Source organism: Pseudoliparis swirei, chromosome 6, assembly GCF_029220125.1.
Source record: "Pseudoliparis swirei isolate HS2019 ecotype Mariana Trench chromosome 6, NWPU_hadal_v1, whole genome shotgun sequence".
Classification (NCBI taxonomy): Eukaryota; Metazoa; Chordata; class Actinopteri; order Perciformes; family Liparidae; genus Pseudoliparis; species Pseudoliparis swirei.
Window position 1 is genome coordinate 15,047,923 of NC_079393.1, and position 144,179 is coordinate 15,192,101.

At 41.0% G+C, this 144,179-nt stretch overlaps 3 protein-coding genes across 8 annotated transcripts; 2 read left to right on the top strand and 1 right to left on the bottom strand.

Moving 5' to 3' along the window:
* The first annotated feature begins 3,371 nt into the window (after positions 1–3,371).
* On the top strand, positions 3,372–63,891 carry LOC130195737 (voltage-dependent calcium channel subunit alpha-2/delta-1). 5 transcript variants are annotated; one of them, XM_056417429.1, is made up of 40 exons: positions 3,372–3,609; positions 9,202–9,283; positions 9,483–9,599; positions 25,717–25,776; positions 26,463–26,498; positions 27,353–27,482; positions 32,810–32,941; positions 33,897–33,966; positions 34,270–34,320; positions 34,520–34,619; positions 38,135–38,293; positions 39,113–39,217; positions 39,889–39,967; positions 40,371–40,420; positions 40,516–40,605; positions 40,694–40,768; positions 40,876–40,956; positions 41,260–41,334; positions 44,244–44,315; positions 45,428–45,499; positions 45,780–45,841; positions 46,336–46,412; positions 47,292–47,307; positions 47,993–47,997; positions 48,915–48,975; positions 49,069–49,160; positions 50,175–50,256; positions 50,831–50,893; positions 51,478–51,581; positions 52,107–52,196; positions 52,296–52,363; positions 52,459–52,497; positions 52,732–52,803; positions 54,035–54,187; positions 54,471–54,523; positions 57,708–57,763; positions 57,878–58,007; positions 58,791–58,903; positions 59,710–59,792; positions 61,939–63,891. In XM_056417429.1, the coding sequence occupies exons 1-40, from the start codon at positions 3,521–3,523 to the stop codon at positions 62,047–62,049; spliced, it is 3,255 nt and encodes a 1,084-aa protein (XP_056273404.1). In that variant the 5' UTR covers positions 3,372–3,520; the 3' UTR covers positions 62,050–63,891. The 5 variants fall into 5 exon arrangements, 3 of the variants coding, with proteins under 3 accessions (XP_056273404.1, XP_056273405.1, XP_056273406.1); XM_056417430.1 differs by lacking the exon at positions 47,292–47,307 and adding an exon at positions 60,104–60,183 and having other exon boundaries at positions 46,336–46,416; positions 61,939–62,058; XM_056417431.1 differs by lacking the exons at positions 47,292–47,307; positions 47,993–47,997 and having other exon boundaries at positions 44,259–44,315.
* An 11,681-nt stretch (positions 63,892–75,572) lies between these two features.
* Positions 75,573–95,041, top strand: LOC130195735 (hepatocyte growth factor). The gene is made up of 18 exons (XM_056417427.1): positions 75,573–75,690; positions 77,113–77,272; positions 77,475–77,587; positions 78,159–78,273; positions 79,844–79,989; positions 81,789–81,909; positions 82,824–82,942; positions 84,959–85,124; positions 85,226–85,359; positions 86,709–86,802; positions 87,954–88,084; positions 89,977–90,006; positions 90,803–90,908; positions 91,680–91,754; positions 91,962–92,111; positions 92,211–92,317; positions 93,016–93,158; positions 93,668–95,041. Exons 1-18 carry the CDS (start codon positions 75,642–75,644, stop codon positions 93,845–93,847), a joined length of 2,139 nt encoding a protein of 712 aa, XP_056273402.1. The 5' UTR covers positions 75,573–75,641; the 3' UTR covers positions 93,848–95,041.
* Positions 95,042–136,442: 41,401 nt separating this feature from the next.
* Positions 136,443–142,209, bottom strand: lrrc4.2 (leucine rich repeat containing 4.2). 2 transcript variants are annotated; one of them, XR_008832115.1, is made up of 4 exons: positions 141,877–142,209; positions 141,662–141,789; positions 139,272–141,487; positions 136,443–136,509 (listed from the first exon to the last, which is right to left on the bottom strand). XR_008832115.1 is itself a non-coding variant. In XM_056417428.1 (3 exons), exon 3 carries the CDS (start codon positions 141,364–141,366, stop codon positions 139,372–139,374), a length of 1,995 nt encoding a protein of 664 aa, XP_056273403.1. In that variant the 5' UTR covers positions 141,367–141,487; positions 141,662–141,789; positions 141,877–142,209; the 3' UTR covers positions 137,838–139,371. The 2 variants fall into 2 exon arrangements, 1 of the variants encoding a protein (XP_056273403.1); XM_056417428.1 differs by lacking the exon at positions 136,443–136,509 and having other exon boundaries at positions 137,838–141,487.
* Between the last annotated feature and the right edge of the window lie 1,970 nt (positions 142,210–144,179).

The window sequence follows — 144,179 nt, forward strand, 5'->3', positions numbered from 1 at the left end:
CATTTGTGAAAATAGAAAAGATTAGGGGGCATAATAAAAAAGAGTAAGGGGCATAAGCAACTTCTTTGGGGAAGCCCACAGCTAACATATCTACAGTCTGATAAATTATTATAAAATACTCTTTGCGATCTCTCAGAAAGATAACTGATCATCCAAGAGAGAGCCATAATGCTGAATCCATAACTTTCAAGTTTAGTAATCATAATATTATGGTCTATCGCATCAAATAGAGATGCATACAGAGAGACAGACAGTCTTGCTCCAATTTAGGATGCAGTCTATAAAGTGCGTAACAGTTTTTTTAACAATTATGATTTATTCTGAGTAATATAGCACAACATTATTGTCTTTTTTCATTTTTGAAATGACCCATTTACTCTTTTATTGATCTTTCGTGAAATTTCCACAGAACACCATCTCTATCTGCTCTAACTAAAAAGACTAAACAATCTGGTCCTAGCATACTTTGCCTTGCCTTTTCTTTTCATTAAAGTCAGTGCATTGACAACTCAAACCACACAACATATCCATGATTGGTCATCTCTTCATTTCGCTGTAATATGAAGACATGACCACTCTGATGCAGAATTGGTCCAAGCTAACACCTGCAACCTGTTGTAGAGAAGAGCATCCTGGTTGTATCCCAGTCTCATTTGTGTATGTGTCACGATCTGGTTTGGGACTTGCTACTTCACATGGCTACAACACTTACATATGACGGACAGACTTATGCTTTGTGTCAAAATGTATTAAAAAACAGTTTCAAAACAACTAACTGGAACTATAAAAGGGTAATAATAATGTTCATGAATCCGTCCTTTACAATGACTGATATCCTTAAGTTGACTCGAGTAGTCACTGTGCTAAAGTATTCTTCAACGTGACTGCCAGCATTCATCTAAAAGAACCATTTTAATGTTGATTCAGCATTTATGAAACTGAAGGAAAGTGAATTGACAATTCCAGAATTCAAAACCCATTATTTCTTTTTCTTTTTTCTAGCTTTTCTGTTCCCTGAGAATAAATTGTTTTATTTATTCATTTTCATTTATAGGTTAGATTATTAATCTGACCAATAGAAAACTGTTGGGTTATGACAACAAGGGTTTCCAAGTCTTATATATGTGGGGTAATTTCAAGTAATGTTTACTCACTCACATGCATTTTAGACTTAGTTTGAGAATTGGTTTGCATTGCTTGCATTACTGTTATGAATACGCATTATGGGAGTTCAAATATATAACAGAACAAGGGTCTTGAAGATAAGGAGGCAAAACTACTTTATTGATTTACTATAAGAGTGCAACTTTAAAGCATAATTCTGTGAACAGCAACTGATTGATATAACTTTAATATATTACCTCTAGATGGCAGTATCCTCTATCAAATAACCTGATCCTTAAACAGTGGATAATGAACCCATTATTACCTTGGCATCATTACCATAGATGTCAATGTCAACAAGTGGATCTTAATATCAGACTAACAGGCTGATATTAATAATGGCATTACTGTCTGTGCTTATTCATTTGGGAATCGTTAATATATTAATATAAAAGTAATGCATTTATTATTTTGGAAATCCCAGTTTGCATGGAGTAAACGTGCAATACTTTAATGTAAAGATAAACTATTAATTATATAATGGTTGTACATTTGAGTTCTGTTACCTTCAGACTATATTGGTGTTTCAGGCTTCAGGCAGAGGTACATGTCTGTCAGGGCCTGTCTGATGCCATTAGTTTTTATTCTGGTCTTTTATCCACTTCAGATAATACATTAGGAGAGGTGTAGCAGCGCGGGCATTAGTCTGACACCACTTCCTATTCAGGATATATGTGAGATGTTCCCAATTGATGGGAACAAGTATTGAAAAGAAGGCTGCATCCTCTCCACATTGCTTTTTTCTGTTATGTTCCTCCTCTCTCCGTCAGTTCTCACAATTCACTTACTTTTCCCCATCCCATCAGCAGGTGCATCTCTTCAGCTGCAGGGGAAATGAGTGAGAAAAGTGTCGTGAGAATGTGGAGAGGGTGATGTGACAGAGAGTGAAGGGGGGGGGGGACTGAGGGGGGAACAGCAGCAGTGGAGTACAGTGAGAGTCAGAGGAGAGGTTGGGATAGGAGAGACAAAGAGAGAAAATGGGGGAAGGGAGGAGGGCAGGGTGCGAGGACACGAGAGATGGTGTGTGGTTGCCAAGCAACGATTGATAACCAAATCCTCAAGCATCTTGCTTGTGCTGCCCTTCCCTCCAGGCCACACACACACACACACACACACACACACACACACACACACACACACACACACACACACACACACACACACACACACACACACACACACACACACACACACACACACACACACACACACACACACACACACACACACACACACACACACACACACACACACACACACACACACACGGTAGATGTATGTTCTCACTTTAACATTAAATTATCACACACATGACACACGGTAGATGTATGTTCTCACGTTAACATTAAATGATTCAATCAAAGTGTTGATGCTCTTTATTTATAATGATATACAAACTATGATTTTATACATTACCCTGCAGTGGTGCAGAGCTTGTATGTTTATTGATACAAACACGCAGCACATATATCTGCAAATCCAATCTTATAAAACAGATATGATTGATGTTACTGAGATTGATATGGCTCTGACTGCTTTGCTCATAAGATGTTACACTATGTATGTGAAATCAATATATCTGTCCCACTCGCACTGATTCCCATGTGGGATAGTTTCTCTGCCACTCATGCTCCTATGACTGATAGCAACTAGCAAGGATTGTGCTATCAAATCCAGTAAATTATCCCATCCCTCCAGGTTGAGGGAATTGAAAGGTTGTAGGGCATTTTAAAGAGCCAAAGTCACATCTGTATTCAGTGTGGGTGCGCCCATGCGTATGGTACCTGTGTCAGACCCTCCTTTTAGCAAGTGCTTCTTTATATGGAGATATACAATGTGTTGCTCCAAAGAGTGAATGCTGTATACCGTGAGAGAAGGAAAACAAATATATGATGCTTTTTGGACCAAAAAAGGAATATCTTATTTTTAATTTTACATTGTAACGTTGTGTTATTAACATGATTAGATATAATAGGCTAGATCATTGGGAAAGGGTCTAAATTGCATTAGGTCAAGTCACTGAAGACTGACAAAAGTCAAATTACAAGTAAAAAAAGGAGCATTGATTGGGTGTGAGGTGAGGAGTGAGTGAGAGAGAGAGAGAGAGAGTTAGCGTGTCTGTGTGCGCGCGTGTGTGCGCGCGCGGGAGAGAGAGAGAGAGAGATCCAGTTTCACCTGTTAGAGCGCCTGATGGCTGGGTGAGCAGATTAGAGGTGTCAGGGTTCGTTAATCCTGGAGGGAGTGACAGACTGCCACTCACGCTGCTCCCGCACACCGCTCCCACTCATCGGCGGCGAAGGAGAGCCGAGCACATTTGGTGTTGACGCGCGTCGGGGAATTTCCCCCTTTTTTAACAATGGATACCTGCAGGGTTCGAGCCTGGGTGTTTCTGGTCCTGTTGTGGCAGGGCGGGTATTTGGCATCGCAGTTTCCGACACAGCTCATGTAAGTACATCCCCTGTAATCCCATCTCAAGCAGTTGCTGTTCTGGTCTGCGGACTCGTCTCAAGTGCCCGTGTTGTAGAGACAAGTCGCCCATTAGGCTAATGAGCCACTCACGGTGTGTTGGGAGTGGGATGGGCAGGTCGTTTCATTCAAGCACCGCTGGTCATCCTGAAGGTAGACACTGTCTCAGCTCTCCTCTGGATGCTGGGTGATGGGTCTCGGTGACTGTAATAAGAAGATTGGGTGTCTGGCCGCGGAGCTCTGAGAAGTTGTGGAGGAGTTACAGTGGCTTCGTCTGGTCTGGTCCTTCTTGTAAAAGGACAGAAGTTGGCCCTTGCCTGTAGCCCTTATTTGGAAGACTCCTAGTCTTGTGGTATTCATTTCCCATTAATAATATAATAATGTCCCGCTCTCTAAATATGGCAGCATAGGAATAATTTGCAAACATCTGATTTTGTTCATGTTCCTTTGCGTTGATGTGTTATTCCATACAAAGGTATCTTCAAATCCATGTTCACAAGATTGTTCACCTTTTTAAGAGCCACCCAACAGCATACAGCCCAACAGTCATTTTGTGACCATATACATTGAAGGAATATTCACATATAATTCAACAGTTTGATTGATACAGATGATGGGAAATCAGTGTTGTAACCATAAACCAGTATTTTAATCGATTCAAGACCTATCAATCTGTTTGGGGAAAAAAACATATTTTAATTATAATTGAGCTACTTCTTTAGTTACATGCAATGATGCTGAAAACCATATTTATTTACCAGGACATTTAAGATACATTATCTGAAGTGGCAGTGAAGAGTACACATGTCCATATATTTGTAAAGCTACCTGCATTGTATACCATTGAACACAAATAGCATGTAAGTCATTTGTATTAGATTTTTTATTTGAATTAAAAGTTTGACAATAGACTACAACTACAACTTTGGCATGAGACGGGTATCATATGTTTACCCGCTCGATTATATCAAAGTGGACAGAATATTTATAATGCCTCTGAGCGCAATGCAATACAATATGATGCAATGAATGTGATATGATTTCATAATACGACCAGAAGAGATACTGAGCAAGTTTTTGTTGTGAGTTGCTTGAGTGAGTGTGCCACAGGTTGGCCAATTATCATTGCTCAAATGTGGATTAAGACTCAGCTCACCAACAAGTCCACACGCTTTGCAAACCTAAGGTGATAACGGTTGTCAAACAAAGGATTGCTGTTCTGGTCAGAGTGTGTATATCAAGTCTTAGGCTATAGGAGGACTGAATTGGCCACTGTGAGTAGGAGTATACTCATAATAAGTGGTCAATAGGCTACACAATGTGAGCACAGCACTGGGGTTGTTTTGGTGCATCGCTGTTGGCGTTTACATGCCTCATTCTGTTTTGCTGTCTGGACTTCTGTCTTTGCCTCCGTACTGCTGAGGAATTACACTGTAGTTTCGCCCAGCCGCCCACCAAGATACACACTATGGGCCAGTGTATTAATCTAGTGCCAAAGTTATGACATCACAACATATGTCTCATTCTTTCTTGTATCATCTTTTTGTCTGTCTTTCTGTTTTGCCCTCGTTTGCTCTTCCTGTGTCTGAAAAACAATGTAGGCCAGTGTCTGACCCAGTTGCCATTGGTATGTGCATTTGTATGTGTGTGTTTAATTATCCAGTGTTGTACCAGAGGCTGAAGTAATCAAAGCAAACAACCAGAGCAGGAAAAATGTGCTACTTCGGCTTAACAACAACTACTTCATTAGTGTTTACGCATCTCTAAACCACCATGTTTTTTAGCTATTGAAAAGAGCTTACATTATACTTGTGATACAAGTGTGATGGTAATAAGATAAAGATACATTGTAATTCACCTATTTGTATGGAAAGAGCTGAAATAAGATATATTACATGCAGGAGGTGATCTGACTTCACATAGATCAACCACGACAGGATGAAAGGCCCCTCACCTTATGGTATTTATGAAGCATCAGCATTACACTATGTTGGGACCTCAAGGGATGATTAGAAATGCATGATTTAAGAAAGAGGACATACTGTTCAGATACTGTTTCTGCAGCCAATATGTAATACATTTGACCATTGAAGGCAAATTAAACAAGCAAATTAAAAAAGCAACAGGCATGGCACTTTTGAGAGTAGTACAACCTTTTACTTGTAATGATCCGTTACTGTATATAATGAGAATAGTGAGTGCACATTTGCTAGTTTTGCATGGACAAAGCAAATACACATCAAAGTCATTCAGCATCATGATAAATGGGAGGAGCTATTCTGCAAATGATACACTCTTATGAAACCAAAATATGGAAATACAATGACAATATGGATAGTCTTTCCAGATTGGATGTGCAGAAGAACTCATGAACCACAAACTGCATCACAGCCTTGGTTGCCTCATTCTTATGTTAGCACGTGAGAGTTTTTGTTATTGAGACTTGCAGTAGTGGTAGCAGGAGAATTGACAGCCGCTAAACTCAGGAGAGACGGCCCTCTGCTTCTCTGAATGTCAAGTCCCTGGAAGAACACACACACATACGTACACACACACACACACACACACACACACACACACACACACACACACACACACACACAAACTCAAACATATCAACTCCTACTCACAATTGACTTGTCAAAACTGCAAGCTTTGAGAACTCAGGGGTCCAAGGTCCACAACAATACCTTACAATAAGTTTATTGTTTGCAGATTGGGGGATGAGGCAGAGGAGAGTAGAGGTGAGGATCAAGAGAAGAGAATTCCTGAGAAGAGAATATAGTGAAAGAGATGCAAAAAAGAGGAGAGAACTGCCAGTTTCTCAACATCTCATGTATAGTTGTAGCTAAAATTACTGTAGCGAGTATCATAAATAATTTGATTAAATTAAACGTACAATATCAGATAACTGTAAGCATACCATTAATATACTATATACAAATAGTAATATTAGAGATGCACCGATCAGGTTTTTGGTGCCGATCACCGATCACTGAAATCAGTATCTGCCGATCACCGATAATACCGATCACCGATCACTGAAATCAGTATCTGCCAATCCGATAATACCGATCACCGATCACAGTGTCGATTGAAGCATTCTATTTATTGTGTAGCATTATTGCCTAGGACTATGAGGAAATACATATATAAAGCAACTCAAACATTAAAGAAATTACCGATTTCTTTAAACATTTATGACTTTTACTTTGAAAAATGTCCTAATTGATACATTAAAATTGTTTGATTGCTATTGTAGGGGATTTCAGATATGTATGGAACACATCTGCATTATTCATTTCCTGGAACTCTTGGGGAAATCTATTTACAGGACTTTTTTTAACATACAAAAGTCTGATTTATTTTTATAAACTCTTCCTTGGTACAGTAAAAATGTTTTAATGTTAGCATAATTTAAGCTAAATCTCAGAAACGATCTATAAAGATACAAAATCAGTTCATTGTTTACTTTTATATGTTAGTGTATGATTTGTCGACATCTTATTTTGATAAACGGATGTTGTTTTGGTTCTTTCCGCTAACTTTGCAAAACCAGAAGTTGTCACTTAAATCCTTCCGCTAACTTTATCAAAACCCTCGCGCGCTCCAGATCAAATGCGTTTACCATGAACATCAGTCTCTAGGGGCTCAGACATGTGAGAGTCGGCTGAGTCGACCCAGAGATTCGACTCGGTGGACGGGGACGCTGCTCGGTGGTGAGGATCCCCTCGTGGACCTCTCACTCTGCGGCCCTCGCCGGGCGCATTGTCTCCGTTGCGGTGCGCGGCGATTAAAACGTCTGATAGTTCTCGCAGATGTTACGTCATCTGATCGGCCGTTTTGATCGGCCGTTTTGAGATCAAAACCGATAATGGGAATATCGGCCGATATGGATCGGCGCCGATCAGATCGGTGCATCCCTAAGTAATATCATATATATTAATATAATACTATATCAAAATAGATGTAGGTGTATATATGAGCATTGTCAAAGAATAATTATAAGATGTACAAAGTAGCCTGTGACCACTGAACACAAGGTTTCGGGTTATTCTGGAGCCTTTGATCAAATCTCATAATCTTCATCTTCATCAGCAATGGACATCACCATTTGAACCACCATACATCAGAAATAATGAGACATTGAAAATCTACAAGTCCATTATAATTGGGCACACTTCATCTGCTGATGAACATGCTGTGATCAAAAGCCCCAGAACTGCTACTAGATGACTGGAATATTCAAACAAGTTTCTCCACTATTGTTTCTCTAATTTATTAGAACTGACCAACAAAATGAAAAATGAATTTTGTGTTGGTCTTATGGTTCTAGCACCACTGGTCCATTTAGCCCCGGTTTTCAGATGAAACCTGAGTAACCAAACACCCTTTTGTGGCTCTGAATCCCCCTGACATACATCAAAGTAGCTGGATCTATGTCACATAACCATGAAACTAAGCCGGTGTTTTCCTGAACCACTAAACCATCTGATGTTTTGAATTACAGGATTGCTTCAGAATAATTGCTGACCCTGCTCTAATATTGCCATCTACCCTCTCTTTTCCTAAACAATTTGTAACTGTGCTGTCCCCTGTGGTATTCCTGCTTTTGAAAAGTGTCTCATCTTTCTCCACAAGTGTACTTGTTCAGTATTTTACCCATCTACTGGGAATTGTGTGTCTCTGATGTGTCTATACCCATATCTATCTTTCTCTTTTGTTTTCATTGCGTCGCCTCCCTCATCTGTACTGAGCATTGATGTTTTTTACACAAACTTACACGACACTCATATTACTACAATGGCACTTTTTGACAAACATTTTCTGGGTGAGAGAATGAAATCTCTTTTTGCCATTGAGGAGGATCGCAACTGAGCCTGTGTTAGTGTGAATGCATGGCAATGAGAGCCTCTATATACCACGTCAACCTGTTATCATTCTCATACAATATTAATGGCTTTGTCTCAGTGTGCCTGTGTGTGTGCTCATGCATGGCCGTGTGCATGGTGAATTAATGCATCGACATGAACAACAGTATTTTGATCCTCCAAGCCTCTCAAACCAGATTTGCCTCTAGATGTGTCAGATCATTTTAGTCCCTGTGTCACTTAATGCATAATGTCTTCGGTCCTTGACATTCTTCTCTCGTCCGTCCCTATCCAACACCGCTGTCAAGGCAGAATGCACAAACTGATTTTGGTGGATGGAAGCTATAGATCAGTGTGTGGCGGTGGCCAGTTGGACCTGATTTCCCCTGAGCTCTTATATAGAGAAGCATGTTGGTCATGGCCACCTCCCACCTCTCGCCTGTCCACTCACATCAGTGTCACCAGTCACAACCTTTGGTTGACACATCAGATTGCCTGACATCATTTAAAATTCTCTAAAAGTAATTGTATTGGGTGACATTAGACACCATTGTATTTGTTCCCATATATTTGATTGGTGGACATGTTTGGTTGACCTAACCGAGTGATTCTCTTTGCCCTTGTTTGATTTTACACGTCCAGGTGTTGTTGTTAAGATACAAGATTAAGATTGGTTGTGTGCTTTTGTCTTTCCCCATAGGATTAAAGAATGGGTTGAACAGATGCAGAAAGAGCTTGTAACCCTGGCAGACTCGGCCACAGCTGGGAAAAGCCTCACTCAGGTATAAACAACTCATTTGTTTACTGCTGTATTAATGCTCTGAATTTTGCACCTTTAACACTGCTATGGATCTCACACATATCAATTGATCAAAGAAGATGCTATAATAAAAAAAACATACATTTTCAAGCATGAACATTTGTTAAATCATTAATTATGTGTGGGATTTTACACGTTCACTACTCTCTCTTTCTGTCTAGATTTTTCTGAGAAACCAACACCTGTATACTGTGGAGCAAAATGACGCAGAGGAGCTGGTGGCAAGAGCAGCCAGGAAAATTGAACAGCTGCTGCGGAAGAGGTCTGCTGCCTTGGAGGTATGAATCACTCCACTTAGAGGAACCAACTGTCAGTTTGCAATTTGACTTTGGTTTTAAAGCTGCACAGAATGATAGCTCCATTAACCAGCACTAGGAACATAAATTTTCCGTCTGCTTCTTGTCAAGACATTGTTGACTTGAATAAGTATATTCAATCGACAAAGTGTATGCGGTTAATCATGTGTTCAGTCCACTATTTCGGGACTTTGGTCATTTTATCAGTATGTATTGAAAAGCAGCCAAAAAAGAAAATCAAACATTGAAGATAAAATGTGTTACTATTTATTTTTGGGACTTGGTGAAATTTGTGATATTAAATCAAATCTAATTAAATATTGAAAAAAATGAAATAATAAATTAACATTGCACATTCTTATTAAAATGAACAAGTTTACTTAGCTGACATGCATTTTGGTGGAATAAGAGTACACCTACTCCTGGATGGATTTGAAAGGGCAAACTAAGAAAAAAGATATATATCTTCAAACTCTTAAATCTAGTCAATTAATGAATACATCTATAAAATGTAGTACCACTATTTTTTTAGGTACATTTTCCTCGTCTTTGCACAAACAATTTCTATAATCAAATACAGTTAATGTTTAGTTAAATATCTGTTCTATATCTAATGTTCTTGGACACTCCTACTTTCAAAAAGGTAAGGGATCAATTACACATCATCCCCCTATAGATCCAAATGAATCATAGTTATAAATAGAAAATAATAATCCGGGATATGGTCACACCGTACACCCCGGCACGTTCGCTCCGCTCGGCAACAGCCAATCGACTTGTGCCTCCTGCACCTCGAGCTAATCACTCGAAATCCAGACTGTTTGCTGTCCTGGCTCCTCAGTGGTGGAACGAGCTCCCCACTGACATCAGGACAGCAGAAAGTCTCTACATCTTCCGTCGGAGACTGAAAACACACCTTTTCCGACTATATCTGGATTAAAACACAGATTAGCACTTCAGTGGCACTTAGATAGCACTTACTTATGGTACTTTTGTAGTTCGACTATGTTGAGGAAATGTTACTTCCTGTATTCTTGTTGTTCTTAGTTTGTACTCTAGGTTGAAATGCACTTATTGTAAGTCGCTTTGGATAAAAGCGTCTGCTAAATGACATGTAATGTAATGTAATGTAATAATTGAAGAAAAAGTATGTAGACAATACATTTAGATTTGAAATAATCTGATTATACATTTTCGCATAAAGAATTCCGTTGCAATTACACCACCATCTGGCTATCTATTGAATTCATTATTCTTCTGGCTTAGGTCTCACACTAGTTTTCCAAGTGAGATTGCTTTGGGTTTTGTGGAAATGATCTGCTAAATGGAAGAAGTCACATTAAAAACATGTGTATGATCATTTGGCAACAGGATCCCTGACCTTTCCCCCTTTTGAAAGGCTTCTTGTGAGGTAAACACAATTAGGAAGAAAATCGGAAACAACCTTCTCAATTCTGGAGGCCATCACTTTGTCGAAAGCTGTTATTCGAATGTGGTGGTTGTTTTTATAAAATCCCACTATTGTTTCAGGAGTGAGATGCTCTATTGTGGTATTTTATGGATGATTTAATATAGTTTTTATATACTGTAACAGCAGTGGGTGAAGCACACAAACAAAAGAATAGAGAGGGGACTGAGATCTTTCTTTCAAATGTGATAATGAGAGCTTTGACTCTGGGGATGTTCCCTCTTCCTCCCCTTTCACCTATTTATTACACTTAGAAATGGGTCAGAGGTTCTCATCTATATCCGGAGTTTGAACAGTTTTTATACATTGAGAGTTCACAGCACCCTTACTCTGCCTTTATAAGGCATCAGCATTGTTGTCTTATTAGTAATGGAGAGAGAGTATTTATGAATGTCGATAAACACAACTCCTGCCAAGTGTCTGTCTTGTGTATGTTAAATAAACACTGGTGTTCTTATCATTTTTTCCGAGTACTGGGGCCATAAGATGCGTAAACAACAAGGAGAAAATTGGCTTCAGTGCATTATCCAAGTTATAGAAGAGAAATGCTTGTGTGAGTTGTGGGCGTGTGTTTGTGTGTGTTAAGGGAAGGTGGTGGGTGAGGGGTGAGCCGGCCTGATGCGGACAGACCGTTAACCCTTCGGACATCGATCATTCTCACATTTTATTGTGTCATTGTGTGTCATCCTCACCTACATGTCGCCGTAAGGCACACTGATATTTCATTTTCTGTCCCGAGATGCATGGATGGGGAGATAAATGGAAGAAGGGATGATGTGAAAGACGGACAAATGCATGAACTTGACGGATACATGGAGTGACAACAGATAGAACGAACAGTAGTTGTGGGCTTCTTTATAAACGTCCGGGGTATACCACATATACCGTAAGTGTCACTAAACACTAGCTAACTCAAACTAGAAACCATCTTGCGATGGGATCGCCAGAGCACCAAACCAGGCCAGGGGGATGGAAATACCTGGCATAGCATTTTTTGCTGACCGATCGTCGAAGTTAGTGGTTTGTCTGTTTAATCAGACAGAATACAAGCAGTTGGGAGATCTGTTCTTGTTGAGTCTCTTTGATTTGATGTTGGGGGTGACTCTTAATTTCAATGTAATTGAAAAATCAAGAGACTTGAGCAACTTTTACTCAGTTGTCAACCGCTTTCAAACTTGTATTCTCCCATTACCTCTCATTTTCTCTCTCTCACCCTCACATCTTTTCGTCCCTGATCTCTTACTCTGCATGATAGACGACCTATGAAGGGCCACCGTTTACCTAGCCACAGGTGTGTGAAACAAGTGTGTGAAACAAGTGTGCGTGTTAACGTGTTTCTACTCATGCTCCCATAAATAAATGTGTGAGACTTATTTATGGAAGCATGGCAGGATGTTCTGCACGCGTAACATGCATTATTAATGAGTACTTGGCTACACACTGTTAGTACTTGGCTACACACTGCCGGTGCTTTATCTCAACAGGAGACACACACACACACACACACACAGTTACACACAGACAATCACACACCTACTGTGATGTAAAGCATAGTGGTTATAATGGCTCAAGCCAATTCCCATTTTCCCTCTCTGGCTTGCTATTTCTGATCATATAATCATTATAATCATCACTGTAACTTGTGGCATGAAGCAGCGTATGCTAAGGACAGTCATGCTGACATTCATTGCTTCACCTATTAAGTTCATTTACATATTAATTCATCTTTATTGTAGGCCACACATGGTACTCTATAAATGCTTCGCTACTTTACCCTCCTGCAGTGAAGTCCATTGCGTGTCCTCTCAGATTAGAGTCACTCATATAGCTGTCAACACAGAGCACTCACTCTCGAGGCCAATAATTTCCATTGTTATTAAAGAAACATGTTATGTCCGTGGGTGATGACAACAGACAAACTCCTCCACACATCGATACATTACTGATGCTAAACAAGTGGAGCAGTGGAGGAGTCATTTGAAAACATACTTAAACTCAAAACTGTCAGCAGTTTGTTAGACGTGATTGGACACACACACACGTAAACACACAAACTAATACTTTTATTTTGTGTCAAGAAACACTGTGTTTTCTTTTCATTAGTTATTTTTACAATGTTATATTATTGTTATTAGTACCTAGCTATCACATTAAATTGTATATTATATTTGTATGTTGCTATCTCTTAATGCTTTGGCAATACTGTCTTTACAACATTCATGCCAATAAAGCATATTAGAGAGAGAGAGAGCGCGAGAGAGAGAGAGAGAGAGAGAGAGAGAGAGAGAGAGAGAGAGAGAGAGAGAGAGAGAGAGAGAGAGAGAGAGAGAGAGAGAGAGAGAGAGAGAGAGAGAGAGAGAGAGAGAGAGAGAGAGAGAGAGAGAGAGAGCAGTTGACCACATAGTGCAAGAGTGTGATGTGCTGGAGGCCAGATCCAATTACTTTAACGCATCTCTCCCTCCCCCATGCCTGTTCTCTCTTGGTCTTGCTGCCTATGTACACTGTAATTAAGTACTTCATTATTGATTCGTCAGAACTGTTTTGCAATAGGCAAACTGATAAAACACTGAAGAGAGAAATCCATGCATGCTCACAGACCAAGATTCACAGGTCCACCGTCACCTCTCAACTCTTACTAACAACCAGCAGCCATGTCTGGTTTATACTCCTTTTTTAACAATCTGCAGTAAGTGAGTCTATCTGTGTGTATGTCTGTGTTTTCCTGTGTTTACAGTAGTGTGTGTGTGTGTGTGTTTGTTTGTGTGTGCCTAACATAGTTGCTTCTGTCATTAATACTTTCACAATATAGTTTTATTTTTTCATATTTAGTAATGCAGGTACTTCTTAACATTTACACATTCACAGTCATTTCAATATATATATATATATATAGTGTGTTATAATAATAATGATATTAATCATAACAATGAATAGATCTCAATGGCATATAGCATTTGCATCAGGCGTACAGATATGGTGATAAAGCCATGATATGGAGATGATATTTACTGACACCATTTTTCTGCATAGGATAACATTATTCGTGCTATAAAATGTATTCGATAATAAATATTGTCTGAAATGTTTACATTGAAATCCCAATTACATTAAATATTTGAGTTATTATCCATAATGCATGACTCAAACAAGTTAGTCTATTACTCTCTGTTTCAAAATTGTAACCACATACAATATCTGATAAGTTATATATTTTTAGGGTTCTCATCTTCAAAATTCCTTATGTACCGGTAATGCAGTTCAGTTCAGTTATCCAGTTCCCTTCATTTAGAGGTGTGTGTTAAGGTGTTTTATTTGTGCATGTGTTTAACAGTCTTTGGGCCCCAGGTGTTGGACCATATTTGTGATACTAATGAGTACAAGATGTGACATTATGATGTTTTCATGTGTGTGTGTGTGTGTGGGTGTGTGTGTGTGTGCCCCAACGTAACACTGTAATGAACAGAGGCTATGATATGATCAGAGATATTCTAGTCTCCAGATGTTATTTAACCTCCCATCTCTGCTCTGCGCTGATCATATTAAACAGTCAAGTGGTGTCTGCATGTGTTTGCATTCTTATTCGTGTGTGTGTGTGTGCATGTGCGTGTGCCTGCGCGTGTGCCTGCGCATGTGTAAATGGGATAGACAGGGAACGAGAGAGAGAAAAAGTGAGAGACATAGATACAATACATTTCATAAATACAGAAATATCTTTGATATATTTTTCAGAATTATTATTGTGATCCTTAAAAGTACAGTAATCGAGATTGTTAATGGTCTCTCTCTCAACCACAATCCACGGCAGCATTGTTGGCCTCTGACACTGTTCCCATCATGCCTTTCCACATGCTTTTGCAGCAATTTAGATTTTTATAAGTCACACTTTTGTAATCAATTTGTCTTGATACCTAAGGAAAGGGCACGCAGTGTAAATGAGTCATACATTGTAACCATAGAAGACTGTATTCAATACGGATATAGTCTCTGTGACATCACCAATAGTTCTCTTGAGAGTCTTTGTTAAACTCATAGTGGGTCGTCGTCTCGGCAGTGACAACACAGCGTAGTCTAAATCTTCCGTTAGTAAAACAATGTATTAAGCACTGATGCATCCTTTAGTTACAGTTCATAAACACTTTATGAAGAATGCAGTCTTAGAAAGTGGTCCCTTTCTCGTTTTCCCTATTGAATTTGAAGAGTATCAATGTTTGTCTTCCAGCAGATTCCCAGTGAAATCTGATCTGGTGGCCCACTCTGCGTGTTCTGAAGTGGGCAGTAGAGATGTTACGGCCAAGCTAGTGTGACTAAGGCTACAGAGGGCGTTACATACGGGTACCGTGGCAAAGGTGGAACAAAGAAGGAAACAATAAGGCGGGTGACAAACTTAAGGAGTAACAAGTAGCATTTATTGACAGTTTATAGATTAACAATTATTAACCAACAAAGATGGAAGCAAAAGGCGTCAGGGTCTCTAATGCCAAAACAATAAACCCAAACCCCTCACTAGCAAGAACATAAGGTCAAACTGGCCTACCATAGCAAAAAGAAAAACAATACTGAGCTCCCTCTTTTTCCAAAAAAGAGGAGAGAACTGAAACAACAACACAACTTGCAGAGAAACCCAACTCGGCTTCCCCAAAATGGTGCAAATGGCCTGCACTCCGACGCCATGACACATCAGGTCCGACCGCTCGGAGACGGAAAGAGAGAGCGGGGAGCACTGGATCTGGGAGTTTATAGCCACTGATTGAGCGATGCCCCTCAGGTGTGAGGTGCTGCAGGCGTGCCAGAACTGAAACAGATAGAGGAAGATCTGAGAAGAGGGCAGAGTTAAGTCGAGTGGTGTCACATACGAACATCTTTGAGATCAGAGCAAAAGACCCAAAGACAACTGAAGATATATTGTTCCCATCTTCGGGTTTGGCCGACGAGAGAAGTCATGTGGAACTGCACGGCTCCCTCCGTGGGCTCTCTGAGCCTCAGATTCCTCTGCTCTTTCTCGCTGTCTCACGCTCCATCGTTCCCTTTACTCAGCTCCCCTCCTTTTTTTTTCATCCTTGCACTTCTCTTTTTCTGTCGCCCGCTCCCTCCGGTCTACTGTATCTCCCCTGTGTCCAGCTCCTGGCCTTCTGTCACTGTTCTCGGTCCAACTGTACGAAGAAATCAACCTTTCCTTATCACTCCTGACATTTGTCTCTCTTTTAACATGCTCAGTCATTTCTCCCGTGTCTTCCATCTCCCTCCAACTGTCCTCTTTACTACTTTGTGCTCTTTTGTATCATTTTTTCCTCCAGTCTCATCTCTTCTTCCAGTTGAATCTATCCATCTCCCTTATTGTCCATTTCCTGTTTCTCCCAAGTCTCCTCTTTTATTATCTCCCACTTTTCTCTCATTACTCCTTACACACACACACACACACACACACACACACAGACACACACACACACACACACACCTTTTCCCAGGAAACAAGCTAATGCATTGCTGGCTAAGCCCTCATCATTCTTTTCTGAACAACCTCCACCCACCCTTTGTATATATCTCTCATCCCACTGTTCATTCGCATGAGCAACATTTTAATGAGAAGTGCGAACACTGTGATCATGCTGAGTCAGAGTATTTTTTGTCTCTCTTTGGACTGGACTTTCCATTAATCAATCTATACGTAAATATCTTTTTCTCTTCTATTTTCAGACTCTTCTCTTTTTTGCTTCTCATACTGACCCTTCACATCTCCCCCATTGTTTACTTTCTTGTCATCGCTTTAAGTTGGGACTCATTATGGCGAATAGATAACCGGTGTTCATGAAAGTGGACACATTGTCAGAAACAGCGATGGAAAGACAGGACTGGACGTGGGTGTTAATGATCTTTTACACCATTACTACTCTTGTGGGTATTGCTTTGTTGTCTGGGGGACAAGGCACTGTGCTCTGAATGGCCCATTGATTTCAGGCTTGTGGAGACTTAAGACACACACACCACACACACACACACACACACACACACAGGGAGTCGGGAGTCTCTGTGAGGTTTACAGAGCCTGTCTCATCTTCCCTTTCTATCCTTTAAGCTGTGCTCTGCTTTCTCACTAAATGCAAGGTGGGCTGCCCTGGCAGAATGACAATGTCTCTCTGTAGGGCAAGCCGGTGCAAGCCCGATACCATCCAACACTCAAGCCAACTGACTGTTTCTGTGATCGCTAAGGCTGTAGTGTAATGACATCATGCATCAATGTGCATGAACAAGGTAAGGTGAATGAAAGAAGAACTATTGTATTACGTGCCCTATTTGGTAATTGGAATATTGATAGACACAGCTGTTGTATTGATCATTAGGCCGTTCTAAAGGTCAACTGGGAGTAAGATATAAATAATATGGATCAACAATTCTGCTTTCATATTGTTTTTGCCTCCTTGTTTAAGATTTCATGATTCTCATAGATCCAATTCCCAGTCTCTCCTCTCCTTCCTCCATTAGAGCTGCAGGGGAGCGGTGACTCTTCTCTGGTCTCCAGTGGTCGTCCAGTGACAGAGTGGACTCATTATTGTGTGGAGCCGGGGTAGCTATACCACAATAAGTGAGAGAGAGACTAATGAGCGGCTAGATCACGCTGCAGGAGTGTGTTAGCAGCACCATTAACTTAACAGTTGTATTGCTAAATTTGCATTTTTCAAATGAGAAACGCTGGCTTCTCATCAACTGTCAGAGACGGCAACTCGCAGTGTCTCTGTAATGAACTGTTATGCCAGTTTAGAGACGCTAGCTGTCACTCAGAGAGCGGTCTAATCAAATCAAGGCTCGGTAGTTTAGAGTGGATTTGATTGTGGCTTTGCTTTCTTTGGGAAGCCTGAAAACCTCTCCCTGTATACATGTTTGACAAAGAGAGAGATAGAAAGGGATACAGAGAAAAGAGAGAAAAAAGAGAAGGCTAATTAGTTTATCTCCCTGTACACCCCTCATTGCCCTCCTCCATATCTCCCAAAGGGACGGGCAGCCTCGTCTAAGCCCTGTCAGGATGTTTTAACAACCCTGTCGGTCTGCTCTCTTTGGAGTGTGTATGGTGTTTGCATTTGCATGTGCATGTTTATTTACAGTAAGTGTGTGAGGGAGAAGAAATATTCCCTCTTCTTTATTAATGTTAACAAGTTGCATGGCACATATTGTACAATGCATGAAACAGCTGTTGCTTATACATGTATGTATCATATCACAGACAACACTATGAGATATTCAATATCCATATGGCCTCTTACCACTGTAATGTGTGTTTCTGCATATATTTGCAGTGAAAGTATACATATGCATTTAGTGCTGTAGTGATGGTCGAGATGTATGCATAGTGCTACATCTCTGCTCAATGGTGTGACATTAACATGACGTGATGTTACATTGTCATCCGCTGACATTAATGGCGAGACCCTCTGCACTTGGCCTTTTCAGCATGGATAAGAACTGCTGCTCCCGCTTTCCGCATTATTATCGTCTTTCCTTTCCTTTTTTAATGAAAACTTCTTGAATGAAAATATAAAAAACTAGGTTTCTGTTTTGACTATTGTCACCATGAACGTATTTGTATTATCAGTGTCACTGAATTTAAATGACAAAAACAAACAAATGAAATAAAAGACAACCACACCCGGGTCTACCGGTGTTGTTAAAACCTCTAAAGACTCAGAAAGGCATTGATAAGGCATGTTAACACATCTGTGTCAGGTGAATACAAACATTGTGGTTGCTATTGGCGGTAGCTTGGCTGTATACAAATTATGAGTCTGTGCAAGATGTTCCTGGTTCGGATAACTGAAGGTTCTCTGTGACCAACCTGCTGTCTGCAGTGTTAACTAAAGCTTCTAGCTTGGAACCTCGACTGAGTTGATACTAAAAGAAAATACTACCTATGAAAGGAAATGCAAAAATAACTGTTGTAAAATGTAATAAACTAAACTTTTCTGGAGCGCTTGGTGGAAATTCAACTTTAAAGTTGTGATGGCTGGGGCGTGGTTAGGCTCAGCTGTGGAGGTGTGTTAGGGAGTGGCTCAGGGAACAGGTGCTGGGAAGAGGCCTAATTGGCCTCAGCTGCAGGGGATCAGCTGATTAGTGTCTCTGCCCTAGATGAGGTGGCATAGGGATTGAGGCACAGGAGGTGAGAGCAGAGGCACAGTCTGCAGTCCAAATAAAGAAGATTACCAAATATCACTCAGTGTGTTCGTCCTTTGGTGCTTAGGGGGGGAGAAACCTGCATGTGACAGCCTAGAACCTTGTACAAAAGTGTTTTACAAGGCACCAAATATCTGTCCAACATGTTTTCAGAGTACTTGTAATGATTACAGGTACTTGAACCCAAAAGCAAAACTCGGAAACAGGAAATGAAAAAAGAGGATCTTTACTCGTCTTTTCAGGCAAGGTCAAAACCAGGTGGTCATTCCAATTGGGTAACAAATCCAAAAGGGGGCAGGCAAAATTCAGGCAAACAGGGTCAGAACAGAATCAATATTAGAATCCACTGGAGAGCTTGGCAATAACACACAAGACAATCTGACAGAGGACAGGTGTGAGGGTGCTAACTAGTGAAGGGCTAATGAGGGGATGGGCTGCAGGTGCGAAGGGCGTGAGGACCAGGTGAAGGGAATGAGACAATCAGGTGAGGATGACAGGATCTGGAATGACAGGAGAGTTAATTAAGGAGGCAGGCAGGATGAATGCTACTATTAAGGTGGAGAAGTCGTGACAGTACTCAGAACATTGTTCTACCTTGTTGGAGCAATTAATTCAGCGCTAAATCTCTAGACTGAATCACCGAAGTCGTCGAAACACAATGTCAATGTCTGGTGAAAGCACACAATTTTGAAATAAAAAACATGATTTAATACTTAATGCGGTGACGAGTCTTGCTATTTTTTCACATGGTGAACATAGTGCGTAATAATATTTTTGTGATCACTATTTCGTGTTATTGTGAATGTGTGCATGTGGCTGAAATGGGGTGTATATGTATCTGCTGACAGCCAGTGCAGAGGAGGTGGGGACAGGTCTGGAACAGAGCCCAGGACTGAAGGCCAAAGGGATGAGACCATTGATCAAGAATGGAATCATTGCCAACAGCAGACACATGGCCTTCGACACAAAAAAAGCACAGAATGACGTAGACTAAAAGCATCTCAGTCTTTGCTCATGCATAGTTCTAATATGGCCTCTGTTAAACAGTCTTACTTGTACTATCCAACAGATGGAGATTCAGCTATGAATTTAATTTAATGCCATCAATTCTTATGGCATTTATTTGAAAAACACATCCCTGAGTGGAGTTTCTGTGAGGCTATGGTAACTTTACTTTTGTGAAAAAAGTCAGTGAGTCAGACTGGTGGGTTTATTTAAGGCCGATGCTTTCCTCCACAGGGTTAAGGAGGTAACAACTCCAGCACCACTAGTGGTAGTATGTAGATCAACTTTATTGTAAGACAAACTTGTTTTGGCTTGAGGCTGTTTCAGCTTCTGTGTGGCCTTTATTATTCTCCATGCACCTTGGAAGTAGATGAAATTGGGCCAGAAACCCCCACTTTGCTTTCCTCCAATGGGTCGTCACAGGCCAGGCTATGGTTTTATCTGGATTAACATACACAGTCTTGTGTGTGTCTCTCTCCTGGCCGACTGCCTTGGGATCTCAATGTTTTTTATGGTTAAGCCCTTAACTTTTCCACACTGCTACAATTCCATTCCTCAGTGAGAAACTCCTATATCTTTATTGTTAATACACATTTTTAATAATCAAGACTTGTCTAAAGCCATACTAGCAGACCTGTGAGGCTGAAGCTTTGAGCTAAATCCTGATCTTAGCATGTTAGAAAGCATCTTTAACAATCAATGATTTTTTTATTAATACTACACTTTAAGTATAATAGACACCGAGGGCAATGCCATATATTTTTGCAGGTATTTGGTCATAAACTAAAGTATTGGATGAATTGAAATTACGTTATGTTGGTGCTAGAACAGTCAGAGGATCACCAAAGTACATTGAAATTAATCCTGGAGGGATCATGAATGTCTGGACTAAATTATGTCCCAGTACATCATACATGATATACTAAATTATTATAATTAATAATTATTTGTACTAATATTTAAATATTATAGAAATGATTAAGAATATATTATTATTATTATTATTTATGGTATGAATATATTGTTAACTCTGTGTCTCTGTTGGTCCTCCTCTGTGCATGAGCTTCATGTATTCAACACATAACACCATTATACTGCATCTTAGCGACTGCGTGTGCAGTCGCTCACAAGACTAGAGCAGAATATGGTAAACGCTATGAATTAATTTGTCATATCCAAGAAGATTTAATTGTTACCAAACAGTCTGTTTTGTGAATAATAAAATTCATTGAAACATTGGAGGAGTGATCCTTAGACTCCCACATTTTTTTATTTTAGTTTAATATGAGTAAAGACTACAAATGTATACTTGTATATGTCTAATGCATACAATTAAGCCTCGATGTTAATACAACTTGATCTGTTTAATTTCACTTTGTGTGAAAACCTCTATGGGTACGGGTTCTCCCCCCTGGGATCGGGGTGATTCGGTCTCCAGTGTAGGGGTGGGAGAGGAGACCAGTAGCTGAATTCTGGATGTATTGGAGGTTGTTGATGGTTTTGGCGGATGTGTCGTACAGGATGCTGTTGCAGTAGTCCAGTCGAGAGGTGATGAAGGCGAGGATGAGTGTTTCTGTGGCTGAAGAGGAGAGGGAGGGGTGTACACCGGCAAGGTTTTTAAATTGAAAGAAGGTGTTTTTTAATGTGCTTGATGTGGTGTAAAAAGGAGATGGTTGGAATCAAAGAAACCAAGGTTACTGATGTGTGTGGAAGCGAAAACAGAGGTGCCATCGATGCCGAGGGGGAAGTCCTCGTGGGATTTGGTGAGCGTTTTGGTGACAATGACTAGGATATTGGATTTGTTTGATAAAGTTGGCTTGTATCCAGGCCGTTATACCTCTGAGGCATGGACGGATTAAGAAACCACGGGCCCCTGGGCCTGGACGTGTCAAGGCCCCCCCCCCCCCCCCACCCGCAAAAAAAAAAAAAAGTCAAAAAAAAATATTTAAATATAATTGTTTTTTTTACATCGCTAACAAAACAGTCCGTATGGAACACCGATACCGGAGCTGAGCAGACAACATAACGCGAATTATATGACCATGACATGAATGACTTAAGCCTAGCATATACCGGCTATGGCGCATCGTGTCATATCATCATATCAATACAAAGTTAATAACAGCTACTTCACGCAGAGGCTCTGGATTAGGGGCCCCTGAGCTCATGGGCCCCTGGTGCCGGTAGGCTCGTTCGGTAATCCATCCCTCAGTAGGACTATTGGGGCCTTGTTACTGACATGAATGACTTAAGCCTAGCATATACCGGCATACGGCGCATCGTGTCATATCATCATATTCATATCAATACAATGTTAATAACAGCGACGTCACGCGAGGAGGCTCAGGCCCAGGGGCCCCCTGAGCTCACGGGCCCCCTGAGCTCATGGGCCCCCTGAGCTCACGGGCCCCTGGTGCCGGTAGGCTCGTTCGGTAATCCATCCCTCAGTAGGACTATTGGGGCCTTGTTACTGACATGAATGACTTAAGCCTAGCATATACCGGCATACGGCGCATCGTGTCATATCATCATATTCATATCAATACAATGTTAATCACAGCGACGTCACGCGGAGGCTCAGGCCCAGGGGCCCCCTGAGCTCATGGGCCCCTGGGCCCGGTAGGCCCGTTGGTTAATCCATCCCTGCTCACACCCCTCCCCTGGGAAGGGAGGTTTGGCCGATTCACAGAATGGCTTAATTCTAAAATGAAAAAAAGAAATAATATAAAACAAATGAAATGAATAAAAAAGGAATTAAATACAGTATATATATATATATATATACATATGGGGGCAGCGACGCGTCCGACGCCGGCGAGACGCGATGCCGGCGAGACGCGATGCCGGCGAGACGCCGGCCGGGGACGCCGGCGAGACGCGATGCCGGTCGGGGACGCCGGCGAGACGCGATGCCGGCGAGACGTGATGCCGACGAGACGCGATGCCGGCGAGACACGACGTCGGCGAGACGCCCCCGGCCGGCGCAGATGAGCGAGGACCGAACCAGCGGACAAAAAATTCAACCCGCGGCAACACTTCAAAAGTAGCCCAATTCCGCGGGAAAACCGCGGACCTGGCAACACTGGTCGTCTCTCACTCAAAGGGGAACATACGGGGTCTCTTTGCCTCGTGTCCAGGGGGGAAACAGCGCCCCCAAAGACTTGTGGCCAAAGATATATCGCATCGGAACTACCATAGAGACGTCTTTGAAGCGAGCATTGTGACGTCACTCAACCCACCAGTTCTAACTGGTTCTGTGCTTTGAAGTCGCCTGTGACGTCACGGAGCAGCGAATCAGACTATGTAATACTAGTGATTTCTAGCAGGCGGCACGGATCTGTGAGTCCGTAGGAGGCAGTAGGAGAAAGTTCTAGGATTTGCCTGCCCTCCCTGAGTGTCGGCCATTGCCCACACACGTGGGGGTTTGTAGGCAAATTTCCTAAACTTTCCCGGTGTAGAATCGCCTACACCTTCTGCAGGTGTGGGGGTCGGTTTGATTCACCTCGTGTGTCTCTGCCATAAGAATCCTCACACCCCCTGGGAAGGAGGTTTGGCCGATTCACAGAATGGCTTAATTCTAAAGTGAAAAAAGAAATAATATAAAACAAATGAAATGAATAAAAAGGAATTAAATACAGTATATATATATACACATGGGGGCAGCGAGGCGATGCGGCGAGACGATGCGGTCGGGACGCCGCGAGACGCGACGCGGCGAGATGCCCCGGCCGGACTTGACTCGGGCCGTGACTTGTGACGTGTCAAGCCCCCGCAACAAAACAAAAAAAGACCAACAAATGTAAAAAAGAAAAAAATATTTTTTAAACATCGCTAACAAAACAGTCCGTATGGAACAACGATACCGGAGCTGAGCAGACAACATAACGCGAATTATATGACCATGACATGAATGACTTAAGCCTAGCATATAGGCCTACCGGCTATGGCGCATCGTGTCATATCATCATATCAATAGTAATACAAAGTTAATAAAAGCGACTTCATGCAGAGGCTCTGGCTTAGGGGCCCCCTGAGCTCATGGGCCCCTGGTGCCGGTAGGCTCGTTCGGTAAGCCATCCCTGAGTAGGACTATTGGGGCCCTGTTACTGACATGAATAACTTAAGCCTAGCATATACCGGCTACGGCGCATCGTATCATATCATCATATTCATATCAATACAATGTTAATCACAGCGACGTCACGCGCGGAGGCTCAGGCCCAGGGGCCCCCTGAGCTCATGGGCCCCTGGGCCTGGGCCCGGTAGGCCCGTTGGTTAATCCATCCCTGCTCTGAGGCAGTTGCTGATGGTATAGTAGGTAGTGGGTGTGACGGGTTTGGTGGAGATGTAGAGCTTTGTGTCGTCACTGTTGCGGTGGAAAATACTTCTGGTATCTGGATACACCGATCTTATTTTAAGAAATATTATCAAGTGAAAATCACATAATGCACTGGCTGCCAAATGTGCGTGTTCCAAACATAACAAAGCTCATTTCTAAAAATGTATTTTCCTTTTCATAGGGCACTTTTGCAGTGAATTTTTTGCATTTCAAAACCCTTTAAAAATGCATGAAATAAAAGTTAAATTACTTCACATATCAACTTTAAAATGTAGGAATCAGATCTATGTCTCCCCGTTTTATGTTTTTTTCTTTTCTTGTTCGTGTTGTTCTCAGTTTTGCCCGTATTACCCTACAAAGGAAAGAATAATGATGGCATCAAACTGTGAACGATCACAAAGAAAGCCAGTTAAAGCACTGAATGTATCGTGCTATTGGAAAGCAATGCCGCAACATGTCGTGATGTTTCATTTATGAATGACTACTATACCCTGGATCTCTACAGATGACTTAAGGGCGCCATTTGTTCCCAGAGTGATACATATGTGCTGTTTCGTATGTGTTGGTCTGTTTTATTGTATGTACTGTGAAAGACATGTTCTCGTACGATGAACGGACTACTCTTCCACTATTCACATTCTCTCTATTACTTCTAAGTGTGAATGTGTGTGCACTGTGCATTTAAGAGAGTTGTGTTAAGCAATTGTGAAGTTAATTACAATTTTATCCCCCCTGTTATTTAGTATTATCCAATTTGGTCATTTATTTGCACTTAACTTTATTCAGGGTCCGCTGTTTCTTACGCTGCTGAACCCCCATTTTCTCTTGCTTTCACACTCTCACTCACACACACACACACACACACCTCTCATACAGAATAACATTTTCCTTCTGCCAGTCCTACGCTGTGGTCTGGCCTTCAGCAGACAGTGCTGTAAGACTGTGATAGCTCTGGTTTGAGCTCTGCTCGTCAGATCATAATCACTTCTCAATCTCAGGGATGCTCTCCATCTTGCTTCTTAACATACTCTCTTTTGCTCAGGCTTTCTAGAATTAGACTGGCACAGTGAAGGAGGCATACCTTGTGCAGTTTTCAATCTAAATCCCTGTCATATTTCACTTTCCAGAAACTGGCCACATCTGCTGAGATATTCCAAATGGAGCATTCGTGGAAAGACGATTTTGAGGTAACAGAAGGAAACAAAAATACAGACCTGCACACTCACAGGAATACCTGCACACTCATATATGTACGTTGTATGTATGTGTATTGTTAGTAACACACAGGGAGATACTCAGACAATAACATGAATGACCATGAACTGGATCTGGATTTACAAGCCATACATTCTTGTTATTGTCTGAATAGATTTAATCTGCTTGCGTCTTTGTGTCGTTAGCAGTGATTACAGCTCCATTACTAAATTGATTTATTGCATATTATACTCTGTGTTATGTCCCATTATGCCCTGCACGCAATTATGACGCAGAGTCAAGTGGTAGTCAGGAAAAAGATACTTGTCACAGAGATTGTTATAGATGTGTCGAAGCTGTGTCTTGCCATATTCCTCAATGGCAGGAAAAGGTTTCCCATGGAGCATTGAAAATGGCTGTAGGCACACATTCACAGATGTAAAGAGAGGAACGCTCTACACACTCAGCTCAGCTCTTACAGTATTCATTTGAACGGCAGTACAGACGAGTGTCTTCATTAACATGCAACTGGAGAATACTGGAGTTGCTTGCCAACAAAATAAATAGCTGTTTAGAAAAGGATAAGCATGTCACGATTGCACAAATGTTACGCTTCTTTGTGCAACAGCCTAAAGCGGCCACAACGTGGTGTTTGTGCTTCTGTGTGACTTGTTTACAGGGTGATGAAATGTCCTACTACAACGCAAAGGACAACGTGAGTGCTCTATATTTGCTTTCCTTCCATATTGGCCCCTGAAAACACACAGGTCACACTCCGATGGGGCAGTAATATGGTGTCGCTACTCAGCGCCCTCTCTCTCTTGTCCTCCCTTTCACCTTCTTGTCTTCCCTCCTCTCCTCCATTTTCCTTCTCCTATTCACCACAATGGTATCTTGTTTTTTCACTCATTGCTTCAACCTTTTACTGCTCTCCCTCCCTCTTCTGCCGCCTCTCCAGGCTTTTCTTCTCATGTAGCTTCCTCTCCATCTTCCCTCCTCCCACCCTCTCAGGTGAAGAGGTTTCTGCGATGTTTCTCCTCTAATTGACAGATGAGATGTATGAGCTGGCTACTCTGTTGCTTTATTAGGAAGCAACTCTCTCTCCCCCCCTCCCCCGTCTTGCTTGTTCTCTCTCCCTCCACCTCGCTCCCTCTCTACCCTGCCTTCTTTCATTCATATCTGATCATGCTTTTCAGTAGTGCTCTTATTCATGTAAATTGGTGAATGCACACTAGGAGTAATACATCCCCTCAAGGGGCATAGACAATCTTGCTTTCTTCTGCTACTCGGTAAAGATGATAAGAATGCAAAAAAATAAGATATTAGGAACACAGTCAGTGATGCTATTTATTCTTAAACAAGCTGTGAGGGTGTAACATGTGCAGCGATGACATTCTCACATCACACAGGAGTTGGTAAGGAATATAATCAGTCTTATGCTCTTAAATACACCCATTTATTTCCCATGCAATGACGCTTCAGCAAATGGAATAATAAGGCTTTGTGTGGTGTCTCCAACCTACAGTCTGCATTAACGTCTGCATATTGATTTTTTTTTCTCCCCCTCAGCTGGATGCAAATGAGACAGAGGGAAGAAAATTTCGGATTCGACCCGACTTTAAAGAGGACCCATCGTTTAAGCGTTTGACTGATCACAACCACACGGCTGTCCACATCCCCACTGACATTTATGATGGCTGTGAGTACACACACACACACACACACCTACACACACACACACACACACACACATACATACACACAAACATACACACGAAGGCCAGTGGTTACCATGGATACAAGTGACACAGCAACACATTATGACATGTTTATAGATAGTCCCTCAAGCATATAATATATATATATATATATATATATGTTTATATGTATCCTTGGGATGAAAAAGAGTAGAAGATCCTCTCAATAAAATTGAGTGGTGCCTTTGTCTTAGCAAACCTTCCATGCTTTTGATAAATAATCTTTTGATTCAATCTGTTCATGTGTCCCAAGGCTTCGAAGGAATTGAAGCATAATCATTCATACACAGAGGATTGATATCAATTCTAGGAATCCTGGAGGAATCTGCATTCCATACATATATTTAATGATAATCCTGCAAGGTTTTCCACAGTATTTTCTTATACTTGTCTGCTCAATAATGTCTTTACTGAGAAATCAGAAGGATCGGCACCGCTTTTTGGGTATTCAGATGTTCAATTGAAATGTGTGTTTAAAGGGAATGTTTCAGTGGGAATTATGTTACAATACTGTGGCAGCTGTCTCTAATTTGGCCTCGGCTGCTGGTGATTGGCAATCAGTCAGCAGCCGAAGCCGCGCTCATAAAAGCTCCCAGTGGAGAGTGGAGTGGGAAAAAGGGAGCAGAGGCACAGTGTTGCGGTCTGCTCGGTGTGTGTGCTGACAAATAAAAGCATGTCATCGAACGAAACTTCGTGGTGCCTGGCTGGTCCTTGGTGCGGGTGGGGGAAACCCACGGGTAGCGGCATGAGTCCTGCTTCAAATACCTCTAAGCAGCTTATAATACATCATTAAAACTACTAATGACAAGATGTGTTAAAATCCATACAAATAAAATATTGTATTAGCTTATAATTTCAAAGAATCCTTTGGATTACTAGAACAAAGAAAAGGTCATTTAGAATATTCGATGATTAACACTGACTTCAGAGGAGTTGAAATGATTTCCTGGACGGTGGCATAAACAAAAAAATTAAACGTCTGCAGCCGTGTGGACCAGCTGTATTATTTAATATCACAGGTATCTGGATCTGCCAATCTGGATCAGCAATGATCAGTAATCAGTATCGTGATCAGGGATCTTTAAAAGATATATTTAGTCCCTTTTTTCTTCAGTGCTTATTCAATCTGTGACTCTAATCCATGATACAATCTGAACTGTGAGTTTTATGATCAGTTGCACCTCTAGTGACGGAAGCATTGAGGTGCTTTCAGGACACACGTTTGTGTGGCCTACTATGCAGGCCAATGTAGGGACTGACCCACATTTTTAGAGAAATAAAAGATCTTTAATAATAACAATAATAACTTTATTTATAGTGTACCTACAGCAAGACAATAAAACAACCGAAAGATCAACAGTGAGGCCAAAAAAAGACAAATTTAGAGTTAAACCCTGATAAAGCAGCAACATAGATAAAACAATAAAATCAATCGATACAATAAAACAATTTTAAAAAAAGAATTTTACTTACTGTTATCAAATCTGTGCCACTCACTCTGTGATGGCCATATGCATGTTGTAAATTGCATTTTAACTGTCTGGTATTGTAGTCTGTGCCTCTCTAAAACCATTTTAGATTTTAATAAAACTTGTGCATCTGTTCAGCGTTTGTCTTGTTTAGAAAAAGTAAATTTAGCATCATTTAATCACGTTTTGGTGACATTTACTTTGAGTAGTTCAGACTAACTTGATTCTCTGGAGTCTCTTTGACATTAGCACAGTTCAAGTTGAATTTCAATGACTTAAAGATGGTCTGTTGAATATCTGAACTGTGGTCTAAATTATGTATTATATTTGAATACCTTTCTTTTTCTTCTATTTTTAAATAGCTTTGATGGTTTTCTTATAGCGTGACTTAAAGTGAGCAATACAGCATTCAGTGCTTTGCTCAAGGATACTTGACCAGCACACACGGTTCACCATGAGTATGAACATGAGTCCAGTTCCATGAACGTTTCTCTAACCACCGAGCTGCTTTGTTACTCTTTGAATTGTGTATTTTAATCTGTGGCTGTGTGAGACTGAGTATCTGTGTGTATGTGTTTAGATATTCATTATCGGTGTACAGTGGGATGTGGTGCAACAGCAATGACTTGGAAGGAGAGCAGGCGGGAGTGACCTCCTCAGCCTGCTGGGGTCAGGGAACCGTCTGGCCCCAAGGTTAAACACTTCACCTTTCTACTGACCCAGGACACAGGTGCAGAAGTGAGGGATAGGGATGGCACACACTGTTGTCAGGGTTGGTTATCTGTGAATGTGCCAGCCTGCTTTATGAGCATGCTTTTGATCTCGTCGTGCCTTTGTAATTGGTTTCCCTCAGAGACACATCTACGTCCATAATCTGGGCTGGGTGCCATGACTCCTCCTGCTTCTCTCACAAGGTGCTGTTTATTGATAGCCTGTGATGAGTATTCATAGATACGCTGAGCTGCTGCTGTTCAGGGCTGAAAGTCTGATCCCAGTGAAATGAAAGAAACAATATGTGTGTGACTCAGATTTGGTAGCAGGGCTGCACCCATTGTTTATTTATTTGTTATTGATCATTTTAATGATTATTTTCTCAATCAGTCGACTAATCTGCAGTCTCAGACATCTTTAAACGCTGATACTGAACCTAAAATTAGAAAACCTCACTGTCATCGATGAACCTTGACTATGTTGGCAAATCGCCCCAAACTGGTAACATACTTATGTAGTGGAGAACAATCTTTTGGACTGAAAAGCCAGTCCCTGCAGGTTTATTTTGAGGTTGACACATGGTTTTAGGATGAGGCTAGAGTTACAGTAAGCCAACGGGGTAAAATCTGGCATGTGGTGCTGATGGAAATGGGATACGGACAGAATATATTCAAAGAAGAGTCCCCACTTAAATATGTGATATATGTCACATAGTCTGTCAAATATTGGCACACATGCAGACGTATATGTTTTACAAGCCTGGAGAAAATAGAGACGGAGGACGTATACGTTACTGCAGTTCCAACTCTCCAATTTGATCTCAACCCTATAAATGTTCCAGGAATAGCCTTTGCTCAGCTGGAGAAAATTGGATTTTCTGGGCAAAGTGGGAGGCAAGTTTATGAAATCAGCTTCTATAGGCCGCAGCATGTCACGAGTGTGAGAGGACTGTACAATAGGAAACAGACGTTGACTTCAGATCACAGGCAGATGACAAAAGCCACATCTGTTGGTCCAGGGAAGGACATGGTCACATGTGTGAAAGAGAAGAAAAGGAAACGATTGAATTCAGTGGTGTAGCTTTTGGATACAAAAGCTGAACAAATATATATGTATACAAAAATATGACAAAAACATTTTGAAGAGAACAGTATATATGACATTTCTGATCCTCATGATAGAATGCTAGCTAGCAATTCTTTCTCTTCCAGAAAAACAGAACAAAACAGCCGACAAGAAAGACGACAACACACAGTGACACAACACAGAGAGACTGAGTGATGGACTGATAAAAAGAGTATTGAATGCATTATAACATTTATGTTTTTTGTCCTGTAATGCCGTAAGACCCCTAGTTTCTCATATTCACAGTAAATAAGATGTTATCTAACACAATAGATTATGATGTTCCTTGAGTAGATTCCATTTTGAATACACCTCCATGCTCTGGCCCAGTCCTACGGTATCCAACTACTACCGTGCTACACTGTTCTCACTATCGCTACTGGATGAAACATCATGATATCAGAGGGAGTTTCTCTTGGCATACAGTATATGATGAGGGTATGAGCGGATGGACTACCTTATTAAGCAGTGAAATACAATCGACTCTTTAATGTTCAAAATAAACTAACCCATGTTATGTTCGTGAAGTATGTCGTACCCCGCTGAGATGAAGTCATCCTAGGATGTAGATTCAGTGTGGCATCAAAGACATGCCGAGTGTAGCCGGGGAATTCATTTGTCAGTGGCAATATGGGCAACTACTGGATACTGTATCCCTTATGGAGCAGCAGGGGAGTTTAGCTTTTGAAATATTACGACTAAATCCTGAGTACTCAAAACTAATAAAAATATTAAAAAGAACATATTACCACTGGGTTAGATGTTAGCACTGTATTTTGGTTTGTTTGCATAGAATATGAATGTATTTGTATATATATACTGTATATTTATGTGTGTATCTTACTATACAACCATTTGTCCACGTAGTAATTAGCAGATGTGTGTGTACATATGTGTCTGTCGGTCTTCGCCCGCCTTCACTTAAAAATCATACATTCAATTCAGTTTATTTGTATAGCCCAATTTCACAAATTACAAATTTGTCTCGGAGTGCTTTACAATCTGTACACATAGACATCCCTGCCCCAAAACCTCGCATCGGATCAGGAAAAACTCCCAAATAACCCTTCAGGGGGAAAAAAGGGAAGAAACCTTCAGTGATCTAACAAGGGCTGTGGTGTGATTTTCTCTCCTTTTCCCTTTAGAAAGCATCCCTTAATGAGGGAAAACATTACGGAGCACACACCACATGCTCTGTCTCTGTCTCTCTCTTTTATAATAAAAAAGCATGCACTCCTAGCAACCAAGGCTTCATTAACTCACCCCTCTAGAGGCATGCATGCAAATGAACGGTGTTTGCTTTGCACATCAGTGAGCTCCGTCACACTCAATACGGAATACCAATGTATCTCACACATGCACAAACACATATAGATGGACAGAGACACATCATAATACATGCAGTACTACACTAGTACAAAAGAAGGAAGGACAGAAAAAGGAAGAGCAGTAAAGAGAAAGACACAGTTGGGGCAGCATGTGCTGTGTCTCCATCCATCAGAGTAAGTGTGATGTGGCTCTGAGCTGTCTGGGTGCTGTGTCATAACATCCATAATGTCTGTTGCCTCTCACAACACACACTATCAATCATAGGCATGGACACATACAAACATACGCCTACACACAGCTTATCGAGTGTTTCAGGTAAGATTAAACAAAGTTCACTGCAAACCCATTACAAGCCATGAAACCGCTCCTCAGGATCTGTTACTAAATCCCAGCACGGCTGGGTGTGCTGGCTTCGTATTTGCATATGCGTCCCGCTCGGCGAGTGAGTAGAATCTGAGCAGACTTGTGTGCATGAATCTTAACGCATTTGTTAATCGGGGATGTACACATGTCTATTATGCCCTGCTCATATGTCCATTGGTCATTATTACAGAACCCACACACTGACATGCACAGAGAGCATCAGCAATGCATATGTTAGTTGTTGTTTGATATGTATTTGTGTGGTTTTCTAGCCACCATTGTGCTGAATGAACTGAAGTGGTCGGATGCATTGGAGGAAGTGTTTAGAAAGAACAGAGAGGATGACCCGACCCTTCTCTGGCAGGTGTATGGCAGCGCTACGGGCCTGGCTCGCTACTACCCAGGTAATTAAACAACAACCAACCAAGGCAAACAGTTTTTGCCTTTTAACACAGGGGAGAAACAACATTTAACATAGAATAAGAAAAACTCTGGTAGATTATTTGTCCCCCTAAGTTGTTTGTGTATCTATGGCACTAAAGTTGTGTGCGTTTACTTCCATATTAAATCAAAGGTGCACTCATCAGCCGGTTATTATTTGTTTAACCTGCAGTGAGATGGAGGATGTGGATTTTAATCAAAACTTCAAACAGCCAGGGAACATATTCATGAGTGTGCATGTTCCCACAGCACTGTGCAAATAAGCTGAATAAATAATCGTTCTTGCTCAACTTGCATTGATTTTATATGTGGTGGCATAGGTGGTGTCACGCTATCTTTAGCTGCATTCGTCTACTGCTGCTCACTATTAGCAGTCTTTTCTCTGCCAAGCTATTTATATGCATGATATTCCCTGTCATCATTGACACTATATAGCTTAATGGGAAAAGTGTATGTCTAATATTCAGGAATTTTAATTTGTACAAAATCTATTCCTCTTTTATTTATTTCTTCTCCCCCTATTTTAACCTCTTCGCATGCGCAATAGTCACACGCCTATACTGGTTTGTTTTCATGGTGCTCCTCACTAACAATATACAGGAAGCACATGATTATTGTCAAAGCAAGTGAATCCCCTGTTTTGCTTTCTGGAAGTATTTGTATCTTATTTCCCTGCTACTCTTTGTGAAAAAGTATAATAAGCATAAAACATGTAAAAGGTGTGAGATTTCATCCAACAAGCCACAACGGCATAAGTGTGTATCTTCCCAACATGACTGACAGGGACTTGACACTGCTGGGCTGAATATGACACATGCCAGATATTTCACTTCCGTCAGAGGTGTCAGAAATTAGAATATGTGTTTTTTCCCCTTTATTAAAAGTAATTTTAAACCCATATCTTATCTCGTCTGAAAGCTTCTCCCTGGATGGATGCTCGCAAGACCCCCAGTAAAATTGACCTGTATGACGTCCGCAGGAGGCCATGGTAAGGCAACTGCTTTAAAAACTACAAGTGGCATTACATTAGTTCAGTGTTGGTCAGAATCCAAGTCAAAAAGATCACAATGTATGTGTTATGTGGCATATATGATTATATGTGTTTCACTGTTATGTTGTATGTAGCTTGTTTTGTTGTAGGTTTTCATGAATACATGTAATTTAGTAGTATAGTAAGTGCATGAAGGGCTGGGTGATCATTAAATATTATTTATCAGCTTTCAGTGGAATTCTATTGTGACAAATATCGTAATATTGTGAACTTTTCTTTTATTCATTAATGTCCTTCTAGGTACATTCAAGGAGCTGCCTCACCCAAAGATATGCTAATCCTTGTGGATGCGTGAGTTACTTTACAGTCTCATTGATCCATAACCTCTTCACATCAGTCATGATTTCCCCTGATTATAAAACATGCCTTCCTAGAATTACCACGTAATGTCATGAATGTCCCAAGGCAATCGCATTTCTAATTACATTGAGTAAAAAACTGAGCAGACAGATTGCAGTGAGAATCTGTTGGGTATGTGTTGTTGTTCCAGAAGCGGGAGTGTGTCTGGCTTGACTCTCAAACTGATCAGGACCTCCGTCAGTGAGATGCTGGAGACTCTGTCTGATGACGACTACGTCAACATTGTTTATGTGAGTATTAATAAACCACCGACTGTTGGGGGGTCTGTTTGAGAGAAGCGACGGTGAAGGCGGTGGACGCTGAAAAGAGGGGCAGAGTGACGGAGGGATTCAGAACGTGTGCATGAATGGGCTTATGGACATTTGAAGGCAGATACACACATGAAGACATTGTGCACATTACCTACACATACACAATACACACACACACACACACACACACAAGAGAGACAGAGATGGATGAGGAGTAATGAAATATGGATTTCTCTCAGGTCTGGCCACCATGAAACAAACCTTTAATGAAATACCCACCGCTCTATTTGGTGGACAGGATTAAAACTACATGCCCCTACCCCACCTTCTTACCTGTGTTTGTGTGTGTGTGTGTGCGTGTGCATGTCTATACATTCCCACTTCTATAGATATTAAATCCACACTTCTGACAACAGTGAACCCTCATTGATCACTCCATCACTCTTTCCTTTCATCAATGACTCATTCACCTCCTCTCCATACAGCTCCATACGTCTCTTTGTGTCAACGAAGGATCACCGTGTACACAATATGCTCCGCCTCTTCTTTATACATAACCACAACATTTCTCCTCTCATTGTCTCCACTTTATTCCCCTTTGTTGTCATTTTTCTTGCCCCCACTTCACCCCCAACCCCTATTTCACCTTTATATTCTGACCATCAATTCTAGGCTTTCCACGCTTGTGTTAACGCTCAAAAGGAGCCAATCAGAAGGCTGTGTGATACTAAAATGTGTTCCTGTGAAGGTGTTTATTGAGATGGGTCTTTACAGAGATTGGAGCTGTCTTCTTTCTCATCGCATAGTGACAGCCAGTCAGTCTCTGTTTCCTCTCTCCGGGGACGCTTTGTCTCGGACACAATGTATTCTGTTTCACGGGGGACTTGTGATTCTGCAAAGATGTGCAATTATCGGAATCTGTCGGGGAGCTCAGTGTGTGTGTGTTTATGTGCGTGTCTAAGAAAGTGAGACCGAATGAGATCGATTAGTTCAAAAAGAAAAGTCCAATTGAGTTTTAACCTAGAACTTTTTTCTTTAAATTGTTTTCCAACTTCTCTTCAAAACTGCATGACACCCACTGGTGTTAGTTGTCCAAGTAAAATGAAAGGCACCCAATTAAAGGCGCAAAAGAATCATTTACGTTTATTACAATTTAAATATTTAGCTTTGGCCAATGTTTCAGTAAATTATAAAAACATTGTCCTAACCAAAGTCATTTCTGTAATCTGGGAATACTTCAACATTGCTGGAATGACAATTTATCTGGAGGTACAACTGAAAGTGATTGCACGTCACAGGGACTGTATACTAATGCATGTGTACAACAGACAGTTTGGGTCATAATTGTACCATTCACTTTGATTTTGTTTCCAAAGGTTTGGCTAACCAGGCGAATTGTTTACAACCTATATGATCAAGTGATCGGGTTTCTTGTTTCATCTTGACTTTTTTGCAATGTTACCACATTTTCAGATCCAAGTGATGGTTTGTACAATGATATTACAATAAGAAAGGCTTTCCAAAGCACTCATTTTCATCCACTTACTCACACACACGCATCACCCTATGTCTGGCCCTGAGGGTGTTGTAACCTGACACTCTATAATTAATCTCTGATATTACCTATGAATCCCTGCCCATTAACACTAGCCCAGGGACTAAATTGGCATTTGGTCGTGTAAGATGCTCACACACTTCACGCAGCAGGTCAGAAGAATGCTGATGGCTGTTTCCTTCCGCTCAGTCTTTCCATTGCTGTCCTCATCAATTCCCCCCAAGAATGTGGCACTTTTGTTCTCACTTTCCATCACACTCCGATCGCACTGTGCCTCCGTCACTTTCATCCAACAGCCGATGAAACTGGTGTCAACCGTGATAGACAGAATCAGTCGAGGCAAGCCGGAGTACCAAACCTCCAGCGGGATTACGGCTTGAAGATTAGCCTTGTGTAACCCAACACTAATCTATTACCAAGACCTGGACCATCACACACATGCACACACACACACACACACACACACCTACACACACACACAGAGCTGTTGTAATAGGATCACAAGGGAACATTGGAATCTGTTATAGATTGTATTGACATTTGTTTGCAAAGCCAATAACACGATTTGACAAAGCCTGAATGTGTGTTGTCAGTGGCAGTGCTTACAATTACAATTTACAAAATTTGATTAGGATGGATGTGTCACTACGTAAGCTCATAACCACCTCTGCCATGGAGTTTTTGTTTATGACTGTTTGTTTGTCGGCTGGATTACGGAAAAACTAGTTGCCCAATTGTCATGGAACTTTTTTAGAGGGTGTAGTATGGGCCAATCAAGAACCCATTAAATTTTGGAGTGGATCCAAATCACGAGGCAAATACATGCATTATATTTCACTTCCAGAAATGGCCTTGGCAGAAGTCTGCCCTTCTGGTTTTCTCGATGAGATACGTCTTCAAATGGTTCCTGCTTTTAAGTCCTGTATTCACACGCTCTCCCAACTCTTTGTATGTACTATTCCTGTTATTTCCTGTTCCTCGCCCATCACACATTCTCATCCAACCTTCCTCACTTCTCCTTGTAATAGATTATGTGATAAAAGATCCCCGTCTGATCCATGGGGGCAATTACGTGAACTTCCATGTTCCGTCTTTAAGTGCTGTCACCTTGATTCAGTCTTTTGTCAAACCATGGCCATTGTGATATTGCCTTTCCCTCCAATGAAGATGTGTCTGTCTGTTATTGTCAATCTAAAAGGGATTTCCAGGCTGTCAGGCTCATTGGAGACACACACTCAAACACACCCACTCACCCATATGGCCAGGGTTCTTTTAGTCTCCTTGCTTGTCTGTAGATCAGTGTTTCAGCCTCCCTGTTGGCCATCTCACAGAGACACATTGATTAGTTTAGATCGATGAGGTGCTGTATTATTTTAGTAGAGTTCTGCAACACACTAGATGTGCTGCAGAACTGCTGGCCCATGTCCTTTACATACCACTATTATATATTTTATTATATAAATGATTTGTGTCATTTGTGCTTATTATCATTGTGAGCTCTTTGAATGTCCATGCTGTTCACTCATAGACAGTCGTGTTGCTCCTGTTCAGATAGTTACCAATGAAAACATAAACCATCAGTGAGTCTCGGAGCACGGCTCTGAGAAGAAGGAGGCAGCCTTTCGGTGAACGTTGGGTGGAGTGTGTGTGCATATGTGTGCTCTGGGGTGGAAATGAGGAGGTCTCACCTTTTAAAAAAAGATGGTGTTGTTGCCTAACCTCGTTCTTTTATGGCAGAATCTTGTTTCCATGGGTACCACATCTTTGAGCTCCGAGGATGTGAAGCAATTAGTGGGGTCTGATGAATGTGTCTAGTTACCGCTGCCTGATAACAGCTAAGTCCAGGCGGGAGTGTTTGTGTGTGTCATTTATTACGTATGCACACATGTTGTAATTGTATCAATAATTTGTAGGTCATAATTCATTGCTCGTTTCACAGTTCAACACTAGGGTGAAGAAGTCGGCGTGTTTCGAACATCTGGTTCAAGCCAATGTGAGGAACAAGAAGCTGCTGAAAGATGCTGTTCAGAACATCACGGCGAAAGGAATTACAAACTATACGAAAGGCTTTGAGTTTGCTTTTGAGCAGCTCTCTACGGTAAGACTTTCCACTTTTATTCTTTTGGTCATTGTGTCACACTGTCGTGTCGCTGAGAGCACAAGAGGCTTTAAAGAAGTTTTGAATGAATGTTAGCTGATGCCTTATTTCAGAAGCATCAGATCATTGTCTTTTACTGCCACCTGCTGGTTGAAAGTGTTACCTCAACACTGGTGTCTAAAAGTAAAGAAACATAGATTTATTATTATTTTCATTTGGCTGACAACTCTGAAAGGGCAACGCATTATCCTCAATGGGAGTTATTTAACAGTATTGTATACGGTAATATGTCTGACCAATATGAATATGGTCTGAGCTTGCACTTACACAAAATGATACTGAGATGATCAGTCATATGATGATACAATGTTTTATGACTTGGTGAGACCTGTTGACAAGTCTGAAGCCTTTTATATCCATTCCTAGAAGCGTATGTTCATAACAGTGCGATTGTTTTGGACTGAACAAACAAGGACGCCACTAGAGGGAAGACAATTGGCTCTTCCAAAAACAACATGTTGTAATCCTTTGGATTGCGATTGTTTCCGAGAAGGAGATCAAAATAAATCTCTGGAGATCAGCATTGATAATTAGCTTTATCCTCTGCGGACTATGCATATCCACAACACAATATCTCTGCTTTGACTTGATGATGACACTAGACGTGTCATGACAACATCAAGTCTGCCAATTTCTGACACAGTGAACAGGTTGGTTTTTTTGTGCCAAAATTGGACTGGACCCGCGGACCAACCAAACCTTCCACTACCTGGGTGAAAAGAAAATGTAATCAGACATTAAATGTTTTCCTTTGACTAGACCAATGTGAGTAGAGCAAACTGCAACAAGATCATCATGCTGTTCACTGATGGAGGAGAGGAACGAGCGCAGGCCATACTAGAGAAATACAATGCTGAGAAAAAGGTACTGTAAAGGTGTGCACACACACACACAGGCACACACACACATACACACACACAGGCACACATAGACACACACACAGACTGGGGCATTTGATACTGCAGTGTGGAATTGTGGGTGTAGTTTCTATTCGACTCAGCTTTTTGGAGCCTCCTTTGGGTCCAGCCTTCCGTGTGGATATCCTCCCTCCCCAAAAGTGTCTGCAGAAGGCAGATTAGGGTTTTCTGCATAATATGCAAAACATAGACCTTCTCACACACACACTGGTGCATGTTAACACCCACACATATGCACATGCACAAGGTTGAGGATATTAGCAAGATGAACAAAAACTTTTGCTTTTTAGATCAAACTGTCTCAAATAATATGTTTGTGACTATTTTAATATTAATTATAGTTGAATTGAAGTGTTACAGCAGCACCAGCATATGGTAAAACATATGTTGAAATAACTTATGTTTATTATTTATATTTAATGTAAATAGTTTAATACATTTGTAAATTGTCAAACATGATTTTCAGATGATACAATACCTTTATTTGGGACAAGACAATCATCAATTAATATACATTAATATTAAATTAAGATAAATGGGACTATCAGAACTCTATTTTTTAACATTGTAAGAGGTTAGGTTATGATAAATATTGTTGAATTGAATCTCGTGCTTCAGGTGAGGATCTTCACCTTCTCAGTCGGACAGCACAACTACGATAAAGGACCCATTCAGTGGATGGCCTGCTCCAACAAAGGTACAGCACACATCACAACACTCATCAATACTGAATAGTGTTCAGTTTGTAACAGTCCTGGTATTAGATGAACTTGTACTTTACAGATCTCTGTCGTGATTTTAACATCATGTTTGAAACAGAGGAGCTGCCTTTGACCAAGCAGCTGCATTTACACAAGTGAATCAGCAAAGAATCAAATCATGTCTGGATGTCAATTCACTGATTAACTGATCTGACCCTAAGCTATGAGCCATGATACAGTACATACACGACACTGCAGTATTGCAAGCTGTTTCCTTTGCTCCATGTGTATGGGTTGCTCTTACGTACCCTTGCCATCTCTTTCTGTCTGATGTTATCATTGTTGTGTGATCATGGCATTGAGTTCCATTGAAACGATTGCGTCTGCTCATTGGTTCAGGTTACTTCTATGAGATTCCTTCCATCGGAGCCATCAGAATAAACACACAGGTTAGATCATGGTTTAGTATTTTGTTTACGTTATTTTTCATAGCACTTAACATTCATGGAAGCATTAATCTGGTAAAATATGTTGTCCAATTTAGGAGTACCTAGATGTCCTGGGAAGACCAATGGTTCTGGCGGACAAACAGGCCAAACAAGTCCAGTGGACTAATGTATACCTCGATGCTCTGGTACTTGTTTTATCCTATCATTCATTTTACAAAAATATTGTTCTTTAACTTCATAGTTGAAAAGTGCATTTGCTTGACTCTCCATCAGGAACTGGGTCTGGTCATTACTGGAACACTACCCGTTTTCAATAAAACAAAGACCAGAGATGACAGGAATGGCGAGGTGCAGTAAATACAAGCACGAACACGTGATGAGTGGAGTCAGCAGTAGCTGGAATGGATGGATAGAATGTCCCATGACTCATCCTTTTCTCTCATACTGTCTCTCAGCACCAGAATCAGTTGATTCTTGGCGTAATGGGGATTGACGTGTCTCTGGATGACATCAAGCAGCTCACACCGCGCTTCACAGTGAGTTGAACACCCACATGTGATCACATGCATGCAGACAGATACATTTATCAAACCCAAACTCTTGTGGCGTTTTCCCTCCAGCCAGTGATATGTGTTGTTCTTTTCTAAACATCCGCAAATTATATATATAATATATCCGCTTTAATGCATGTAATACTTTTGTCTTTTGGGACCATTGAGGCCATTCTTTTTAACACACTTTTTAACACTAACGACCAGTTGTTTCACCATTACACTGTACATTCCACTATATACAGTTTTTCTGGATTTCTCCCTCCTCTCTTAATTTTTTTTTCCCAGATTGGTCCAAATGGGTACTACTTTGCCATTGATCCCAATGGATATGTCCTGCTGCACCCCAATCTCCAGCCAAAGGTATGGTATCTGGCCCTTTGCATCACTCAACGGGCCCATAGCATTACATTGTATTCTGACTATTCCATATGGTTCAACTTGAACGGCTTGTGCACAGTGAATGATATGCAGGCAAGCAGGTGGTGCACGTTCTCCTCATACTAGTCCATGTGCCGTCAGCTTGTCAAGAACTTTCTGAAAAGAATACATTCTGTAGTTAGAGTATGAACTTATATCTTCAGTCCTATCAGCTAGAAGGTCTCTCATTACCATCTGAGATAATATACATATATAGACTCGGCAGCAAACTAGAATATATTCATATTATATTTAAGAATAAATGATGAAAAAGACTGTGTGGCATAGAGTATGTGCTTTAAAGTGAAAGTAGTTCAACACAGAATACAATTGTATTTACTCCACCATGGGAATATATCATGTTACTGCTGTTTGTAATTCCTTAGATAAAAAAAGTAATGTAATTTTTTTTTAATGGTAGCCTTTGCTGTACTCTCTTATTTTTAGCCAATCCAATTCATCAAGCATGTTTTAAGTTCATGACATGGCTCAAAGTCGAAATGTTAATGAAAATGTCCAACAATTACACAGTGGTAACATATCAATAAGTTGCTGCCTGACTTGCTGGGTTTAAGGCCTCAAGTAGTCTTAAAACTCATCAAATAAATGCAGCAGGACTTTTTTTCTTAATGTAGTGGATTAAAAGGGATTTGCTACTTGTTTTTCCCCTCAAATAATCGTTTTACCTAGATTGAAACAAAGCTATGTCTATCTATGGGGGTGTGTGTGTTGGTAAATAATTAAAACGGTTACTGATTTGCAGCCGGGAAGGACAAAATGTATTTTAATCCTGTTTTTCTGTGGTGGTCAGAATATAGCATAAAACACCAAAATGCATCACTGTGCATCCTTTCAAAACTTTCCTAGAAAAGGATTCGTAACAGGAAGCTCAGGCTCAGTAATATGTATGCTGTCACTTTTCATGAGGTGAGACACATAAGTACCGTAGATTGCAGAAGTAGCTCCTAAAGATAGCAATGTAGAGTTTCCTGTATTGTAGTCCCATAGATTCAATGTAGTATTAATTAGTTTTTAGCTGGAATCAAAACATCTTTTTTTGTGATCTACAACCCTCTGATTTCCCCCAAGCTCAAGTGTAACTGGTCATAGAATTTTTTTTTTACAAATGTGTGAGTATGTTTTGTAATTGCAGATGTGTTTGTGCGAGCACATTGTGTGTCCCTCTGTGAGTGCCCTCTTGATAGCATTTACCTAAATGAGAAGGAACGTTTCTCTGAATGCTCTTCGTACAACATTATATGACTCAGCATTACCCATTAAAATATAAACGGTTAAAGGAACAGTGTGTAGGACTTATGGGATTTCATTAAAATAACTGAAATATAGTTTTCTATGAGTGCATGATCACCTGAATCTATGAAATTGTTGTCTTTTCCTTACCTTAGAATGAGACGTTATTAATATTTGCTATGTAGTACTGCCATGTTTGTACAGTAGCCCTGAATAGACAAAGTTTACTTTGGCTCTGGAGAGAGGGCCTTTCAGAGGCATGAGCAGTGGGGCATTCTGTTGGATCAGTTACACCAGAGCTGGAGGATGCTTCTAAATTTGAAAGAAGAGCAAATACCGGCGGCGGAGGCTTGTTAGTGTGTGTGAGGCCTCGAGCCTGTCATTCACTCATTGTTCCATTGACTGATAGTGATGGTCACCTTCGGACCTTTGCACATATCCCTTGACCGCCTCCGTCTCTGTAGTAGCACTTTTCGTATTTCATTATGTTTGTACGTATTTCATATTCATTACACGTCTCACCCGAGTGACAGTATATTGCTCCGTTTGTGCTCTCAAGGCTGTTTTTCTTGTGTATGTTTGATGTTTCATTCAGTGTTGTACCTCTTGATATTTTATTCTTTCTTTTCTCATTTTCATGTTGAGACCTTTCATCTTCATCATCTTCCTTTGCTGCTTCATTTCATTTACCTTACCATCAAATGTAAGGAACTCAACTCGTGCTTTTTGATCAATTGAGTATTTTGTTTACTGCTTCTCTTGTCCAGTAACTGATTATTTTACACTCAACATTAATCCTCATTCTCTTTCTTTAGTTAAAGTTGGAATGCATATGTATTAATCTATTGACGCACTGTTATATAAGCATATGTCAACATAAAAATAATAAACTGTGCAGAAAACATTAGTCTGCTCTTACCGCATCACCCCACTTTTTGAGTCACGGAATGAACAATCGCTGTGGAGGACAAACTGGTATCAGATTCCATGTCCTGCTGCTTTATAGAGCAGCACTCGATTGCTGCTACCATTTCATACCACCATAAAGCCACTCAGACGTATAGGGTTTTTAAGAGAGGACATTAATAGGGTCCAATATCACTTTGTATCAAATCTGATTCAGCTTTGTCCGGTGTCACAGATAAGTTGTCAAAACGCTGCCATATGGTCCCTTCTATTTTTTATACCATGGTTCTGATTGGATTCATGTGTTGAGGAAAATCATTGGCATTCCTCCTGAACTGAATAAACAAAAAAATATTAAAGTTGACGATATGCTTATTGAATGCAATGCCAATACTAATACTAATATGGAAAGATATTCCTCTATATGGCTAAATGGCCATGGTAAAAATAACCAGTCTCTCACTAATAAATGATTAAATATATATAATAAATTCAAAGTATTATAAAAAATTAACTGCTGGCTTTAGAAATAGTGGTAAAAAATAGGTTGTTACAAATTTCCACCGAAAATACTCAGTATAAGCTTAAAGTATTCCTCTTTTCGCGTTTGCATGAATCCAGTTTTTCGGTTATTAAGTTTTTCTTTTTCAAATTATTCTCAGTGTTGTCACACTGCAATGTCATCGTTTCCACAGAATCCTAAATTTCAGGAACCTGTTACCCTAGACTTCCTCGATGCCGAACTGGAGAATGACATCAAAGTGGAGGTAGAGTACTCAGATGCATGCAAATACCCTTGCTATATATACAGGACTGTCTCAGAAAATTAGAATATTTTGATAAAGTTCTTTATTTTCTGTAATGCAATTAAAAAAACAAAAATGTCATGCATTCTGGATTCATTACAAATCAACTGAAATATTGCAAGCCTTTTATTTTTTTTTATATTGCTGATTATGGTTTACAGCTTAAGAAAACTCTAAAATCCTATCTCATAAAATTTTAATATTTCCTCAGACCAAGTAAAAAAAAAGATTTATAACAGCTGAGTGTTTGTCAAGGCTCAGGAAACCCTTGCAGGTGTTTCGAGTTAATTAGACAATTCAAGTGATTTGTTTAATACCCTACTAGTATACTTTTTCATGATATTCTAATATTTAGAGATAGGATATTTGAGTTTTCTTAAGCTGTAAGCCATAATCAGCAATAAATCAGAATAAAAGGCTTGCAATATTTCAGTTGATTTGTAATGAATCCAGAATGCATGACATTTTTGTTTTTTTAATTGCATTACAGAAAATAAAGAACTTCATCACAATATTCTAATTTTCTGAGACAGTCCTGTATATATATATATATACATATATGTATATATATATATGTATGTGTAACAGCTTTCTCTGTTATCCCGTGAGTAACGGACTGAATATGGAGGCAGCAACATGGATTGTTATGTTATGTAACAAAACCTTTTATTTCACATCGCGTTATCTCACTGGCGATCGGATGAGACCTCACGCCCAAGCTCACTCTCCACGTCTCGGTCCCTACTTCTCTTTATAGGGAAGAGATAGACACACACACACACAGACAGATTAATTACAGCTGGGGCTGACTGATCATTAACTGACAATCAATCAGCTGATGCCGATTAGATCTCGTCTCGCCACAGAGCCCCCGCCCCCCCCCACTCAATCCATTCTGCAGCAACAATCCACTGCCACAATATATATATTTATATATATATATATATGTATATATAAAAACACACACAAACACACAAACACATATAGCATGAGGTCATAGGACTAAATGTGTTTTAAGTCAGCTGATACTCTGTAAATCAGATGCAGTGATGGTTCTACGTCTCTTCCTATAGATCAGAAGAATGATGATTGATGGGGACACTGGCGAACGTACCATTGACACACTGGTGAAAACCCAGGATGAGGTAAGACAAAATACTGGAAGGGGCTTAACCTTTTACACCGGACTATGTTGCATTATATGTTGCTAGAGCCAACATTGACATGTTTCCTGCAACAAGACAACCGTTGCCACTTTTTATATTGTCTCATTTTCACCTTGATTTTCTACAAATGTCACATATAGTGTTATTTACAATAGATCTTGATTCTTTTTTGGAATGTTTTTTGACCAATACACAACACAGACATGAACACTACTTACATAGCAGTTCTGAATGCCAGTTCCTGTGTCATCTCTGGCAGAGGTACATAGACAGAGGAGTCAGGACCTACACGTTCGCGCAGGTTAATGGAACAGATTACAGGTGAGCATGTCAGCAATTGTGTCATATTTATTCATGGTTCATTGATCTGTCTTCGCTTCAGACAATACATAGCCACTAACAACAGAGAGCACCAGCTGATGGAGGACACTACCAACAGGGGTCACTCTCTTGTTTCTAAAAGCAGGCTCCGCTTGGTGATTGGGAAATACATTTGTGAGATTGTTTTTGCTTGTCACTGAACACACAGGCCTTTCTGAAAAACATGGACACTTGATGAGCTTCTAATCACACACAACTCAAGCACAACTGAAGTATTTAAAAGCATGTCACAGAACAGTTTCATGTCAGTTTCAGAAAATGTTCTGTGACATGCTTTTAAATACTTTTAGTTGAATGTGATTCGAAGGAGTTAATGTAAATCAAGAAAAACAATACAGGCATTAAATTAAATTTTTTTGTTTGACCAGACAAAATAATTCACTCAAACTTGACCTCCAACCACAAAAGTGTGACTGTAACTGTCTTTTCTGCAGCCTGGCTCTCGCCCTGCCCAGATACAGTGAACACTTCATTCAAGCCAAACTGGGAGGTGACATGAAAAGAACGATATGTAAGTATAACATACTTTCTCGTGATAAACTGTGTGCAACTGTGTGCAACTCCCATGCATAGTTTCTGTGGGTCGTACTCTTGAGTATCTCCTCTTGCTTTGTATGACTCGCTCCTAGCTGGAACCACAACCACTCCTTTGTATTTGCTGCTCAGATCAGCGGATCCCCATGGTGCTTTTCTTTTGTAGTGTAACCCACTGGTCAGTTGTCCCGCACTCCCACACACACTCATCCACATGCTTTCCTTCTCCCACACCCAGCGTAAGCACCGGCTCTTTTGATCTTGTCTACATTTTGTGCTTCTCTCCTTCTGAACTCCCCTCTTCTGGCCCTCCTCCTGGTTTAGGAGAAGACGAAGCCTCACTCCTCTCCAATGCTCATAATCGCCTCTCCTACAAAACATTTTCTTTTACATCTTCTGCACTTTTTGCTATGTTTCTGTTGCCAACTCCATCTACTTACCTCCCTGTGCTTAAGCCTATATATTTCCTTTCTGACACGTTTCAAGGGGTAACAGGCTACTTGAAGCAGACAGGTTTAATCTGGATTGTTTTCTCTGTCGGTGTCTCTCTCTCTTTAATCTGTAAACCTGTCCTCACCTCGTTCTCTTTATTCCTCCTAGTATCCCTCTTCTCTCCCCCTATTTATTTTTTTCATCAACTCATTTATTAACTTTTTGCTCTGTTTGTGCTCGCAAGGCTGTTTCGCTGTATGATCCACACTGGCAGCTCAGAGTTTAACTCATAATCACAAGGATACAACTCTTTAAAATACACACATACAGTATGTGCGACTTTCACTCTTTGTACAATTCTTTACATTTGTATTCTGATGCAACTTATTCTCTCCTGTCCTGCTTGCACACTGGAATCTTACAGCGTCTTCTTGGGGCAAGTACTCACTATTCTCTGTCTACTGTTGCCATCTTGCTATGTGATGCTCCTCCATAAGCGTCTTTCATGTCTGTCCTCTCTACATTTGCATGATTACAGATAGATAGATGGATTGATGGACAGACTCTGGAATATGAATACTTAATCATGACTATATAGATGAATGGTTGGGGGCTTTGATCAAGGGATATAATTAGAAAAAACCACCAGAATCAGCTCATAACCATCTGGCTTCGGTGTATTTTTATAACTTTGATGTGACACCACAAAGCATAAACGGCTAATAGCTCAGATATTCCAACAGATGAGATTTTGACTGAGTGTTTTGACCTCTGAATCACTCCCTCCTGCCATAACGTGTCTGTCACCGTGCCATAAAGACTGGCGAAACGTTTAAAGGCCTGTTAAAAAAAAGTAAGACACCATGCCGTACTGCCACAGACTACTCCGACGGGCAGTTTGGGACTCTAAAGTTCTCCGTCAGCCATATAGAGTTTCACACTGGAGCACGACCACCATACCTCGACCCATATTGCCCCATTCCTGCTGTGGGTGGTTCTTACAGCCACTTGTCCTAGTACACTCCAGTGAATTCCTAGTCAAGTGTGTGATGTGAACATGTGTTCATCCATGAATCAGAAATGAAGTCACAGTGACATAAAAGTTAAAACAAAGAAAGAAGAGAGAGAATGTATCGTGTAGAAAGGATTTGGACGTACAGACACCCTGCCCAGTCTGAAGAGACAGAGGGACAATGAATCTGCCCGTTATGTTTTATGTGAAGGACATTGTTTCATCCTGTACCAGATTTCCTCGGCCCCGAGGAGTGCTCATTGCTCAGTAATTTTTTTCGCAGACTGCACCACACGACTCAATATATTTTAAAGGCAATATCCAAATTGTTTTCATTTTAAGAGACAATTGAATGATGGCCGTCCATGCCTGTCGAGTCATTTATGAGAAAAGAATTACCGGACACTATTTGAAAGGAAATCCAGAGCCAAGGCAGACAAAGCATTAAGTGGAAGGAATTTTATTTATTACAATATATGTTTACATGCTGTTTTTCTTTCGCAGTCCTCGGCTGATCATTTTCTGTTTTCCAGTTAAAAATCTGCAAACAACGTTTTTTATGTTTGTCTATTAGATCTAATATTCTTTCGCAGCATATTGTTTTATTATCTATTGTGGGAAATATTCTACATTTTCAGCTTGTTTTCCAAGAACTGAACCTATTTGTCAGATGATGAATGCATTTTTTTTACCAACCCTTGTCTTTCCTCCTTTCTCCTCTCCTCCTCTCTGTCTCTCTGGGGTCACACCAGGGCAAGAAGGCAAGTACTTCTCACTCAGTCATTCTCTCATGCCTCCCCACTGCACCTCCAGCCACATTCTCGCCCTTGATCCATCACCGCATAGCTGTCCAAAATGTTATGGATGTGTGTGTGTGTGTCTGTATGTCCCACAAGGATATTCATGTAGCATCTCACAGCACATGTAGCAGTGCATCATTGTTAAAGGGGGAACACACTTTTAAGTTCCTAAACCGCTGTGTGGAATATTCACAACCCGATCGGCCTAAACCAATTCTGTTTGTGTTTTCCAAAGCCATGGAAACCATACAGCAGGAGAGGTTTGATGAGTATGGTTACACCTACATTGCTCCCAGGTAAGTGATCCTGACGCTATTGTCAACCCCACTCTCACTCGGCAGATACAAACGAGGGGCTGACATTGACATTGACCAATACTGTTCCTTTAGGTTGTACTGCAAAGAGCTGAAGTTGTCACTCAACAACACCCAGTTTCTCCTCGACTTCAGCCAGCACATCGATAACAATACTACAGATGCATGTGAGTCATGCGTCCTCTTCAATGTTATTTCACTGTACACGTCTGCACAGCTTGTGATGTCAGTTTTATGAGAGTGTGTGTGTGTGTGTGTGTGTGAGTGTGAGTGCGTACATGTATGGTATGCTTTACTGTCAGTCAGAATTGTCCACGTGTGATATCGCGATGGTCAGCGTCTGAAGGTCAGAGTGTTTCTTCAGCTATTATATTACTGTGGTATAAGCAGAGTGACATCAGCCCGATCGACTGAGTTTCCTAGAAGCTAAATGTTGTCACGCTCCACAATGACTCATGGTGTTTGATTTGTCATCATCTAATGGGTCGGCCCCCTATGGCTTATTACCATCATCCAGCTAATGGATTTGGGTATCCAAGATCCATTTGAACCCAAGGTCAAGCCATATACATTTTTGCAGTTGTGCAGTATGGTCTCACAATTTATTCTTGAGTCTTAACTGTGCATGAAGAGGGATGGACACGATTTAAAGCCACACTCGGGGGAACATGTGTTGAAGCTGTGTGCTACGGTTTCTGACAGCGCTTTCAAGTGCTTTTCTTGACTATGGGGTTCAAACTCAATACCTTGGCATCATCTTTCTCCTAAAGCTGCAACAGCCAATCCTTAACAAAGTAGTTCCTTCTGTCTTACTGTCTAATAATCACTCAGAGAAATGAAAACATGTATCCCTGCTACATGATTTCCTAAAAAGTACCATGAGATCTAATTGTTTATCCAGGGAAAAGATTTGGCAAAACCCACGTGCTCTTTTTCAGCCTGACTTCCCCTGTCAGACACTTAATCACTCGTCTCTTCAGCATTCTTTCTGTTAACAAGTGAACAGATCTGCTGGGGAAGAAAGCTGGGCAATTGTGGAAGCCAAAAGCATAACATATTCATCTTCCCCACAAAGATTCGTAAATAATAGGCTGGCATTGCCATATTTTCCTACTAATCGCTGTTATTGTGGTGTGACACTGTTCGCAATAGGTCAAATGTATCGTGTCCTTAATCCACAGGTAATATGTCCCTGGTGAATCGAGTCATCCTGGATGCAGGTCTGACAGCTGAACTGGTTAAACTTTGGAACGAGCAGCCAGTGTGAGTGCCAAACGTTTCTGCTGATTTTACCTTGCGCCATTTATCTGTACTTAACGTACAGATAACTTTCTTACAAAAGAAATATGACAAAAAAACGTTTTTCTTTTTATATGTCTTGCATGTGCACTCTATTGCTCCACCCTATCATAGCTGATGATGCTTATGTCACGCACAACCTCCTGACTGAGCGGCGGTTTTACTCCTTTTGTCTCTATTCCGGCTGATTCGATCGCGTCCAACTCGTGAAACACGATGAAAGCGAAGCAAATAAAGCATATCGCACCCAAACATACCGAGCTCTGCCAAGACGCGCTGTCTTCAGGACAGAATATAATGATTACATCAGTGTGTGTCCTTTCATGCTATGCCCACTTGTCTGAAATAATCTGAACACACACTTACACATAGCGCAGGGTATCTGTTTAACATTAGGACAAATTGAAACAAGTGACTGGTCGTAAAACGATTTGTGTCATGCATGCAGCTCCGTCTCGCAGTTCACAAACACTTTTCTAAAATGTGTCCGTGTGATTGACTTTGATGTTTCATTGGCTGTTGTTTTACATGTTTTCAGGGATGGAGTCGTGGCCAGATTTGTCGCCACAGATGGAGGAATCACAAGAGTCTTCCCAAGAAGGTACTCTCCCCTCTTTCTGACTTATAGTGTCGTGAAACAGCACAGCAAGCTTTCCCCAAATATCTGGTGGTGTAAATGAGTGAGATGAAAATGGATACAGACTGTACTGCTCTTAGGTTCAGGGTTTTTGGCTGCTTTACTCACCTGCTGGGTTACTTTCCAGAACATAGAGGATTAGACTCTTTAAGCTGAACTCCCACAGCTCACCAAGCCAGTACAGGACCCGGGTCAAATCCACACATCCAGCAGCCAAGCTTTGCTCCTTTTGCTCAATTTCCTTGCTGATACTTTTGTCTGAAATAAATTTGGGGCTCCACTTAGTCAGAATTTGATATTCCAGCTGCAGATGAACGCATACTCCTCCTGCCTATAAAACATGAAATATTATCAGTAATTGTTTTTCCTGGATCATGCCCTTGACATACTGTATATCCACTGCATTAAACGTGACTCGTATTCTGATGAATAACATTTGGCTATAGATTAAAATACAAATTGTTCAGATAGATCAAACACATTTGCTTGGTGCTTTATGGAAATAATGGTCCATATATAATATTATGTGACTATATTAATGTTTTTAGTGCTGGGGAAGAGTGGACTGAGAATCCTGAGACGTATGAGTCCAGCTTCTACAAAAGGACCCTGGACAATAAAATATATATTTTCACAGCTCCATCTTTCAACCGTAAGTGTTCCTAAATACTCCTAAATATGGGAATGTGTGCGCACTCGTAAGTATAAGGATCTTCAATGTGGTTTGGCACTGAGCCGATCCTCCTCTCTGCTTTTGGTCGTCATCACAATCCTACTGGCAAAGATCACACTCGCAGGCCTCTGATACCACTGTCTTCATCCTTCTCCTTCTCCCGCTGTGTCTTTCAGCGCTCATCCCCTCCCTCCCTCCCTCCCTCCCTGTATACTTCCTGTTATCTCCACTGATGTCTCTAACAGACATCAGGACAGGCAAACGTCGGTGTAATGTAGCCGCGCTTGACTGGATTAACACATGGACTGGCCTCACACACTCCACTCACATAAATTACTAGCAGCTAAAAATGTACGGAATTTCCCACACTGGATGGCGATTATTCCATTTTACTGTGATTCTCATTCTTGCATGTTCTCCGCCAACATCATTTTAAACATGATTTTGGTAAAATTGCTGTGATTATTGCTTCATTTTCTCGTGTGTATCCCTTCTCAATTGCAGCAGAGATCCGGGAGCCTGTTACCGAGTCAGGTATTCTAGTGAGCAAAGCAGTGGAACTCACGATTGATGAAGTCACGCTCAAACCAGCTGGTCAGTCTTGCTAAGCACAGATAAATTGCTTCTTGTGATGCAACATACGTTAAAGACTCAAAATCTGAACATCTGCATGTGTTGTGGTTTGCTGTGTAGTGGTGGGAGTGAAACTCAATGTCTCCTTCTGGATGAGCATTTTCATGAATGCTACACTGAAGCTGAATGTAAGTTGTATTATTATTTGTTACACTATCTTTGACACAGTTATCTATTGGTGGACACTAATGTTATTGTCTGGCTCACTTTTGTATCTTTCTAGTGCAAGGATGAGATTTGTGGCTGTCTGAGGAATGACAAGGTACAGCAATGCAGTTTATTGACTCTAATCTTAAAATGTTTTGATTATTGTCTTGTCTGAGGTGATTAGAAATCGGATGTTATCGTACAGGATAAAACACATGATTAAACAAGTATATAGATGTAGTCAATCTTGACTGGTATCTCTTCAAAATACTAAAAGGTGATTTTCAGTTTTCACATTTCTACCATTTTTATACTGCATTTCTAATCTGCTTATCTTTTTACACTACAGCATGTAGACTGTGTCATCCTAGATGATGGGGGATTCCTCCTCATGTCCAACCACGATGAGTACATCACACTGGTAAGTTACCGGCAACCCTTTTCTTCACCTCATCTCAACCGTATCATTTATGCTTTACTTACCCATATCTACTTTTTTCAAAATGATAAGCAATTGATAAATCATTAACGATAAAACATCTGTTGTGACATAGCCAGATAGGTTTAAATCAAAGACTTAGCCAGCATTCATAATTCTTACTTTTCTCTACCTTTCTACATACCTAGCTCCTCTTTGTCAAGGATCCACCAGTCTCATAGAGAGGTCAAATAAAGGGCACATGACTCATCAGTAATGAGAATGGCCTGTTATCTGTGAGCTGTTTGAAAGTTCCTGAAGGACAGCAGTACATGCATGTCTCCAGTAAAGTAAAGCACTATCCACTAGAGGTGGATCAAAGGGAAGGTTCTGATGGATTTTGTCAGGCCTGGAAGCGGTAGAGAACTGTGTCCCCTGTGTATGTGAGACGTCAACTCTGCCGTGTTAACTCCACTCTTCCAGGCTGCTGTGCCTCTGTGTGTCAGTGGTGGGACATGTAGTCGGTCTGGAAACTTTACATGTCAGTCAAGACAGCACATCTGCTGTCTTTGATCCTTTTACAATCAGAATGTCTGGCGTACAGTTTATGGTCATCGAGCATTCAAATAAGCACCCTCCTGTCTCTTTTTCTTTTTACATCATGTGATACATTCGGTATCCGTTGGGACCATGCAGACGTTTTTGGTTAGTTGTGCGGTTGTTAAACAACAGTCACATATTGTCACCCTTGTTCTATGCTCAGTTAGTCCTTTCATCAAGAGTATATAAACACGATCATTATCCACCATGTGGAACAGTGACCTGTTCTCCTTGTAATAAGAAGAGTAGAAATGTGCAACCTTCATTCAACGTTACACAGACCTCACCTTTTAACTGGCGTCTTGGTTGAGCGATCAAAGTCTCGCCACTGTTGCACAAAACCAGCTGTGACACTGACAGCAATATAACATGAAAACAGGAAACACCGGAGGACACATCCATCCTGCACCTATCCAGACGACTTGAGTAAAGGGTGAAAGGGCATGTCGGTAGAAGCAAAAGGGAAAAGTCAAAGGTCAACAGCTGTCTGTTCATGCGGACTATAAAACACCATCAGAGGAGATAGGACACAGCTGCATGTTTTGTTTGGACGAGCAGAGTCTTACACACTTTTTATTGACTGGTGTTTTTTTTGTTTTTGTTTGTTTGTGTGTACGCATGTAAACGCATCTAGATAGGTCAGTTCTTTGGCGAGGTGGATCCTGTGCTGATGATCAACCTGGTCAACACCTCCCTGTACTCGTTCAATAAGACCTATGACTACCAATCTATCTGTGACCCAGAGAAGGACAGCAAGGCTGCAGCCGGACCGCGCTCCGTCTTTGTGGTGAGAAACTCACTCCACAAGCTGCCACTTTGACTCTCATTGTTATTATAATATGCACATTTATCCATTTACAATAAGTGTTTGTTCTACGAGCAACTACATTGATTATAATACTCCTGTAGTTTCAAATATTGATTGTATATTACATTTATTTTCTTTTTTTCTTTCTAGGTTCACAGTATTAATATAATAACGTACAATTGAAAGAAATCATCATTCTCGACTCACGTATTTGTTCTCCAATTTGTTTTTTAATTTATTATCCATGACTTTATTTTTCCAGCCTACCATTGCAGACGTGCTCAGTATTGGCTGGTGGGCCTCCAGTGCTGCCTGGTGAGTGTGCAGGTTGTGTGTTTGTGTTTCTTTGTTTTGTTTTCCTCCATTGTGTGTTTGTTTGCTTGAGAGTGGGAGTTGATTTGTACTTCCTGTTATCTCCACTGATGTCTCTAACAGACATCAGGACAGGCAAACGTCGGTGTAATGTAGCCGCGCTTGACTGGATTAACACATGGACTGGCCTCACACACTCCACTCACATAAATTACTAGCAGCTAAAAATGTACGGAATTTCCCACACTGGATGGCGATTATTCCATTTTACTGTGATTCTCATTCTTGCATGTTCTCCGCCAACATCATTTTAAACATGATTTTGGTAAAATTGCTGTGATTATTGCTTCATTTTCTCGTGTGTATCCCTTCTCAATTGCAGCAGAGATCCGGGAGCCTGTTACTGAGTCAGGTATTCTAGTGAGCAAAGCAGTGGAACTCACGATTGATGAAGTCACGCTCAAACCAGCTGGTCAGTCTTGCTAATCACAGATAAATTGCTTCTTGTGATGCAACATACGTTAAAGACTCAAAATCTGAACATCTGCATGTGTTGTGGTTTGCTGTGTAGTGGTGGGAGTGAAACTCAATGTCTCCTTCTGGATGAGCATTTTCATGAATGCTACACTGAAGCTGAATGTAAGTTGTATTATTATTTGTTACACTATCTTTGACACAGTTATCTATTGGTGGACACTAATGTTATTGTCTGGCTCACTTTTGTATCTTTCTAGTGCAAGGATGAGATTTGTGGCTGTCTGAGGAATGACAAGGTACAGCAATGCAGTTTATTGACTCTAATCTTAAAATGTTTTGATTATTGTCTTGTCTGAGGTGATTAGAAATCGGATGTTATCGTACAGGATAAAACACATGATTAAACAAGTATATAGATGTAGTCAATCTTGACTGGTATCTCTTCAAAATACTAAAAGGTGATTTTCAGTTTTCACATTTCTACCATTTTTATACTGCATTTCTAATCTGCTTATCTTTTTACACTACAGCATGTAGACTGTGTCATCCTAGATGATGGGGGATTCCTCCTCATGTCCAACCACGATGAGTACATCACACTGGTAAGTTACCGGCAACCCTTTTCTTCACCTCATCTCAACCGTATCATTTATGCTTTACTTACCCATATCTACTTTTTTCAAAATGATAAGCAATTGATAAATCATTAACGATAAAACATCTGTTGTGACATAGCCAGATAGGTTTAAATCAAAGACTTAGCCAGCATTCATAATTCTTACTTTTCTCTACCTTTCTACATACCTAGCTCCTCTTTGTCAAGGATCCACCAGTCTCATAGAGAGGTCAAATAAAGGGCACATGACTCATCGAAGTAATGAGAATGGCCTGTTATCTGTGAGCTGTTTGAAAGTTCCTGAAGGACAGCAGTACATGCATGTCTCCAGTAAAGTAAAGCACTATCCACTAGAGGTGGATCAAAGGGAAGGTTCTGATGGATTTTTGTCAGGCCTGGAAGCGGTAGAGAACTGTGTCCCCTGTGTATGTGAGACGTCAACTCTGCCGTGTTAGCTCCACTCTTCCAGGCTGCTGTGCCTCTGTGTGTCAGTGGTGAGACATGTAGTCGGTCTGGAAACTTTACATGTCAGTCAAGACAGCACATCTGCTGTCTTTGATCCTTTTACAATCAGAATGTCTGGCGTACAGTTTATGGTCATCGAGCATTCAAATAAGCACCCTCCTGTCTCTTTTTCTTTTTACATCATGTGATACATTCGGTATCCGTTGGGACCATGCAGACGTTTTTGGTTAGTTGTGCAGTTGTCAAACAACAGTCACATATTGTCACCCTTGTTCTATGCTCAGTTAGTCCTTTCATCAAGAGTATATAAACACGATCATCATCCACCATGTGGAACAGTGACCTGTTCTCCTTGTAATAAGAAGAGTAGAAATGTGCAACCTTCATTCAACGTTACACAGACCTCACCTTTTAACTGGCGTCTTGGTTGAGCGATCAAAGTCTCGCCACTGTTGCACAAAACCAGCTGTGACACTGACAGCAATATAACATGAAAACAGGAAACACCGGAGGACACATCCATCCTGCACCTATCCAGACGACTTGAGTAAAGGGTGAAAGGGCATGTCGGTAGAAGCAAAAGGGAAAAGTCAAAGGTCAACAGCTGTCTGTTCATGCGGACTATAAAACACCATCAGAGGAGATAGGACACAGCTGCATGTTTTGTTTGGACGAGCAGAGTCTTACACACTTTTTATTGACTGATGTGTTTTTTTTGTTTTTTTTGTTTGTGTGTACGCATGTAAACGCATCTAGATAGGTCAGTTCTTTGGCGAGGTGGATCCTGTGCTGATGATCAACCTGGTCAACACCTCCCTGTACTCGTTCAATAAGACCTATGACTACCAATCTATCTGTGACCCAGAGAAGGACAGCAAGGCTGCAGCCGGACCGCGCTCCGTCTTTGTGGTGAGAAACTCACTCCACAAGCTGCCACTTTGACTCTCATTGTTATTATAATATGCACATTTATCCATTTACAATAAGTGTTTGTTCTACGAGCAACTACATTGATTATAATACTCCTGTAGTTTCAAATATTGATTGTATTTTACATTTATTTTATTTTTTTCTTTCTAGGTTCACAGTATTAATATAATAACGTACAATTGAAAGAAATCATCATTCTCGACTCACGTATTTGTTCTCCAATTTGTTTTTTAATTTATTATCCATGACTTTATTTTTCCAGCCTACCATTGCAGACGTGCTCAGTATTGGCTGGTGGGCCTCCAGTGCTGCCTGGTGAGTGTGCAGGTTGTGTGTTTGTGTTTCTTTGTTTTGTTTTCCTCCATTGTGTGTTTGTTTGCTTGAGAGTGGGAGTTGATTTGTACTTAAGGATAGGAGTTGTACGTTGTTGTATGTTATTGAGGGATGAAGCTGGCTGGATCACTGTAGGATAAGGGCTGTCACACAACATTATACTGCATCGCGATCCGTAAGAATGTCCAACTGCAATATGAGCATCTTTTACAAAAGAAAGACTGATGCTTCTCGTGACATTTACATCACCAGTGGCTCTAGCCTTAAACAGATTTGTGGCTGTTATTAAAAAGGGTTTTGTCATTCAATATCTAGAAGACGGTACATTGACGAATCCATGTGACTCTCGTCTTCCTCTGTGTCTAGGTCGATACTCCAGCAGCTCCTCTTTGGTCTCATGTTCCCCAACCTTCTAGAGGCAGGTGAGCAGCAAAGTTGTGATTGTGTAAAATGTTACCGCCAGTGTTTTAAACTCACCGGCCTCTCATTAATCTTGTCCACCGTTATTCTTTATTCCACCTGTCTCTTATTCCCAGTGGAGTCAGCAGACGATGACATACCAGATGCCATGTTCAAAGAAAGCTGCATCACAGAGCAGACCCAGTACTTCTTTGATAATAATGAAAGTTCCTACTCAGGTGTCCTGGACTGTGGAAACTGTTCCAGGTATGTGGGTGTTTTGTCATGTGTGTACACATGTGCATGTGCTCCCTGTTCAGTGACTCTCTACACTCTCTCACTACTGTAAATGGGTTGCGTCATTTCAGATTTTCCACCTCTAACACGATCTTCCTCCTGGACATCCTACTGTTTATTGGCCTGCAGGGAGGGGTCCAGAATAGTGTTAGTTTCCTGGCACCTTTCTGTTTTTTCCAGCCTGATTTCAGGCAGATGTTTGCGGACGAATTGTGATCAGACGCACATTACCTTGATCTGTCACTGACGGGAATTGTAGAGGGAAGCACAACAACTATTTTATCTGTTTTTCTTTCTTCACTCTCTGGCTCTAGTTTGGACTCACTAATCCACACATTCACGGCCCACTGCACATCCACTTTGCTCGAACCTCATGTTGTGTCAGTATGAGCTGTCGGAGGGGGTTAAATATGGCTGTAATTACTGGATGTTATAAGTCCCACGTGTCTGGTGCTTTATCCCCCAATGTTAACGACTGTAGACAAAGAAACTTTCAGTACTAACATAAAAAGCCAATCCCATGAGGAGAGAAGACGCACATCTGCACAAATACCCGTGTGTATGCAATATAATACTACTATAGATATATACTACTGTAAACTATATACGCTAATTCAATATCGTGGGGATAATTTGTTATCTATAAATATATGTATTTTGGAGTATGATATCCTCACACCAGATGTATATTACTGTGTGAATACTGTATACACTGTTCAGCAGTATGTACGTGTTGCCATGTGTGCTTTCTAGGATGTATCGTGCGGAGAAACTGCCGAACACCAACCTAGTGTTCCTGATCACCGATGCCAAGGCAACATGTTTGTCATGTGACCCCAGGCCGCTGCGGCAGGCTGAACAGCCCTGTATCCTTTCACTCAGGTCGTAAAAATTGAACATCCTTTTAGCTTTCCGTCCATCCCCCTGATGACAGGCGGGGGCTTTAAACTCTCAATACAAGGACACACACCTAAGGAGTTTGCAGTAGGTCTCCCCTGAAAGTTCACGGGTGAACAGTAAACCAGATGTCTCACGTTACTCACAGAATTTTTTTTTACTGCATGCTGCCATCATGACTAAACAAGTTTAGGAGCAAGAGTGTTTGTATGCATGAGTGTGTAAGTGTGTATGTGTATCTATACTATATATATATATAAATATATATATATATATATACATATAAATATATATACTGCAGCCTTCTACTGATGTAACAGTCCAGATGTTATCTTCAGAGGTCACCACCATGGGGTCAACAAGGGCCTCCAGTTGCTAATAAGGACACCACTCAGCACATGCAAACACTGGCACTCATACGAAACATGAAACATACTTGCTGCTATATATATATATATATATTTATTTATATATATATATATACATATATACAAATATATATCCATGACGTATATGGAGAGAGAGAGAGAGAGAGAGGGAGAGATTACAGAAATTACAATCTGTTTGAGCACATAGTGTATCATGTATAATTATTCAAAGGACTGCCTGTCTGAGTTATTGTATTTGAATCTCCAACCAATGCTGATGAGTTAGAACAACATAATCCATTTTAGCAGACAAATTAAGAGTCAGCACATCAATTAACAGTTGCTTTTTTAAAGTGTTAAATGTACACTGCTGATGGTAAGTGGCTTTCTCCTGAGTGTCTATTCAGCTGAAGGTCCAGATCCCTGCGAGCTGGCTCAGAATCCAAGATACCGCAAAGGGCCGGACGTATGTTTCGACAACAATGAAGACGTAAGATACAATACAACCACTAATATACTTCCGCGTAGCAAACATTGCTGGACAATGTTATATTAGTGAGGCTTCACAGTTGGCCACTGTCACTTCTGTCTGCTTTTCATCAGCATTCTGCAGAGATTTAAAGCACTCCTTAATGTTTAACTCTAATCCATGCTTAATTTATTAATTAAATTCATTTGTTTCATTTAGATCTTTTTTTATTTCATGAATTTTGTCTTGCTTTTTATGATCTTTTCAGTCATCATATATCGTTCTTTTTTTTATGATTCTGCATTCCAATGGCTGCTGCTGTTGTCGGGTAGGATGAGCCCTTGTGCCCAATCAGCAGAGGTTCTCCATTAAGCCCCACACCTCTCTTGTTGTTTCTGGTGCTGAGTTCAGGGTCAGTGTCCTTACAGCTTCATGCAGACAGTTCGTCGATGTGCTCTTTTCCGACAAAATTTCTGCTTTTGTGTGTGTGTGTGTGTGGGGGGGGGGGGGGGGGGTCATTATGCCAGGCTACAAGGCAGAGTGCACAGTGTACTGTAGCCTATTTGTTTAATCAAGAACAAGTGGAGAGATTTATGTTCAACCCATCGACGAATTGATTGGTTGAAGTGTTGGTAGGATTTCAGTTGAGCCCCATGATTTGACTGTACGTCTTCCTGGGCCATCGCAGGGGGCTGGCCAAGACAAATCAGGTCCTACAAGGGTTGGCTTGAGAAGGAAATGGCCCACAAGAATTAAGTAAATATCACTGTGCTAAAAAAAAGAAGAGCAGATTGTATTTATTTCTTATTTGCATGCCTACCTCCCTAACGCTTTAGGTGTTTGTTTTTTTACCCCAACAGATGGAGAACAGATTGAAACTCGGCAGTAAAAAGTGTTGAATCAATTTGTTACAATAGCATCGAACCACCACAATTCAATAATAGCTGCACAAAACTGTATAAATTAATACATATATTCATAGCCATACATCTTTTATTTAGCATTGCAAAATGCTTTGTCAACAAAATATGTAAGCAAAGGTGGATGTATTTCCTCTTGAACTAAAAAGTCTTTTAGGGTTTCAGAGAATGCAATGTAGAAGTCAGACCTGACCCAGTAGCAAAGCCCTCATGTAGATTCCCTTGAGGAGATCGGATGGAAGTTCATGTATTGTACTGTTTGAGGTAGATCACTAAAGCAACGGAGCAAGGTGGATGACTTGTGTGTGAGATAATTTATTTGCCACCCATCTTTAACAGTTTATCAGACTAAATATTCTGAGAAAGTACTTTCCATATCTTTGTGAACTGAGCCTTTCATTGTCTTCTAAAGGTGTAGATCACACACATAATGGGCCTCAAAGTCATGTGCCTATGTGTTTATACTGTGGAGAATATGAATATGTGGGAAGCAAAAGGGAGGGGAGGAATGGCTGAGGAAGTCAATGAGCAGAGTAAAAGTAGGCCAAATCCCTTTTAAATGTTTCTATCCGTCCCATTGCTTTTGACTCAGCTCCTCATAGAAAGACAGTTTGTTTCTAGGCCGGTTCGTTTCGTCAATGGAGTAAACAGAGGACGCTCCACGTGGCTTTCCTGCCCTTTGAATACAGGAGACTCCCACCACTTTCTCCGAGGCCTATGGCATTCACGGATTTCCTGAATACTCACATCAAATAAAAAAAACTGTCATAGGCAGGGGCATGCAAATACACACACACGTGCGCATAGAGCAGAAGGATGTCTGAACACCTCTATAACTGCAGCAGTAGAAAGTTAATTTGAGGACATTTTTTTATTTTTTTTGCCGAGATAGATGAGAAGATTGAAACCTCACTGGTTGATATAAAGCCACCGGCAGCCAGTGAATTCAGAAGAAAGGGAGATATCAATCTTGTCATATAATTATCAGAGTAAAAACATGATTCACAGAATATTGAACTGTGCCTTTGATATCACAGGTATCGACTTGGGAATATGATATATATATAATATGATACACAGTAGGATATCATATGATAGAGATCCATAGGATTAGATGCACTACAATCATGAACTTCTCTTTATTATTAGTAGCAAACATAGTGGTGATGTTGGTAGTTGTAATGGATGTACCGGGCGGAGGAGTAGACGGCGTTATCTAATTGATTGACAACTGATTTGTCCAACAGGAAGATGATTCTGACTGTGGAGGAGGGACCTGTCTAAGCCTGTGTCTGTGGCCGATGCTTGGGCTCCAACTACTGCTGCTGTGGCTCGTCACATCTTTACAGAACTCATGACCCCAACAAAGACACACACACTCACACACTCACACACTGATCATCTCATCCCATAAGAGGCCAGAAGGCACTCCAGTCATGCCATCCAGGATGTATGCAGACTATTTGCAAAAATACATTTTCTTTTATGACACCAGTATCAGAATTTCCATTGTCCAATGCCAAAGGGTGCGCGTTCATTTCCTCCTTGTCATTTTCAAAATCAGAGACATGTTTACTGTGCCCAGCTGCACGCATTTCCATGAAATACTCCTTCATACCCTCCAATGGTGCAAGAGTAAGAGCTAACCAAACCCTTTAATTCTGCCTCATTTGTTTCTCTGATTTATTGAGCAGAGGTTGAAGAGTCCCACTATGCCAACTAAATATCATTCAAAGTTTGTGTAGTTGTCGACATTGTTTGTTGCTGACTATAATTGCGTTTGAATCATAATGCTGCAATGATTTAGTATTTTTGGCAACCAGTGAAACTAGGATATCCCTTTTGTTTGAGTGTTTTTTAAATGTACGTACAGTACCTATTTATTTAAATGTTTTTTTAAATTCAAAATCAACTAGCATTTTTGTGACTAGTGAGATGTTGTATTGTAGCAGCATGTGCTCAGTACAGAGCTAAAGACAACACCAGTACTCTGACACCAAAGCTCCACACAGACCTACTACAAAGAATCTTCTGGCTAGTTTATTTTAAGAGATTCCTCAGACGTGGGTGTGCATCAGTATTCAAGTTACAACTAAATAAATAGATATATTCGAAAGCTTGTTGAAAAGTAAGTGAGATCCTATGAATTTAAATGTTAGCATATTACAATTTCAAGTATGTTTGTACTTGGTCTGACAGCTTTGGTTGTCTTTGATGCATCAGATTCCCAGTGCCTCCATAGTAGCTCAAACAGTCTGTTATCTAAAAGAAAAGGTGGACCAGAGTTGTATTCTTACAATATACAGTATGCTTCTTTGCAGAGAAGGTAGCCCTTGCAGTAATATGTTGTGAAATGGACCAAATCTGCTGCAGTTATTCTCATTTCTGTGGCTCAGGCATCAATAGAAACAACTTAATTTGTGGAAAATATTTTCCTCCGTGGTCAAAACAAACCTAAACCAGACTTGAGCTTGTTTTCCATCACCTCTGTTTATTAGTCCTGTTTCTGTTCCCTTTCTGGATCACCAGACTCAGGAGCCAAGATGACTTTTGAATGAGATCAGCATATCAAAATGACTGTTTCATTGTTTTCTTCTCCTCCTCGCTGTTCTCCTTATGCTTGTTTCCTCTTTGTTTTGCTCGATAAGTGCTGTGAACCAGACGCTGAAGGCTCGGCGTCTTAATGCTGCAATGTCATGGGATGAGCTTGTTCTGTGTTTGAACGCTGTCGATGCCGATGATCGCCTTCAGGGCCTGTTGGAGAGAACTTTGACAACACACTACTACCAGTGGTAATTCTGCATTGCCTTACATTACCATTTGTCATAAAGGTCACACGTTAGTGTTTGTTTTCCTTTTTGAGCTATTTAAACAAAGTAGAGTTCTCTCCACCACGTCTTCATGGTGACCTTGTTGAGTGTTCAGGTTGTGCCTGTCTATCAAAGTCACGTGTTTTAACCAGGGGGTCCCGTGTCTATGTGCAGGCATGTGCGTGTCCCTCCGATATCTGATTGTGCTTTATTACTGCACATGAATTACTCTTTTGTGGAACTTGATTAGACTGAGTAGATTTTGTATACATTTGTACACTAATACTATTTACTGTATAAAAGAGAAAATGAACGGAAAAAAATGGTGTTTATAATATGGTGTTGATTATTGTGCAAATATATATTCACAATAAATGTGTTGTATTGTTATGACTTGAGGTGCTTATTTTTATTGTCACATCTGGTCACTTGATTTGGCTCCCCGTGGATCAGACCATACAAGAGACAACAAATCTGTTTCACCGTGTTTGAGTATGAAGTAAGTTGGTGATTGTTGCTTTGCCACTATGACCATTTAAATTATTGCTTCACTGACTAATAAAATCTGATCATTTGGTAAATTAGGATTAAAACGTTATTTAACACCACTACCCTCTCTGGTTGAAAGTGTGAAGTCGTCTACATCTGAACACGCATAGCATCAGTGATGCAAGTGTAACTATTACACTTCTACAGGAAGGCGAGAAGTTAAGTTTGGTTACCTTTAATGTGAAACTGCTGATTTTCAACAAGCGGTGTATCACAACAATGCAGGTAAATGCAAATGAACAATGTTCAATCTCCTACCAAACTGCTTTTAACTTCTGCAATGTTTTCCAATAAATTGGGTATTATTTTAATAATAATCCACGCTCTGATGTATTTTTCAACATGACATACTTAAGTATAGAAAACACAAGTGCATATATAGAGTACATACGCACAGTATTGTACAGTATGGCCACCCTTGAGAATACCTATTTGGTCTATTTTTTTAATCTTCAAATTATGTTTTTAATGTTTGTTGAGTTCTTCATCCTCCACACTGAAGTACAAACTGCTCCTGACACACACGCACACATGCATTTTCACACCAATACCAGTTTGAGAAGGACAGCAAATGAAGAGCTGCACTGCATGTGCTTCCTAGCGGTTGATGCCTCTGGCAACACCGACTTGTCACAGACAGTTTAGCCATCACCTGAACAGCAGCAAAAAGCCAGATGTGAATTACTAGTGCTTTACTATGTGGTATTTGTGTTTATCTGATGGCGATCTAAGAAGCAATACAGCCACGGTTTTGGGTGGAGAATAAAAAAGACGTTTGTTTTTCTTGTTGATGTGTCGGACTGGGAGGTCTTTGTATGTGTGCTGTATAGCGATATGTAGAAGGGAGGTTGTAACAGGATACTCTTGTAAATGGGGACGAGGTCGTACCCTTTAACATGCCTGACTTAAGAAGTTACAGACGCAGAAAGAGCAGGGACAAGTTCTTCAAAAGCTAAAAAATCACAAGAAAATGCATCAGTGGATGTTTTTCTACAACTTGTGTCGGACTTTTGTGGTTCTGCCTATTAATTATTTTAATTGTGACAACTTACTGATGTCATTGCTGATATATGGAAGTAACGTGGCTTAAGCAAATGCCACATCTTCTTTTTCTCTTTTCTGTTAGTCTCTTATTTTGTAGGTGGTTGACAGTCAAATGTGACGGGAGTCATGGTCAGAGAGCAAGAGGGGATCAAATGCAATAAAGCTTGCAGGCCAGAATCACACGATTGGTTCACGGTTATGGCATTTGTCTTAGACCTCTGTCCAAGCACCAAACAAGTCCATATTTTTACCATGGTTTTCAAACTGTATGTTTTTAAATAAAATGAAGTTGGACATTACAATATAAAGATAATAACCGTGTCAGTATATTAAAGATTTTATTTTCTTGTGCAACTTTGGCCTTCCATAATTGCAAGAAAGGAAATATGTGCACATGTACATTTACAATTCAAAGATGATTACAATGGATATGTTTGGTTTACTCTGGTTTTTGCATTCAAAGAAGTGATCAGGTAAATTAAGGATCTGTTTGAAACTTGTTTGAAACACAGGAAAATTGTCAGTGTCAATTTAACACTTAAAGAGTACATTTTAAAACTCAGCCAGTGAACATATGGTCCCTTATCTTTAGAGTGTTAAAGTTACACTTAAATATAAGAGTTAACACAACTCTTGTAAGAGTTATTATTTTACTCTAAACTAGACTCAAAAGTGTTCATTTTGATTAACACTAGTCTGAGTGTCAAATGTAAATAACACTACAATTGTTATTTATATTTGACAATCGGACTAGTGGTAATCAAAATGAATACTTCTCAGTGAAATGTTATCACCATGTTCAGTGTTACTTTGCATTAAATGTCATCTAGCTGAGGTTTTTATCCAAAGCGACTTCCACTCATGTAACATTCATAAACCGTAGACACAGCTAAAGGAGGGGTTAAGTGTCTTGCTCATGGACACATCAACTCATATATTACATTTCATTGAGCTGACACTAATCAAAAGCAACTTACATTTAAACAAAGCGACAGGGAGCAATTCAGGTTTAAGTGTCTTGCTCAAGGACCAATTTGGGTGGGGATTGAACCGTCAACCCCCTGGATTGTAAGACAGACTTGCTAACCACTGACCCACATTGGCTCTTCAACGCTCTGTAGATAGGGACAATTCTACTGTCTACCAAATACTTTACCCTATTTCAAGCACAATTTTGATGTGTTATTCTGACAATCAGCCTTTCTATTTACCAACTGGCCAAGTAGTAGATTTCCTCAAACACCTCAAAATTAGGTTTCTCAAGAAAGCACATTTTATCCAATCTAAAACCTTAAAAAACAGGAACTGTATGGTTAAGTAAAAGTCAGAATGCCTTTTTTAGTTTGTTCCACTAATTGCAGGAAGTGACACACAGGATTAATGCTGCATCAACAACATAACCCGTGACTGGATCTCCAAGTATCAGCAGGTTTTTAGTGAACCCCTCTAAAGTTCATTTGCCAGTAATATAACATCCATTTGCGTAGGCTTTTCCAAGGAAATGCATGATTGCACCATTTGTCTTATATTTAGCCCCAACACTCTCAGCAGCCTCTGGGTCATGACACCCCGAGGCCAATCAACCCAAGTCAGAATAAACTTCCCTTAATCTGGTGACTTTAATGTGGTTTACTTCAGCTACAACATTTTTAATTGACACCATTTGCTTTTTTTCAAATACCAAAAAAGTGTACACTTCCTGTGAGCAGCAACATGGAGGTCACAGTTTTCCATCACCATGAAATCCAGCAGGGCAAGGGCATCAGGGTCACGGAGGTTCTGTATATCCAGAAAAAAGCCAAACCAATTCATTACTGTGCAGTGACGTCTTCCTGTATTATCAGTGACTTGCATGACGCACACTTCTTCTACCCCGACTGGGATCAAATAGTATTTGTAGTAGTATCTTTTTATTTTTGCTAACCATTATGTAACTCTAAATCTATTTTATTTGTCGCAAAAAAAAATTACCGAACCTGTCAAATTCATTCCTAATAACAATTACGAATCCTACATTTTTTCCTGTGATTGTTTCATTTTTTGCCACCTGTTGCTTAAAAAAACCCATTGAATCTGGCAACAACATAAGCCAACAAACCCATAACATATGCAAAATGGGGGAGAGAAAGAATTGTGTTGGACAAACTGAGGATTGCAAAGAACAACGTACACACACTTGGCATAGATTCACAGGAAATGCCACAGGCTTGTCTAAGGCTGTAACATGACCACACACTTGTCTGCTCACTTGTCTGCTCTCACTACCAGAGACGCTACACAGAGCGGTAAGAAGAGGGGGGGCGGGATCGCTGTTTATGTGAATGAACGGTGGTGCAATCCGGACCATGTGTGCATGAAGGAGCGCTTCTGTAGCCCGAACATTGAACTGTTGGCCGTGGGGATGCGCCCGTACTATTTGCCGAGAGAGTTCACGTCCGCCATTGTGGTTGTCGTGTACGTGCCACCATCAGCTGACGCTGAGGAAGCTGTGGACACCATCCACTCCACTGTGTCTGCTCTGCTGAATCATCAGCCTGGAGCATTCATGGCTATCACTGGTGACTTTAACCACACCACATTGGATAAAGCTCTGCCAACCTTCCATCAATACATAGACTGCCCAACAAGGAACAATAAAACTCTGGACTTGCTGTATGCTAATACTAAGGACGCATACAGTGTCACTGCCCTTCCCCCCCTCGGCATGTCTGATCATGACCTGGTCCGGCTGACTCCCAGGTATGTTCCTCTGGTGAAGAGGCTGCCGGTGACCACCAGGACTGTGAGGAGGTGGTCTCTGGAGGCTAACGACGCTCTACAGGACTGCTTCGAGTCAACGGACTGGGATGTGTTGTGTGGACCGCATGGGGAGGACATCAACAGTATGACCGACTGCATCACGGAATACATCAAGTTCTGTGAACACACCACCATCCCATCACGGACTGTGCGCTGCTTCCCCAACAACAAGCCCTGGATCACCAGGGACCTGAAGGCGCTTCTTAACAAGAAGAAAGCTGCTTTCAGGTCTGGAGACAGGGATGAGCTGAGGAGAGCCCAGCGCAACCTAAAGGTGAAGCTCAGGGAGGGCAAGGACTCCTACAGGAGGAAGCTGGAGGCCAAACTCCAGCTGAACAACACAAAGGAGGTGTGGACTGGAATGAAGCAGATAACTGGCTTCAAGGTGGTAGGTAGACAGCCAGGGGGCTCCCTGGAGAGGGCCAACGAGCTGAACTGTTTTTTCAATAGGTTCAGTTCACAGCCCTCTCCTGTCTCCTCCACACATCACACCTCCCAAACACCTCCCCCTCTGTCCCCCCTGCTGAGCTGCACATCCACCGAGCCCTCAATAACAATGGGCTCCTCCACCCTCCCCTCTCTGTGACGACTGACCAGGTGAGAAGACAGCTGGAGAAACTACTCCAGCGCAGAGCTGAAGGTCCTGATGGCATCAGCCCCAGGGTCCTAAAGACCTCGCCACCCAGCTGTCTGGTGTCCTGCAGCGCCTCTTCAACCTCAGCCTGAGGCTGGGGAAGTCCCGTGCTGTGGAAGGCGTCGTGCCTGGTCCCTGTCCCAAAGAAGTCAACACCATCTGGCCTCAACGACTACCGACCGGTCGCCTCACCTCCCATGTGATGAAGGTGCTGGAGAGGCTGGTCTTGGCCCACCTCCGGCCGCAGGTGAAATCGTCGCTGGACCCTCTGCAATTTGCTTACCAGCCTCATGTGGGAGTGGACGACGCCATCATCTACCTGCTGCAACGAGCTCAGTCGCACCTGGATGGAACCGGTGTCTCTGTGAGAGTCACTTTCTTTGACTTCTCCAGTGCATTTAACACCATCCAGCCACTGCTGCTGAGTGAGAAGCTGCTGGTGGTCGGTGTGGATGCGTCCACCATCTCCTGGATCACTGACTACCTCACAGGCAGACCACAGTTTGTCAGAATGGGGCGTGTGCTGTCTGCAACGGTGGTCAGTGATGTTGGAGCCCCACAGGGAACTGTTCTGTCTCCCTTCCTCTTCACCCTGTACACCAGTGACTTCCAGTACAACACAGAGTCATGCCATCTGCAGAAGTACTCTGATGATTCTGCAGTGGTCGGGTGTATTAGGGATGGACGGGAGGAGGAGTACAGGGCAGTGGTGAGCGACTTTGTAAAGTGGGCCGATGAGAACCACCTGCGGCTGAACGTGGCCAAGACCAGAGAGATGGTGGTGGACTTCAGGAGGAAGGCGACAGCTCCTCCCCCTCTGAGTGTCCTGGGAATGGACGTGGTCATGGTGGAGGAGTACAAGTACCTGGGCGTCTCCATCGACAGCCGACTGAACTGGAAGGCCAACATCAACGCTGTGTACAAGAAGGGGATGAGTCGACTCTTTTTCCTGAGAAAGCTTCGATCCTTCAACGTGTGCAGCAAGATGCTGGAGTTATTCTACCAGTCGGTTGTCGCCAGTGTGCTGCACTTTGCCATTGTCTGCTGGGGGAGCAGCATCGGAGCCGGTGACACCAGCCGTCTTAACAAACTGGTTAGGAAGGCTGGCTCCATCATCGGCTGCCAGCTGGAGCACCTGGAACAGGTGGTGGAGAGGAGGACGTTGAAGAAACTTCTGTCCATATTGGACCACCCGGACTACCCTCTCCACCACCAGAGGAGTACTTTCTCCAGACGTCTCCTCACGCTCCGCTGCCACAAGGACAGATACAGGAGAACATTCCTGCCGGCGGCTATGAGGCTCTATAACAGATCACCTCTTGCCAGATCATAGTGCAATAACTACAACAATAACTGAATACTTACACTATGTTGATCTGCACTTCACACATCTCATTTGTTTGCACTACACATACACACACATTTCATTTCATTTGCTCTGCACTCATACACACACTTTGCTTTTTGCACTCTGTCTATATTTAATATTTTTGTATTTGATTTGTCAGTGTTGTTGTGTGTTGTGTATGCATGTGTGTTGTATATTTACATATATATTTTGTTTTGTATTTTACTTTTATTTTACTTGTATACTTCTATATCTTTCATCCCTGTTTCTTATATTTTGTGTTTTGTTTTTATTCTTGTGTGTTGCTGCTACTGTCACGACAAATTTCCCCTTGGGGATTAATAAAGTATATATCTATCTATCTTCTCCCTCCTCTTCGCTCAGGTTGTAAGCATGCTGTGCGTGTGTCTGAGTGTGTATGCTCACTGGGATTTTCAGGCGTAACACTGGAAAACTCTGTCCAGGTGAACAGTCTCAGAGGGACGCATTCCATTCCAGCCCGGATTTGGGATGATTTGTGGATTTTCTGTGTGTTTAGAGTGGGGCCTAACATACATTAACTGGTAACATGAGGTGCTAGATTTGTGGGGGGTATGCACATTCACCAAGGTTAAGGAGTATGCCATTCACTTTATGGGATCAGGTATTTTGTTGAGTCTCTTTCTTTATAGGTTTTTGTAAATATGTAAGCACTAGCAGCACTATGGAGTACAGTTCTTACAACTAAGTCACTGTTTTGTTTGTATCGAGCGCACACCTGAGGATGCAACAATTTACATCACATTCAAAACAATACAAATCCAGAGAGTCAAAATAATCTTGAGACATGTCACCAACAACATTGGTCAACGACTAATGGATTGGAAGTTGCAGCTATTTAGTCGGAAACCAAAGTATAGGAACATTTTAAACTTGGACCTGATGATGAAGTTGTGAAAAATGAGGATCACTGATGTTATTGAGATTCATTCTCTGGGGATATTGAATGTTGCAATTGTGTCCCCAATATTAAATTGCTTGCTCAAAAGATAAAGTTGTTCTGGATTAAGGCATTTACCAGTCATAAGGCACTTTAAATGTCAGTGTCCTGCTGGCCAGGTGTTTAACAAATAAAATGTGACTGTATATATAAACTATATATTGTCACGCATTATTTTAAATCTCACTGCTTTTCTTGCCAAGACCCACCCTTGCTTTACATTCAAGCGCTAGGATTAGCCGGACTTCCAATGCTCGCCGAGGTAATAGTAAACCGATTAGCTCATGTCCTATGTCCTGACCAGTGAGCTACCCTGGCCTAATGACTTGAGGTCAAAATAAATATCGTTCACCAATCGTCTCTGCCTCAATCAGCGACACAGGGCTGGTCTTGGGCGCTGGCTAAAGTGGCGCATGTCTTCTTACAGGAGAGCTAGTTACGTTAGCTGGTGAGCTGGTTGTCTATGGCGGGAGTTCTGTGGTGTGTTCGCTAACACAGCTAACAGCTAACGTAAATTGCATTAAACACACGCAATTGTGGTTTGTATTTATTCAGAACTGGTCATTGCAGAGACACGTGGCAGAGATCTGCACACTTTTCTAGTTTGAGTTGTTTTTCTAAGTGTATCTTCACATCTCACAAAAGTACTACTACTACTCGGTAAGAAGGCGGAGTAAAGAAGGACCTTGTTGGAGACGCATTGAGTGTTGTGTAACTGGCATCTTTGCTTGCTTCTACTAAGAGTGAGTGGACCAGTAGCTTTTGTAACTGGCTCCTAAAGACCCCACAGAACATGTGTGTGTGTTTTCATGTTTCAAGTTACCTGCATGAGTGTCTGGAGATTCACTCAGGTGGGCTCTAAAGACCCACGCTGCACGCTGTCCCGCTCGCCCAACGCTATGTTCGCCATCAACATGTTAATTACACGTATGAGTTCTGACAAACAGGCACATGTGGGATGAAATGTACTTGCTGTCCCAGAGCAGCTTGTTTCCCCTCTGTTCTTTAATTTTGCCGACCTCCCTCCCCTGTGTCTTCTCAGTTCTACGCGAGTCAAGCCGGGGTAAATTAGCAGTAAGCTGCAGACAAGACACGCTGACTGTTAGCAGATGTGTACGAAATAAGGAAACACAGGTTTAGGCACTATTTTAAGATCTGCTCTCCCCTTCCCCTTCGGGCAGTTTTTGTTTTGTAGTCAACCATGCGTGAAATTTGTGCTTCAACTGATTCACTTAATTAAGCCAAATTCTAGATTTAGTATAGTCTCTTTGTGTGCAAGGGAAATGTGTAAACACGTTACTGTATTAAACACCTTCGGTGATTAAAGAGGATTTTATGGAGTAAAATGTTGATTTGAAGTTATAATAAAATCAGGAAAGCATCAGTAGGCTACTACTATAAATCACGGTTTTTAGTATGATGGTTTTAAAATAATCATTTGTACCTGAAACCAAGACGATAGTACAAAATAGTCCTTGCTTTACAAAATCGCTTGTGTATGTAAACATGAACCATTTTTGTGTATTTTCCAGTTGTTTTTTATGGTTGTGCACTTTTGAGTGACTGACATACTGTCTGCACAATAAACTGTGTGTGGGATGTCGATGTGTTTGTGCCACACACTTCACGCGTACCATGCTAAAGGATGTGTGTCATTTAAACAGTTATGGCTGGATATACAAGCTCACCAGGGCATTTTGTTGATAAAAGGTTCCAAGGTTCTGTCTCAAATGTTCACGTCAACACCCATAAACACCGGAGGAGGTAAAGACACAGGGCTGAAGAAGGACTCTGAACTGGACTGTTGAGTTTAAATCGTTAGTTTGTCTAAACACTCATATGGCTCCAAATAAAGATTATCATGTGAATTTGAAAATCTGCTGACTGACTCTAGACTCACAATATTTTTTGTAATGTTTACTGACAAAAGGTTCTTTAATGAGAAGTAACCCCCCCCCCACACAAAAAAAGAAGACGCGTTTAACCCTTGTGTTGCCTTCGGGTCATTTTGACCCGATTCAATATTTAACCCTCGTGTCGCCTTCGGGTCAATTTGACCCGATTCAATGTTTAATGTCGGTGTTCTTTCGGGAGTCAACAAACAAACATAAAGTACCTCACACTTAAACTTGGAAAACAATATTAATTCTAATAATTTTCTGGAGATTTTAATAGCTGGGGTCATATTGACCTCAAGGGTAAAATATGTTAGTAAATATAAAGGTAACAGGAGGGTTAAACATTGAATCGGGTCAAATTGACCCGAAGGCAACACAAGGGTTAAGACACATCTGCAGACATGAAAATTAATGGTTCAGCATTTTATGACTCAAAAAAAGACTTTGCAATATACTTTCTTTGTAAAGCTACAGTCATGTTCATGTTAGTGACAATGAAAACAGCAGTTGTTCTCTGTTACTGAAGAGAAAACAATGGCATATTGAGTTTTACTTCTGTTGAAGTCATCAGATCATCTTCAAAGCTATTTTTAGAGATATGTTGGTGACTCAGTCGGATAATGTGCAATATGATGAACGGATTAAACTCCAGTGTTGCATTTCTATCTGCGACGCACTCTCCAGAGTTTGTTTTTCACTGTCGTGATCTGAAATATCAAAATGTGACTTTAGGACAGACAACAGAGCTGAGGGGGAACTAAAGGTCTGGTTTTACACAAGTTTTATCCGAGAATCTTTTAACTGTTGTGGACAGATAGTGCTTGTGCGTAGTTTATTTGTGTTACCCGTAACTGTCACCAGATCTCAATTAAGAGCTGTGACTACAATCGCATGCACTAACAACAGGAAGTGTGTGTTTGTTTAAAGGAGGATCTTTTGACAGAGTATCTGTGTTTATAGCTTCACCACTGTCATCCTAAAACCAACACGCACACAAACACACACACTCACGTGCAAACACACACACACACACACACACACTCACACAACCCATAAATGTCTTTGGTTTCTTATTAGAGTGAAATACCTTAGCCACCTCTGCTCTGCACTTCCTCAATCTGGGTCCTGTTCCATTTTTCCTCTCTCTCTCTGTTTCACTCAAACTATCACACTGTCTGTCCTTTATCCCTTTCGTCCCTTCTTTTAATTTTCCATCCCACTCCATCTTTTGTACATACCGTTGTATGGCTGTAATCTGGAAGAAAGGTCGGACCGATTAGAGGTCACACCGAGGTCCAACTAACTTGCTGCAGGTGAAAACACATACACACACATGTACGGAGATATCACAGTCTACAATGCATGACTCACACCATGCACACAAAAACTTCCAAACAAATCTCCAGGAAGTCTATTAATACTCCCCACATATGCACGCAGACAGCCCAGCCTTCAGCACACTGTCTGTATTGTGCCTTCCTGCTACAGTTCATCCATTTTACTCTCATTGCTCTTCATCTACTATCCCATAATCAACTTCTTCATTCTCCATATCATCTCCATCTCCCACTGAACTTCCTCCCTCCATTACTAGCTGCATTCAGAAATGAAATTTCTGTCAATAACCAGCCCCAGATGTGAGAAGTCTTGTGACGGTGCTCATAGGAGCGAGCAGTGGGCTACCAGGTCTCTCTAATTTCCATCTTCTAGCAGAAGCCGTGGCTCTCAGACGCAGTGAAAACACCCACTGGATTTTTGCTCTGAGTCAGTAATGAGATTGTGGTGATGGGGGATCAAACTAGCTCAATCTGCTGCTCGTTATGTGTGAGCATTTGTGTTTGTTAATGTCACTGAAGAACGAGTCTAAATGCATGATGGCATGCAAGAGACAGCGTGTTGTTGCATTGCATGTGCGTAACTGGAGGTAGAGAGACAGTGAGAGAAAAGAGACTTGTGCTCGGCTCCAGTGGAAGTATCTGACTCATGCTGATGTTTATTATTGCGAATGACTCTGTGGTCCTCGCAGAAAGACGCAGGAGCATTACTCACTGAACCAAAGAGGGGATAGAGATGAAATCCTTTTCCCCTCCGTATTAATCCATTTATTCCTCTGTTTAAGGAAAACACTGGGAAAACCCACAATGCTGTAACTCTCGGCAGCAAGATAACTAAATGGGATTTCTATTTACCGTGTACCCCATAATACGAGAAGCGCTGCTCTGTGACTGCCGCATCAGAGATGTTTAGAGAAAACGCTGAGGCCAGCTCAGTGTCACATCCCCTATCTCATGCTGTCATCGCTGGAAATAGAGGTGGCACTTAGGAGATGGATTGGGATGTCTTGTCCTTAAGCCTCCAACCCCCCCCCCCCACCCCTACCAGTAACTTCACTTCTTATCTGACAAAAAGGGGAAGGAGTAAAGTAGCGCAAACACCCCCCCCCCTCCTCTTTTACATCTCCATTGAATTTCCCGAACCTGACAAGTGCTTGCCAATATCTGTTCTATTGTCCACACACTGTGCTACAAGACAATGTGAGATGCTGCCTGATAGAAAAGCATGAACCTGTTGAATAAATACAATTATTATTATAGTGTACCTCTACTCTGCGTATACGTTCTGATAAAAGAGGTATTAGTTATTGGGCAGTCAATGAAGAACACTTAATTTAAAAGGGAAAGAGAGATAGAAAGGGTGAAATAGATAAAGTCATACACACGCACGCGGAGGGAGGGAGGGAGGGAGGGAGGGAGGGAGGCGAGGAACTACTTAGAGAGGAGACGCATCATCTGTGCAGTGGTGGAAGCAACATCTCCCAGTTGCAGTCCGACAGCACAGGAAGCAGCATTTTCCCATTTGTGTCTGAAAGTGTCTTTCTGTGACGCGGCGATGTGGATTTACACGCTCATTGTCGGACTCTTCGTCATTTATTGTTCTGGTAAGTTTGGATAAAACCATTTTGCTCCATATCGTCTTCCACTGGGCTGGAGCTGGTGTCACAACGAGTTGGTCCGCGGGCAGACTGGTCAACATGTATGATCATGTGTAATGTGCTCTTGTATATATAGCCTGTTATTTCTACAACCCCTTTACTTTTTATATGTATATAATATATGTGACAGTGCTTTGTTAACTAATATGGATATTAGGTATTAGTCCGATATCATTTTAACAAGAAAGTGCAGTCTAAGTGGTTAAACATTTCTTAAATTGTCCGTTCCTGGAAGAAATACAAACACGATACTTTTGATCTGTCCCAATGATCTTGCGGTGGCTTTTTAATCTCGTGCTGTCGGGCCGTCGCTCCATGCAGCGCGCACTGCATCGCATCATTGACCGGATGACGAAACGAGATGCATAAACTCTGTGATGAAGGAAGAGAGGCAGCCCGCTGCCCGGTGGTTCCAACAGAGCTGACCACAAGTTGAGGATCGGACCAACATGATGCGTCCCGTCCTTAAAGATACTTTGTTGAACTTGTAAATGGTTATGAAACTACTTCCAATAGCCTACTGATGCCTCGAAATGACCTACATAAGTAAACAAGTCCATCGGCGAGAAGATCGGCTATTTCTGCAAGGCTATCTCTGCGAGCCTTAGGTTGATCCCCACTTCCACGAACACCCAGACACGCCAACTGAAATATTAACACCCGCTCTTATGCGTGTGTTGTGGACATGAAAGCCTGTGCGCGCGCATCAAATATTGGACACATGTTCAGGCACCTTTTCACCAGAAAGTTGTTTCCGTGTTGGGAAAAGCTCTTGAATCGACATAAAGCAGAGAGTTGAGATGGAGAACGATCTTCAAATGTAAATCACGGGAACATTAATCTTCTCTCTGATATTTCAGAGATGCAGAGAACACGCATTCGGCTACTGATTCACTTCTGTGTGTGTGTGTGTGTGTGTGTGTGTGTGTGTGTGTGTGTGTGTGTGTGTGTGCGCGCGCGCGAACGTACACGCGTCAGCTTCAGTTTCAATGGGAGCAGTAAACATCTTAATACATTCCTATTAATAGGAGTTGTAGTGGACTAATTTACAATTGGTATGCTGTTTGTTGCAGTGTTCTCAGTCTAGTTGGGCTCATTAGCTGTGTATCCACAGAAAGTGGGTTGCTATTGTGTTTGTGTGTATGACAATTTTTTATTTTTTATTAATAACCTTAAGAATGGTAAACCTTGTTTGCAGTAAATGTAAACACAATTCAATGTTTCTTTTATTTCATGCATAAATAAATACCACAGATCAAATGTGAATTAGCAAACCATAACTATTGTCATCAGATGGGCCTTGTGGTGTCCAGCCTAGCTGTGAATACTGCTAAATGGTCACAGACATGTTATGTAATTGTGTATCAGAGGGGAAAAGAAATGCACTCCAGGACTACCAGAAGACTGATGGTATCCGGCTGGTGGTTGTGTCTCCCGATTCCCCTCCCCTGACCAAAAGCAAGAAGGTGAGCATGGCAAAGTGCGCCAAAGCCTGCAGCCGCAACAGAAGACTTCCGTTCAGCTGCAGGTATGTTTGCAATTTTTGCATCAAGCTTAAATCTGTAGGATGTTTTTTTGTAACATGGTAAATCTCCCACACTGTGAATGAATGTCTGTCAAGAGACAGTGATGATCCTTGTCTGCCTTGTTTAGCATTCCTCCTTGCTGCTAATCATATTCATGAACACTTTACATATCCCCCCTTCTTTCTTTTCCTCCATATTTTCCAGAGCATTCCTCTACGATCATAACAACAGGAAATGCCAGTGGCTGTCGTTTGACAGTAACTCACCAGGAGCTCAGAGGCAACAGGACTTCAACTACCAACTGTATCAAAAGAAAGGTACCCTCTACTGTTGCACCCTTTTTCTCGACCAGCTGACACTATAGTGGTGTTTGTGTGTCAACCCCTCTGCCACCATATCTTTCCATAAAACATGTTGCACCCTAGTCTCACTTCTAATGAGCAGAATCGTTTCTGTGTATTCCTTGATGATATATTTAGGGGAATTTGATAACTTTATAAATATCTATTTAAAAAGTGATCATGCCATCCCGTAAGAGCCAGTGAAGGAAGGGCAAGAACCATTGTCCTGTTTATTGTGTGACAGCACATTGTGGTTCATTTGACTCTGACTTACCACAGCAGTGAACATGCAAGCTGTGTAGCCCATTTGACTGGATCCAAATGTTTTGGAGAAGATTTTGAAAACAGATTCAGCTTTTGGCATTGCCCCGTCCTTGTTAAGCTCAGCGTTGTAGCTGAACATCCCTCTGTCTGTTTTCTCCATCATCCATACTGGCTCTGTGTATACAACACTGCGTTCAGGTTGTTGGCTCATCCCACTGACTCGCTGGCTTTTGCTGTCAACTTATCTCTCTGCTGCTGTCTCTCCTCATCCTCTCTCTTTCAGACTATGTGAGGGAGTGCATTGTGGGTACAGGGGAGAGCTACAGGGGGCGGAGGTCGGTGACAGTGAGCGGGATCCTGTGCCAGGCCTGGGCCTCTCCTATTCCTCATGAACACAAGTGAGACTCTGATCTACTTTTCACCACAATGTCAAACAACGTAGTGTCGAAGCTGCTTCTTATGGTTAGTGTCGGCCTGTTAGTGATACAATTAGCTAGGTGCTAGGGGCGAGTCTGTGTGTGTATATGAGTATGACATATTAGGGGTTTGATTAGGCTCCTGGGAGCAGTCATTTATCAGAACTGACCTCATTTTACACAGTCACAGATTATTCCCTGCTGTGTCCCTACTGTTTATCTAGGTGTGTGTGTGTGTGTGTGTGTATGTGTGTGTGTGTATTTTCCTGGGATTAGGATAATGTCTATTATGCAGCCTTTGGTTAAACTTAAGGTACATCCCTCAGCTAAATTCACAGATAAAGAACATTTTTCTATACGCAGGCATAGTTTCATTAGGGTAGCTCCCAGACAATTACATGGAGTTTAAAGACATAAGATGCAAGTGAGGCAATGCTTTGTATGGGCTTATGGAAGTTCATTTAGCACTAGTCTTTAGTAATGGCTTGCATTCATCCTTTAAAACATGTTTAATCTATGTAATCTACTGTATGTGTGGTGCATCTTCAGTTTGTTATCTTTTCCCCTCATCTTTGTTAAAAATAGAAAGACTGCAATACTTTGTGTGAAGGGGAGGACAATGAACATTCCAGTAGAATAAGGACAAAGTGTTTCACTTGCCAATATTAATAACCACCAGAGTACAGTACATCTCATCTTAGACCTTTATTTTCTTTGAACCACATGCTTCCTCCTTCCTTCACCACTACCTTCTACTCATAGGTATTAAATGACTTTGAGAGGTTTTGTAGTGAGATGTCTCTGCAGCAGACCAATCAAAGAAGGCAGTGTGTGTCTGTACCTCCAGTAAACCTGCTTTATCAGACTGCTGTTATTGTCTCTCTAGATCAGGTAATTAAACCCAGGCCCTTTGTGTGTTTTATCAGTTGGCCTACAGGCACGAGAAACTCTGACACACACACAGAACAAATTGCATAATTTATCCATGAAAGGTTTCTCCTCATTTTGGAGTCCCTAGAAAAGGCCCTCTCATTTCCGTACCTGTCATTACCCACTCCTCTGAAAGACGAGTTCAGAACTTTATCTTTTCATCATTATGTGGAAAAACACAGCTTGACTCACGGTGTCTATCATCACAACTGTGTGACTGCAGCCATGTGCTGGCCTGATGTAGAAGGCATGAGTCATTTGTCAGTGTGTTTACACTACATTCAGAACTAGCCTCATGGAAAACTAACATTGCTTCTACATATTAATGTGTTTTCTCTCAATAATTCCATCATGTCATCGACGGTTTGACCCTTTCGCCTTGCCATCAGTTACTTTTACACTTGTTAATTTGCACATGTTTAGAGGTGGTTTGAGCCACCACAGTTATAAGGCAGCTGCTCCCTCATCAATGAGCAGATGATTCGCCATTCTGTTTGAGATTAATAAAAAGAGAACAGACAATGTGACCCTGGGTGTTTTTCAAAAACAAGTTGCTCTGCATGCCAGCTGTATTTTTTGGTGATCATAACTGTTTGTGTAACCGCGGCTCTGCTCCCGACAGATTCATGTCTAGATTCGGGAAAAAGGACCTCCGAGAAAACTACTGTCGCAACCCAGACAACTCCACCGTTGGCCCATGGTGCTTTACAACGGACCCACGGCCACACCTCAGATACCAAGAGTGCGGCATGCCACAGTGTTCACAGGGTAGGCTCTACAGACACACACACACACACACACACACAAAATATGTCTATGTATCTGGGCAGACATTTATCTTAAAATAATGTCCATTCCACGTTGAAAATTGCGCACCAATTTGGGCTTGATGGTCTGAAATGAGCTGCAGCAAATTAGGCAATCACATGCTTTGGACTAAGCAAGGCTGGCTCTAACTGTCTTCAATTTTACATCTTTCTGTGTATATGTGTGTGGGGCACAGATTTTCTTTATTTGCAAAAGCTAGCTGCAGCCATTTCCAAGAGTGTGGTTCAGTTTATGCTGTCCTCTCTCATTCCATCAGCTTCAGGTTTTGTAAAAGGTTATAACCTAAAGAGGCTGGGGCTGGAATGTGAGAGGATATTAATCCCCTGTCGTCTCCTATGGATACATTGTTTGCTACTTTGTCCATCCCTGTGGCACATGGAGAAGGTAATTGCTGAGTTATTGGTCCGTATAAGAACAACTTGATGATAGAAAAACACTTTCCCATTGGTGTTTGAGCCACGATATTACAGCCATTGATGTCTCCCTGAAGAAAGGGATGATAATGACCTCTGTTATCTACTCACTGGAGATTAATGCTGTCAGAGGAGTTGTTTCCTCTGCATGTCTGACACTGGATCACCTTAATGAGGAACCAGGCTGTGGCTCGATAAGACAGGATGGGAATCCTGCTTGCTCTCCAACTCGCATATGGCGTCCCAATGGGTTATCACAAGTTGTACAACAGAGATAATGGCTTTTTATTTTCATAGAGCGCCTGTTCTCATTCAGAAGAAAATTACTGGAAGAAATTAGCTGAAAATTGTGTGTATGTTTCCCATCAGGAAAATCACACACACACCCCTACTGACACACACACACACACACACACACACACACACACACACACACACACACACACACACACACACACACACACACACACACACACACACACACACACACACACACACACACACACACACACACACACACACACACACACACACACACGCAGGGGCGGCCCTAGCACATTTGGCGCTCTAGGCGAGCTTCACTCGTGGCGCCCCCCCCCCCCGCCCAAAAAAATGAAAAACGATTTTGCATGATTGTTCTGATAACAATCAATGTTCTGATAACACCAAGGAGGTACGTACCCCTTCCGTTTTCGATTTTTGGCTCATTTTACTCTAATGTTAGATTTATTTTTTAAATGTCCAAATATTGGTTGGAGATATAGAGGGGGGCGCAAAAAAAAACTGCCCAGCAAAAAAAAAAAAAATCTTTTTTTTGCGCCCCCCTCTGAATGGCGCCCTAGGCGGCCACCTATACCGCCCCTGCACACACGTGCAGCCAGTTCCAGTGGCAGTAGTGGACTCATAAACATCTGCTTCTAATCTGCAAGGTTTCTGTTTTTAACAGTGTGTACAAGTCACCGTGCAAAACACGGTGCCTCCTCTACATCAAAGAGATCGTGGAAGACACAATAAGTGTGTCAATACATTGTCTGTATAATGTCTGAACTAAGGGAGATTTACCACCTACTTATTAAGGGTTTTATTGCAAAAATTTTGCATTACCATTTTCGGGAGGAATCTCATGACCTAATACATATTAAATTGGATAATCCACAATGTCCAAGTATATTGCTTTATAAACCCATAGATATATTACTAAAAAGGATTCATTTATCTGTGCTCTCAATATTTTGGGAGGTTCTCTTTTTTGTTCAGTGATTCTGTGTTTCTCTAAGCTATTGCTCTGTGTTTGTGGGTGTGTGCGTCTTGTGCGTCTGTGCGTAGTTGAGTGTATGAACTGTAATGGGGAAGATTATAGAGGACCCATGGACCACACAGAAAGTGGAAAGGAATGCCAGCGCTGGGACCTGGAGGATCCACACAAACACCTGTACCACCCCAAAAGGTAACTCTCTCACACACACACACACACACACACACACACACACACACACACACACACACACATACACATACAGACACACCCACACATTTATCTGCAACACTTAGCATGCCATTACATTGTGCATGCTCAATCAGACTTGAGTCCACACACATGAATATATATATATATAATTTGATAGCTAAAAGCCTGATGAGAGTAATTTATATAATAGTACGTTGACACAATCATTTCCTGTGGTTGTGGTGATCTAGCTCTAGAGTGATTTGGAGTCAGCTAGTGTGTCTTTCCCTGAAGGAATGCCATCAGAATCCAGAGTGTAATTTTATCTTTTTAGCTGCACGATGCTGGGAAAACTCTTAATTCTCACTTAATTGGCCCAAATTCCTTCAAGCTCTTAATAGATTATAAAGCAGACTTGTGTCCAGCTATGAGATACGCTTATAGCTATATAGGGAGGCCATATATTTGAGTTTATATTATAACTCCTTACATGATCCCGGCCTGTGTATGTGCATGTCCGCTGTGTGCGAGTGCCTTTGTGTCAAAAGAGGGCTCCAACTCGTCATATGGTCTGCATTAGTCGGGACTCGTTAACACATCCTTAATCATCCCAGTGTTTGTGTGAACGAGGTCCCACAGCCTGCTGCCGGCTGGGAGGGATGGGGGACTTCGGAAGACTTAGTCCAGAACACCTGTGGTGGTGCAGCCTATGATCTCCTTCACTTCCCTGGTTTACAGATGGATTTATTGGACCATCCCAGTTATTAGTGCATCAATTAAGTGCAAGAGTGAATTGGATTAGGGCTTTAAGAAACATGGCAATTATGCACTTTTGTTGTTTTGTGCATAGTTTTTCACTCGTATCTCACTTTTGTCTGTACATTAAAGTTGTTATGCTGGATGTTTTGGAATAGGTACCCTGACAATGGCCTGGATGATAACTATTGTAGAAACCCAGACGGACGCCACAAACCCTGGTGCTTTACCACGGACCCAAACACACCCTGGGAGTACTGCAACATCAAAGTTTGTGGTAAGCATGCATGTGTGTTTGTTTGTGTGTGGTTGAATGTCATGCATGTTAAGTGGAAGTGTATGCATGTCTGTGCGTGGGTGTGTTTAGGACCTGTACAGGCGCAGTGTGACTAACAGCACTAGCATTTACAACTTCCTGTACCTTTACTTTTACCATTCCTCTCCCTCTCATTGGCTTAAACTAGGAGATTGACACACACACACACGGTTCCCATCTTTGGTGTGGCTCTGTTATGTCTTCTCTAATAGCCAGAATGTTTATGTTCCCCCTCTGCCACTGGACTGCTGTTTATTGTTCTATGCCAGCTCTTATGTGTGATGGTCAAACTGCCCTGGGCTCAGTTACTGCTCCACATTAACCTCCCGTTACACATGCAGACACAACAACGGCCTCACACATACTACAAGCAGATCGCTTTCATTACAGCTCATACACTTAGCGTAAGCGGTGTGATTGATATGTAAGCGCGAGGTGTGTGTCACATCTTTGTGTTTTGGGTGTCTGCACTGCACCATGATATTCAGTGTCCTCAAGAACATAAAACAGAGAGAGCACAAGTGGTGTTGTTGGGTTCAGCTTCTTTCTCTGAGGTCTATGACTGTGACTGCTAAAATCATCAGCAGTCCTGGCACCATGTTTACTAGATGGCAATCCTCCATGTTGACCCAGCGATTCACTGTTCCCCTCTTTTACCCCCCCTCAAAAATTCTCTCTTGCTCTCTCTCTCCCTCTTTCTCCCTCTCTTTCTCTCCCTCTCTCTGATATGGGAGTTTGTTGGGAACAGACCAAGTTTACGACCCAGTTATTCCTAATCAAAACAAGGCACAGAGGAGAGAGACAAAGTGTTCTTTTGTCGAGGCATGCTCTTTTGTTTTCTGTCACAACCAGTGCATATCTATTTTTAGACATTATGTATTGATAGAAAATGTCTGTTTTAGAGTCTTGGAGATCTGCAGCTTTGCATATTGTTGGATACAATCACGCACAATGTGCAGGCTAATGAAATGGTGTAACTTGTGCGTAATGAGCAGTTCATCTATAAAGAAAAGTCGAGCAGATAAGATCCCCTGCCTTGTTTTTCCAATTCTGTCTATATCAGCCTCATTAAACTGTGGCCCCTCTAGATCTGTAGAGTGAGCTGTTTTAGGGAGAGCAGGGGGCCAAGACATTGAGGCTATTCAGCCATTCATCTTGGAAAAAGTATTGTCACACTTACTATTTCCTTAGAGCAAAGTCATTATATATTAATTATGTTACTGTAATTGTTCTTACCAGACAAAGAGGGTGCAGACACATGAGGATGTTGATTTGGGTATCACTCCTGATTGGAGCAAATTGTCTGTTACAGTCCGTTTTCTGTTGAGCAATTGGAGGTCAAATCCATTTTGTGATTTTTTTTTTTTATAACAAAAGTTGGAAGCTCTTAATCATGTGTATTAGTGTAAAAAAAAGGCAAATGAAAAATGCAAAGTGTGCCATGCGTCACATATAGAGTGTTATTATTCTGTAATCTATCGTCTGGTTTCAGGGCATTGCCACAGTTCATCTGAAGTTCACCTCCAACTCTCTCTGCAGTTCACCGTCTCCCACATCTCTCCATCCACCATTTAAAACAACTGTGGCTTTAATCCACGTCGTTGTAAATCGCAGTTTAAATTAGGATGCCAAAATATTTTTGTAAAATGTCATTTTATGTTTTGGTATATGTATTTGTGCTGACATTGAATTACACACATGTAAAGGTCATTGAGTGAATGTGTTTTGAGAAAAGTGAAAGCAGATGTAGAATATAAAGCTTGTTTTTTGTGGTTATGTTAAGACACCTTTCATGTTCCAGCTATATAACCCCATGATATAATGTCATTACTGTTTTATTCCCTTTTAAAACTGAAAAAATTAGTTCCCATATCAAGGTATTCAGTTTCATTCAAGTACTTTGAGTAAATATAAACATGCTTTTCATAATCTTGACTAAAGTCACCCACCCTTTGATATATTTTTGCTATTTCACAGAAACGTCTACGCAAAGTAGTGTGGTGGAAACAACCGAGTGTTACCAGGGTCGAGGAGAGGGGTACCGGGGGACAGAAGACGTGATGCCCAACGGGCTCATGTGCCAACGCTGGGACTCCCAGTACCCCCATAACCACACATTCATACCTCAAGCCTACCCCTGCAAGTGAGTCACACTCTCACATAAAACAGCCATCCACTCACTCACCCGCCTGCATGCACTTACATGCAAGCAGATTGCAGGATGACTTTATCTGTGTTTTCCAGAAACTTGAGAGAAAACTACTGTCGGAATCCAGATGGCCAAGAATTCCCGTGGTGCTTCACGACGGACCCAAGAGTCCGCACAATGTTCTGCACCGACATCCCGCAGTGCGACGCCCAAAACAAGCCTATCAATGGTGAGGGAACTCAACAGCTTCTTCTTTTTTTACACTCAAAACGGCAAAGAGAAAGCTGATTTTCACTGCATCCCAAGCAGAGAATTTGTGTATATTTTTATATTTTTATCCTCTGATTTCACATGAGACCCTATCACCACACATACTGGCTTGTAAGCACGTATTCTCTGTCCCAGCGGAGTACTGTAGCTCTAAAGGACTGTGGGAAGGACTGACCACCTAGCCTCACATAAACGAAGTCTGACAGCAGCTCAGGATCGTCAGGTCTCACTGGACAGTGAAAGATGGAGTGGAAGGATTAGTGCTGAATGAGAGTTTTTCTGGGGTAGCAAGATATTTGGAAGTAAAATATGTCGATCTAAGACTGAGTACACAAGGGCAAATGTCCCTAGGGTTCTTAGGGACATGTCTTTGAGAGTATGTAGCATTGCATTGGGGTTATAAACCCCCTCTGAGGTTGTGTTGTGGTCTACTCTGGAGGGTTGATTACATTCCCATAAAGAAATGAGATACAAGCCGACTTCAAAACCCTATTTATGACCCTGAGACATCATTGTTGACGACTTATTGTATTCCCAGCCCAGTGCATTATAGATCCAATGACAACCATGTTAGCTTAAAAGTAGTAATTTCTTAAAAAAGATGTAACGGTACTGTACAACAATACTTTATGACAAAAATGTACACAGACTATTGTTCTTTAGTACTTCCTGTTGTGCATCTTTTTAAGATCTGTGACAGCCGTGGACGGAGGCGTTATGTTTTAGGTTTGTTCATCCAGTCCATTCCCGTGAATGCAATATCTTTTAAAGCTGATCTTTTAAAGCCGATCTGCTTTCCTAGTTTGTAGTTTTACTCGTCTTCGCTCTTGGCGTCTTAGTCCCTCCCGCGTGAGATGGGATTTGAGGAAGCGAGGAAGAGATGTGAGGAGAGAGGAGTTGAGACAAATAAGCAGATGTCCTACATGTTGATTTAACACACACACACATGTAGAAATATAATAGGTTTTATCATGTTTTTATGAAAAGTGCTGTACAAATAAAGAGGTCAGAGGTCAAAGTCGTTGTGACCTCATGTCCTTTTCATTCGCGTGATTTCTCAGGAACGCTTTAGCACATTTCTTCAAATGTAACACAAATGTCCCACTTGGGCTGAAGGTTAATCTGATTATATTATGTTGGTCAGGGTTCACTCACAAAACACCATGACTGAATATTGAATATGCTAATTTTTACAATTTCAAACAAACATCTTATTGGACCAAAGTGTGAAGTATGTGAACTGCAACTTGACTGGTTGGCTGAAGCATGTCTCATTTTATTTTTATTTTTTATTTTTTCGAAATCCAGACTGCCATGAAGGCTTTGGGGAGAACTACCAAGGAGAGCAGTCAAGGACGAGATCAAACCTGCTCTGTGCTCCTTGGAGAGCCCACAGCAACAGGTCAGCCCTCTGGATCCCTGCTTCTTTCAAACCTAATACATGTTCTAAACCCCTCCTATGATGTACATAACAGACCTGCATCGTAAATCAGAGAAGTGCTTCTGCCTAAAATAACCATCAAGATGTTACACACTAACCCATTAGAGAGAGTCGAACACAGTATAGAGGTGATTTAAAAGCTCAATGGGATCTAAGGAAATCACAGATAATGAGCAGAACATTAACATGTTATGGGTCTCATCAACAGTATAAATAATGATTTAGCTCTTTGTGATACAAGCTTGTGCATGATGGCCTCAATGTGCACGAGAATGTTTTTGAGAATCATGTGTGGGAACCTGAGATGTGGTGGTTAGTGCGGGACCTGCCCTATTATTGACCTCTATGACGTCTTGTGGTTGTTCGCGTATCGAGTAAGGCCTCTTCTTCCTCCGAGGAGAAAAGGGCTCCTGCGGGTGCCGTGACTCGCCTCTCCAGCATCTTCTAATGGCTAGAGAAGTGTTTCCCTAAAGATGACTAAACTCCGCAGGAATGACTCTGTGATAACTTGGATGGGGGATATTCACTTCACTCCTCACCTTTGACCCCAAACTCCTCCTTTGGAACACTTCAAAGCCAATCAGCTCCACCGCTTGGCCCAGGGGTCAAAGGTCAGGGTTACGGAGTCACACAGAGAACTGTCTGTTATGCTAGCTACTAGTAACACAACACTCGTTGGATTGCTGTGATCTGGTACCCAGCATCCTACTCCTTTGTTTCCAATTATCCACCTTATTGGTTGAGGAATTCAGAATGGGAAAGAGATCTGTTTGTGGTTTTAGATGTTTTGAGTTCTTCATGTGTGGGATATGTCTGCACGTGCATGTATAAGACATGTGAGTGTAGGTGGGTGCATACTGTCTCAGTGAGTAATTCCTTTGCAAATTACCCCCTAATCTTGTCCAGAGGGACAGAGTTTATACAGCTGTGTGGTTTGACTTTTCAGATCCTATCTGGCAAAATTTGTTCAGCTTTTATTAATGGTTATAAATCACCAGCAAATTCTTTTTACTTTCATCAACAGCCAGAGTATCTGCTTAAAGGGAGGGAAAACAACGTCTTTTGGGCTCACTGAATGTTGATGAAAGTGTGTCCTTTGTGTGTTTGTCCAGTGGCGAAAGGGGCATGCTGATGGCTGGCCTGGAGGGCAGCTACTGCAGAAACCCTGATAAAGACAAGCATGGTCTTTGGTGTTACACCAGCAACTCGGCCCTTCCCTGGGACTACTGTAATATCAAACCATGTGAGTGCAACAAGGGAGTGTGTACATACATGCAAGTCACACACAGTCACACATGGTGACATACAGTCAGGGAAACAATCTGTGAGTCTGAAATGTTTCGTTCTTCTCAAAGAAAGAGCTATTATATATCTGTTCTATAGATGTGTATGTCTGTACTGTCAGGTTGACACACACACTTTATTTGCAGTGATCTGTCTACAGTCGCATGTTAGTGTTGGTCAGAGGGGATTCACATCTCATCATGAAAATGGGGATGGGCTCGTTCCAAGTATTCCCATTTTGACCAATAGCTAGAGCTGTCATGACTGTGTGTGCGTGTGTGTGTGTGTGTGTGTGTGTGTGTGCGGTGTGTGCATGTGCGTGTATATGTGTCTGTGTTTAAGAGAGTTTAATATTTCTTTCTACTATTAGATATCTTTTCAAGTTCCAGTAATAATGCAAAGGTAATGCAGTGCAGTGACACGTCAACTGCATGAACATTCAAGATGAATGTGATGTTGAACGCAAATTAATGGAATCTTGTTGTTTACTTTAATCGATTACAAAACATAAGCTTGCTACACAGTAACATTTTCAGTGTCAATTTAGGACATTTTACATTTTAGAGTACATTTTAACACTCAGCCAGTGAACATATGGTTCCTTATCTTTAGAGTGTTAAAGTAACACTGAACATAGTTTTAACATTTAACAGTTCACGCAACTCTGGTAAGAGTTATTATTTTACTCTACACTAGACTGAGAAGTGTTCATTTTGATTAACACTAGTTAATCAAAATTAACAAGTGACCGAGTCAAATGTAAATAACGATTGAATCGCCAACCCCCTGATTGAAAGACAGACCTGCTGACCACTGACTCATAGTAGCTCTTTACCATATGTTTAGTGTTAATGTACTCTTTAATTCTACTGTTTAGCTTTTGACTCGGTCAATTCTATATTTCAAGATACAAAAACAGCTCGAGTGTAAGTTGAACTCACTATAGAGTTTTTCTAAAATGTTGCTTCTGCACGGTATCCAAATGTCTTGCATGCACCTTTTTATTAATCTTTTTTTTTGTATTACTGTACTGTCATGTGTGAAGTGATGTGTGTTGTTTTCCATTTCTTTCTGCATTTAAATTTACATTCACCTGCAAAGGGACTAGAGGAAACTAACTAGCCCTAAGCTAATTTGTATTATTTACACATACATTGTACTGTCAATCAATACTGTGTATTCTCTCTCTCTAATAATAAATAATAATAAAAATAAATTTAAAAAAATCCACATTTGATATAAAAGTGATTTAGAGAAACTTACTGCAGTCTTTCCAGAATTAAAATGTCACGTGATGAAACTCAACTTGAAAGGAGAAGCAGGGGCGGAGTTTTCCAGAGTAACAGTGTCATCAACACTGGGGGTTTTACTCTCGCTCTAGTTGTAACGACTCTGACAGTCAATTCACTTTAACGATGTATATTTTAGACACACATTTACACAAACAGTGGGGGCTATTTACTCCTGCTAGTGTTGTATTAACTCTGAAATAGTCAATATACTTTGACATTGATTTTTTAACACTGGGGAATTTGCTGTGTATGCAAGCATGCATATTGAGTTTCAGACAGAAAGGAATGGAAACCAATGTATTGCTTGAAACTGATGTTGAAAAATCAAAAACTGTTCATCTTGCATTTGGAAATGGTTATCATAAATGTTATAAATATCTACAGCTTGCAACCATATACTGTGGTATGGTTTTCTAAGGCTTGTCACATGTTATGAAATCTTTCCAGATGCCCAAAGAAATGATGGTGACAGGACAGTGATACGCGCCCATGTGAGGTCGCCCCTTTTCTTGCATCAGTTAATACTTCTTGGTCTGTTGTTCTTCTCTACTTTCTGCAGGTGATGCTTCACAGAACACCATTCCACTGGGTGAGTGTGTCGCTCTGTGTTTGCCAGTGGCTCAGATGCTAATCAGTATTTGATAGCTTCTTAGACAAGTGGTGGTGTGTTCAGAAATCTGCAGTCTTATAGCTCTTATAGTACGTAATTATGTTGTCATGGTGGCATCTGTTTGTGTGTATGTATGTATAGGGGATTCTGTTTGTGTGTATGTGTGTATAAAGGATTGTGTGTATATAGGATTCTGTTTATGTGTATGTGTGTATGTAGGATTCTGTTTGTGTGTATGTGTGTATGTAGGAGTCTGTTTGTGTGTATGTGTGTATGTAGGAGTCTGTTTTTGTGTATGTGTGTATGTAGGAGTCTGTTTGTGTGTATGTGTGTATGTAGGAGTCTGTTTGTGTGTATGTAGGAGTCTGTTTTTGTGTATGTGTGTATGTAGGACTCTGTTTGTGTGTATGTAGGAGTCTGTTTGTGTGTATGTGTGTATGTAGGAGTCTGTTTGTGTGTATGTGTTTGACTCAATTTGATGAACATTATAAATGAAGAACAGAGGATGAGCCCCTTAATCTCTTAACATTTAAACTCAAATGACACCCACGTACTATATGAACACATTAAATAATTGCCTTAATTATTGGCCTCATCACAATGATGTGATGTTGTGTTTTAAATATAATGATTATCACAGCGGCTCATTAGGCAGCTCAAGTGCCTCTTGTTTTGCAACTGTGTAAACAGTATGTCTGTGACTGTGAATGCATATATATGTCATAAATTAAATGCATAACATGAGAAATATTGAAATGTGTCTCTACTTTTCCAGGTGAACTATCCTCTGTGGGGTGTTTTGTCCATAAAAGAACCAGGATTGTGGGCGGAGGTCCAGTGGGCATATCAGACGGCAGTTGGATGGTCAGCATACAGAAAGGGTACTGTGGTGCATTAAATATTCTAACATGTTCCTTTACCACTGATGAAAACCAGTAGACCATCCTGTCAAGATCACGTTTGAATTCATAACAAAATTCGCTGGAATTGTTTTTAACTTTAAAACTGAAACTTAATTTATTTTGATAGTCACACACTGCCTCTGCATTTAACCCATCTTGATGTATTTAGGAGCTGTTTTGATGTTTGTTTTTAGTGGAGGGCTCGAATGCTGTTTCAGAGGCCGTTCCACTTTGCTGTGACACACAGACATGCAGCTCTTTGAGCACATGTGGATTCATTTTTATTGTTTTAGATGCACTCGCAAACCATTTAAAAAGGTAGCTTCATAGAGAAGTAGAAGTCACCTAATTAGAATAAGCCAATTACTTCTTTGAAGGGGCAATTCTTATCAAAATTTAATTTTATACACAACATTATCAAACTCTTCCTTCTCCTCGAAAGAACCAGATAGCCTTTCAAGTCAGAATTTTTAAATTCACTGTCTAGACTGCAAATGCCATACATTTCTTTTGTATATACACTGTCATTTCTGCACTACCACTTTTACAATGTTTTAGACGTGAAGGCCATTTTATCATGTGGTTCTATGGACGAACAATGTTAGTTTTTAATTGCACTATTGTATGTTCTTCTCCTCATTATACATACTAACAGTTTTTGTGATTTCCAATTTTTTTTTATACCAATGACTGTTTCTTTGTATGGTATTTCACAGCTTTCTCTGATGTGTTGTTTGTGTCTTGCTGCAGGTCGCAGCACTGGTGTGGAGGTTCACTCATACGAGAGGAGTGGGTACTCACTGACAGACAATGCTTCACTTCATGGTAACTTCAATATTAATGCAATTTCTATCATTTAGCTTGAACCTTTTGAATTGTTTTGCTTCTTTACCCTCTGTGTATTAAATCTAATATGTATTTGTGTGGTTCATATGTCGCACCTTACTGAGTCTCTTCAGTTCCTCCCCTGTCTTCCCTGACCAGTCTGAATAATATACAGTATATATTGTGAAATATTAACTCTGTCTTCAGTGTTCCAGACCTCAGTGAGTATCGGGTGTGGCTGGGAGTCTCAGATATTCAAGAAGGCACTCCTGAGTGGTCCAAGAGACAGGAAGTGAACATAGCTCATGTGATATGTGGTCCTGAGGGCTCCAGTTTAGCCCTCATAAGGCTGTCCAAGTGAGTACCTTGAAAAATAATGGCAATGATTTATTGATATACTTAACATTTCTGTATGACGTTGAGCGTTGCACTTCCTATGTTCATAAATACGTCCAGGCCTGCCCTTCCTGCAGACAATGTCCATACACTTCAGCTCCCCGTGGCAGGGTGCTCCATCCCAGAAGGAACAATATGTAAAATGTATGGATGGGGGGAGACAAAAGGTAATGATATTTTATATTCTATATTCAATCAGGCTGTTAGATTAGATTAGATTATATATACTTTATTCATTCCCAGGGGGACATTTCTTTCTAGCAGCAGCATGCATGTTTACAATATATACAATACAATAAAATATAATAGCAGGGCATATTACATTTAATAATTTAAATAATAATGGAAATGAAAATGCAAAAAAATGGAATCTGTATAGAGTGTATCCAAGTGGATATAAAATACATAAAGTAAAGCAGTGCTAGGGTTATGGATGTTGTTCAATTTGAGGAGGAGGATCTGGCCTGTTGCATCTACTCCCCAGGTCTACAATGTTTTGCATTTATATTCTCCTGCAACTGTCCTGCATTATTCTGAAGGTTCAAAAGTATCCTGTAGCCCTCTCAAATCATTGGTTACAGTTCAGTTTGAGGCCGTGTGCTTCTCAACTCTGGGTCAGTGGAGCTTGTCGGGTGGCTTGATATACAGACGGGACCATGGAAGATTGATATTTTTCAATAAATGTTAAATAAATCATTCTGACTTCTGAAAGTAGAAAATCTGTTAAATATCCTTGGGCACCTACTTTTATTTATTTTCTATTACAAAATCATGCTTAAAAAAACGTGGGAGTTCGACAATACAACGATGGCATTTGTATTGCAACAGATCAGAGGCAATACAAAACAACCGTTCACTGTTTCAGGCACTGGCCATGATGACTTACTGAAGGCGGTCGACCTGCCGATTGTCAGTAATGAGAGGTGCAGAGAAATGCACCGCGGGAACCTCCACATCACCAACACCAAGATCTGTGCAGGAGGCACGAGAGATGAGGGAGTGTGTGAGGTAAACTGTTACTTATTCATTCTTATTTTCCCAGTGAGGAGTTTGACCATTTAAACATGAGGTCAAATAGAGTTTCAGGGATCAGAAAACATCATACTAGATTTCAAATGGTGCATCCAGTCCTGCTTGGTAAACAAAAGCAGGCCTTTCGACATTTAGATAAAGCAATTGCACTCAGTGTGAATTAATAATAAGTCGGTTTCAAAAGCTCAGTTTGATCCACATGTCAAACAAATGTTCTTTGAATCCATAGGCTTAGTATTCGGTCTGTTGTACTTAGGGCAGCTGGAGACTGTTTCACTACATTTCATCAGCCATCAAAGCCTCGGCTTTGTGGTTTCTTGCTTCGGAGGAGAACTGTCCATGTTCACAAATACTAGTGTTGCTGTCCGTCACTAAGAGCTTAACAAGGCATTTTGTTTCCATTCAACAGTCACAAATTTAAACAGTGATGATAGCTATAGCTCAACCAGCGACTGAGAAAAATGTCCCATCTATTTTTCTTGCAGAGGGATTACGGCGGTCCTCTCGTGTGTCAGGATGGCGAGATAAGGGTTATCGTGGGAGTGAGCGTCCATGGCAGAGGCTGCGCTCGGGCCAACCAGCCTGGCATCTTCATCAATGTGCCCTTCTACACACAGTGGATCTACAAGGTCTTCAAATATTACCCTAACCCAGAGATCATTTAGGGACTCAATAGAGATTCAAACCCAGAGCCTCTACTTCATTAAATCCCGCTGTGCAATCAGGACACCTGGTTTCCATGCTGTCCATACCTGCATAGCCTACAGAACAATACCAACATGATCAAAGCACTCTGAATGGTGATGCATGAGGAAACACTGTGATTTAAACACACCGGAAACAGATACCTCGAGTTAGGAGCAGACGAGGCAAACATTTGGTTTAATTCATTTTTCATTGTTCTCCTTTGGTAGCAAAATCACCAGAGTGGCATGTGTGTGTGTGAATACTCTTGATTCCTGGTTTTACTTGAATGCTTCAACACCAAAGTTCAGTGGTTTAGCCGCTCCTTTTGAAGAGTACATCAATGGGCCACTTAGAAAGCATGGTAGGGCAATGTGAAGGGCACTCTTGTCAAGCTTCATCCATATTCAGGGGACTTAGATAAAGTGGTCCTTACTGTACATATCATTTTAATGAGTGTGTTTGTGACACTCTGAATGTAATTTGGGTCTTATAGATCTATAACGAGAGGAATTAATGGTGTGTTAGGCAGATAAATAATATGTACGGAAAAACCAAATTAAATGTTCTGTATTTTAATGTCATCACAAAGCCATTGATTGTATATATGAATATGCTCTTCACATTATGTGCAGATGAAATGCATTTTTAGCTGTCCAACTTTAAAGGATTTGATCAAAAAGCTGAACATCAAACATTACTGTGTACACGCAAGTTATTTCTATACATCAAATAATTCCTTAAACTAATGCGTTCATTGTGTAGGTGTGTGTTTGAATGAGTGTGTGTGTAGTTTTTCTGCAGCAGTGTCAGTATGCAAAAATAAAACTGCAGAAGGGTTGTGTGAGTGTGCGTGTGTGTGTGTGTGTGTGTGCGTGTGCGTTTGTTTGCGTTTAAGCCTCTGCTGAATGAATTATCATCTCCCCCACACTCAACTGCATTATGTTTGTATAAGACTGAAAAAACATGTTTGTGTGTGTGTGCACTGAAAGATGCTGCAAGCTGCGATATTCTACAGGTTGTACAGTACTGTCATCTGTTCTCTGTATAATGTACATTCACTATACATTTTGTGTAATTGTATCCAATATGCTAAATGTTAAACTCAATTTCAGCAATTATTTTAAATGTTTTTATGATGTCTGTCACTATATTAAATGATTTTGTTCAATCTATGAGTTGTGTTTTTATGTGGAATTCTTTAAATGGCCCGAATGTCAAGAATGCAGATGTGTATCTTCTCAGACAGTTTTCCTGCTGGTTGTAGAGCGAAGTCAAAACTGTTGTGCCTCCCGACCAGAAGATGGCACCACAGTAGCATCGAGACTATTCAGAGTTTAGTGGACAGGGAGTGAAAGATATGAGGGGCATATAAATAAGTGTGTGTGTGTGAGTGTGTGTGTGGGAGAGGGGATGTGAAGTGGTTTTAGTGAAGGTGAAATAAAGCAGGAAAGCAGGGACTCGGAGCTAGAGATTTATTGTGAATGCATTGATGTTGTATGAAGGAACTTCTGGAGTGAGCACAAATACCCAGGGATCGACATGTTCTCTTGCTATGTGTGGTGAGGCCTTAAGGGAGGGGGGAATGAAACAGACTAACGCCACCTGGGGTCTTGCACCCCAAGAAATACAAGTTAACTCAAATATATAAATTAATTGTAAATACACAGATTCATTTCACCGTTATTAGACCAGAGACGGGTTTTAGAAGTAAAACAAAAATGTATTGCAGGAAATTAAGATGATTTAAAACAAAACAATTAAAAAGCCAAAAACATGCGACAACCAAATCCATGCAAAAACAAATAAAATAGTAACAGCACAATAAATAAAATAGAAGCGGCAAAACAAGTGGGGCAAAAAAAGCGGCAGGTGAAATGAATGGTAAACACAGATTAAAGGTACCTCCATGCTGCAAAATAGAAAGAGTGTGACTAACGAGTGTTTGGAACTCACCAAGAGTGAGGACAGGCCAAAAGGAAGTGAGGCAATGGCAACAGGTATAGCTTTTATATACTGCCGCTGATTGGGGCGGAGCCAGCCTAAGGGCTGGGCTCAACAGCCTACCCTTCCTTCTCTGGGGAGCATCCCCAGCTACATACAGTATGCACACGATGATGCTGACACAACACACACACACACACACACACACAAACCAAGTACAGACACACACACAATCAGAGCATTCTGTGATAACAGCCACTGTAAAGACATCAAAAGGAGATGAAGTAAAATAAGTTTTCTTTCATCTGCAGGTCAGCTGGACGGATAGAGAGACAGAAAATGCAGACATCAACCACAAGGCAAACTAAAGAACAACTATACGCACACACACACACACACACACACACACACACAGACTGAGCGGTTTACTCGACCTGGCTCAGTACACCGTGAGATCTACAGCCTACAAGAGGCTAATCATCCAGAGCACATGGCTTGTTCAAGTTTCCGTGAAACCAATAGTGTGTGTGTGTGGAGTGCAGATCAATAACCATTTTTGATGTAATATTGCTGAAGGTCCCAAAATAAAGTAATCAAGTATATTAAGATAAAGAGCAATAATCAATGAGAAATGTATTCTTTATCACAATCATCTGAATAGTTATTGGGATTTTTTTGAAATACAACAATGAGAAAATAATCATTTTCAGTGCTAGAATATGACAGAATAAGAAATAAAGAGTAACAGGTATGTTTCGCATTACAGCTTAGGAAAGGTGTGTTTCCCCTCTGCTATAGTTTGTGACATCAAGGGAGGAGCTTGTGCCCAAGAACTTGGGAGATCTGCTGTTCATCTAAAGATGCATTTACAGATTGAGAATGAGTTGGTGTAATGTAACCCAGAGTCAACTAAAACTCTAGCTGGCCAGTGTTTGAAACAAACAAACAAACAAAGTATGCAGAGTTTTCTCACATGCAGATGTGACCGGTGGCCTCTCAATATCTCTGTAAATGTGTAGCATGTGTGAGTGAGAAAGAATGAGGGACAATGAGAGGCTGATTATTCCCGGACAAGGCTTTATAAGCCACAGAATGCCCACCACAGATCATTGAGTTTTAGATTTAGTTAATAATATCTTTCATAATCTAATTGGGTTGTCTTTGTAATGTCATTGACCCTCTTTTCAGGCCTTTTCATCCCTCTCTGTGGACCTCGTGTCAGATAACACTGTGTGTGAGCACATATGTCCAGGTGTTACGTGTAGGATTACTACAGTTGAGGCAGAAGGTAATGTGTGTGTGTGTGTGGGATAATAGTAATGTGTTTAAAATGATCAGTATCAGTATTTAATTCTGTAACTTGACCTACCATTCTTCTACCCTCACACTTAGTTTAACATCAAGATAACACTAATTGTTCATAATATGTTCAGTTAAAACTATCATACAGTCAAATGCAAGTTAGAGCAGAAATGAATTGTCTTCATACATACTCCAAAAAGGAAAGATAATCCGTTTGACTTTGACAAACAACTTTCTGAGAAATGCGTATGAGATTTCTCAGTTTAAAATGTATTTGCAGACCATTGCACCAATTAAAAAAATAAGATTTAGTTGAGTCTGCCATAAATTATAACTCAGAAACTCAGGGTGGTCTAGACTCTAGAGCAATCTATTTGTATAACACACAATACAGAGCACAATGCTCATGGAATTAACTGTCAAATCAAACAAAGTGTTCAACTGACTGACGTCTGATTGTGGAAATACTGAAGGATGCATCATGGTCATTAATCAGGTGTGGTAAAATAAGCTTCTTTTTGGAGTAGTCTGTGATCTGATACTTTTTAGGACAATTATTAGGTATATTATTTTCTGAGCTGGCTTGGTTTATCAGGTGAGGATGCTATAATATATACTGTATATATATATATATATATATATATATATATATTGTGTGTCTTAACAAAGGATGAAATATATAAATGGGGTTACTTGTGTTGAGAACACACAGAATGATGACCGGACTTTGCAGTGTTTCTTCGCGTGTTTAGTTGTTCCTGTTTTGGTTGTATTGAAGGAGCGCATCTCATTCTGTTGGCTACTGAAGGGTTGACCTGGTTGACGCACTATTGTCCAGCCTCCATTACCCTGAGTTAACTTTGATTCCAGTTGCCTATACAGAATCCAGACATGTTGCGTTTGAATCCATTGTATTGTCGTTGGCCGTGGTTCAACGTAAACCCAGTCCCTTGGTGCCCACAACTCACACACGTTGGCAGACGCTACTCACACTGGTATCCGACAGTACACCAATAGTGACTGTATGCCTGAGCACAGGACCTCAGAACAGTGCTGTAGATATGTTGTACTGTTTCAATAGTGTTTTTTAAAATTGCATGGAGAAAATGAATATTGTATACAGCTAGGCTGAACGTCCTGTTTTATATTGATTTGGAAATGTCTTTTTTTAAATTTAAATCTGTATAACTCAACTTGCAGTCCCAATGTTGTTATATATACTTTAGGAACAGTGATGAGTTACCTCAGTGTGGTACTTATTTTCAGATTCTCTGCTTCAAATATCTGGGTTTTCTAAATGTGTCAGAGTGAGGAATGAGTCGAGGGCTCCATCTTTTCTGAGGAGCTGCTTCCCAAACATCCCGGAGAACAGCAGTGAATCCCCAACTGTTCAAATTAAGCTGCTCATCGGCCAACACGTTTACATTGTATTCATACTATTGGCAGCAACCAGTTGTGATTACATATGAAATCCTGGATTGTATATATATTTTGTGTTCATAACACACATGGTTTTATAAATGATTTGATTCAAGGCGTAGATCTGAGAATGAAAAGTTATATCCTGTGCAGTATTACCAATGCCCACACAATTTGGGTTGTCAGGCTCAGATAATTTAGTCGCACAAAACCTTGCCTGCGGTTCAATCTGAGTCATTTTTTTACGACATTTCAAGGTCTAGATCAATGCGTGCCGTAACTGTGTTGCTATTAATCATAAGTTATTCAATCAGGGCCTCAGGAGTCACCACGACACGCTGAGAGACAGACAGGAAGGCAGGCACACAGCGGAGTGAATCATCGAGGGGGTGGGGCGTGAGGTAGAGTCCGGGAGATCACTAAATCTCAAAGTGACACCCAGCTTCCAAGTTTAAGCCCAGAATTCTTTCTCATAAAAAAAATACTTTTTATATGGAAAACGTACAGCTGCACACTAGGGAAAAACTGATCCAAAATGAATTGATCCTTTGAAAAAAATACAAATAAACATAGTACAACACAAACTGAATATAAGTACACATACATGCATTCAGATTTTTGTTTATGTTTGCTTTACAAACATGTTGAATATGTTTTCATATAATCCACCTTTAACCTCTGCACCACACAGCCACCATGTTCATGTGTTGGGATAACTTTTGATACAAGGATTTTTGTTTTTGCTTAATGTTTATATTCAATGTAAATATAAACATTAAGCTGTAACAGGATTTTTTTTTTAAACCGAGTTATCAGCTATTTATCCCACCTTCTGACTGTCAATCTGTCTGACAGTCTCTGCCTCTTTCCATTTCACCTTGCCACTATCAGTCTGAGTATTTCTCTCAGAGACACAGGGATGCTTTATCTGGATGAAGTACACCACAGTGCTGTAATATCTCCGGAGACAGCCAGGGAGCTGATCGGTATCACTCTACAAACAAGCTGTTCCTCCTAGGCCTCTACATTGAGATAATGTGCTGCTTTCTCTCCCTCCTCTTTTCTCTTCCGTCTGTCTCTGTCTTTAACTCCGTATCAGACCGACTTTCTCGTTTTCCCCGTGTCCGTCTGCATCTCTTTCCGCCTCTCTCTTTCTCCTTCTTTGTATCTATCTCTCTCTGTCAGGATGATCTCATGGGGAAAGAGGTGCGCTACCTTTCCCTGTTGGAGATTCTGCAGATATTAGCCTTCTGTGTTCTCTCTAACCCAGGATGGATTTAGAAACACCCCCCCTGTGTGAGCGGGACGTGAGTCTAGGCTCTATTCAGGTACTGTGGAATTGCACCGGTGCGTCTGCGTGCATTTGTGTGGGGCGCCAGCTGTCCTGCAGTGTTTGTGTGTTTCTAGTGCGTCACCCTGCTTTCTCCGGCTCAGGTTCTCAGCTGTTTTCAGCATATGGTAACCATGGGATACAGACTGTAGATAAGGCTATCTATGCCACCAAATACCCTCTGACGTCATACACCTCCTCTTGTCCCACCTTCTCTCCTCTCCTCCGTACCTAGCACACAAAAAACTGCTTTCTCTTGAACCCTTCTACGCATGTTGAAAAAATATTCCACCAACTATGTATTGTGTCAAATTGAGCCACAGCGTTAAATACACAAAAGGGGAAATCATCACTTCAAAATAGTGAAATGTTTCCATGGATTCCCAAAGACTTTGGTAAGAGTAAAAAAACAAACAAAAAAGTCCCAAGTTGTTATATTTGTACATGTGAGGAGTGGGTGAACTTCAACAGTACATTGTATGGAGCTGAGTGTCAACAACCTGAATAACTCCTGGACGAAAACAAGAGTTGCTTGCAGCTCTGTGACGCTCTGGTGAAGTCGGTGCTTTGAGCGAGAGGCAAACGTCAGCATTTTAGCACGCTCACAATAACAATGCTAACGCAGTGCTAAGCAACTATAATGTGTAGCCTGTTTTCTACCTTAGTTATTAACATGGTAACATCTGCTAATCAGCACTAAGCAGCTGGTCGTGGCAGTTAAACAACATAATAGTGTATTATTCTTTGATAAGTATCTTATCATATATTTCAAAAGGTATTTCCTTTAAACATACTGTATTTCAACAAGTAAAAGGGACTGGGTTGGTCAAGTCATTTTGAGACAGAGATAATCTTCACGTGACATGGTAGGAGCTCACTATTTGGCAAGTGGAAAAATGCATTTTATGGGTTGTGGGCTTAACTAGGGTGACCAGACGTTCTCTTTTCCCCGGACATGTCCTCTTTTTGAGACCTAAAAAATGCGTCCGGCAGGGATTCCAAAAACGTCCAGGATTTTGCTTCGTCGGATATTTACCATTTCCAATCTGGCAACACTGAGCACTTTGCCGCCTCCACTAGTTGCATTGTTGCTTGTGCGGCATGCTATACACTCCTACCAGCGCTGCCACTCCCATAACGCGCACTACGAGACGAAGTGTCCTCTTTTTCACTAACTAAAATCTGATTCTCCAGATTATAATGCGAAGGAACACTGGGTTATCTATTGATTTTATTTTCCTATGTTTTTGACAGGCCCTCGAACATTAGAAGGAAAGAAAAAGATAGTGGTTGATCGGCCTGAGAGCAGCAACAGCTGATAATACACACAACAATCACAATTAGTGTAACATTGCAGAGTTCAAGAGACAAATTGAGTTGATACATTTTCTCTTGCTTAAATAATATTGTTACATTTAAATTGCCTCTCAAATGCTGTCAATAGGCGAAGCTGGTGGCTCACTGTTTATGATGCTAACAGTACAAATAACAGCGACGGTGCAGACAGCAAGAGCGATAACGCTGTAGGTTGCGTAATCTGCTATAATTGCCGCATGCACAGTATCGATCAAGGCTTAGCATGTTAGCTAGACATTACTCAGCTATATATTTACTCATCAAATAGTACTGCTATATTATTGTTAAACATGTTACAAACAGCTCCTTTAAATGGACTTGATGCTGTTAGAGCCCCCAGACATATGGAAAGCTCTATGGCTCATACCAAGACATGTCTGGGGCCAAATCACAGTTTTCAGTATGTCTGCTGTCATTAATGTGAACAAGATCAACAAAGAACTTGTAATTTTTGACCAGAGAAGTGGTTCAACAAGAAAAGCTGAAAACTTCAACACAGGTCTGCAGTAGTAGAGGAAGTTGGAGGGTGCGGACAAAGTGAAACACCTCTGATGAGATGATGAGTTAATGAGTTGAGACAAAAATAGTTTGGTGCTTGACAAGGAGATTTGGGATCGAGGAGCGATTGCCCTGGGCAGCAACCATACGAATCCCCCCCGATGAGTCCAAACACTGGTGGTGGTGGCTGAACGTTCTGCTGGAGTGAGCTGGTGATGCTGATGGAGTGATGAATCTGCAAAGGCAGGTGGTGATGGGTAAGAAGATAGCATTCTATACTATTCATGATATTTATATGGCTAGAATTATTTCAATTGTTTTAAATATGTATTGTATGACTTTAAATAAAATATAACTTTTTTTTTTAATATGTTTTTTTTAATTTTCACAGTATTTATCCCACCAGGGAAGAGGATTCACACATGTCTGAGGGCAATTACAGATTGACATTTAAAACCTCATTCCTGTTGCATGTACAAAAAGAGAATGAGTAATAGCTAAAGGAAAAATTAAATTAATAATAATAATAGAAAATGAAAGAGAAAAAAGAACAAAAAGGGGAGGAGAGGGAGGGGGATGCTCACTGTTGCTATGAAGCGGATCCACCTTAGTCTGTGTCGAGAGGTTCTTATAAGGAGTCGTAGTAGTCTAGAAAAGGTATCCATAATCTACTTAAGGTTTGGGAGGACACTCTGAGGGTATATTTAATGTGCTGCTTCCATCTCAGAAAGAGAACATATTCAGATTGGGAAATTATTCAGATTGAGTATTGTTAGAGATTACAGCTGCTAGGGGAGAGGAATAAAGTAGTCTAATCCAGGCAGAGAAAACACATTTTTGGAGGGCAGTAAATAGGTATTTCCACTCGACCCGTTCAAAGGTCTTCTCTGCATCAAGAGAAACCACTACCTCTGGGCACGTTAAAGGGGACGAATGGATAACTTTGAGTAGTTTTCGTAAATCTGAGTGTGATAGTCGGCCTTGGATGAATCCTGTTTGATCAGGCGAGACAATATCTGGGATCACACTCTCCAGGCGTTCAGCTAGGACCGTAGACAGCACTTTAAAATCCACATTAAGTAGGGAGATAGGGTGATAGGATGAGCAGAATACCGGGTCTTTATCCTTCTGAGCTAGGAGGGATATAGAGGCCTGTCTCAAAGTTAAAGGAAGAATGCCTGAGGAGAGTGCTTCTTTAAACATTGCTTTAAGAGTTGGTGCCAGCTGATCGGAGAACTTTTTATAGAATTCCGTTGTAAACCCGTCCGGGCCTGGTGACTTTTTGCTCTGCATAGATTTTATGGCCATGCTGATTTCAGCAGCTGAGATATCTGCACCTTAGTTGGTGTTTTGTTACCCTGATACGGTAGTGATAGTCACATTTTCAAAGAAGGCACATGAGGGGCCGAGGTCGTTGCTAAATTCTGAAGTGTAAAGGTTGGAATAGAATTGTAAAAAGGCTTTATTTATGTCATTATTATCTATCAATGTTTCTCCTGTGTCTGATTGAATTCTTGTGATATTGCGGGTGGTAGCCACTTTGCGGGCTTGCATAGCCAGTAGTCTAATAGATGTATCTCCAAATGCATAAACGTTATGTCTGGAAACAAAGGAAGAGATACAAAATCAAATTAGTAAAGAAAAGAAAAATACATTAAGAATAAAAGACTCCAGTCCTTGGTACCTAGACCTGTGAACCCTATCTGTTGTACTATTGCAAACTTTGTGCAGAACTCTATCATGCACTTTAAACTCTGCCTTTGAGAATGATTGTAAAGGCAAAAATACAGGGAAGGATTTTAACTGGAGAACTGCTTCTTTTAAAGAATCTACGGAACAGTACAGTGAAAAACATTTTCTAAACTTTGATCAACACAACAAACAGCCCTTCTGTATATCATGGGGTTAGAATTTAGCAAGAGGAGATGAGATGCACATAAAAAAATAAAAAATAAAATAAGAACTTGTAGCATTAACTATGATTCCGAGTGGGGATATAATATCCCTGTAATCCACGCCAGTCTTAATAACACAGACCTTGAGAGCGTGACACTTTCAACTGACCCAAAATGCTCGTTTCAAGTAATGTTTAGGACAATTTGACATTCGGTTAGTAAAGTTCGGGGAAGAGTATATGAATGTTCAGCGTTATGTGAATACGTTTTAGAGGCCGTTTCCTCAAGTTTGTCGAATACTTATTAAAGTAAATGCCAAATAAATGTAAAATTGTGACGGAGCCCTTCTGACGAGCTGCCTACTCCGCCATACGCTAAACCGGAAGTCTCTATAATTTGTAATGTTTTTTATTTGCCGTACTATTTTAAGACATACTCATCACATTCACAGTGATATAATCTGTTGATGCCTTCTACAGCATACAATGACAAATGTTTGCACTATAATATAACATTTGTCATGACATTATGATGAAATGTTTTACTATGATACTTTTGAGACTTTTGCAATTTTATGTTTTTATGTTTGCATAGTAGGCCTCATGACAATTTTATGACATTTTATACTCATTGTTTTAAAGCATTTTTATTGTCACATTTCAGCTTCTCTTCTCTCATGCCAGCCTACCTCTTACTCAACTAATCAGTTCATTCAGTGCACCTGTTTGTCACACCCACCTCATCAGCTCTATCGCTCTCACCTGCCCACTCTACTGCAATGCACTGCCTACTGTATTACCTCGTCAGCTCTATCGCTCTCACCTGCCCACTCTACTGCAATGCACTGCCTACTGTATTACTTCGTCAGCTCTATAACTCTACCTGTCCACTTTGCTAAACCTACCCCTTCTTATATCTAAGCCCCAGCTTAACTCACACTCACTGCAAGATCGTCCTCCGCCTTTAAGCTAGACCCTCCAGCATTTACCTTCCGACTGCACTCCTGTTCTGACGTCCTCGCCTTGTCTCATCCCCGGAACACCGTGATAGCCTTCTGTCTCCGACCACGAGAACTGCCCCAGCTCCCTCTGGTTCCTGTCAGCCTTTACCCTGTGAGCAGATACTGGACTATTTTTGAATAGTGTGATCTGCCTGGAAGAAACGATTCACGGATTATGTCATACTGCATCTGGGTCCTCAACACCCTCATTGCATGTATGGCATATTCTACTGTAACTTCTTGATAGCATATTTTATTAAATGTTTATTAGCATACTATTCTGACATGACATGACCTTTTTAGGGCATACTATATTTTTGGGCAAATATTGCATACTTTGACATGGTTTTGCCTTTTTGTGACATTTTGATTATTTGTTACAATATTATATGACCAGACTTTTTAAATGACTTTTCTATATTAATGGCAAGTTAAACTAACGATCGTATTCGCTACAATAACGTGACATGTTTCATAACACAATTTTCTAAAAATAATTAAATAAACCTTGTTTGCAAAAATCTGGAAGCTTTCCCCAAGGCTGGAGGGACAGCTGGTGAGATTAGAACCAGGGCGACACAACGAGGGGTGCGTAGACAATGGAGGGCGGCTGATAGCAGGCAGACTCACACACATACCTCTCTTCCTCTGGTTCTCCAACATGGTCTTGCTTACCCTTGCTTGACTTTTAGCCGCCTGGCTCTATCCCTCAGCCCCTAAAAGGCCTCCGGCAAGCCCCACGATGCTCGGTTGCGGTCAAGGGAGATTTTAAACAGAATTACACTGCTAAAATACGAATTTGTGTAAATGTCTGTGCGCTTGTACATTTGCACGTTTTCTCACTGCACGCTTTTTTCTATACTCACTTATCGCTCTTTTTTTAGATAAGGTCAAAGAGTGTCAGCACAGCACTGTCCTTTAAATTGGCTCACAAAAACACACTTAAAGTAATTTGTGTTCTGCTCATTTATTGAGCGATGGCACAGAAACCACTTCCTCTGGTTCTCTTCTCTCGCTCTGCAACTCTGAATACTTAGCCCCTTTGTAAAATGTTGGTTGGTGGCTTTTGAACTTGAGTAAACAGAAGTATACTCTGTGACCGCCGTGTCTCCTTCATTAAACCACTGTAGCCTACAAGCCACACTCCTCGATGCTAACACAGACAGACTGCACTAACAGAACAGACTGCACTAACAGAATACTCAGGAATTACCACCTCAGACAGGATCTGCTTGTGTCCTTCTACCGCTGCTCCGTGGAGAGAGCGTCCTCACCTATTGCATCTGCGCAGGGTTCCTCAGCTGCACAGCAGAGCAGAGCTTCAGAGGGCAGAGAGCGTCCGGCCCAGAAGATCATCCCCTCCTCTCCTGCTCCTCCTGCTGTACTGTACAGCTCTTAAGAAGGCAGTCAAGATCCCTCATCATCCATCTCATCCACACCCGAACACTTTTCACTTTGTACGGCAGCGGCAAGCAGGCGCATGCCCGGACCCATACCCAAACACCTCAACTTTCAGCTTCTTTCCGAGGGGCCATAAGCTGCTAAAAGTGCTAGTAAGTAAGTAGAGTCTCATCAGATTCAAATGCAATAAATATAAAAATAAAAAAAAAAAAAAAAAACTTACTTTACTTATATAGTTCATATGATTCATTCTGGTTTTATATTGTCTTGTTTATATTGTCTTGTTGTTTTTATATTGTCCTATTAGCACCTTGGGATTGCATCTAAATTTCGTTGTTCCTTTGCACAATGACAAATAAAGATCATTCATTCATTCATTCATTCATTCATTCATTCATGAGACTTTGAAGTGAACTGTCGGGCAGAAAAACAGACTAAAAGAGGGAAAAGAACAAAAAGTGCTGGATCACAGGGCTACATCTCCAACTAAAGCAAAGGGGATAAGCTATGGATCCAACTGCTCAAAGTCATTATGTACCTTGTCTATCCCTACGGCCTCTGCAAAAATGCACTGAATGATTTTAGCTGTTAATATCATAATCAATTATACATGTGTCAGAACTAATGGCCCCAGCCGACACAAAAGGACATCAATGTTGAACTAAAAGACCAAAGGAATTATTAGAGGACGCATTATTTCCCTAGGATACTAGAGAGGATTAAACTCCAGGGCTTCTGGGAGACTGGAATTGTTTTTCCTCTCCCTGGGGTTATCTCAGGTAACAACTATTCAAGTATTATTAAAGAGCTAAAAATGGCTCATACAGTTATAGCAACCTGAATTAAGGTGCCACAGGGTATTTGCCTGTGTATATGTGTGTGTTTGTGTGTGTATGTGTGTGTGTGCACGTGCAAATGCAATGATTGTGCATGTGCCTTTGCATGCATGTGTGTGAACGCCTTGGAGACTTGTGTTTGTGTGTGTAGAGAAGTGTGTGCTGACGGAAGCAGTTGGTAGTCGGGATATGCGTCTAAGAAGAAATCAGGGTGAGAAGACCTCCTTAAATGTGCACAGTGCTGCAGAAAAGAACTTTGACATTTGTGCTGGAGCACAGCAAATAAGCACCCGATAAGTAAGTCTCTTTTGTCCTTGCAAACACTGCATATATTCCACTGTGTTGAGCAGCATTTTCAATAATATTCTGTTTGTTGTGCAATGAGATTGCACAATCTTCTCCAAATGTGATTTGTGTCCGTCAGAGCACGCGTTATCAAATCAAGTCTTTTATTCTATTTTGCAGTCTTGATCATTTAATTTCCATGCCACTTTATGCTTTAAATGTTGGTGTTAACAGGAATGCCCATGTACACACAACATGCACTAAGGGACAGTAATCCACTGCAGGGCATGGACATCCAGAGTCACGTAGATTGACCTCTTTCTTTTCCTCTCAGCCTCCTCTTTCATCCAGTTATTCAGTCTTTCATTATGACTTTGGCTTTGCTCTCTTAAAATGTAAACAAGATTGAACGTCTTTTATGTATGTTGATGTGTTGTTGTCCTGAGTGCTCTGGCCATGGTTAAAATCAGGTCAATCACCAATACTGCTCATTATCCTGCACTGTGATGGCAGATATCCATAGGCATGGCTGAGATTTATTCAGAACAAAATTATCTGAAATTAGAGCGGGTAGACTATTGGCGACAGTAGGGGCCAGCGTCAGCAATGAAAAGTAGTTCAGGTGTTAGAGGCCATGAGCCTGGTCCCAACAGATAAGGCTGGAAAACAGCTGAAACAAATGTAAACAGTCCTTTAGTGATTACAGCGCGCTGTTCATTTTCAGAAACAGATTGCTTCATTTGCATTGGTTCCTCAAAAGCATCATACAATCTCTTTCCAGGATATATTCAGTTCCAGCGTATCTTCTTGTGCGTCTTCTAGATATATATCAAACTAGCTAATGAATAATTACAGATGCCTAACACATTTTGCAATGTCAGTCTCAGATCACATTTTCACTCACTGTGACCCTTACTTTCACGTTACACATTATGCAAGCATTCCTTCTGGTTGTATATGTATACAAAGATTCAAGGATAATTATTGTCATTATGTAACACAGGGATGAACAAAGAAATGCAATTGTAGCACATTCTCGTGCATTTAAAAAAAATTTTCATCAGCAGGAATGTAAACAGCAGCAACAAAACAATTTTCAGGGCAAAATGGCCGACATCTTCACATTAAAACTTCAAGTTGACTATATTAAGCATTAAATATCATTGATAAAAAATGAATGACTAAAATAGTTGGAAACGAATTTCATTATCGATTCGTTGTGTCGCACGATTATTCCGCCACCCAATAAGTCGGCGAGATGTTTGAGTATATACGAAAAAGCGGAGGTAGAGGATAGACCATAATGCTGCGTTCACACCCAAGGTGAATTTGTCACACTAGTAGATCCCATGTACAGTCAATGCACAGACGCGAATGGTTGCGAATGTGCGTCACTCTTATTCGCGTCACTCTCATTCGCCTGACGCTGAGGAGCAGATTGGAAACGTTAATTTCCATTACAAGACACATTAGATCTCTTCTTCCGTGTTCACCCCCAGCAGAAGGCCGTCACGGTTGTCGTGCGGAGAGCTTTTTTTCGCAAAGATGGCACAAACCGAAAATGACTAACATCCAGTCGAGATAAAGAAGCCCTCTTCTATTCTTTTTTTCTGGCTTTTGCTAATCCCAGAGAAAGCAGCTCTTTCATCACTGGCATGTCCAACCTCACACACGTACACCAGAGAGTTGAAGGGCATGACAAGAGCCACCTAGATAGAGGTTGCGCTCAGGCATATTTTCTCAGGTCCTGAAGAAGCCCGATCCAGGACCTTCTCATGGGACCTCAGATGTCGCTTCCGAGCAAGTCTACAGGAGGCGACAAGTGTTGGAGCGCATTATAGATGAGATGAAGCTCATCAGCAAAAAGAGGTTGGAGCTACAGAGGCAAGCGGGGAGAGGCAGCAGACACACTTGATGAGGACACCATTGATCATGGTAACTTTTGGGAAATTAGAGTTTTACTGGGAAATATGTCGTCTGTTTTAAGGAACACCTCACTCTCTGCACTAAACAAAGGGCAAGCAGATACACCTGCTGGTTTTATAGGAGGTAGAGGTAACTTTGTCACTCCTATCCAAAATGACCATCGACCACAACATCATCACCACCATTCAGCGCCTGATGAAAACTACCACCGCTGCTGAAGTCCAGGAATCTGGAATATACTGGGTCCAGATCGACAGCACACAAGTTGGTGTGAGCTTCACCACACAGCTCCACAGCGACTTGTGTTCTTGTGCTTCCCTGGCCCGTTGCCCGGTGAGAACCAATGAGTTCACGGGAATTTTGCTGCTGAAGTTTTCGGTGAAATCTTGTATGTTGGCATTTATGTTGCGTTCAGCTCGCCAGGCTGCATGAAGCTGCGGGCTCTTGAGTACTTGACTGCAGCCCAAATAACCTCATACCCTCTTTACCCCACGTCATCTTATACTGTTAGTTATGGTCCCATGTTGTTACAGTGTGTTTGTTAGAATGAGGGTCTTTCCCCAGCAGTGAGACTGTCTGTTTAGTTCCTACCACTGATGGATTGGAGGAATACCAAGTTATTTATCTCTCTTAGGAAATGCATGTAGAGTAGAGATAAGCGCACATTGCTTACACCTAATCATTTTTATATAGATCAGATATGAACGTTATCTCTGAAAAGGAAATAAATGACTGTATCTTTATTTATTCACAATCATTCAGGATGGTAAGTTTCCAGTGCGGTTTAATAGAGATTAGGTAGCAAGTAGCCGCCAGCTCTTAGAATATTTCTGGCAGAAAACCCAGAGCATCATGACATTTCAATCGCATAATAGATAAACACACCATCTTCTTACCATTTGTCTTTACACTTTCATCGCAACTGTGATTGTAAGGCAGCAGCTTTACTTTAGACCAACATGGTGTCCATTATAACTAAGGTTCTTCACTGTAACTTAAGTTTTAGGGAGCCCTCTAACAGCAGGGCAGACCAAACAATTGCCCCTGATGTTGGCTTGGGTCTGGTTACTTCTAGGAAAGCCAGACACACTACTATCAGACAGTTGAGCAATCCCAGGATAGAGAGCCATCATCACCAATCATGCCCACAACCAGAGCGATGAAGACTTTTTTACTCCACTCTTCACCCTAGTAGGATTAAAAGTGTAAAAATATGGACTGCAGTATCACAAATTATTAGAATTTTAGAAACAGTGCTCCCACAACAACAACTTTTCTCAAGCTCTAAGAGTACCTTATATCTTAACAAATACACATTATATCCCTACCAAGCTGCTTTTGTTCCTTTTTACTCGTCCCTAAAAAAAAGTTACTTTTTCAGAAGAAACTCTTTATCCGTGTGTGTGTGTGTGTTTGTGTGTGCGTGTCTTTGTGTATGTAGGGGTGTGTTTGTGTGTGTGTGTGTATGTGTGCGTGTGTGTATTGTCCTGTGTATGCTTGTCTCTGCCTTTGCAGTCTATTGATTGGGGCTGAACAGTTATCTTAATTTGTGTTTATCATGGTGTTGTTGGAGGACTCACATTGGCCTACTTCTCTACAGCCTGCACCCTTTTGACCATTTTCCTCAGATCTTTTATGTTGTGTATGCCTCTGCCTCTCAAAATAGGCAAGTGCACTCTGAGGACAACTAACAGTGTAATGTGTTCCACAATATCTGTTGAAGAAAAATACCACACTCAAATGCATTGCATCTTCAAAAACAACAAAAAACAAAGGGAGATGGTTATGTGGGAGATAAAAAGTTAGAGAAATAGGAGCAACATGATCTATTTGGCTCTTTAAAGAAGCTCAATAGAGAAATCAGAGCATTGCCTCCACACAGTTCTCAGAATGGAGCCGGTTGATTCTGTGGTAGCAGTTCATGGTGCAAACAGCACCAACAGTGACGAGAGAGCTAAGAGTTTTTACCTGGGGAAACAAAAAGTGGGAGCTAGGTTTGGGCGATGATGCCATGGGTCGGGGCAGCATAATTAGCGAGAACTGCGGTATTAGTGCTGTGCAGTGCGGCGGCCATTACCGAGCAAGTGGGGCACAACATGTGCACTAAAATGGTTGTAAACCAAGCACAGGGATGCCTGGATTACGACACACACAGAGGGAGAGCGACTTCCTTCTCTGCTGAGGTAGACTTTACTCCACTATATCTTTACATTGCATTGTTATCTGCTTATACAATAATGCTCAGTGAAGATGAATAAATATAAATAGCCAAGTCATTATTTAGTAGTGACATACACAGCTGCTTCAGCCATAGCCACAAAGAAAAACACAGCCTCCTCATTTCTATCAATAAAGCCAGTCCATTGAGCGAGTGGGGTGTCCAGTAAAAAATAATAAACTGGTTCAACTTTTTGCCACAGTTCCAGAGTAGTATTACACAACTCTGTGCAGTGGTTTATTTTTTATTTATTATTTATTTAGAGCAAACTTAAGCTGAACATTCTGGATCTTATTTCATGTTTCGCTGGCACCTGAAGCAACACCCCCCGCCAGCTGAGCCTCGTGCTGTTTTTGGTCTAAATGTGCACTGTCAGGAGAAACAACTGTTCAGAAAAACATGACATCTTACTTCGGAATCCAGAAACACAACAGCTAGCAGAGCGGTTAAAATAGAAGGCTCACGTATGATGTTCATTTGAATACAAGACAAGAAATGTTTGAACTTAATTCTTAAAATAATGAATTTCAGGAAATTCAGAGTGAGAATAGAATACATCAGCACACACACACACACACACACACACATACACTGTGATCTGTGTCAGCCCTTGAGGCAGTGTGATTGGGTTGGCAACAACAGTTGCCATAGTAACAGTGTGGTTGGATTATGGGCGTATGCGTGTTCTGGGGGTGTGGTCGGGGCACGCTGGGGGTCAAAACATCGAAATAATGAGTGTGCTCAATAGTCCTTACAATATCAGTCAATTCTTGTCAATTACTTCTTATCTGTGTTTCAGCACTGTGTAATGGAACATTTCTATTGAATCAGAGATATGATTGAAAGTTCTGGGATATAAAATTGAATTGTCTTAGTTTTTGCTCACATCAATAAAGAAACTGAAATCTTTCTTACAGAACATACACCCACACATTTAGAGAATGCTTGATGTTAATTCTATCTATTTGTCATTTGAAATAGTGTATTGAATGCCCTCCAAGGCACTGTGGTGACAGTCAAAAATATGAGAAAATGTCAGCAGTATTGATGCTCCTCTTTTTCAATCAACTTGCATCCGAGTCAATATATCACCCCTATATTTATAAACATTGTTTCCAAATGGTCTAGCCTTTGGATCCATAATTATCTTTGGTTCATAAATCACCCCGTCAAACACAACTTTTGTAATCTGTTTTGTAAAATGAAATATGTAGACACAAAATACAAACTTAATAATGAACTAATAGCTTGAAATCTAATTAAATGATTACGGATGGCACACAGATTAATTCATCCAAAGTGCTGGTTTTCTAGAGAACAGTAACAGATCTAATGAGCGTACCAAATCAACAACAGGTAATCAATCCGACGATCACTTCAATCAGCGACTGTAAGGAAAAGGTCAGCGTCATTCAAAATGGCTGAAAAACAGGGACAGAAAAAGCGTGACCTGCATGCAATGATTTGTCAGGTTAAAGACGACAGTCTGTCCTTCAGTTGGAGGCTTATTGTTTGGTCACACTTCGTCCAGTTTTGCTGTCGACTAATGATAAAGCTGAGAAGTGTTTTTCAAAGCAAGATTATTGCAGACGCCAGATAACGACAAAAACAACGATACTCGATACTTTGTAGATCCTGGTGGTCCTGATTTTCATCTGAAACACAAAACGTGAATATTAGCTTGAGGAGTAGTGACTTAGTCATGCATATTGATGGCTGATAATAACAATCTGGCTAATTCTGCTCTATGAAAAACCCCTTTGGGAGGCTTTTTGTTTTGTATGTGTTCTCTGGATATGCTCAATGTTTTGTTTTCTTATGTTGTTTTAGCATTAGTGGCTTTATTCTTTTATGCCAAATCTTACAGTTTCCAAGCTAAAATAAATACCCTCTTCTATTTGTGCTCTTCTATATCATACACCCTTCAACCTCTAACACACTCTACACAGGATTGACCTTACACGTAGATGTACTACATGACCAGTGGATCATGATAAGCTTTTCAAACAAACAATGGATGTCTCTATCAAAGAGCAGTCATGACCTCATTCATGATTCCCTCTTCTTCAAAAAATCCAACATAATGGACAACTGGCCCTAAAATGTCAGGATCTGAGGGATTTGGGGGAAGCCCTGCTCTCCCTGGATGGATTGTTGGGTGCCTTTATCTTAGACTCTATTCACTGGTGCTAGATTCAGGACAGCTGAAGCATCATCTTCCTCTCAAAGTAAGGCACACATCTGGCTGAATGAAGTCAGCCCTTGTAGCCCATCACAGTAATGAAGGTGGCAAAGATGATGCCTGTGATAACTGAGGACCAGCCCAAAAAAATAACTAGGGTCTTGTTCTCTTACTCAACCCCAAACATGGTCCTTTGACTGACAAGATTTGACGTTTTGAGCAATCATCGAATGTCAGGGAAGCAGCTGCTGTGAGAAATTGATTTGTATTGATGTCATTGCAATAGTTTCCTGCTATGTGCTATACTGTACTGAACAAATGTGTTTCAACATAACATGTTTTAAAAGTATGCAGTATCAGGAAATTGTACTATTTAAAGAAAATTGATATTCGTAAAAGTGCAGAAATGCAGAGAAGTTGTCCTTCTATCTGTTATTATACTGTATCATTAGGATATTATTAGTCATGTCAAAAAGATTTTACTGTTAAAGTTGATTGAAGTGGAGCTACAAAATTAAACAAACAAACAAAGATTAAATTAATAATGTTTTCATTATGAATTAATCAGCATTTCTCTTTGCTGATTCTTCATGCACATTCCAACGTGAGCTTTACAAATCTTATTTTGTCCAACCAATGGTAAAAAAATGTTTCTGATAATTTATTTTAATAAATTACAATTAAATGAAAATAAGAAATGAATCCTCAAGGTGAACAATAAAATGATTTTGCAACAAAAAAAAGATGATACAAATACTTGCAAACTATTTTTTTGTCAATGGACCGATTGATTGATTAACTATTTGGAACAACTGTATGTGGTTAATATTAAAAAAAAATTTAAATCATATTTTTAAAGCTCTCTGTATGTTTTGCATGCAAGCATCTTTATATAGATAATAACTTCATTTTTTAAAATACATAGTAAAGTAAGAAGTACAATATTTCACTCGGAAATGTCGTGGAGTGGAAGTGTGAAGTAAGTACTCGTACATACCTTACATGTGTACTGAATTGATGTAACTAAGTAGATGTAGTTACATCCAAGCTGCAAATGACCAGTTTTGACTGACAGACCTAAGGGACACACTTAATTTCAAAGAACATTTGTGAGCCATTGCAAACCATGGACCAACACTTACCGACAGTGATTTTCCTGTGAAGACACTCAAAAATAGATACAACTTGTACTGCAAAATTGTTTGGATTAAAGCATCCTCTAAATGGATACCATTAACATATTCATCTGATTTTGTATGACCATGTGAATAGCGGAAACACATAACACAGAGTTATTATTCACAAGTAAAAGTACAACATGTATTCAAGTATTGTGAATGTTAAAGATGTCGACAACAATGTTGCTCAATGCAGCCAAAGCACCTGAAGCCACCATGATCAGAGTGACTGTACTTCAGGCCCGTCTTGTACATGGAAACCTGGTTTCAGGCTGAATCTATACTTCCTTCACTCCGGCTGCTCTCTTGAGCCAATATGTATGTGTACAAACTCAAAAGCCTGTTTACCTGATGCTGCTGTAAACACTGTCTACAGCTTTTTGTGTTTGTGGCTGTGAAAATGTGTGTGAACGAGACAATGAGTGTGTGTGTGTGTGTGTGTCATTGGCAGAGGTCGTGTCAGAGAGGTGATCTTTATCTCCTAGTGTCTGCCTGATCATGTCTGCTTGCCTCTGTTTCTGTGTCACAATTTAAGATAGCGCCTATCTGAGCTGAGGAAGACAATGTGGCTTCGGCTGCATTTATAGATCAGAGTACAGAGGACACTTTAGATTGATCAAGATGTATACAATTACGGAAGCCAACATTTAACCTCGTTATGTTTGCTGGGACCCAGGGCACGGGAAAAATGTTAGAGTTACCTGTTCAGACAGTACATCACAATGGCGAGGTTGAACACACACTCACACATAACCCACAACCTAATCACAAAAACAGCCCTCTCTTGTTGGGGCTATGCCTGTGTGTGTGTGTGTGTGTGTGTCTGTCTCAGGGGTTCTCATGTCCTTGTTAGCAGTAATGAAGAGTTACGAGTGTATGAGTAGCAGTAATGACTAACCTACAAATATGGATGTTCTATCAGGACACCAAATGACCAAGTACAATATGAATACAAATACAGACATCACCCCCTTGTTGCTACAGTGTTATGATAATAATCATATTAGTACAATAATGTTAAAGAGACAGCAAACTGCCCTTCAAGCGATGGATCTGAATGACAAATGTGTGTGCTGGAAAGTTAATTATGATTCATAAGAGGAGAGGTCAGCTGGGAAACAAAACACGATTGAGATATAGAAAATGAGAGAGAGAGAGAATGTTTTGAATGAATCAGAAAAGCTTAATTGCACTAGAGTCTGGTGAGTCGTACACATCTAGACAAATAGAGCAGTCGAGAAACAAACAGGGGAGTAAGACAAGGAGAGTCAAATAGAGAGGGAGTAGGGAGGGTAGAGGTGAATTGGGAGTGGAAAGTACCCAATGGTGTCACGGGTTGTCACAGGTTTCATGGGGCAAGAGCTCAGGTTTAATTAAGTGAAACAAAAAACTCTTTTCACTGAGAAAAGGGTTCAACATAAACACTCTGGCTTGAAGTCAACTTTAAACGAGAAACAACAACACTAGGAATGCACAACGGGTACAAAGACAGGGAAAGATGACACTAGTAAATACAACGCAAACAAAGACCGGGAATTAACCATGGTAACAGAGACACTCATAAAGACAACAATCCGACAGGGCACAAGGGAAAGACTGAGGGGGAAACATTGTGTAGGTCTTCAGACAATCAGGGAGACAGGAGTGGCTGAGGGCAGGTGCAGGGAATAAAACAATCAGGGCACATGGGGGAGACATGGAACAGGGCGTTAAAGATGGACTGTTCCAAAAATACCGGCACAGGTTTTTCCCTTGGGCAGCATACCTTAGCAGTAATCTTCACTTCGCAAATCAAAATTGAGGAAATAGTGAAAAGAAATAAGTGAAATGAAGCGAAGGACACATGAGGAATTTTTCCATCCAACCTGATTATTTTTAGATTATAATATACAGGACTGTCTCAGAAAATTAGAATATTGTGATAAAGTTCTTTATTTTCTGTAATGCAATTAAAAAAACAAAAATGTCATGCATTCTGGATTCATTACAAATCAACTGAAATATTGCAAGCCTTTTATTCTTTTAATATTGCTGATTATGGCTTACAGCTTAAGAAAACTCAAATATCCTATCTCTAAATATTAGAATATCATGACCAAGTATACTAGTAGATTTAAACAAATCACTTGAATGTCTAATTAACTCGAAACACCTGGAAACACATTTTCAAATGTTTGATTTGTTTTTCTGTTATAAATCTTTTTTAACTTGGTCTGATATTCAAATATTTAGAGATAGGATATTTGAGTTTTCTTAAGCTGTAAGCCATAATCAGCAATAAATCAGAATAAAAGGCGTGCAATATTTCAGTTGATTTGTAATGAATCCAGAATGCATGACATTTTTGTTTTTTTAATTGCATTACAGAAAATAAAGAACTTCATCACAATATTCTAATTTTCTGAGACAGTCCTGTATGTGTGTTTTTTTCATTTGTTTACTTGTCTCAATTACTTTCATGCCAGCTTCTACATATCTGGATTTTTCAAACTGCAAAGCTATGATAATGAATGCGAACAATATTTGTATAAAACATGGAACAACAACCCATCCCATTTGATCAATGAAAATAATAATTTTGCGTTTCATACATGAAATCATTGTAGTTGGTTTTTTTTACCAAAAAGCTGAAATACACTCACTCAATTCTGGCACAGATAAAATGATTGAGCACAAAGCTGGGTCAAGATTGTGAGAACTGTTACCCTTCAATTGTTCTGACCAAGTAGATGGATTTATAGTGGAGGCACACACAGTAATGGTAAGGTGAGGAAAACCATGACGTGTTTATTAAAAAAGAAAGCTACATTATATTAATATAATCAATTAATTTGTATTAATTTAAACATATATCCATTATAGAGGAATACAAAAAACTGGTTTACAGACAGAACTCATTTAACACTGTTTCCTGCTGATCCGATCCATCACTCAAAACTGATTGGATCCTTTTTTCAACACTATGGGTAAATAATCAAGTACACCTCCATAACCCATACTGTTTCAGTTGGAGTATTATTGAGGTATTATAGACATACTAGAATTTTAATAATATCATAAAACAAATCTTGACTGTCAGAATGTTATTACATGCTTAAATATATAATAGTTTTTGCTTTTTTATGCTTTTAATAAAAAAAGAGGATTTTTGAAAAAATATTTTTGGGGTGGTTTGGCCACTTGGTTGGACGAATACCAATTAATGCGCCTCCAAGAATATGTAAGTGATGTATGGGTACGGGTTACTTTGTGCTCCCTCTCTCTCCCTCCTTCCTATAGTGATTGTGACTGTACTGACAAAAGCTCTCATCTGGGGAAGTTGGTTGCTCTCCATGTGCAGACACCCTGGTTGCCGGGGAAACCAGTCTAAACTTGTGAGCAAAAGGCGGCGCAGGCCTCTGCAGTGCAGCAGAAAAACGGCAGCACAAGTCTGAACTTGGAGTGACGGCATGCACAGCAGCTCTCATCACGATACACACAGTCACACAGTTCTCCAAACTCTGCGTCAGTGTCTCTCTTTTCCTCGCTTTCCCTCTCTCTGTCTCACCTGAAGAAATAAAGCATGCACTCTTAAGCTCTCGCTGATGTGTGGGAGGGTTTTTCAGCAGCTGCTTGCTGGTTAACATCAACAAGTCACTTGGAAATCAGAGTGAGAGGAACTCCTCGAGTAACACTCGATGTTCACAGTTCAGTGTGTAGCTGGAGCGGAAAAATGTGCTATTACACACGAGCTAAACCAGACCAAACGCTTCAAATATAACGGAAAACAGAGAAAATGAGCAACACACAAGAGAGATTATGAGTCACTGTTTTTTTTTTTTTTTTTTTTTTCATATTCTATTGCACATTTTCATGTTTAGATTCTCAATTATGTCTTATACTATTTTACTTTATTTATTGTTACGTACATATCGTCAAGTGACATTCCTCATATTTGCATACATTCTTGGCAATAAATAGTTTGTGATTCTCTCTTATTTATTTCAAGTAACATGCCTCAACCATGTGAGGCCCAGCGGTGCTCAGAGATAAATGCTTACGTCAGCTTTCTAACATGCTCACAATGACAATGTTAACATGTTGATATGTAGCAGGTATAATGTTAACTATGTTTAACTTATTATTATATGTTAATTTGACATAAACAGCTGCGGCTGAAGGAAATATTTTTAGTTTTTCAGGAATTTGGTTTGACTTTGACCTTATGATGGCGCGAGAGCAATACGCTGATAATACAGGGACAACAATGAGGATAAACTGGAAGAACATAGTCAAGAAATGACTTAATGAATTAAAATACAGTAAAACTACTCATTAAACTTGACAGGCATGTGTGATGCAAGGGAATCCCAAACGTTATAACAGGGCATACATTTGTGGACCATTTTTCATTGCAGTCCATCCTATAGTTGTCAAGACAATTCACTCAAAACCACAAATGTCAACATCGTGTTGGCCCGAGAGGAAATATCAGGAGATCACCACCGAAAATACATCATGCTCTGGGAGCAATGTGTGGTTGTAAAAAAATATCCGTCTAATCTTTTTTAATTATATATTTATTTCATATTGACTAAGTATTTAGCTATTTCAGCCTGGACCGAAGTGAGGTGATGTGGACTAACATGTGTGTAACTTTGTCTTGTTGTTCTGATTGGCAGGAACACACATTCATCATTCATCATAACAAATGTGCAGAAAGGACATTTATTTCTTTAATTCTCAGGAACAAGGAAAGGCTCAGTTGAGTAATCTATCCATGCAATTGTATACATGTTGTTGTTAGTATAAGGATATTGAATCATTACAAAGGCAGGGGGTAAAACCATGAACATATTGATCTTATATTCTAGACATTCACATTCACTGCACACACACATAACCACCCTTTTCCCTATTCCCAATACCACTTCACACCCTACTGTAATGTGTTAATAAAGAATAGATGGAGTTTATATTTGATGCCTCGCCATGCTTGGCAGGTTACAAGCAGATGCTCGGATGGAGGATGGGTTTGTGAATGTAAGTGTTATGCATTCGTACCGACAGTAGCAACAGAAGGAGAAGCAGTGTTTAGAAACTGAGCGCTGAAGTGACAGCAAAGGCATTAAAGGGATTAAAAGAGTGAGCAGTGAGTGTCAGTTTTAACAGACTGTGTTATTGCCAGTTGAGTACCTGTGAGTGTCGCAGAGTGATTCCAGTTGTCTGTCTGAACAGACCTCGTAGACTTCGGCCCACTTATGATTGTTTATCTGGGCAAACTGTCTTCGCCAATGATGTGTGTTAAATAGTCCCTGTACGAAAAAATGTCCATCAATTGTTCCTTAAAGCCAGTAAAGGTTTCATATATATACATTTTCTGTAGACAGCCTGACATGTGAGAAGTTAAAATGTAACTCTTTAATTCAGCCAGATGAGTCATATGATCCTGTGCAGTCATGAGGAATCTAAATGTCCTACTTAGCATTTTCTCAGGTTTCCAGGTTAATTTCCTAGCTTGAAGGGAGGTAATGCACTCCAAGTGACCCGTGGAGAAGAGTACTGTAATAGATATAAAGCAGATGTGACATGTTTTAGTCACCTGCCATTCAAGGATGGAACCACATATCAACCATCTTACCTGGGTCCAGTTTTAAACTGACTCCTGTCGCAACAGATGCTTATAATGTCTTTATAGTCCGTTTTTACTGATACACAGGGACTGTTTTCATATTCAAAGTAATGGACTAAAAACAGCTCAGCCTTTCTAGAATGAGCATAAATAACTAAGATTATGGTAGAAGTTCCAATAGGAAAAATCATGCTTTCAGTCATAGTAATATCATAATAATTAGACTGCAGACAATGATTTTATTTTTTAAATGTTGCCTGAACAGTAAAAACTGTCTTGAATGTCTCTGAAATGTACGACACTGAGAAATATCTGTTGAAATCCTAAAATGAGGTAGTATTATGTCCCATCGGCAGGTATTTACAGTGAGTGACTTCCTGTTTTGCCTTTTTTTCTGGGTTTAGTTTTGACGATGAGAGGTTCGAGAGTAGTGTTTTTTGTTTGATGAAGTACGTTTTGTTTGGAAATGCTATTGCCATCAGCAGAACCTCTGACGGACTTGTCCACATTGTCTATATTTCTCATCATCACAAGGTACGTTATGGACATAACCTATAATAATGAAGAGCTTGGCCTGCACTGCTCACATACAATTCTCCTCCCTCTAACTGGATTCCTTTACCTGTTCAAGACATGGATTACATTGCATTGTTAACGGCATGAGATAATGTAGATGATTACTGATTACTGGATTCAAAGCATCTTTATTATGGGTGAGATTTTGGCGAAGCTGCTTCCATGTAATCAAAAGTAAGGATGATATAAATGACTTCAATAAAAAGTTAACGTGACTTAACGGTATTGTTGAGCCATATTAGTGTGTTTGCTGACAAAAACGTATTGTTTCACTAACAGATCTCCACCGTTGAGAGACAGCAATCAGAAATAACTTTTAATTATAATGCAGCTGTTATGTTACTTGGCAGCCAACACTACAATGACCTGGTTCACTAACCTTTTGTCATTATAGTTGACCCAAATGTAAACATATTGTCTCATCTACTACTTACGTGTGGAAAGTGATGCCAGACTCCCTCGTCTATTTGGTCCTTTTTGTAAAGTTAGTTATTTGTCATCAGGCTGACAACCAGTTCCTACCCATTGGTGGTAATTATAAACAATACCGAGGTAAGATGGTGGACAGTCATCCCATGAATCATCATGCAATGTCCCATGTACTATTTGATGTTTATGAGTCCTATTTAAAACAAAGTAATGTATACAGCTGTTTTAACCACTAGATTATTGTGCTTCCTACGGTAAACATGTGAATCATATGCTTCTTAGATGTAATGTCCTATTACACTATTTTCTCTATCAAAACAAGAATCTTTCGTGAGTTTTATATTTTTCCCAACATTAGAAATTTACTGTCTGTAGATATATCTGTGAAGACTCCTCATCTGTCCTGTCAGCAGTGAATCCATGGTGAGGTTCAATTCCCTATTAGGAAGCAGATAATCTAAAAAAGTGTTTCAGTTACAGTAGCTTTGAGACATGGTGTCAGTTAAGACTCAAGGCCTCCTCTCCTCTCCTCCTAATGTCTCCTCCCTCCCTGCCTGTGTGTGTGTGTGTGTGTACATTGTATCAGGCTTTATAATGCTGATGGGCAGAATGAGAGCAGAGGGAAGCTCAGAAAATGAGAGCGCAGGAGATACAGAAAGGAACAGAGAGGGAGAGGATGCAGGGAGGCTCAGTCGTCTGTCAGTCGGAGCCAAAACCTTATCATTTACAAAAAGAGTGAACAAGAGAGAGAGATAGTGTGTGTGTGTGTGTGTGTGTGTGTGTGTGTGTGTTAGGTGAGAGGGAAGTTAATATCAACAAAAAAGAGTTGCATTTCAATTAAGTCTATTTGTCAGCAAATGCCAGTCATTGTGTGTGCCCCCTGTCATTGTTATTGTGTAAAGCGTTGCTTTACATATTTTAAGCTGAGATTGATATTGTTTGGGGAAACTGAGATACACAAGTATTGTTAGCAAGGTTGTCAACATGTGGTGTAAAGTTGTCTCCATCTCTCTTTCTTCTTTCCCCTTCCAGGATCATGCGGCTAGACAATGAGCAATTAAATTTAGAAGGGGAACAAGAGAAAACTCCCGGCGTGATAAGATAAGAGGTGCTCTAAACTGGCTGTAATACATTTAGTGTGTGCTTTGATTACTGGATCAGGAAACTCAGACCTGGATCAGCACTTTTTCTTAAAGAAGCAAAGCTATGCACAGTCACTTCTCAAAGCGGTTTGCACCAGCTAAAACACAAGCTCCAATCTCATCCGAGCTGACAGCCATTCATGTATCTGCTAAACTGTCTTTGCATGCATGTGTATTACAAACTCTTTGCTGTAACTGGCTCCTGTTAGCAAGTCTCGTCTTTCTGGTAAAAAGTGGTTTGTGGCCTAAGCAGCACATGAGTTGCTGTCCTTGACCTTTTCTTGCCCATTAACATCCTCTCCACCTCCCATTAAGGGCAGGGGAACGAGATGGAAGAAAGGGCAGATCGGGGGGAAGAGAGGTTGAGGTGTGGGTGGGTGTGAAATGGGAGAAAGAATCAGTGTGTGTGTGTGTGTGTCCTGCTGATCAGCAGTGTTCACTCTGTAGGAGTCCAAAGTGAACAGCGTTGCCTTCAGGAGCAGAGTAATATATTCAGCTGATGACCTCTGCTGTGCACTGTAAAGTGTTCCCCCCAACGAGCTCCTGCGAGCTCTCCCAGGGTGATACATGAATAAACACTCTCAGGGCTCCCATGACTCTTCCTCGCAGAAGCTGAATATTTTATACTGTGTTTTTTAGGAGGGGTAAAATGGAAATCTGATCAGCTGCAGTTTTAGAACAATATATATTGAACATTGTAACTCATTCAGAATAAGTGGGGGAATCTTGTGTTGGCTGCATGGATTCTGTCTGTGTGCATACATGTATTTTAGAGACGGACAGATGGACAGATAAAGGCAAGTACAAAGAGTTGGCTGTGTTTCGTGAGCTAGTCCTTATTTCCTGAATGTGGCAAGCAGCAACTTGGAATATCAATGATGCTTCAGTCCCCACAGCAAAGACTGCAAAGTGAATGAGTTAGTGTGTGTGTGTATGTATATATTTATATATGTGTGTGTGTGTGTGTGTGTGCGCATGCGTGCGTCCATTGGCCAAACACCAGTTCACTGTGTAGAAACAAAATTACACACATACACATTCTTGCTCGGGGCGACCTCTTAAATTGGATTGAGACGACAAACTGATCAAAGCAGTTTGTAGCAGGATTGATGCCACTGGGAGACCTAACCTGCTTATAAGAACATTTCCCAATACCAAACACACCCACACCCCACCCGCCCCCTCCCCAAACACACACACACATACACACACTGTGCGCTTTTCTGGACTGTGTTGGCGTGTGATTCATAGAGTCTGAGCAAAGACTCTTACAGCTAAACAAAGGAAGGGGGGAGGGAAGGGCCCTGACTGTATGTGTAAGTGGTGTGTGTTTGTGTGTGTAGGTGGGTGTGTGTGTGTATCGCGATGGTAGTGATTAATACTCAAATCAAGTCGTACATTGGTAAGGACAACAAACAAACATAATGGTGCCGGCCACGGATGTCATCAGCATGGAGTCATAAAACTGCTCCATCAACCAAGCAATATTGCAATGGAGATGGAGATGGAACGACTGTTATCTGTCTGTTCACCCAGGCCGCTGTTTACACCCTTGCAGTGCTCATGTAAGAAGTTGCAGTGAGGACTATTTTGGTGAACATTACCCACATACAGTATATAATGATGACACAGACTGCTGACTGTACAGTATACTTGGAGAACAGTCTCTGAAGTGATGCCATTGGCCTGATTTCCAGTCTAATTCTAAAAGGCCCAAGCAAGTTTCTCCCAAGAGAAACCCGACCAGACCAACCCTGAGAGCATGAGTAACAGAGTTAGCCTCTGTGGCATACTGTATGATCCACTGCTAAAGCTAAGGAATTATGTCAGTCGGTATATAGTGACAATTGACACGTTTCATATATTCATATAGTGAGGGCAAAACAAGTATCACTCCCTCTGCACAGTAAGCAGGGCAATAGAGGAAAGCTAAAGCAATCCACACAAATATGAGGAGTGCGTGACAATGCAATGGCCTTCTGCCCTGTTGCTCATTTGTAGTCCAGATATTTTCTCCTTTCTAGTTTGCATTTTGTGATCAAACCTAACCACACCACATGATTCCGGATGCATACGCCCTGCCACATGAGAAGACACAGCATCCCAGCTCCACTAAAGGTCTGCACTGCATTCCGATTTGAGGCCACTGGAAGTTTTTTGCTGAATTGGCCCAGTTTAATAAACTATTTGTTGAATTTTTCCAGAATTATTTATGAGACCTATCTGACTATTAGTTTGATCTGGACCAAAGTCAGAGTCTACCGAGGTCTCTTCAGGTCTTTCTACTTGCTCATCAGCTCGAGCTACCCAGGGGAGGTTAGGTGTCTGCAGGCTCTTGCTTTTTACCTCACCTTGAGAAAGGACTGCTTCCCGAATAAATATGACCCACTGGGTGATGATGAACTCATTTCAGCTTTGTCACCTCCAGGATTGTTCATGTAGGTATCAATCCTCCCACCCTTGTTCCATGTGTTCCCTTCACTCCACTAGTCCTTGGGTGCAATGTGTATATCATAAAAACTCAGAACTATGCGTCAGTTATTTCACATGGTAAGAAAATGGTATTTGAATAAGATGTCTCAGTATTTTATTTAAGCTACAATGTCCCTCCTGTAGGCAGTTATGATACATGTTGCAGTTGTGTTATATTTAGTTTCACTCATAAGCATTGATCAATTTTAATAATAATTATTATATGAACTATGTTTAGCAGGCAAATGATGAGACCTACACAATACAACATTGGCAAAAAGAGGCTCTTGGTTCACAGCACCGTGTATTTATTGTTTGGATGTGCCTGCTTTTGTTTTGCAACTTTATTTTTTAGTGACTCAAAGCTACTCATAACTTTATTAATCCGTGGCCTCAATCTGTTGCTGTCTTGTATTTTTAGCCCATCTCTCTTTGTTGAGTGAATGATCCCTGATTCAACACGAAAGTAAACATGAAGACAAACGCAAAGACAAGTGTGCTCAACACATGTAGGTATGCACACGGTGGCAGATGTGAAGGAAAGTGTGGTAGCATGTAGCCAGCAGTGATGAGCATGGTTCATGTGATTTACTCAGAGCTTACCACCCACAGACATTTTATCTGATTGTTATTACAGTAGAACACTGCATAGTAACGCATTAGAAAATGACAATATGACATTCTGATGCAATTTAATCTCCAGGTAATATGCCATGGAATATTTCAAGAAGTTAGATTATTTTGCAAACTACAAACAATGCACTGTTAAAAAAAGTAAGGACTGCTTTGTCAATTTAACTAGTGCCCAGCCGACCACACCCACACACATCCCCCCTTAATTATTTCTCTCTCCCTGCTCTGTGTTTGATAGATGAGTCAATGTCACAATATTGGAGCACAGAGGCATATGAGTGAGTCCTGAGATGACAGAGAGCCTGGTGTCCCCAAATCCCCCTCTACTGCACCATGGCTCTATGTCACGGTATAATCCTGTCTCACTTGCTGAGAGGCCGAAAGGGAGATTGAGAGAGAGGCAAGAAGAAGACAAGGAATACAACATATATGGCCAAATAATATAGATGATATACAGGACTGTCTCAGAAAATTAGAATATTGTGATAAAGTTCTTTATTTTCTGTAATGCAATTAAAAAAACAAAAATGTCATGCATTCTGGATTCATTACAAATCAACTGAAATATTGCAAGCCTTTTATTCTTTTAATATTGCTGATTATGGCTTACAGCTTAAGAAAACTCAAATATCCTATCTCTAAATATTAGAATATCATGAAAAAGTATACTAGTAGGGTATTAAACAAATCACTTGAATCGTCTAATTAACTCGAAACACCTGGAAACATATTTTCAAATGTTTGATTTTGTTTTGCTGTTATAAATCTTTTTTTTACTTGGTCTGAGGAAATATTCAAATTTTATGAGATAGGATTTTAGAGTTTTCTTAAGCTGTAAACCATAATCAGCAATATTAAAAGAATAAAAGGCTTGCAATATTTCAGTTGATTTGTAATGAATCCAGAATGCATGACATTTTTGTTTTTTTAATTGCATTACAGAAAATAAAGAACTTTATCACAATATTCTAATTTTCTGAGACAGTCCTGTATATATATATATGTATATATATCATATATATATATGATCATCAAAGAGGTAGTTAAAAGAAAAATAGAGAATGGATTTAAAGGCAATGAGCAATATGCCTGGATGGAGTCGCTAAAAGAAAACAGCTTGAAGTAAAAGGGTATGACTCAGCTGCATAGGCAATTAGGACAAGGTGCAATTCTTAGAATTCAAATTAAGGAAAGGCATTCAGAAGCTGTGAGAGAGAGAGAGAGCGAGAGAGGTAAAAGAAAAATAGTGGACGAAAGAGAGGGAGGGAAAGACTAAGGCAATTAGCTCATTTGAGTTGTCAGAGCCAAACCAGAGTGTTTTGAAGTGATAAGGTAGTGAAGGTGCAGCACAAGCAGAAGACAAATCAACTGCATCTTCTCATCCCCCTATTAATACCACTGACACGCTCTTCAAATTCATACACACACACACACACACACACACACAGACACACTGGCCTGGAGCACATTTGCTGGTGCTAATGGTCTGCGTAATTCAAACACAACAGAATTAGTGTTGGAATAAAAACACATTTATGCCCCCCATGTTTTCTAGCAGTTTATTTCCAACGCAATAGTTTAAATTTGTGAGTGATTTGGAGGTCTTCTATGTATTGAGATGAATACCTTTTCTTAAGACCACATTATATTCCTGGATACAGTATAACACCCCGTTAGGATTTGTTCCCTCTCATTCGCACTTCCTCTATGTGGTGCACACATTGGGCTTCTGTGTGGTCAGCTCCACAAGCATCATTGCCATTTGTATGCTTTCATTTCCTGATGGACTGTGTGACCGAGTACCTTTGTTGCTTCAGTGGATGATCAAGCCAACACACACACACACATACACAGAAACACGTGTGTGTACTGTGCAATGCTGAAATACATTTATTCTGTTGCCATAACTACTGAACAAGTTTACGGTCAGGGCTGTGAGCGGCTTTGTTTGTGTTTCTGTGAATATGTCGCTATGATTGAAAACCGATGACAAACAGTGAACACTGACCTGTGCTTAACTCCGCCCCTGCACCGACACAAACAGTCGCCCTGGATTCAGACACAGAGCATGTTGTCATATTTTGAGCATCAAGCTGCTCATAACCATTCACACATGATCTGTTGTCAAGGCAGCACATCATATCCCTAAGCAGAGTCATCAGCTAGCTGGCTTAGTCAAATAGTTTGTAGGTCAGAGATGTTCAAATATCTGCAGCCACGCTCAACAACACACTGCCTTTACCAACTTACAACGAACTAGTTTTAGTTATTGTCTTCTTCAACTAGATTGTTGAATATTGAAACATGCTATCATGAGATTTGAATTCAACATTTAGAATTTTCAAATAAACTATTGAGATATGAGAAGGCATATTTATAGACAATAAACACTGCCTATATCTGAAGAAATATATATAAGTGTATATATATATATATGTTACTCATCTCCTTATCAACCGTAATGGCAATACTAGGAATCTAATGAATACATATTACACATTTAAAGATTGGAGGTCAAACCTGGAGTTCTGGAACCAAAATGGAAAATGTTCATGTTTTATTTGCTTACGTGAACACCGTTAATCACATGATGTAGATGTAGAACTTCTTCCCCATCAGCAAACCACATATTTGTATAAAGTATTCATTTTCTATCACAGCCATAACACAGGAGCCACAGACCTGGAACAACCTGCATCAGCTTTCATGCTAAAGTCAGTGTTCAAAAACATGCTTGGATAATCATTTGTTCCCATAAACTGAATATCAGTGATGTGGGCGATAAGAGATGCCGACAAAGAACCCAAAGAATAAAATAGACAATATCCACTCGAGCCACAGCCTGATCTGCTGCCGTCTGCCGTTACAGAGGTACCACCACACAGAGCAGCTTCTTCCCTCATCCTCCACACTTCACATATAATATAGTTGTTTATTTTGGTGTTTAGCCAAAATACAAACTGCATTTTGCTGCTCAAACGTGTTGTACAATGACATTAAATACTCCTTGTGTGCCCTGCACTCTTGTGTTGTAGTATAACGGACCGTTGTCGACGCGTGGCCCGTACGGATCCCCCCTCGCTGTTTGCCACGCATGTAAACTGCGGATAATTACACAGTTTAACCATCAGAGTGTGAAATAAAGCTTTACTGACGGAGAGTATTCAATAAAAAATATGGGATCAAGAGATTGAGATTCATGCGATCTAGTCGCCGATCCTGGATAATGTTACGTTGTGAACAATAAATCAGCTTCTGTTTGAGGTGATGCTTCACTTTTATTACTATTCAGTGAAATGAGTATTGGCCAAAGCTACATTCTAACGGCATCATGATGTGTTAAAATGTAATAGTGAAATTTACATTTATTGAGAGACTGAAATATAAAATAAATATTAGCGATACATTATGATCTGTTTAAGTTCTTAACAGTGGCACTAAGTAACTAATAACATATAATTAAAACTACCAATAACAAGATTTTTTAATGAATGAAAAGTACAATCTTTTAATTCATAATCATTTCAATGATATGTTTAGTTTGAACCCATGGACTATAACAAAGTAAAAGGGAATCATTTACATTTTGTTATGGTTTAGACTGAATTCAGAGCGACTTAAATTATTTTTTATTTTGTGCTGAACCGATCTAAGATCGGTGACTCAAATCTGAGCTCCCATGAGTCTTATGATCCATAGCTTTCCTACTCTTGTGGCCTTAAAGCTCATAATACTCCATGTTTCCCTGCTGGTGTTTATTGCCAGCTGCTGTCAATCAAACATGGACACGCCCCTTCATTGGCTGAGACAAAAAGGAACATTTCTGATAATTTCCCGCAGATATTTTATTCCTTCCTTTTACTCATATGAACCATTAAAAAAACATGTAAAACCCTAATTGAAAGCAAAAAGTGATGATTTATCATAATATCAGTTGGACGTAAGCATTTGACCTAAAGATGTCAGCAGACACAATTCAAATAGTGGAATAGACATTATGTTGATGTATTGAGGTGTAATGTTTGAAAACATCAATGCTGATGTCCAATGCACCAGAAAGATTAAAGTTAATTAAATTTTTAGTGTCTAAAAGAATGCAAATAGCATGACATGTTTGACCATTTAATGCATGCAGCTCTCCTCAAATGGCCGTAATTTGCTTTAACTGAATCATTTATTTAAGAAGGAAGGGCTTGACCTTAAAAAGGTTATCGTGGTACGTCTGCAGGGGGTTCTATTTTTCATTCCTGAAACTTCACACAGAAGGCAAAGTGCAATACATCCAAATAAATTAATTGGTGTCTTCTACTGCAGTACGTAAAGCATTGTATTGCAGTGTTGTACTGATGAAAGTAATAATATGTAGATGCAGTGTGTGCTAAATTATCCATAAAGCTATAATCCTGCAGGTATCCGTGGTGATTATTAGGCCATTATTGCGCTGCTGTCGCACCTGCTGTTACTAAGCAACCAACATTTGTACATTGCGATGAACTTGAGGTAATACAGCAATAATGCTCACTGAATAAAGTTAATGTCAAAACAAAGATAAATGGATTTCAAACACCGTAAATCCCTCACAGTGGCTTTCCTGCTCGATTTGTCTGCGTCCGTTTGGCAGACATTTCAAAAGGATGATGTGAGGTTCTTGGATGGAAAAGGTGAAGAAAGAAAAACCTACGAGACATAGAGTAAAGCTCCAAGTGTTTCTGCACTATAATGATGTTTGTCTGTATATTTACAGAAAAATGCAAAGACATGTCAGCTGGAATAGTTATTTTTCTTGTCACATGACATAAAGTGCACGCAGCAGCATTTCAAAAGTTGTTCTATTTTAATTTTAGGCTGCCGCCATCGTGCACTGAAACATAGGCTTTTGAGAATGCTTGTGAGCCGTGACTGAGTCACTCTTTCTGGAGCCTGCCTCCCACGCCATTATATCGACAACAGTGAATTTGAGAGCGCAAGAAACCTGACATGTGAACAGCCCTTTAGTCCGACTCTGATTCATATACAGTATTTCCATCGATCAATAAATGGGTTGACACCGGAGCAAATACAATTAATTACACCAATTTGCTTCGCCACCCTTTTCCATGTTGACATCACCAGGAACAGCGTGTTTGTAGCTATTGTTGAACACTATAAGAAATTTACATTGTGGTGTACATCTCACCTGCTCTATTGTTCCATGTTTGCTGTAACTGTACATGACCACGTTTCTACACATGCTTACGACCAAAGATCATGGTCTCAACCATAATCTGATTTCCTCAGCTCTTTGTCTAACAATACATCTCTGATTCAGAGGTATCAAACATTTTTTACCTTCCACTGTATCAATTGACCATATGCGAGGATCTGGGATTTGGAATACCATATTCAACCAATTGTCTATTTATTTGTTTGAGGCTAGAGGGTTCGTATGCCTTGTGCTTGAGCTTGAGCTTTTCCCAGGATGTATAGTGGACTGTAAAAGAAAACTGAAGCACTCAGAGGAAACACAAACACAGGGAGAACATGCACAACATGTTTTTGTTTCCCCAATTCATTTACAGTACGTATTTTAATGTGTAATGTATTTTCTTTGAAAGCTGATATGTGACACAGGATTTAAACATTATTCTTCATGTTTTAAAAACAAAATAACTCAATAAAAACCTGTACTTAGTCACATGATGAATGTTTTGAAGAAGGACCTTGATTTCAGAACTTCAATGCAGTAAACGTTATATAAAATAACACGACTCAACAGGTAACAACAGTTGACCATTTTGCAGCGCTGCAAATTATTTGTAATAACTATAACTTTTCTGGACACGTTCTGGAAACTGGAAACTCATCAGCCAAAATAACACTCTCCCACCACCCTAAACATGCAATAACCACATTAGTGTGTGCCATACTATTGTTGTTGATGGTGGAGTTTCCCTTTAAGAAACAAAGCATGATTTTATTTAATTGTGAATCCTGTTAAACTTGATGAGATATTTTCTCCAAAACAACCGTCTCATAACGAGACTCATTACAGCTCTGCTTCGTGCGATCGGTGAAACAGTATACAATATGACTTTTTAGATTTTTCACATCACTCTGGTCATCTATCTTCAACAGTACAAGCTCAACACATACCAGCAGTGAATAGGCCCATTGAGCTTTGTTTGGAGTGGCCGTCTCACCAAGGTCCTCAAAGTAAATATGAATACAGTACACTCTGTCAGGGTCACAGTTGGCTCCCTATTCACACAGCTCCATGTCTACCACAATGTCCTCAACAGCCAATCACTATTGCGCTGGAATCCTGGGGAACCATAGCAACCGCGAGGCCTTGAATGTAATTGGCAGGGTCAATGAAATGAAAGAATAAAGAGACGGAAGTCAAGTTTAAAGAAAAAAAAAGAAAACTGAATCAATGCAACTGCCAACGCTGCCTCTGAGCTGTGGAGATTTGAGAGTGAGTCTGTTGATGAACCTGCTAACTATGAGCTTGAAATGAAGCTGTTTGAAAGCTCACTGGCGGGTGCAGCGCACTAAGTCCCTATGTACTGTTTAAAATGTCACTACATTGTCTGTCTGTCTTTCTCTCTCACACACACTCTTCCTTAATGTGTCTGGGTTGGTTGGTGCTGAGTCACTCATCTTGACTGAGGAAAGGAGACTGGTGCCAGGTACGAGAATGATAGAGTGTGATGCGTTTGTGACGTTTGCAGTATAAGACAAAGAGATAATGTGGATGATAAACTTGTGGAAAGCACTATTTCAAAGTTTTAAACTGCTAAAGGAATAGTTGAAACTACAGGGGAACCACATCACCACCTGTTTTATATCATGATGTCCAGTACAACATCGCTCCAAATAGCCTCAAAACTTTGGGATAGTCTCAAAAACAAAGAAAGTAGAACATTCAGAGCACATTCAAAGTATTTTTTGCTGGTATTACATATTTATGGTTTGATCAGGTTTGATTGACATTGGTGTGTCCCTGGCCACACAAACACAACCTCTAAGACATGAGGACAGACATTTGTAACTGTTGGACCATGAAAATGCATGAACATTTTTTCAACAGAGCATTGTGTTAAAGCAGGGGCCTCAAACACGCGGCCCGCGGGCCAATTGAAAACACTTTCATCGGATTGAAAAACATTGAAATGTCACCAGAGAACGGCCGCTCAACGCGGAAGTACCGAATCCAAATGTCGAACACTTTCTTCGGCTAAAGGGGTTTACTGGTGAGCGTAAACCAGAACTTTCTCCGGCCGAGGTGCGGGACATCCAGCCGCCAATAATGTGGCATTCAAGGCGTAAGTGCAGAGTTCGATTTTCATCGGATGGAAGTCCACGAAACCCTCCGTAGAACGGCTGGCCCTGGACTGTGATCCCAAACGGCTCATGGACGTCGCAGGAGCTGAATGTACTGAACAAGAAGCTTCAAGGCCAGGGCAGCTTGTCAGTGCTGCTATGACAACGTCAGAGCATTCGCCACTCAACTTGTGTTATGGAAAGCCCTTTATTGATCCCTGTGGGTAAATTCTTCTCTGCATTTGACCCATCCATAGTTATTAAGAAGCAGTGGGCTGCAGTGAAGCCCGGGGAGCAACTGGGGGTTCACTGTCTTGCTCAAGGACACTTCAACATGCAACTAATGGGGAGAGCGGGGATCGAACCGGGGACCTCGTGGTTACGGGACTCTCCCCACTGAGCTACACCCGACTAATGTGTGCACAACATTAAGTGGTGAGCAGTATGCTGAATTGTAAAGCTACAGGAGGAATGAGATCACAGGTTTGCAGACTTCAAGACACACAGAGACATTTTTCTCATATTTGCTGACCTTCTCCTTCGAAGTGCGAGATGCTCCTCTGGGCTTCAAACGGAGCTCATGGACCTGCAGAGCAACTCTGAGTGGAAAAGCAGACAAGCTTGGAAAATCTATCAGAGAATATATGAAGAACCGTTCATGATCTGAATTGTTATTTATAAAGATTTAGAAGATTGGATCACTTTTTTTTAAATATTTGATGCAGCCCAGCCTCACCCAGACTCTACGTCCAGCAGCACCCAAATACATTGAGTTTGAGACCCCTGTGTTAAAGGAAACAAAACAAACAAAGGCTGTGGATTTGAATAGTCTGGATTTTGAGTGTGTAAATGTATCCACTTTACGGTGACCTAAAAAAAATCAACAGCGCAATGAAGGGGTCTTGTCCATGACATGTATGCCACTTTCTACCAACAATCCCACAATGCAGTTTGCTGCATGTATGAATGTTATAATTACCTGTGTGTGACTCTACATCTCTCAGAAATTATGCAAAATGATGACAAGTATATGAAAACTCAATTTACAGCTCCCTAAAGAGTAAATTATTAAGTTTCTCTTATACAGGGAGTAGTCGTGGGTGAATGAAGGTGTGATTTGAGATACTGCAAAATACAGAAATATCCCATATGAAACAACCAGAAGTCGAACTTTGTCAGATGTTCATGTTGGACTACAACTTTTATGAAGAAGGTGATTAAGACGATTGTTTTTCAGGGTTCTTCAAACTTAATCTTTAGTTTTCTTGTTGTTTTTTGTTTGCCTCTGTTTTTGTTTTCCTGCATGCGTTTTGCTTTTACCTCCCCAGCAGTGAGTGGGAGAGGTTAAAATAACAGAACAGTGGCTGTCCCTGCTACGGAGGACACGCTATCTCTCGCACACCCTCACACACCCTTAAAGACACAAACACGCACACACTCCCACTCCATGCAAGAGAGACTGAGCTGCCTCCTCTTATCCAGAGCTGTCCTGGTCCAAAAAGAGCACACTGGCCTACATTACAATGACACTGACGTATACTGCACTCTCGTATATAAGACTGCGTAGCTGCTTAAAGACAACATAATGGCAGTGACATATTGGGCAACACCACCAAAGTGTTTTATGGTTCTAAATGTGAAAAGGCGTTGTATGTTTATGTTTTAACCTGCAGTGAATCAGGGCAGAGGTCAGGCCACCTTCTCAAGCTTGTGATTGAAATTAGAAGCAATAGTTTTCTGACAGCATAATCTTGTATTTAGAAAAGGGTCACTCACCTGGTGAACACAGCCATGTTGCAGAATTATAAACAAGCAAAGTCCCATCATGCTTCTGAGCTGTGATTCACAGAATATGTGTCTATTCCTCTTTTCTTCCATATTTTGCTGAAGTAAATCATATAACTCTTTTGCAATATAATAGAAGGAGATTTCTTTTTCGTGCGTTTCGTTTGTATACAGTGTAAATGTACTTGTTAATTATGAAGAGAAAGCATTAAGAAAAACTTTGAGAATGAATCTAATTGGAACTGCAATAACTTCTGGAGACTATTTGTAGATTATGTGTGCGTTTACATGCATGTTTATGAAGATGCATGTTCCAGAATAGCAGTTACCTCTTCTCTCCCATCCATCTTAGGCGTCTCATTTCACCTTGACCTAAAACCAAGTACCAGTCTAACTGAAAAACAAGCAAAAGACAAATTACTTTGAGGCTTTGATTCAAGCTTATTAATGTTCTAAAATAATAATGTTCAGTGTGTTTGCATGCCATTGTTTTTGTAAAACAACTTCAGGTTCATTTGGTTTCATTTTACTTCAATGAATGGCTAAAAATCCACCAAAAAGAATGAGTGATACCAATTCTTATTATGGAAAATTGCATTCATAACTTGTAATAGAGGCTAAGACAAATGTAGTAGGCTAGACAAGTAAAGTGCTTTTGTAATAGAGTGCAGTAAGGTGTAGGCTGACTAATCAAGCATCAAGAGAGGGATGAGAATCGAGTCACAGGGCCATTTCTCACTTCTAAGAGGACCACGGATCATTTCTTACGATCCCTTTGTGGGCAAAAAAAATCATAATTCAGTCGGGAAACTGTGACATAATTGATGTGGCCTGCCACCTGACCAACACCTCTTACTGCTGGGAACTTTATTAACAGATATGGACTCAAAGACTTGCTACCAAAAAACCCTTAAACTCAGAGAAGACCGGCCACAGAGCCTTATCCCAGGCCCCTTTCCTGTAGTCTCTCTGCAGATCCCATCTATCGGAGTGAGCGCTGCTATATAGTGGCAGCTTAGGGGGCGGCTTTAGCTCAGTGGGGTAAGAGGGCCGTCCTGCAACCGCAGGGTTGTGGGTTCGATCCCCGCTCTCCCCATTAGTTGCAAGTCGAAGTGTCCTTGAGCAAGGCACTGAATCCCCAGTTGCTTCCCGGGCGCTTCACCGCAGCCCACTGCTCCTTAATAACTAAGGATGGGTTAAATGCAGAGAACTAATTTCCCCTTGGGGATTAATAAAAGTGTATATTCTATATTCTAGCCATGCTTTTCACCTCTTCCACCCTCTGTCAATATGGAAAACAGCATGAGATGTTGGCATACTGCTAACTTTAAAAAGATGCATTACATCTTTGGCTGACGCTTTATCAGTAACCTGACATTGGCTCAATAGGAGGGACAAATCAGGTGGGAATTAGTGAGCATGCTCCAAAAGACTGTGAGAATATGTGACAGAGGCTGTGCCAAACGGATAACACGAGAAATAGAAAGAAAGAAAGACAAGGGCAGATTACGAGTTAGTCTAAAACACAACCTAGAGCTATATTGAGGGGTTTCTGTCAATGATGTTAAGTCAATTAGCACGAGTGAAAAAAGGGAGGGGTTCGAGGAAGGTAGACGGCAGCAGTTATAAGACATCTTCACAGCTTATTTGCAACCAGCCAACATACAGCGAAATTCAAAGCATACAACTGAGACAGCTGCTGGAGATAAGACGGCAGCCTCCCCAGAGAACAGATTCATATTTACCCCACTGATGTTGTCAGGGAAGGACTATTGTCTGTGCCCTTGTTTTCAGCCATCAACACAATGGCCATTCCACTCCGTCCCTCAGCCTCTTCACCTTTGACACTGGAGCGGCAAATCCTAATCGACTGAATGGTTGATGGTGGTATATTAAATCTTGCTTGCCTGTTTGATTTTAATACTGAAGAGTAGGAGGAAGAAAATGATAAGAAACAAAGTAGTTGTCAATGTTCTTGTATGAGGATGGTTATAAGACATATTAAAGGCTTTACAACCAGCCAATAGCCTCGTTTGAAGGCTCTAGCACGGCCAGAGCCATGCTGTGCTGGGGAAAAAAATGAGAGTCTGCTCTTTTGCAACCCACACATACTGTAACAACCAAGAACACTCTTCTGTTAAAACAGAAAGCCGCCAACACATGCTGGTGGTGATTGAATAGTCTGCTGTGTATTGCAGTCACATTTAGAAGAAAATGAAGTAACTCTTGACAAGTCACTGGCGTTCCATCTGCTTGTTGAGGCCCATCTGTACTCAAACACTGCCAGGTGTGCTGGCAGAAAACATTAACACATCTCCATCCATCCATTCAGCGCTGACGAAACATCCAGAATAATAATATCATCAGAGGAATTTCCTTTATGCCTGCAATATGTTATATGCCTTGATTTGTCTATATGTACAGCACATCCTATTTAAATTGTAAGCAATACATATATCTCAAAAAATTAAAAATTAAATCCTGAGAAAATGGACTCCCACTCAACCTGCATTCCAGACTGTTACATAAGTGCTGTCCCTGTTTCCTTTTACTGCACCAGAGTACCTGCTGTAATGCAGTCATCTTATTGTGATTGTCAAGAGAAAATATGCACATATACATCAAGTAAATGCCATTCAGTGCCTCACGGCGCATTATTAACTGACTCTTGATGGTCAGGCCTGGAGGTTTTAAGTTCAGCCTGGAGGTTTTAAATGAAGTCTTGGTGTTCCTGGCAACCCACCTTTTTCCCCAAAAAGCCTCAGCAGAATCACTTTTGTATTGCGACTCAGACCATTTAAATGACTAGTAGCCTGCTGGGTTGAAAAGTATTTGTCTTAATCAGCACGCAAGGACGAGGGGTGGTGAGTGATTGTATGAAGGGCAACAGTATAAAGGTCAAAGGTAAGGCGTTTCAGTCACCACAGAGACTCGGCACACTTATTTATGGTCGCTGGCCTTTTAGCTGCATGACGTCAAGATAGTTCAGAAATGTACTGACACATACAGCATCTGCAAAAAATAGAAAATAAGAATCTGTCTGCTTTACGATTATTGTGGGATATATTTAGATTGTATTATTAAAGTACTTGCTTTGCCAAAGTATTCATACCTCATGTCGAGGTGGACCACACAATCTTCTTAGTTAAAACACAAATGTATATTTATATATATATATAAACTTGATAAGTGTTAGATTCTGAGAGGAAATACAGGTAAGCATGTCAGGAAAAGAAACCCACAAACTGCAGAACTGTGGGACACATGTATTTTTTTCCCCTTCACAGTCACTCAGAAATCAATGTTAAGAACTAAGCTGAGGCATCAAAGACCAACAGCCTATCTGACCTGCATAGAGCCCCACTGTGGGGTATAATGCAGCATTGTACACCAGTTACTTAAAGACCCATTCATGCAGACACTAAGTAAATGCATAGGACCGTAAGATGGGGGTTCAGGGTAGGATACGATTTACAATACTGCCTCCAGCCTTTACGATTAAACAACTTACACACAAATGGAAATATATTCAGAGAGAAGAAAAAAACATCAGATGAAAGCGTTTTCTGATTAGAGAAATACAAACCAACGTTTTTTTTTATTTTTCATAGCCTCCTTTGTCTCTCCATAAAAATAGTGTTGCTAAACTGCTAACTGTTAAAAGGAAAACAAAAAGAGTCATGTTTCAATGTAGTCCATGGAAAAGCCTCAGTATCAGACATTCATGTGTTTCACTTCAATCCTCTGTGTTCTTAATCCAAAAGCAGAATGGTCAGCAAAGCTTTGTATCACTGCACCACATGTCCGTTCCTTTGACAAAATGAGCATCGCAATGAGCTCTTGCAGAGACAAGTCAGGCAACTGCTATAATGCATTATTAAATTAGCCCTAAATACTACACAAGCCATTAAGAAGCATGTCAAAACCTAACGGAAAAGAAAAAACAGAAAATGCAACCAATACATAACAAAGTATTTGCAAAAACTGTCATTAGCCTGCTCTTTGCCAGTTAAACCAGTGAGGAATCATGTGCACACTAAATAAACATGTTTAGATAAGCTACAACTAAGAAGCACTGGCACTGTCAAATAAATGCAGCTTAGCTCCAGCGAACAGAGGGTTAAATCTTAGCTGCGGAAATTCACTGCAGTCCAAAAGCATTTGGCTGATAGCTATTGAACAGCACATTCTATCTGTGCCATTACGCTGCTATCCTTTGAGAAATGTTTCTATCCATCTAGAATTTGCTTGTGTGTCTTTTTGTGTACCCACGTTTGGAAATACCATTTTATTGCGTATAATATTTGGCACAGTAAAAACTGGAGCTTACATTTGGGGCTGTATTTAGAAACGGGTGCCTGTATAAAGAGTTTTTAATTGCATCTTAAATATGATCCAAAAAACAAACTAAATGCCTCTTTTCCTACAGTAGACAGAACCACCTTCTATTATCAATCACAAAAGCAATTCAATATATTTGTCTTTTTTTAAATAGAAGTCACATGTTATGAGAAAATATTTCAAATTACTTTCTTTTCTGATATAATCTGCATGTCTCACCACTTCCTGACCGTAGTTTCATTTATATATATTTGTATTTTTTTATATTTATATACGTATGTATAGGCATGAACAAGAAACAAAAAACTGTCCCTGTTTTGCACTTCTGTACAAAAGAAAGTTACCGTTTTGTTCTTTGTGCATTCTATTGCATGGACTGGTGAGCAAAGAGGTGGAGAGGAGAGGTTGCGGCTGAGTCAGAGATAGATCCAGAGGGAGCAATGCTCAGATTTGGGTCTCTTGAACCTTCTCCTTGCTATGAGTAGTCTTAACGATGTAGGGATCAGCAATGGTGCTGATGTGGCTGTGATGCTGTCTGACTGAGCGATGAAGAGAGTTGTTCTGGGTCCAGTGGGCTCCATAGCCCCCTTGGCGGGATGAAGAAGACACGTACCCAGGCTTAAAGGTGTTGCTGTGGTGTTCCACTAATGTAGGCAGTAGCAACCCTGGGTCTTCAGAGCCACTAGATCCAGAGGTGGGTGGTGGAACGGGAGGAACTTCCTCCTCCATCTGTATGATTTCTATGGTCCTGGCTGCTGCCACAGTGCTCCTCTGTTGATGCCGCTTACGCAACTTATAGAATGCTATCAACATGGCCGCTGCCAGCAAGGTAACGGCTACGAAACAGCCAATGATGATTTTGGTGGTTCTCATCACCTCATCCAGGCTGGGGGCTGGCCCACTAGGGACCCTGGCAGTGGGAATTGACACCTGCCCTGGAGACTGAGTGTTTTGAAACAGCACAGCGGGTGTGGAGATGAAGACAGGCTGAAAGACTGAGGGTGAGGCAGGGATAGTAGGCTTGGGTTTAGGGGTCTCCTCCACTGTGGGCTCCAAAACTTCCACTGTTACAGTGGTAAAATAGGACAGATTAGACGTGTTGAGTTCAGCATTGCTGACGTTTAGGTAGGCTGATGCATTGGAATTTCCCGCCATGTTGCTGACCATGCAGGTGTAGACCCCCGTGTCTGACGGCAGAACGTTGGAGAAGTTGAGAGTCCCGTCGTTAAGGACAGATATCCGTGGGTGAGTCGAGCCATGGGTCAATACCGTGCCATTGGGGAGAAGCCATCGGACTGAGCTCATCGCAGCCGTGCGACACTTTAGTTCTGCCACCCTTGCTGCAGAGATGTTCAGGTCTCGAGGAGCATCAAGTATGAAAGGTGCTGAACATTGAAAGGTGGTCTGATCAACTTCTACCAAGTATCGTCCCCTGATGTGGACCGGGGTGTGGCAGCGTCCGCAGCAGGTGGAATTAGTGGGAATGTATTCTCTGAGCCACCAGGAGAGCCACACTACATCACAGTCACATCGCCAAGGGTTGTGGTGCAGGTGTAGCTCCACCAAGTACTGAAGAGGGGTGAAGAGGTTATGGGGGAGGGATGACAGGTTATTATGGGCTAAATTCAGCTCCACCAGGGCTGTGATGTCATCAAATGCATTCCTCTCAATGGTAGTGATGGCAGAGTTCATAATCCAAAATTTACGTAGATTTTTAAGCCCACGGAAGGCCCCAGGTTTCACTTCAGGAAAAAAATTCTCTGATATTTCTAGCTCCTCCAGTCCCACCAGTGGTGAAAGATGAGGAAACTCCACCAGGTTGCACATCGCCAAGTTGAGATACTTGAGATTTTGAAGACCCTCAAATGCCCCATCAGAGATGTACTCCAACTTCCTCAGTTCTCCCAAGTCCAGTCTCATGAGGGAGGGGACACGGTTGAAGGCATAAGAGGGGATGCTCTCAATAGGATTGTTTCTTAGCCACAACTCTCTCAACTTTGACAGGTACTCAAAAGCTCCACTGGGTATGACTGTCAGTCTGTTGTCGAACAGCTCCAGGGTATTGAGGCTGGCCAAGCCGTTGAAGGCCCCCACCTCAATCTGTCTGATAGAATTTCTTCCCAACTGCAGTACTTCCAGGTGATGCAGGTGCCTGAAGGTATCTGCTTGTATGGTCTCTATGCTGTTTTCCATCAGGTTCAGGTACCTGGTATTGGGGGGGATGTTCGGGGGAGCCCTAACCAGGCCTCGGCGGGTACATACTACCTTGCTGAGCTGGTTAGTGCAGGAGCACACACCTGGGCAGTTCTGTGGGTTAGCCGAGCCCAACGCAGGGCCTGTGGACTGGCACATACTGAGAGCAGGCACCATAAGGGAGAGCACGGCGAGCAGGGCTGCGTTCCAGGTAGGCTGCACACTAACCTGGCCCAGAGGACTCATGGTGTGGAGGGCTCATTATTCTGCATGGTGGGGGTAGACGGCACACACCAGAGGACAGACCAGCCTAGCCTGGCTGGAGCAACTCAAGGCTCCCAAGTTCCATCGACAGTGCAGGGAGATGCTACATAAAAATTGATGTGTGTGTGAGAAAGGGAGCGAGAGAGAGAGAGAAGGGGGGAAAAAAGAGGAACAGAGAGGGAGACAGAGTGTAAGAGATTAATACAGAAGATGTAGCAGAGGAAAAGCAGTGCAGCAATGTGAGAAAAAGGTTTCAACAACAGTATCAGTGACGTACCTCATTAGTTTGGAAGTGGTCCTTTTTGCTTTTTTTCCAAATGTTAAAAGCAACAGTTATTCATTCTGTTCATTTATAATTTCCTTCCGTGGAGAGACACCAGATTGATGTTTTCTTGTTTCCCCTCTCTGAAAACGTGAGGTGGCCCTCTATTAGCCAAGGGTACAAAATGGCTCCTGGTATTAAAGACTGAAAGCAGCATGAAAAGCACTTACAGGCAGTGGTAAGGCCATGAAGGCTTGGCGGGTGCCTGGATCCCTTTTGCCCCCTCGAACTGCTCCCCTGCCTGGCTGCAGACTCCAACATGCAGCTCCACTCTGGATGAAGAACAATGATCCATAACGCAGTGAAACACGACAGAGGAGGAGAAGAGAAGTGACCAACTGAAATGAATAAAAATCCCCAGTCCTGCCGGCTCCTGATACATGTGTTGGCTCGTCCGCCGGTCGCCTGTTCGGTGGAGACCTCCCTCACTGTGACTTTGCCAAGGGCTAGTCGGTCGCTGATTAGCCCCGTTGTGACAGAGACTGAGAGACAGAAAAAGGCTAAAGAACTCCCGGCACAGTCATCCCCCTCTCCTTCTCCTCCTCTGTGCTCCTTTTGCTTCCTCCAACGTTGACTGGCCCCGGTCAGAGCAGCTGCAGGCTGCCGTGTGCACAGTTAGCAGTAATCCGTCTATTCCTCGTGGGGGGAGGGGGGGTTGGTGGGACTAGTGGGAGAGATGGTGGCGCTGGGTGGGGGGGTGGAGAAGGAGATGCGCTGCGCTGTTGGAGCTCCGCAAAAGGCTGTCAGAAAAGAGATAGAGCACTATTGTCCTCTTCTGAAATGAGAGAATAGAGAGAGCGATGACGCTGGTAGGATGTGTGTGAAAGTGGGCTCCGTGTCTGTATCCAAAAACAGAGAAAGGTAGTGATGATTCTTCCCTCCACACGATGTTTGTCACCTGGGCTGTCTTCTGCAGTGGTCCTCTGCTTGCTTATTTGTTAGTTTTCCTCCATGGTCGAGGTCGTAAGTTGTGGCAGTTAGCCATGTGTGTGGCTGTCAGACTCGCGGCTGGCCGGTGGACTACTGCAGTAGCCAGAGTAAAACAGAGAGAGAGAAAGAGACAGAAGGAGCGAGATTGAGAGAGGAGAGAGAGAAAGAGAGAGAGAGAGAGAGAGAGAGAGAGACCCACTGACAGATCAAGAGCAAGGGAAAGATAGAGTGTGCAGAGGAAAGAGAGAGTGTGAGAGAGATAGATGAAGAGGAGGCACGCGAACGCTCAGGCAGCCCACCGCCACAGAAGAAGTAGGAGCAGCATTCTAATCCACATCTCCTCTTGTTTATTCTCCAATCTCTGTCTTTTCTCTATTCCCCCCCTGTGTCGGTGTTGCAGGCAGCTAAGATGCTCGCTCTGCCCCCTCCCTTTGTCCTTCAGTGGGAACGTGAATGTACTGCTGACGCACTCCTCTCAGCTGCTCAGCCAGCCTCAGAGCAGTGCATTGGTTTGATGCAGTGTTCCTGTGTATTAACACATTCAACTTCCCCTCCTCCCGTATCCCCCCTTCTCCCTCCCCTCACCGTAACTGTCTTCTCCTCTCTTACTGTCTCTCTTTCCGTCTAGTTTCTCACGTGCTCTGTCTGTCACAGTCTTTCTCTAGCCTCACTCTCGAGATCACTTGTGCCGATCTTCCCCCCTCTGCAGCGGTGTGTCTCGCCCAACCTTTTGCCTAAAATGGAAAGCCTCCCATTCCAGGGTATCATACAGACACAGGACGTCAGACTTTCTCTTCCAACTCCTGAGTGGTTTTGTGATCCGTCTCTCTGTCTCGTGAGTGCAGCAGTGCGCCAGTTTCTTTCCAGTGGAGATGCAGCTTGCTGCTTATCCTCACCTCTTGTAAGGCAAAGGTTTGGTGAGTGTTTCCCTCACACATTATTGCCATGGGTGGCCACAGACAGAGTTTTTTTGTTGCATCTGATTTTCTTAATGTCTCAGTTGTAGAGGATTTATTATGTGTGTATGCAAGTGTTTTGGAGGTGGTGGTGGGGCGCTTGTGGTCTGGGTGGGGGTGGGGTGGAGGGGGGGGTCTGTGACATCAGAGAGGACTGAAATGCTGACTGTGCTTCTCTGTGTCTGCTGGGCAGTCTTCTCTTTAGGGAGAATAGAGATGAGAGAGCTTGCACACAGTTATCTCTTAGAGAGACAAGAGAGAAAGGCAGGAGATAGAGGAAAAGAGACTTACTGAGAGAGTGGGGCAGAGAGATGGGGCCGGGTAGGAGGAGATATGTCCACATCCTTGGTGAAATAGGGGAAGGGAGCCTATAGAAGTAAGAGAGGAATTAGATAAATAGGGATAGAGGAGAAGGATGATGGTGACAGATGAGGGGACATACTTCCTAGTAGCCTCCTAAAGTTAAAAAAACTCAGAAAGGCAGAGAAAGAGAAGGTTGAGGAGGAGTGAGGAGTAGGAGGAGTGTTGATAGTGTTGGATTAAGCATACTTTGAATGCAGGAGAAGGAGTCTCCCTCTCTGTCTTTA

Bases quoted from the DNA above. Each gene is read 5' to 3' on its own strand.
- LOC130195737 (XM_056417429.1), top strand. From the start codon at position 3,521: ATGGATACCTGCAGGGTTCGAGCCTGGGTGTTTCTGGTCCTGTTGTGG. The intron at 52,364-52,458 runs GTAAGTTGTATT...GTATCTTTCTAG, and splicing joins ATGCTACACTGAAGCTGAAT to TGCAAGGATGAGATTTGTGG. The intron at 57,764-57,877 runs GTGAGCAGCAAA...TCTTATTCCCAG, and splicing joins CCCCAACCTTCTAGAGGCAG to TGGAGTCAGCAGACGATGAC.
- LOC130195735 (XM_056417427.1), top strand. From the start codon at position 75,642: ATGTGGATTTACACGCTCATTGTCGGACTCTTCGTCATTTATTGTTCT. The intron at 77,588-78,158 runs GTACCCTCTACT...TCTCTCTTTCAG, and splicing joins CCAACTGTATCAAAAGAAAG to ACTATGTGAGGGAGTGCATT. The intron at 78,274-79,843 runs GTGAGACTCTGA...TGCTCCCGACAG, and splicing joins CCTATTCCTCATGAACACAA to ATTCATGTCTAGATTCGGGA.
- lrrc4.2 (XM_056417428.1), bottom strand. From the start codon at position 141,366: ATGAGTCCTCTGGGCCAGGTTAGTGTGCAGCCTACCTGGAACGCAGCC.